The sequence below is a fragment of the Myxine glutinosa genome, chromosome 8, assembly GCF_964187855.1.
Source record: "Myxine glutinosa chromosome 8, kmMyxGlut1.1, whole genome shotgun sequence".
NCBI classification, from domain to species: Eukaryota; Metazoa; Chordata; class Myxini; order Myxiniformes; family Myxinidae; genus Myxine; species Myxine glutinosa.
The window spans coordinates 69,087,441-69,231,579 of NC_136268.1; the positions used below are offsets into that span (position 1 = coordinate 69,087,441).

The window sequence follows — 144,139 nt, forward strand, 5'->3', positions numbered from 1 at the left end:
TGAACCTGACTATAAGGCCCAGAAGCAACGACCATTTTGTATCCGGAGATTGTAATGGTAGTTCGGCGACCCGGATGCGGCATGCTGCGCCCGTTTTGTCAGCCTCTGTATACACGTGTCTCGTCAGTATCACTACATCGTTGTCAGTAGCTGATAGGATGGTGGACACATCAATATCTTCATTTCGATGCAAATGCTGATGGGAAACCCTCGAGCAATGGTGACGAAGTAGGTTTGTAATGTTACTTTCAACCAGTGTATTATGCGGCTGAATGTATGTATTTTGAAGAGATGCATACTATTTCCCGCAACTTTCGAGTCGGGTATAGACCTGTGAAGTTCCGTTGCATGTAGTTGCACAACCGAATGCACAGCGATTGTAGTGTCATGATGATAGGATCCGCTCGTAGCTGCAATGTCGCTCGGACGTGTAGTGGCCGACAGTGTACTAGGCAATGCAATGCACACACAAGACAAGGGCCCGTCCAGCTGAGTAATTACAATGAGGCCTTCGCTGTTTCATGTACGGTACTTTGAACGTGGGATGTCCTTTGTCTTGTACGCGGTGAACCACAATGAGACAGTCAGCGGTTCTATCCGACTTGGTTGGGACGCCGTTGTCAGCGGAAAATTGTTGCTGTGCATCGTTGTTGTCCTACTCCCCGATGACAGTTTGGCGTGAGTGGAACGCTTTTGCAAGTTCATTAGTATTGTTGGAACCCATCTGTGGATCGGTCCCATCGGCCGATGGGTCTGACCCATCTGTGGATGCACGAGAAATGACAATGCAGACCCATCGGCCGATGGGTCTGCGCCATCTGCGGATGTGTTGTTCACCTTGAAGGAATGTGTTGACAGAATGGTGCTCTTCAATCAGGTACACAGTCATTGGAATTACATGTGGTAGGAATTTAACAGAGATGATTTTTAAATGTTTTATTATCTATTTCTACCCATCTATTTATACATTTTGTCAATACATTTTGTAATTAACAGATACATGGCAGTTTTAGTAAAGCTTTACATAACATACTCAACATTCATACAAAACATTAGGTGTTCTTCTGATAATGGCGGAGGGGAATGTTGGCAGGGTAGAGAGTGGCAGGTGCTGATGAAGGTGATGGCGAGGGTAAATGTAGTTTTGGTGGCATACTCATTCAAATAAACATACTCATCCACCATTGATGCATACACATTCCTTCAAGGTGAACAACACATCCGCAGATGGCGCAGACCCATCGGCCGATGGGTCTGCATTGTCATTTCTCGTGCATCCACAGATGGGTCAGACCCATCGGCCGATGGGACCGATCCACAGATGGGTTCCAACAGTATCACCGACATGGATGTACGTTCCGGATATCGCTAATGCTGTACAATGTGTTCCTGCTGCACCGGTGGGTATCGCTACATCACATTCTTTACGTACAAGCGTCCGTATGTTTGTGATTGACACATGAAGTATCGGACATCGGATCGTTCGTATAGTGTCAGAGAGCAAGCTTGTGCCTCTTCTCTCTTCATTGTTCCTTGTGGCGATTTCGTTCTCAGCGAGAATGTTGACAGTCCTCGCCCATCGCCTTGTTGTTTCACCATGTTATACGATGTATTGTATTGCCGTGAATGTCCAATTCTCAAAAGGTTTGGTGTGACCACCACCGGTGCCATCTGGTCAGGAAATCGTGTTGGTATGTGTCCGAGGATTGGATGTGTCGGTTCGTGGATGTATTGATGATCACCTCCTGCGTGCACACTTTTGGAACATGTCAAAAGACACAGTCCGCGTGTCGTATCCATGATCAGAGCGGGTGAAACATACCACTTTAGGTCCTTTGTCCTGTATGGCCAGTCGGGTCGCGCACCTTTGAAGTAGTTGTCATTTGCTTTGAAGCCTTTGAACGATGGGATGAATGTCTTCAAGTAGTGGTTCACAGGCAATAGTTCCGCACGGTCCCAGAACAAGTCGTCCATGAACAGGTTACATCCCATGGGGCACACTACCGTTGGAAAGGCTGTTTTGTTGAGCAGAGTCTGCATCTGGAGAAGACGTGGTCCATCGACATGCAGCAGGTGATCAAATTCATGCACTTGCTTCATGATATCGGTGAAGATGGGTCTGTTGGCCAACACTTGCTTAACAGGCCGCGCCACATCGTTGTCAAGCAGCATTTGTTTCCACATCGCACGTAGCTCGTCCGATAGAAGTGCAGAGAATTTTGAAGGATCCACTGGTTTCTTTCCCGACAGATATGTCCACAGAACAGCTGGCCATGTGAAAAGCCAGGCGTTTTTTGCCTCGATGTCAGTGCCCTTATTAATATATTGATGACAGTGCCAGCAGACAACAGCGTTAGCGTAGATGTTACGCATATCCCTGTGCTGTCGTCGAACGATGTTCTCTGGAATTGGATGCTCCACAAAGTCAAAGAGCTCTGTACCATTTCTGTGACATACTGCACATGTTGGAGGTGGACGTACGTCTTGATTGGGAACAGGTGGTGGTGCAATGTGTCCTCCATCATTGACCTGCAAATGAAAGGAATATAAACTTTATATGATAATAGCCGAAAGCACCCGGTGTTGCCCGGGTTCTTTTTGAATGAATTTACTACTATAATTCAGCTTTTACTTGCGGCCGTAGAAGATTGACTACTATAATTCAGCTCAGCTTTTAATTGGGAAATGGGCCCAGCCCACCGAAGCAGCCTTAACCGGCCTCGCCACCTAGCCTATAACCTTCCTGGGGCCCGTCCCAACATTTTTAGTTCTTTTTGAATGAATTTGCTACTATAATTCAGCTTTTACTTGCGGCCGTAGAGGATTGACGACCATAATTCAGCTCAGCTTTTAATTGTGAAATGGGCCCAGCTCGACCGAAGCGGCCTCGGCCGGCCTCGCCCGGCCTTGCCACCTAGCCTATAACCTTCCCGGGGCCCGTCCCAACATTTTTAGGTCTTTTTGAATGAGTTTACTACTATAATTCAGCTTTTACTCGCGGCCGTAGATGATTGACTACTATAATTCAGCTCAGCTTTTAAATGCGAAATGGACCCAGCCCGGCCGAGGTGGGCCTCGACTGGCCTCGCCACCTAGCCTATAACTTTCCCGGGGCCCGTCCCGACATTTTTTGTATTGGAGGTTTCTTTCTATCGTTCACCGTTCAAGAGATTAACTTGCGCAGACAAACAAACAAACAAAAACTTTCTTTTATATATATATATATAGATAGAAGCTAGATACGAGCCGAAAGCACCCGGCGTTGCCTGGGTTCTTTTTGAATGAATTTACTACTATAATTCAGCTTTTACTCGCGGCCGTAGAAGATTGACTACAATAATTCAGCTCAGCTTTTAATTGTGAAATGGGCCCGGCTCATCCGAAGCGGCCTCGATCAGCCTCGCCACCTTGCCTATAACCTTCCCGGGGCCCTTCCCGACATTTTAAGTTCTCTTTGAATGAATTTACTACTATAATTCAGCTTTTACTCGCGGCCGTAGATGATTGACTATGATAATTCAGCTCAGCTTTTAATTGCGAAATGGGCCCATCCCGGCCGAGGTGGGCCTTGACGTCCTCACCGCCTAGCCTATACCCTTCCCGGGGCGCGTCCCGACATTTTTGGTTCTTTTTGAATGCATTTACTACTATAATTCAGCTTTTACCCGCGGCCGTAGAAGATTGACTACTCTAATTTAGCTCAGCTTTTAATTGCAAAATGGGCCCTGCCCGGCCGCAGCGGCCTCGCCCGGCCTCACCACCTAGTCTATAACCTTCCCGGGGCCCGTCCCGACATTTTTGGTTCTTTTTGAATGAATTTACTACCATAATTCAGCTTTTACTCGCGGCCGTAGAAGATTGACTACTATAATTCAGCTCAGCTTTTAATTGCGAAATGGGCCCAGCCCGGCCGCAGCGGCCTCGACCGGTCTCGCCACCTAGCCTAAAACCTTCCCGGGGCCCATCCTGACATTTTTTGTATTAGAGGTTTCCTCCTGTCTTTCACCGTTCAGGAGATTAGCTTGCACAGACAAACAAACAAACAAAAACTTTCTTTTATGTATATATACAGTCACGTGAAAAAGTAAGTACACCCCATGTAAAGTTATGCTTGAAAACCGCAAAACAACACATATTTGACAAGAAACCTTTTTAGTGCTAATCCAAGCTTGTTTGCCAAATAGAAGCAGTTTTGACACAAAAGTGCACGTTTTTTTGGTTGCAAGTCACCCTTCTGGTGCAGAAACGTGTGTGCTTCATTAAATAGGGTGTATTATGCTTGCATACATCAAAAGAACACATATTTGACAAGAAACCCTTTTCATGCAAATCCAATCTTGTTTGCCAAATCGGAGGTTTTGACACAAAAGTGCACATTTTTCGGGTTGCAAATCACCCTTCTGGTGCAGAAACGTGCGTGCTTCATTAAATAGGGTGTATTATGCTTGCATACATCAGAATAACACATATTTGACAAGAAGCCTTTTTCGTGCATAATCCAATCTTGTTTGCCAAATAGAAGCAGTTTTGACGCAAAAGTTCAAGTTTTTCGGGTTGCAAGTCGCTGTTCTCATGCAGAAACGTTTTTTGGCATGTACATGTACATACATTTGTCCGTCTGTGTTCTGCGTTCGCCTTCGATCGACATCAGAGCATTTGATTTTTCGATGATGGACGTTTTATTTTCAATCGAAAAATCTTTTCTGAAACTGGTATTGATAAACACCTTTTGTAAATCTCCGTGAGTAGTAGCCATTGCAAAATTCCCCTTATTTATTGGTGGTGCTGATGGTAAATTTCCTGCGATCTGTCTCGTCTCTTAATCCTCTGCCTCTTCCTTAGCTAATCTTCCTCCCTCCTCCTCCCAATCGCTACCTCCACCCCTCATCCCCTTCCGCAGCCGTCTGCCGTCTCCCAAGCCCTAGCTCCACCCTTTATCCTTTTCCCCTCCTCCTCCCAGTCGCTAGCTCCACCCTTATCCTCATTCCCCTCCTCCTCCCAGTTGCTAGCTCCACCCCTTAACCTCATTCCCCTCCTCCTCCCAGTTGCTAGCTCCACCCTTTATCGTCTTCCTCCTCCTCCTCCCATTCGCTAGCTCCACCCCTTTTTCCTCTTTCGCCGCCTCCTCCCATTCGCTAGCTCCACCCCTTTTTCCTCTTCCGCCGCCTCCTCCCAATCGCTAGCTCCACCCCCTTGGTGTTCCGTTTCTTACTTGCGATCGTGTCCTGTCTCTGCATTCACAAACTTCCCTCACATCTTTCTTATCCCCTCCCCACCCCACATCCCACCAATGGCCGTGCTACGGCAAGTTTGGTGTTCTGGTCAACCGAGTACCCTGGTATTATTCTTGTTCGTTGTACAGACATCCAATGCTTTCTTCGCCGAGGAGCGCGTTCTTCCTGAATCCGGCCTCACCGAGCCGACGGTCCTGCTGGCTCTGCTCGCCAGAAATACCGCGCATACCCTTCCCTTCTTCTTGGGCGCCATTGAAAGGCTGGAATACCCCAAGAACCGCATGGCGTTATGGTGCGGCCCTAGTTGGGATTACAGGGGGTTTGGTGGGGGTTAGAAGGTGGGGTGGAGTCTGGTGGATTGATAGTTAAAGCCGTTGCGTTAGAGGATGTAGGGAGAATTTGGAGGTGTATGGAAAGGGTGAGGAGGGGAGGGGAGAGGATGGTGAAGTAATTTAGAGGTGAGGGACGTGGGTCGAGCATGATGCAGGGAGAGGTGTGTGTGTGTGTGTGGAGTATGTTGGAGGGAGAGGTGTGTGTGTGTGGAGTATGTTGGAGGGAGAGGTGTGTGTGTGGAGTATGTTGGAGGGAGAGGTGTGTGTGTGGAGTATGTTGGAGGGAGAGGTGTGTGTGTGGAGTATGTTGGAGGGAGAGGTGTGTGTGTGGAGTATGTTGGAGGGAGAGGGGTGTGTGTGTGTGGAGTATGTTGGAGGGAGAGGGGTGTGTGGAGTATGTTGGAGGGAGAGGGGTGTGTGGAGTATGTTGGAGGGAGAGGGGTGTGTGGAGTATGTTGGAGGGAGAGGGGTGTGTGGAGTATGTTGGAGGGAGAGGGGTGTGTGGAGTATGTTGGAGGGAGAGGGGTGTGTGGAGTATGTTGGAGGGAGAGGGGTGTGTGGAGTATGTTGGAGGGAGGGGGTGTGTGGAGTATGTTGGAGGGAGAGGGGTGTGTGGAGTATGTTGGAGGGAGAGGGGTGTGTGGAGTATGTTGGAGGGAGAGGGGTGTGTGGAGTATGTTGGAGGGAGAGGGGTGTGTGGAGTATGTTGGAGGGAGAGGGGTTTGTGGAGTATGTTGGAGGGAGAGGGGTGTGTGGAGTATGTTGGAGGGAGAGGGGTGTGTGGAGTATGTTGGAGGGAGAGGGGTGTGTGGAGTATGTTGGAGGGAGAGGGGTGTGTGGAGTATGTTGGAGGGAGAGGGGTGTGTGGAGTATGTTTTAGGGAGAGGGGTGTGTGGAGTATGTTGGAGGGAGAGGGGTGTGTGGAGTATGTTGGAGGGAGAGGGGTGTGTGGAGTATGTTGGAGGGAGAGGGGTGTGTGGAGTATGTTGGAGGGAGAGGGGTTTGTGGAGTATGTTGGAGGGAGAGGGGTGTGTGGAGTATGTTGGAGGGAGAGGGGTTTGTGGAGTATGTTGGAGGAGAGGGGTGTGTGGACTGTGGAGTATGTTGGAGGAAGAGGTGAGTGTGGAGTATGTTGGAGGAGAAGGGTGTATGGAGCTTGGTGGAGGAAGAGATGTCGGTGGAGTATGGTAGAAGGAGAGGTGTGGGTGGAGTATGATAGATTGATAGTTTAGGGGTGAAAGGGAGAGTGTGGGCAGGGGTCGAATTATGACATCATAATGGAGGCTCCTATGACATCATCATTAACATATTTTATTCCCCGTGGAGAGTTCTTTACAATGAGCCATGTCTCAATTTTTTCTATGCGCAGCTTTCGGAGATATAGAGGTGCAAAGTTTTTCGGTTTTTCCAAGATGGCGCCCATACCATGTGACCTATGATGTCATAATTATCATCAAAAAAATTATACAGGTGGAGTTGCACCTATGGTGGAAATTTCCTGTCAATCGGACCAACGGTTGCCAAGAACATCATATTTATTCTGTGTGGACAAACAGACAAACAAACAGATGAAAAATCACTCATAGAGCGACACTTGGCAAAGGAGAACAAAGCAGAATGGCAGTCAGTAGAGCATCCTTTTGACCTCTGAAATAATTGGTGGTTGAATTCAGTTAGCTGACATGAAAATCCAATTCAAATTTCAAGTCAATCGGATGAAAATTGAGGATTTTAGAAATTTGAAAAAAGGTGTTTGACCTTTGGCCTATGTTGACCTTTTGGCCGATGTTGATCTCAAAAAATAGTTGGTGGTTGAATTCAGTTCGCCGATGTGTAAATCCTATTCAAATTTCAAGTCAATTGGATGAAACTTGAGGATTTTAGAAATTTGAAATGGTTGTTGACCTTTGGTCTATGTTGACCTTTTGACCCCAAAATATATATATAATTTTGTGGGACCACGAACTCTACCATTTGGTAAACGTTTCGTGAAGATCGGTTTAAAATTGTGCCCTGTAGGAAAGTATAAGTGAGCGTACAGACAAACACACAAACAAACACACAAACCGGAGTGAGCAACATACTTGCAAAAAATATATATATATATTTTTTCCAAGTAACAAACGGACCCAAATGCAAATGTATGTGTTTTTCGATGAAATAGCAACATACAGGATGTATTAATTTGGTAATCCTCAACGGCTGCGCTTATTTGACAGGTTTCACGTGGCTTGCTCAACACAACACATTATTTTATAACTATCTTTTATGGAAAACCACTCTTTCTAAAGGACCTCGAATTTTCATACTGTGCCCTCGCACAATTTCGGGGCTGGGTCGTGTGGCCCTACCAGCAGGTCTAACTACCTGCGCACCTCCGCCACTGAAGCCTTATGTCTACACAGAAGGAAGACATGGTTAACTTTTCACTCCAGGCCGGGTTAACATGGCTTAAATATGGCCATGTTCTCTTATTTAATTATTTCACAATTTGTTTATGCAGAACAGCACTAAATGTTGTTGAACCAATTTGCACATCATTTTCTTCATAATTTCTGTTTGAGTTCCTTACATCGTTACAATTTCTTGGACGCAATAAAACGATGTATCGTTTAGCATCTAAAGACAGCACAAAGCATGGAATTTTCACTTTGCACCAGCTCATATATATATATATACTTCTCGTTGTAAGCACCTCGCTTTATCTCCATTATCACTGCAGCCTTATGTAGCCGCGTTCTCACAGCTGAAGTGACATTGATTGCCTACTACCTATCATGGCTAACAGGTACAAGTCCAAATTAATTCCAGATTTGCAGAGAGTGACACAGCTGTTATCCATCTCAGTGGGTTAGGGTGCAATGTAGAGTCACCTGTATAAATCAAGAGATCCTTCCAGAGCATAGGAAAGCATGGCATCATTGAATGTTTGGGATGGAATGCAAACCGACACTCAGAGATCAGACTGTTTGAAATGAAGCAGGATTTGACATCAGCAGCAGAGATGGATTGCATGACTGCTCGCTTTCTGGCCAATTGAAGTTTGTTATTTTTTGGCCTGTCTTGTGTGTTTGAACTGTCTGCAGGGTGGCTACAGACCATAATGTGGACAACACATCATCAGTGTTGCTCGAATGGTTGGTGAAAGTGCAGCACAGATACCATTACATTGAGTGGAGACCCATGGAGGAACCCAGGTAAGGAAGGCCCCTTTCTGCAGGAACATTCTTTGCATGTATGAGTATTGTTTTTCATTTTATTAGGGTTGCAACAGTCAATAAAAGAATAATAAAGTGAGACTTCCTGCCCCAACTATGCATTTTAAGCTCTTTTTATTTTAAAGAAAACATCAATTCAATATCCGGATAAAGATAAATTTGAAGGGTGGGGACTTTGAAGAAAATTTGAATTTGAAGAAATTCAAAAAAAATAAATTCCACTTTGACATTATGTGGTATTACGTGCAGATTAGTGACAAAAAAAATCTCATTTTAATCCATTTTAAATTCAGGCTGTAACTCAACAAAATGTGAAAAAGTGAAGGGGTGTGAATACTTGCTGAAAGCACTGCATTCCCATGCACGTAGTGTTATAATAGGGGGGATGCGTTCTCGGAAATACCGGCGCCCGGCAATACCACCATGCAGTGCATAGACCATAGAGACTGTATTTGGAGGGACAGGTGCACAATAATTGATTGATTAATTATAAATAAAAAAATATAACCACCTTTAGAGGCCATTTTTCCCCGCAAAGCGGGGGTTGGCCTTTTTCGGGAACCGTGGTTGTTGTTGTTTTTTTTGGTCCCCTTTTTGAAGCAATGTTTTACGGCCAGATGCCCTTCCTGACACCAACCCTTTTTGCCGCCTTTAACGACAACCAGGGAATTACCAGTGAACTGGTACTCAATTAGCCGACCTCGGAAGGATGACAGGCTGAGTCAACCCCCCTGGCGTTAATTCAGCGATCGACTGGGATTCGAACCCAGGATCCTAGGATCCTAAGCCGGCACCCTAGCCGCTAGCCCAACACCAGGGTTCATTAATTATGATTGATTGATTGATTGATTATGAAATTAAAATAAATATACACAACAACAACAACAACATGCATTTTAAGGCCATTTTCCCTGCTAGAGCGGGGGTTAGCCTTGCGGTCCCCATGACAATCTTTTCCATTTTGCCCTATTTTCTGCATCTCTCCTTATTAACCCCCTTGCCCACATTTCTTCTTCGACCATCTTTAGCCAAGTCTTTCTCGGTCTTCCCCGTCCTCTACTTCCTTCTACATTCATTTCCATCACTTTTCTCAACCAGTCACTTTCATCCTTCCTCAACACATGACCAAACCATCTCAACCTGTTCATCTTCACAGCATCAATCACAGGCTCTATTCCCATCATCTTTCGCAATTCATCATTTGTCTTCCTCTCTCTCAACGATACTCTGCACATCCACCGAACCATTCGCATTTCCACCCTTTCCAGCCTTCGTTGCTGCTCTACGTTCATCACCCATGTCTCGCTCCCATAAATCATAACACTTCTCACACATGCAGCATACACCTTTCCCTTCAGCTTCAACGACGCTCCCCTCCTCGTCAGCACGCCACTCAGTTCCCGAAACTTCTTCCATGCACATCTCACTCTAGCAATCGTTGCCGAGTCTGATCCACCTTCTCCATTCAGCATGTCTCCGAGGTAGCAAAATGTTTTCACACCTTCCAGCTTCACGCCGTCTCCAAGATCCAACTCAACATTTCCTCCACCTGCAGCTCCCTCTGTGCACACCTTTCATTTGAATGTAGCTGCCACACTGGTTAATGACCCTCTCAGACCACTACATTTTTGATGAACCCACTCAGCGCACATTGTACATTGAATGGAGTTCACTCCGACACCCTTCCTGCACACAGCACATGGCCACTTCCCAGTTCTTTCCACCTCACCACATGCTTTACCACTTGCCATCGCCTTCGTCTTTCCGATATTCACCTTCAGACCTTTTGTCTCCATACATTCCTTCCACTTGTTCATCTTTTCCTTCAGTCCATCCATACTTTCCGCAATCAACACCAGATCATCTGCATACAACAACTCCCACGGTAAACCCTCCTTTACGTTCTGAGCCAGCACCTCCATCACAGTTACAAATAGTAGTGGACTTAGTACCGACCCCTGATGCACTCCCACCTTCACCTCAAACTCACCACTGTTCCCGTCCTTCGTCCTTACAGCTGTGCGCGCTCTTTTGTACATTGCCATCACTACTCTGATCAACCATTCCTCCACTCCTAACTTCCTCAATGCCCATGTCAATACTTCACGTGGAACCCTATCGAATGCTTTCTCCAGATCAACAAACCCAAGAAACAACTTCTTCCTCTTCTCCATGTACTTCTCCTGCAACTGCCTCACAATAAAGAGCGCGTCTGTCATTCCTCTTCCTGACATAAATCTAAACTGCATTTCGTCAATCTTCACTTTCTTCCTTATCCTCCTCTCCAACACCCTTTCCAATACCTTCATTCCATGCTCCAATAACTTTATCGCTCGGTACGAGCCACACTCCAGAGGGTCACCTTTCCCCTTGTATAGAGGGACGAGGGTACTCAGTTCCCAATCCACTGGAATGCCGCCTTCTTTCACCACCAGATTACAGATCTCTGTCATTCTCTTCACACCCCAACTTCCTGCTGCCTTCAACATATCTCCCACAACTCCCGTCGGACCTCCCGCTTTTCTACTCTTCATTGCTTTTACCGCTTCCTCAACTTCCTTCGCAGTTATCTTCTCTGCCAGTCCTAAAACTGGGTTACTCTCTATGTTGCCATCCCATTCATTCTCTGTATTTAACAGCATTTCCATATATCTTTTCCATCTTCCTTTAATTTTATCTGGGTCCACAACGATTTGTCCTACTTCATCCTTCAAGCAACTCACCCCCATCACATCACACCTCTCTTTCGCTATCTGCTTTGCAATCCTGAATACCGCTCTCTGACCCTCTTCCGAATCCAAGCGTTCTCCGAACATTTTCCTACATGCCTCCTGCGCCTTTGCTACCTCTTTCTTTGCAGGCTGCTCGGCTGCCTTAAAACTTTCATGCTCTGCTTTTTCTGCTCCCGTACCCTTCGCCTTCTGCCACTCCTTGAACTTCTTCCTCTTCTCGTCAATCCTCTTTCCAACTTCATCATCCCACCACCATGTTTCCGAGTGCCTCGGTGGTCCTTTTGTCCATCCACGTACCTCACCAACGGCTCCCAACAGACTATCTTTCATTGACATCCAACCACGTTCAAGCTCAAACACATCATCCTCTACCCTACTCAGCCTCTCTTTTAATGCCTCCCTTACTGTCACCTCTTTCAACCTCCACACCTTCATTCTCGGTTGGTACTTCACCCGCCGAGCTCTCCTCGCACCTTTCACCCTTATGTCGCAGACAACCAAGTTGTGCTGTGAAACAGCCTCCTCCACCGGGATCACCTTTGTGTCCCGGAGGTGCCCCCTATCTCGCCTACGCACCATCAGGTAGTCAACGGTCGTCGTCGACCCACCTGACGTATATGTAACAAGCTTATTATCCTCTTTCTGGAACTGAGTATTACAAATCAACAAATCAGCTCCATCAGCAAACTCCAAAATCCTTTCACCTTCTCCTTTTCTCACACCATATCCGTAACCTCCATGAACTCCCTCAAAACCGTCCATACTCCTTCCCACATGTCCATTTAGGTCTCCTCCTACCACAACAACGTCCTCATCTTTCACGTTTTCCATCAGCTTCTCGATCGCACACCAGAACTTGTCCTTCTCTTCATCGCTCCGACCCACCTGCGGAGCATATCCCGAGATGACGTTCACCAAGAGCTTTCCAATCATCATTTTCACCATCATCAACCTATCACTCACTCTAGTCACACTCACCACACTGTCTACAAACTCCTCAGAAAACAGGACACCAACACCATTCACGCCCTCCGGGCACCCTTGCCACACAAACTTGTATTTCTGTCCCTGCCTACCCTTCACCATTCTCACACCACTTCCCTTCCATCTCGTCTTTTGCACACAACATATGTCCACTCTTCTTCTGACCAATACTTCCACCACTTCTCCTGATCTCCCTGTCATTGTCCCTACATTCCATGTCCCAAACCTCAGAAACCCATCTCCACTTCGGGCTGTACCTTGCTCATATGTAGTTGTAATTGTCATGGTTCTCTTTTTGAGGCAATGTTTTTATGGCTGGATGCCCTTCCTGACGCCAACCCTCTTAGTCGCCTCTTACGACACGCAGGGATACGATGTACCTATTCTAACCAGGGTACACACCGGGAAAATTAAAATAAATATATGATAATCGTAAAATAATTAATTTATTAATCAATTGGCTAATAGCATACCTAAACCACCAGTGTTTCATCCTAATCTGTAACTTTTTGAAAACGAATGAAATAAGTAATTAATCAAAAATTAAATAATTAATTGATTAATTGACTAATCAATAAATAATTAATCGAATTATTGATTAATCAATAAATCAAAAATATTCTTTATAGCCACATCACTTGGTTACTGTCATGTCCGAATATCAGCTTCATAGCTCAAAAGGTCCATGAGATATTGCCCAGATGTGAAAGAAAATAAACAAGTGAGTAATAACGAAAATAAAAAAATAGTAATCATAAAATAATTAAATTATTAATCAATTGGCTAATAGAATACCTAAACCACCACCGTTTCATCTGAATCTGTAACTTTAAAATAATAATTAATTAAGTCATTAAATGAATCATTAAATAATTAATCGATTAATTGATTAATCAATTAATCAAAAATACACCTTACAGCCAATCAGTTGGTCATTGTTGTGTCCAAATATCAGCCTCCTAGCTCAAAAAGTGCCTGAGATATTGCCCATATGAGAAAGGAAATAAATAAGTACTTAATAAATTGATAATAATTAAGTAATTAATCAATTAATTGATTAGTCATAAAACAAAAAAATATTGTTTTTGCCAAAGCATGTGCTCACTATTGTGCCGAAATTTCAGCTTCCTGGCTCGAAGGATGGCTGAGATATCGCCCGGACAAACAAACAAGAAAGAAAACAAACAAGAAAACAAGAAAACAACCAGAGTGAAAACTGAGTACTCCCTTTTAGCGCGCGTCGTCGCCGGGCCCACTTTGTTGCCCTGCGATGACGCCATGCAGCGTCTGGAGATGGCATAGGAAAGGAGCGGTGTACAATTAAATACACAAATGGACAATTAAATGACCAGTTACAGGGGTACTCACCAAACTTTAGGGCCGAGATTGCTTGGCTAGAAGGGAGAGGTGTCGGTTTGGAGTGGAGGAATTACAGGGAGGGAGAGGCTCTGACGGACTACTCAAATAATTTGTGAGCTGGGGAGGCAACTGGGAGGTAAGCCCGGAGCAATACAGTGCTCCCCTTACCCTGATCGGGTTGAGTCGCGCGACAAATCTGGAATTGAGAAATGTCCCATCGAGCTACTGGATGGGCCGTGCAGCAAATCTTGAGCGAAGAAGTAGTCACCGAGGTGCCACGAGATGGTGTGATCAGAGTGCCAGAGAAATACAAGTACAGTCGGACATCGACATTTGCGGTCCCAACATTTGCGGACCCCGCATATTCGTGCTTCATAACATCTGACCTGCTTCTACATTAGTGCTTCACATATTCTCAGTTTAAAAAATTATTATTCGTTTTTTTGTTTTTTTTACACATCAGGACTGATCTCCGATATCCACCGTCGCTGATATTAATTCAGCCTTCTTCCACATAATCCTGCTGTTCTTCCACATATTCATCCAATCTCATCTTCAATTATCTTACACATCCTCCCGCTCTTGGTACTCTGAATCCTGTGGTGAGGCAGTTGCTTGAAAACTACTTGCATTCTCCTCCTGGAAGGCGAATCCAACTGAAGACAACCTCAGACAACCTCAAGTTTATGTCTATTCTCGGGAGAGCCAGAAAACAACAACTGTCCAATCTCAAGAATGACCTTTCAAACTTGTCTCCCTCTTCTAAAACCTGGTGGTGCCTTGTCAAGATTTGCACCCTCTGCCGTCTCCTCCTCAGGTATCTTCAGGATGCACGTGGTCCATCAGCAGCCCCTTCCTCTTTTTTCCCACCTGTGGAACCACATTCCATACTCTCTTCGATCTCATACTTCCCTCCTCGTCTTCAAGACAGCTGTTCACCACCATCTCAAGTCATCCAAAATCATGATCTTTTCTGCACCTATTAAACTACCTCCCTCACCCTGTCCAAAAAAAATAGCTTGTGTATCCATCTTGTCCACCCTTTGCATTCTCCCTTACACCTCATTGTTACATGCATCCCTTGTTTGTCCGTCTCCATCTATTTTCTCCCTCCGCCTTGCTGTCGGCATTTCTTCTTTCTCCTGCTGTTCCCTTTGTTTTGTTGTGTCCTGATTACCTCCGCCACCAAAGGTGGATGGAGGTTATGTTTTCACCCCTGTCTGTCTGTCTGTCTGTCTGTCCGTTTGTGAACAAAATATCTCAGAAAGTTGTGGACGGATTCGGACGAAATTTGGCAGAGATGTAACGTGTCACAAGTACGAAATGATTACATTTTGGTGAAGATCCGGATCCGGCTACAATAATTTTTTTAAGTGATTCTTCACCATTGGGAGATAGGGCCAAAAACGATACATAACAGGATATCTCAAAAAGTTGTGGACGGATTTGGACGAAACTTGATGGACCGGTTGGGTGTCTGACAAGGACAAATAGATTCGATTTTGGTGAAGATCTGAATACGGATTCGGATATGAGAGTAATTTAATTTTTTATGTAATAAAAAAAAAGAATTCAATCTCTTACAGTCCTTCCTTTCTAGATTCTCTAAAATCACCTTCATTCCACCCCTCCTCTATCGTTTTCAAATGGATCTCTAACTTGAAAATCACAATAAACCCAGTTTGTAATAAATGTTCATTTGTCATTAATCGTCCACTTTCCAAACTCCCGCCTCACCCCTCCCCTCCTAAACTCCCCCCTCACCCTCCCCTTCAAAACTCCCCCCTCACCACTCCCCTTCAAAGCTCCCCCCACCCTCCCCTTCGAAACCCCCTTCCCCCATACTATCTTTCTCCAATTCTCCCTCCTCCCCACTCCTCAAATCTGCCTCCTCCCTACTTCCTCTCCCTTCCATTACATACCTCCACCTCCTCCAACCTTCTACTTTGCTCTGCCCCCCCCTCAAACAACACCTCACTGTGCCTCATCCCATCACCATCAAACCTTTTGTCCTTTCACCCCTCATCTTACCATACCCCTCCCCTGTCCTGTACCCAATGCTCCCCTCTCCCTCTTCCTTAACAGAATGGACCTCAAACATCTGGGGCCTTCACTCAAACCTGATTGATCTCCCCATACAGATTGCTTCTGACAAACCAGACATAATCTGCTTAACAGAAACTTTCGTCCTTCAAGATGTCTCTGATTCCTTAATATCTCTTCCTGGTTACTCCCTCCTCTGGTATGAAATACCTGAGCCTCGTCCTGGTGGTGGGGTTACTAACTTTATCAGAAACTCTCTTCTTAACTCTCCTTGCACTGCCCTCTCTCCACCTCACCCACGGGAGTACCTCTGGCTATGGCTTCCCCTCTGCTCCCACCTTTTGTTCATATGTGTTCTGTACCATCCTCCAAACAGTGATGACTCCATTTACATCCACCTGTCTGACAACATGGACCAACTTCTATCCACTCATCCCAACTCTCTCTTCCTCATATGTGGTGACTTCAGCTGTCATCATGCCACCTGGCTGGGTGTGGGTACCTCTCACACCAGCCAGGGCACCTCAGCAAAGGATTTCTGCGACTCACTGGGACTGACACAATCTGTCAATTTCCTGACCAGGCTCTCAGTCAATGGAGTATCTTCTCTTCTAGACTTGGTTATGACAAACTTCCATGCAAATCTCTGCTGCTCTACTTCTGCTCCAATCGGTTCTTCTGATCATTTGCTTCTTAAAGTCGACATCTCTCTGGCCATTCTTAGAGAGCCTCCTCAGCACCGACAAGTCTGGCATTTCACTCAAGCCGACTGGCACGGTCTTCAAGCAGCCATCAATCACCTGGTCTGGTCTCCCATCTCTACTGCCTCTGACATCAACTCTTCCTGGGAATTCTTCCAAAGTAAACTGCTCTCTCTCATGCACAGATTTATCCCATCTCATCTTCAGTTGTTATACCCTTCCTCCCGCCCATGGGACACTGAAGCTTGTGGTGAGGCAGTTGCCCTGAAACAACTTGCCTTTGCCTCTTGGAAGGCTAATCCAACTGAAGGCAATCTCAGTTCCTTTCACATAGCTCAGAACAAGTGTGTGTCTACCCTCAGGAGAGCCAGGAAACAATATCTCTCTACTCTTAAGACTGAACTCTCAAACCTGTCTCCCTCCTCCAAATCCTGGTGGCATCTGGTCAAATCTGTTTCTGGTGTCTGTTTCCCTTCCATCCCCTCCTTTACCTCAAACGGCTAAACAGCTGACATCGCATGTGAAAAACCCGAATGCCTCAATTCTGTGTTTGCCTCAAAATCTTGTGTCCTGAACCCATCTCTCTCTGTACCCACCTTACCCAGTCGAACCCAGCTGCTCCTGGACTCTGTGTCCTTCTCTCCTGACAAGGTGGAGAAGTTTCTGTCAAACCTCGACTCTGATTCTGCAACTGGATCAGATGGCATCAGCCCATGGGTCCTAAAAGCCTGCTCTGCCACTCCATCTCACCCTCTCTTTTGCTCAAGGTCATGTGCCATCTCCTTGGAAATCAGCCAACATTACCACTTTACTCAAAAAATATGCTAAAACACATCCTTGCAACTACAGACCAATCAGCCTGCTCCCAATCATCAGCAAAGTCATGGAATCAATCATCGCTTCTGACATCAAATCCTTCCTCTTCTCCAATGACTTGATCTCGGATCATCAATTTGTATTCAGACCAGGTCATTCTACTCTGGACATGCTGCTTCTGCTGTCTCAACAATGGATGGAGGTCCTCAATGCCAAACAGAAAATCAGAGCTGTCTCCCTTGACATATCACGTGCCTTCCATACAGTCTGGCACCCTGCTCTGCTCACCAAACTCTCCTCCGATGGTATCCATGGAAATCTCCACGCATAGCTTGCGGACTTCCTCTCTGATCATAGTCAACGTGTTTCCCTGAATGGATTTCTCTCATCTCCCCTTCCTGTTCAGGCTGGAGTTCCCCATGGCAGCGTTCTGGGCCCTGTGCTTTTTCTGGTCTTCATCAATGATCTCTCCGACTCTCTGGAAACTCCTCTCTATCTCTTTGCTGATGACTCCACTCTCTGCCGCTCCCTTTATTATATATTTTATTTGTCCATTTTTTTTTTTTGTGATTAATGTTAGCTCTTACACGAGCCTCGATATTGTATGCAAAAAAATAAAATAAAGTGATTCTTCACCATTGGGAGATAGGGCCAAAAACTATACATTGCAAGATATCCCAAAAAGTTATGGATGGATTTGGACGAAACTTAGTGGACAGGTTGTGTGTGTGACAAGGAAGAATCGATTCGATTTTGGTGAAGATATGAATTTGGAATCGGATATGAGAATTATTTAATTTTATTAAGTGATTCTTCACCATTGAGTGATATGGCCAACCAGGCGGAGGTATGCCCTCTACTGAGTTCCGTTCTAGTTTGTTCTGTGTCATAGCTCTTCCACGAACCTAGACCATGTAGCCCCAAAAAAAAAAAAATCCCCTCCCCCTAACCCCCTCCCTCCCCGCGCCCCACGAGTGTTGGGGTCTGACTGCACTTTATTTGGAAATACGCATACTCAAAGGATACGTTGTGGACTACCAAGAAACCAAGGAAGGCAAATCTTGTCTGCAAAGCTAGGTGGACAAACTTTGAGGATGATTTATTACGATAAGTGTCACATGTTCATCTTTATCATTTCGGAGTAGTGAACTGTGACAAAATGTAATGTGCCATGAACCAGTGCTGATATTGATTCTGTAGCTTGTTTTAAATACTGTACCTCTATATAATTACAATCTTGTTGAACAACGATTTATATTCCTAATTTATCTGAAGCAAAGTCGTTCAAATAATAGGCACAAAAAACAGCTCATTCATATTGATGGCCCCAGAAGTACTTTATCTATCGATGTGTTTAGTTCCAGGGAGGATTTCACACTTCTATGGTCCTGACTGATAGTTTTGCTCACGACCCGCTCAGATCACATGGCCAAGCGTGCTGCAAGTTTATCTGGTTTCGTCTTGTACTCCAAATCGACTTATATCCATGAATATTATATTATCTTATATTATCTTATATTATCTATTATGAACTTATATTATCTATTATCTATTATTATATTATCTATTATAATCTATTATAATTATCTTATATATATATATATATATAATTATTATATATATATATAATCTATTATAATTATCTATTATATTATTATAATAATATTATTATTATTATTATTATTATTATTTTATAATTATAATATATTATTTTTATAATATTATTATTAATAATAATATAATATATTATATAATATAATTATATTATATAATAATATTATTATATAATATTAATTATATTTAATTATTAATATTATATTAAATATTAATATTATATAATAATATAATATAATATTATATAATAATATATATTATATAATTATATAATTATATAATATAATAATAATATTATAATATAATAAAATTATAATATTATTTTATAATTATAAATTATAATAATAATAATAATTATTATTATATTATTATTATTATATTATAATTATCTATTATATTATCTTATATTATCTATTATCTATCTATTATGAAGAATTATATATATTATTATATTATGAACTTATATTATCCATGAATGAAGGAAAGAAAATGGGGAAATTAGCTAATTTGACTTGTACTCCACATCGACTTGTCGGCCCGAAAAATCCAGTATCTGACAGTATATTTGTACAAAGGATCAGCCTTTGACTTTCTGAACCTGTTTTAAAAAGGTGATCTAAGCCCTGAATGTTCACAGTTTCATATAATATTGTGTACGTGTTGTAGAAGCTACCCTGATGAATTGAGCCCCAAGCACTGGTCAGCTTCTCGGTACGAGTACATCATGAAGCTAAGGCAGGGAGCACTGCGCAGTGCTCGTGATCGCTGGGCAGACTACATATTTGTGCGTATTTTCTTGTTAACCCCCTCGGTGTTTTCCCCAGTAATCTTGTCAAATGCTGTGGCATCCCTCCTCACTTCCTCATTCCACCACTTGGTTTGTCATATTTAAAGACTTTGTGGGGAAGAAAAGGATTCAGTATTGTGCCCACATTATGTGCGGTGAATAATGTTTGGAAATCAAGAAAGCACCATGCATACATTTCATCTGCACAGTAGTTACTTTAATTCTTCCTCACTCGATCACCTTCAAGCCCAACTATACTACGTATAGTCTGTCCGTGGGTTCGTGTAGAGTCAATCCGGTGCTGTCATTTCCTCCGTGAGCCCGTCTGGAGCCCCCACTCAAAAATGACTGGATGTATTTATTTCATATTTGGCACATGCATGAATGCAATAATATGTGGGTGTGAGGAATGTCAAATTATTTTGGGATCGGAGCCAATTTGGAATTTTGCCAATTTAAAAAATATATTTTATGGGGAGAGTTAGTTGAGGATTATGCATGCTTTTGGGAACTATTATTTGTTTACATACACTTTACTTACCATCTCACCACCAACAAAACCTTAAATTATTTATTTATTTATATATAATTCACTGTATCCCCTTCCAACACAACATTGGATTATTTAATTATTGATATACGAGGCCTGACAATATGCAGCACTGGCTTGGGTTTCATAATTTGACATGCATCGCAATCTTCCTATCAGTACCGTGTTAGCTGTTTGTTTTGTTTGTATACTTAGTCGGGGCTCGTATAAGAGCTAACACATAGAACATAAAACGAGAAATATGTTGTGCGTAGCACGATACTTGTGAATTCCCTAAAATAAGTTATTGGCCTATGATGACCTCGAAAATACTTGGTGGTTGAATTTAGTGACCAGATATGCAAATCCACTTAAACTTTCAAGTCAATCAGATGAAAATTGATGATTTTAGAAATTTAACAAAGTTGGTGACCTTTGGCCTATGTTGACCTATTGACCACAAAATAATAGGCTTCTATTGGGGAGTGGTGAGAGGGGAGATTTAAAAGGGAGGGATGAGGGGGGAGTTTTGAAGGGGTGGGTGAGGGGGGGGGAGATTTGGAGGGGAGGGATGAGTGGGAGATTTGAAGGGGATGGGTGAGGGAGGGGGGAGATTTGGAGGGGAGTAAAAATTTCAAACCAAAAAAAATTCTAGTTTGACATTATCTGGGGTATTATGTGTAGTTCAGTGACAACAAAAATCTCAATTTATTATCCATTTTAAATTCAGGCTGTAACACAACAAAATGTGAAAAAAGTCAAGGGGAGTGAATACTTTCTGAAAGCACTGCACTGACTTATCTGGAGGCATTACAACAGGCCATGGAGTGGAGGTTATCTGTCATGTGAACCTCCTGTGGTTTGTGTTCTGCTGTTGTGGAAATATTGTCCTTACTCGTGGCAGGCATTCATTGTATGGAACATTAGAGGGCATTTTTCCCCGCAGAGTGGGGATTGGCCTTTTTTGGGCACCTTGGTCCCCTTTTTGAAGCAATGTTTTATGGCCGGATACCATGTTTTTTGGCCAACCCTGTTGGTTGCCTCTTGCGACACGCAGGGAATTACCAGTGAACTGGTACTCAATTTGACGACCTCAGAAGGATGACAGGCTGAGTCAACCCTCCTGGCATTAATTCAGCGATCAACCGGGATTAGAACCCAGGATCGTAGGATCCCAAGCCGGCACCCTAACCGCTAAGCCAACACCAGGCTAATATTGTATGGAACATAGGAGAGTATATAATATAAACCCCAGTATGTAAACAAAAATCACTATTTTTTTAAAATTTACTTTTGTTACCTCCGCCACTAAAGGTTGATGGTGGCGGAGTGGGGCGTCTCTCCGCACTCTCTCACTAATTGTGGAGCCCTCCCTGGCACTCACCGTGTCCTCTTGGCACCGACACGCCACAGGCCTCTTTCTTAAGTGCCAGTGTCCTTCATCTCATTAATTAGCCCTTCTGGTGTCTCTGGCGGCTATCTGCCTTCAATAATTTAGCTCTTTATAATTCTCGGGCCACACTCCCGGCCCACAGACTACATGTTTGCTTCCGGTCCTATTAATAACGCTACCAATTTGCCATGCCCAATGACCAGCATATTTGCAAGCTCCATTTTACAAATTATCTAACCCTCGTTCCTACCTTCATTAATTGGAGGCTCCCCCCAGTAGGGCCGTTGCTCGCATGCACGTCTAAAATTTGGCCCACCATTAAAATTCTTTCCACACACACATCAGCATGCTACCTCACTTAATTGACACGTTTACGTATGAAATATAAGAACTTGGTGAAATACATTTTTTGGCAAGGTGTTCTCCACTCAAGGCTTGTAGATTGTGGTGGAAACTTGCATTGATAATGTAATTTTTTCCAATTATTTATTTTTAAAGTTTTTAAAGTTAGTACGACAAGGGAATGAGCAAATATGCGGAATTATGGGGGTCTCTTTATCCATTACTTATGCTTACCTAAAATGGGGGACTGAACATACGAAGTGCTGTTGTTCTACAATGGTAAAACATATATGAATAGAAATACCAAGAAATAAAAGTCGACCTTCGGTACTCTTGCCTCATATTCATCTTTTATTCTCAAATCCAAATTTCTTGAGTATATAGCACTAATAACAAATTTGACTTCACTGTTCCAATACATATGGAGGGCACTGTATACAGTAAGACCCTGACATTCACTGTGGATACGTTTCTGAAAAATGCCGCGAATGTTGAATCTGCGAATGCCAGGGCATTGTTTCAATGGGAAAAAGGGGGATAGGTTCCCAGTGGTTTGGGATTCATAAGGAATTTTTTATCTTGCCAAAACGAAGTTTTTGCAAGATGTATTAGTCAGCTTGTATGTTTGTTTGTTTGTTTTTTTGTTTTTTTGTTTTTTTGTTTGTGGTTAATCATTTTTTTTTCACGTTTAGATCACTCTGTAGACCACAGTTATTATTGGAAACTCCTGTAACTTCGCATATCAGAGTCCTATAGAGATACCCTTCAGCACACAAAATTTTGAAGGTCAAGGTCAAAGGTCAAGGTCACTTTGCGGTCAATCATGGAGGTCAACGAAACCCTTATTTTTTGAGTAACTTTGATCGGATCGTCTCCAAACTTCATGGGAATCTAGTATATGGTCCGGCGCTCAGCTGATTAGTTTTTGGTGGCGATCGGCCTTGACCTTCATGGTTAGCGCTGGAGGTCGAAAATTATTGACCCCAAGGTCAAATTTTGAAATCGTAGGTACCATATCGAGTAATACCTCATATGAATGCCCTTGATGAGTGCTTCCCAGATCTGTAAACAGTTTGACGCTATGACGTCATTTGATGACGTCATGACGAAAAAACGGAATTTTCACATTTTGGCAAGATACGGTTCACCCTGTGGGTGACATATGTTTATTTAAATGTTACAAACACGAATGTATGTACATGATTACAGTTTCATTAAAAATGTTTACCAAAAAAGGAACAACAGCAGGTACTGTTTCCAATTTTTATTTCAGACAAGATGTAACTTTTTTTTGTATACTAAGTCGAGGCTTGTGTAAGAGTTAACACATAGAACATATAATAAAGGGAGCGGGAGACAAGAGGGGATGGGGGGAGAAGGAAGCACAACAACAGTAGAGAACAGGGACATCAGGAGAGGGCTGGGGTGATGTACATGGGATAAACAAGATTGACACTTCAAGGACTTTCAGGAAAGAAAACGGAATTTGAAGGAGGTGGGTTTGGGGTGTATTAGCGGGGGTAGAAATGATCAAGGTTTTGGATGGAGAAAGATCAGAGATGGTGAATAACTGATTATGATATAACTTTGATATGAATAAATGAAAGAAACAAACAAATTATGAATAAATGGTGATAAGAGACGTAACTTTTTATGTGATGATGACGACGACGATGATGAGTTCGAATTCAGTAAACTTATCTGAAGAGGCTGCAGGTGAGGGTGCTGATGAGTCGTGCACCAAAGGGGATGCAGGTGAGGGCGTTGATGGTGTTTAGGTGGAGGGGCTGGAGCAAAAAATACCATGCAGTCCCCTTTGACGTTGGTGCAGAGGAGAAGAGGTACCTGGTCCTTTGCAGCCTTGAACCCCAAAGCTGTCCTCTCTCGCTTCGAGATGAAGGTTTTCGTGGGAATATTTTTCCAAAACAGGCCAGTTTCATCTGCATTGAATACCTGCTCTGGTACATCCCCCTTCTCCTTGATGAGCTGTTTAAGTTGAGTGGGGAAAGTTCCAGCTGCCTCGTGGTTCGCTGAGGCACGCTCACCTGTGAGCTTCACATTGTGGAGAGCATAGCGCTTCTTGAAGTGGTCAAACCATCCCCTGCGAGCTCAGACGGGACTGGGGCCACTCATACCCGCATCACGAAGTGCATCACTCATACCCACATTTCTTGTGTGTACAGCACCATCCGTACCAGCCCGACAATAGTACATACGCTTTGCCTTTTCACGAATCACACAGAGGTCCACATAAAGGCACGTTTTTCAAAGCATTGTCCTCTAACCACATATTCCATGCCTTCTCTATTTTTTTCTATATGGACATTCCTGACCTGGGTAACCACCTTGTTGTTGGGTACTGCGCTAGTCGCGACACTTTCGCGAATCGCCTTTTCATTTTAAAAAAATGTAACGGACAGTCAACTTATTCACGCCATAATGCCTGCCCACAGAGGCTGCACTCTTACCTTTCGATAGCTGGCTTCACTTTCTGGCTCTGGCTCATGACCTTTTTTCTGCCTCTTGGGAGCAGATGCATCTCCTGCACTACTCTTGTGCTTAGGATCCATGATCCAACAATGAGTGCAAAAAGTCCACGAAGTGCGAGGAATCACAGCAGGTCAAGGCAGCGGGACGAGAAGGAAGAATGAGACCCAGGACATGTGACGCATAAGTAGCTGTGGGTAGATGCAGGAAGGGTAGGTAGTGTGACCAATGTTTATGGGGGATGGTCCATTGTTTGTGGGGGAAGGTGGTGGGGGTTGGTGTTGGGGGATGGTTTATGCGTGGCTGGAGGTGGTTTATGCACATGTAGAGCTGCTTTATGCGCAGCTGGTGGGAGATCGTTTATGTATCCGCAAAAACCATGAATAGCTGAAGTGCAGGGGCCACAAAAGTAGAAGCAGGTGTTATTTTATAAACTGCGAATACGCAGGGGTCCACGAATGTCGAATCCGCGAATATCGGGGTTTCATGGCATATATATATATATATATATCAATGATGTTTTGTTTTCCTCATTTGTCCTCAATTTTTCCCTTCACACCAGTTTGTTGACACGGACAACCTTATCGTGAATCATCAGACACTTCGTTTCCTCATCAAACAGAACAAAACGTTAGTATCGCCGATGCTGGACTCACGGATGGCATATTCCAACTACTGGAGTGCCATGACAAAAGAGGTACGCTTTTTGTTTGTGGGCAGGTGTAATACAGAGTCAAGCCAGGAGTATCAGCTGGGGAGATATGGAGGTCATGTTTGATTCATCTTTTTGTGAAGTTGATAATGTAAATTATCTACACCTCCTTAAAACAAAATCCACAAAACGAAAAGAATGCTCAACAAAATCAATGCTTAACAGAGATGTACCAGAAGTCAGCTGACTTACAAGTTACCATTATTTAATCGCTTTTGTTTTGTTTCCTTTTTAATTGTACAAAGATCCCACATTGTTCTGTCCACCCTGTGTGTCCTTCCTGATCTCCTTATTCCTCCCCGCACCCATTAATTGTCCGAGTCTCCCTCTATTCTGTCCCTCAAGCCTGCTGTTGGTTGTTTCCCCTCCTCTCTTTCTCCTGTTCCTTTTGTTCTGTTACATTCTGATCCGTTCTGTGTTCCAGCTTCTCGATGAGCCTCGACTTAGTATACAAAAAAAGGAAGTAAGCAATGCCGATGCCAATTCACAATGCAAATGTTTCAAACCAAACACTGTATTCTGCTTTTGAAACGTATCTTCCAATTCGCAAAGGGAAGTTGATGGCATGTGACTAAGTTTGGATGACCCCCAAAATGAAGTAATTGATCCACAAATGCCATGTAACATTTCACCTTGGATATATCCAGAATTGAAAAGGATTCAGAAGCAAAGTCAAATCAAGTACAGTGAAAGCTAAAACAAGAGTATTATTTCATGCGTGTTCAGCGTCTGAAATGTACCATCGTCTTGGCATATATCTGTGCCTTTAGTAGACATGGAGGATGATTTGACGATCGCGAGTTACACTATCAATGATTATTTTATTTCTTTTGCTTCTGATCTAGACCCTCTTGATTTGACTTTACTTCCAACGTACCTTCCATCCCTGAAACAATGTCCAACTAAATATCCTTCGGAGCAAGGTGTTTACCTTCTAGCTATGGCACCATGTTGACCAGACTCGGTGATGTAATGGTTAGAGACTCCACTCTGAGTTTGGGAGGTCAGCTGTGCACACCACAGCTGAACCATACAAAATACTTTAAAAATGGTACTTGCTGCTTCCTTGCTTGACGTTCAGTAAATAAAAGGATAAGAGCACAGACAATCCCCATAGGTTGGCATCCATGGGGAAGAGGAAATTTCTCCTTAGAAAATGCCCCGCTGAGTGTGGTGAGAATGGTGATGCCATTGTTTTTACCTCGCTTGTACCCAGAGTGCCTCAGGAAGCGACGGCACTACCCCCAAGCTCAGTGGGTGCATTTGGCTCATGTTGTGTTGTTGGTTTGTTATCTCCATATGTGGGTTTCAGAAGGTGTGTGTGTGTTTTTGTGTGTGTGTTTTTGTGTGTGTGTTTTTGTGTGTGTTTTTGTGTGTGCGTGTGTGTGTGTGTGTTTTTGTGTTTGTGTTTGTTTCTCGCCATCCTGCACGGGGCCTGTCTAAGTCAGAGTCCAGATGCGGTGACTGTACTGGTGCCAATTCCAAATAGTCCTCCTCCTCCTCAAGCACGTGCATATGATCCTCAACAGAAGACCCTGAAGATGAGGCAGGATAACTGGCAACTGAGATGGGGTTTTTCACCATTCGCATGAAAGTGTTGCGAATATCTTGAAGCGAATTGTGGTGTTGCAAATATACAGACTTGGCATTTAATATGGAAATTTTTTTTTTCTTGACTTGGGTTTACTTTCTGAACTCGGTATATCAATCTGGTGAGTTTCTTTTACGCTTCGGTGATTTCTTTGTTAAAAGAACCATGTCACTGATTGTCTGTCGCAGCAAGAAGTCAATAACAGGATTATATCACAGGTGGCGTGACAAAATGTACGGACAGGTACATTTGACGATTGGCTTCACAATCGGGTATATAAGGGTTGTTGCGTTCTGTATTAGTGGAAAACAACTGCTGCACATCTACAAAAGTTATTGCCGCTTCCCCTGGAGATGGTCCGTCAACTCGACAATGCTGTTTGTCATTTAGTGGTGGCTTTACGAAATTCCGGCATGAAACAGCGTGCTATTGCTCGGCAGTGTGGCATCACTCAAGGTCAGGTGTCAAAGATCCTGAAACGAAATGCTCAGAGGGGTGTCCCTACTCCAATACCGAGGTCAGGACGTCCCCGCAGAACCACAAGGAGGGATGATCGCCAGCTGCACCGGTTAGTCCGCAATGGCCGTACCAAGTCAGCTAATCGGCTTAGGGCTGAGTGGCAGCAACTGACAAATGTGCCTGTATCCGGAAGGCTAGTCAACCAACGACTGGTTCAAGCAGGCTATCGTGCCAAGCGTCCCCCGAGAAAGCCACGCCTGACCAGACAACACAGCCAGCGCCGATTGCAGTGGGCCAGAGAGCACCGTCAATGGCAGCCAGGACACTGGAATCACGTAATCTTCAGTGACAAGTCTAGATTTCTGGTCTATCGTCAATATGGCCGCGTCCGAGTGTGCAGACAAGTGCATGAAGCCTACAACGAAGATTGTATAGTGCCAAGAGTCCAAGCTGGAGGTGGTGGGGTGACCGTTTGGGCTGCTTTTCATGCAGGGGGCAAAACTGACCTGGTTGTTCTGAATGAAAACCTGAACCAGTTCAAGCACAGGGCCATTCTGGAAGAAACATTGCTTCAATTTGTTCATGCAGCCTTTCGAGGAAACTTTGTCTTCCAAGATGACAATGCACGGCCTCATCGTGCTCGCATGATCCAACACTTTCTTGCTGACCGTGGTGTAGAGCATATGGAGTGGCCTGCCATGTCCCCGGATATGAATCCGATAGAGAACTTGTGGGCAGAATTAACGCGTCAAATCGACAACTTGGACCAGCAGCCTGCCTCTGTGCGTGAATTGCAGCAGGCTATTGTAACTGCATGGCAAGCGATTCCTGTCCAAACCTTGGCAAATCTCGTGAACAGCATGCCTCAACGTGTACGTGCTCTCCTGAATGCCCGTGGGGGTTACACGAAGTACTGAACTGTAATTTTACTGTCCGTAATCCCAGTCGTAATTTAACTTTTGTTTTTGTTAAAAAAATTTTTGGCTAATGTGCAAAATAAAGAGATACTTCTGGAAAACGTACAGAAGTTTAACACAGTACTGTCCATGAATTGAGTTCAATATCAGTTTACATCACTTTCAAGGATCAATTTATTTGCTTCGAAATGTCAAATGTGGTTTTTGTTTCCTTTAAAGGTCACATTAACAAAATCTAGAATAATTTCAACATAATTCCAATGAACTTTTGGTTCTAAGTCATCTTGAAAAGTAAGTTCACCCCCACAAAAAAAATATTCCATATTAAATGCCAAGTCTGTAAATTAGTCCTTCATATGGATATTCTTACTAAAATAAATGAAAATACATCTCAAAATCTTCAGTTTATGATACCGCACACAACTTTCTCCATTATCGAATCTAACGATATATCGACAGTTTTTAAAATGTATTATCGCGTTGACAATATTTTTAAAATACCTTATTGAGCCAATAATATTGAAATATCACCAGCCCTATCGGATTCAATCATGACCTCAATAATGTATCCACGGAAGTTCTTCGGAGTTTACATTCAAAATGATTTTGATTTCAAGTGGGAAGCTCAAGTGAAAAAAACATGCTAATAGGAAATGATAACGAGGTCGACAACGCCAACGAATTGAGACCACGAGGTTTACATCCCCAAGACTTGCTCAAGTATTGGGATCCAAATATACAATGTACCAACAAGTTTTTTCTCTGTACTTGCTCTATAGACTGGCAAAATGCAGAAAATCACATTGCATTGCATGAAAAAACTACCAATCAGAGTGTTCAATTTTTCGCTAGTAGGCAGGGCCCTTATAGTGGGGCGGCTTAGCCCAAATATTCAAAAGAATTGTGCATTTTGTGAAACAAGCACCAAATTTGGCACAAATGTACATTAATATGTTGCGAACATTTTCAGATATTGGGCCACTTGAAATTCCGTAATTTTTTTTTTCAAATTTTTTCAAATTTTTTTTTTCAAATTTTTCGGGTGACACCGTCACAATTTCGGTCTTCGAGGCCGGCCGATAGGCAAAGTGTGACCGGAAGGGACGAGGTTCTCCTGACCACGTGGCCCTCGATCTGGGAAGCGAGAGGCGTTCCATTAGTGGACGCGCCCCTCACGCCCGACTTTTGGGCGGCCCCGGCAGGCCGTTTGTTTTGACGTTCCGTGACAGGCCCCGCACCCCCACCTCTGGGCCGACCGGAAGCTTGTGCTGAGTACATCATACCTGAACAACTCAGTGAGGCAGAACACAGCAGTGCACACCAGGGTGACCCCTTCAGTGCATAAACCAATTAACCTGTCCACTGCAGGGCATATAGAAATGAAGTTATTTTCTGCATATAATAATAATATAAGTTCAGTTCTATATAACAATTTCTGTTATCACCACTACCACTACAACTACCACTACTACAAGCTTTGTCTGGAATTTTGTGGACTAACAGACATACAGACAAGCTGGGATCAAAACATTACCTCCTTCCACCATTGAGTGTAGAGGTAAACATCATGGAAATTATATCATGCCCTAGATTTAATTCATGCTTACCCGTGTATTTGCTTCACTGGTTCACAAGGTCTTTTGCATACATGTAATTCAGACTCTCGTCTTCATTGCTGACCACACAATGTTCGCAACATATTAATGTACATTTGTGCCAAATTTGGTGCTTGTATCACAAAATGCACAATTCTTTTGAATATTTGGGCTAAGCCACCCCACTATATCGGCCGGCCTCGAAGACCGAAATTGTGACGGTGTCACCCGAAAAATTTGAAATTACGAAATTTGAAAAAATTTGAAAAAACAAATTACGGAATTTCAAGTGGCCCAATATCTGAAAATGTTCGCAACATATTAATGTACATTTGTGCCAAATTTGGTGCTTGTATCACAAAATGCACAACAGGTTTGCTATGCTGCGACACTATTAGGGATATTTTGGTTCAAATTCTTCCAAAAGCATCAAATTTGGCGCAGATGTTGCCCATGCCATACTCTTTCGATTTTTGACGGGCGCCAAGGGCGGTATGATCCGGGGACCATACCGGTCCATCCCGCCATGTCACCTGACCTATGACGTCATAATTAGGATATGCATCCAATCACATGGCGTACTATAAGTGGTCAAAGTTCAAAATGAATCGATCGAAAAATGAAGGCAGGGATCCATTTTTAAGGTTTTCATAAAATCCAATATGGCCGCCAGGTCACATGACCTATGACGTCATATTTATGACGTATACAATCATGTATACATGAACCCGGATCATGATCGCACAAAAATTAAACACAAGGATATGGCATACAGTTCATAAAACATCAAAATCCGTACCTTTGTAATTAGACTGATGAACTGCATATGCCTGAAAATTAGGAAATAGACATGTAAATATTTCCTCTAATTGTCAAAAATAAGGTCAGAGTTCGATTACCCAACCCAGAAACATAAAATGGTGAACCTCGCGTAAATCTTGACAAAAAACTCAAAAACCGACATGTTTGACTCAAAAATGACCTTTAAGATGACCTTGAGGGTTGACCTTGACCTCGAATCATCAAAATAACATCATAATTGGATTCCTCGACCTCGAAAACCCCTGAAAAGTGGCATCATACATGATTCCAACCCTTTTGGTTATTTAACTGATTTTCCTCTAATCCGGGTGGCGGCCATTTAGTATTTCGCCAATATGAGGCCCCCGGGGGGGGGGGGGGGGGCGCCCGTCAAAAATCGAAAGAGTATGGCATGGGCAACATCTGGGCCAAATTTGGTGCTTTTGGAAGAATTTGAACCAAACGGCCCTAAAATATCCCTAAGGGCCCTGACTATAGCTCTCTTGCAGCCAATTACGTAAATCGATACTAATTTAAATTCAATCAACGTATCAAAATGGGAAGATGCTAACTTGAACATGCGTGTAACTCGAATTGGCTCTGTTAACGATGTGCAACACTGGAAACAGCAACAATAAATGTGACAATAGATCATCTCCTCGTCCACCCTTCCTGCCTAACTTTAATTGCGCTACTTTTATCAAACATTAAGAAGCATGTGTATCCAGGTGTTTTATGTCATTTTACCATGCATCAAATAAGGCTTTGAAACTTCGGGAATACCAATTTTTTATATATTTTTTTTGATAATTTTTTAATTTAAATTTTTTTTAAATTTTTGAAAAATAAACCGCTATTTTTGAAATACCAACTTCTTTCCTGGAAGTCATTGCAGTGTCCATGAGTTTTATACTTCTCCCACCCCCCCCCCCTCCTTCCCATGCCTCCTCCCCCCAAGCCCTCTCCCTCCCACAGATCTCCCGATGTCCCCGCTCTCAAATGCTGTGTTTGTGTGCTTCCCGCTCTCTCCCCATCTTGTCCACCGCTCCCCTTATTATATGTTTTATGTGTCCGTTTGTTGTTGTTTTTTTTGTGATTAATGTTAGCTCTTTCACGAGCCTCGATCTTGTATAAAAAAAAACAATAAAAAAAACAAACAAAAAAACTTATTTTTAAAAGCCAAATGTTTTTTGGTTTAATTTTATCACATCATTATTGGAATAGCAATTATGCTAACTATTTAACCCTTGGTTTTTATATTTCTTTGTCAATGTTTCATTTTGTATCGTGTTGAGAAGTAATGCCTCCTATAAGTTTTCTCCAAAACAGGTACACATATTCAAATGAAGCAAAGACAGATACTAACGTCAATCTTTATTCCACCTTGGTGCATATTTATTTCTCAACATCATCACCATTGTGGTCCACACATTTCTACCAACGTTCAAGTAGTTTGTGATGCCGTCACGATAGTACTTACTGTGTGGCCTGCCGACTTAACCAGCGCTTCATAGCGGCCTTGACATAATCATCGGAAGAAAAATGTTCTCCACGAAGGTGTTCCTTAGGTTTGGGGCAGAGATGAAAATCTGACTGAGCCATGTCCAGGGCTGTATGGCAGGATGCAACAGAACACAAGGAACAGCAGAAAGAGAAGGGGAAAAAACCAACAGCAGGGCCGAGAGACAAAATAGACAAAGACAGACAAACAAGGGATTCGGGTAAGAATGAGGGCTTGAGGGGTACTGGTTGGCAGGAGGTGGGCAAGATTGATACACAGCAAACAAACTCTCAGGAAGAAAAAACTGGAAATTTGGGCTGAGGTGGGCTTGGGATGGGGGAGGGGGGAGTCAATGGGGGTGGAAAATGCTTTTGGATTGGGGGTGATGTGAGATGGTGATGAACAGCTGTCTTGAAGCTCTTGAGGGGAGAATGAGATTTAAGAGAATCTGGAAGTTGGTTCCACAGGTTGGAAAAAAGAGAAACAAAAGGTGGTGGGAAAAAACAAGGCGAAGAAGGTGGAGGAAAGAGGAAGGTGGAGGAAAGAGGAAGGTGGGGGAAAAAGGAAGGTGGGGGAAAAAGAAAAAGAGTGGAGGTGAGCAGTGGTTCTGGGTTTTGGGAGTTTTACCAGAAGGGCGTTGATGGTGGACTGTGTGCACCCTGTGTTGCAGAAACGTGGGGTGTTTGGTGGGTGAAGGGGAACATAACACAGAACAGGTAGAGGGTGTAAGACCAGAAAGGAGGCGGAAGAAGCCACAGAGACCACTGACCAGCCTGCAATGGGAAAGTGCCAGGCCCTTAGACTCCTCTTCATCACAGGAGATTCCAATGATCTTGAAGGCCGAGGTTTCCATGTTGTCAAGGTGAGCGAGGTGTGAGGCGACCAATTGCTTCAGTCATTTGTGCACTCGTGTGATGCACAAAACAGTGCGTTTGTGCACAGTGCTCAGAGTTATTGATGGTACCGTTTGGCATGAATTCCAAATGCATTCTCCCGCTCACCTGGTAGATGCTTGCATCTTGAGTTTTTTTGGTACTGGTGATCCCTTGTAGCAATACTCCATTGACCTCTTACTCTCAGTATCATAACGATGCACTCATGTCCAGTCATAATATTGAGCAGGAACTGGTCACCTTCACGTTCATAGTGCAACATCTGCTCTGCACACGCTTCTATCTACTTCTTCATTGCATCAGTCTGCATTCGGGGAACCCACAGTGCACACATCTTCCTGTATCCCGAGAGTGGCCACAATAGCCTGCTCACATGAAATACTAAGCAGAATAGTGAGAGTCTGCTGAGATTTGCACCTGTTCTCTTTAATAAGCTCATCGGCATGTTGTTGGTGAGCCGTTTCTGTTGCCATTATTGGTCTCCCGCAACACTGTTTGTCTTGCAAGTTGATTTGTCCAGCATCACTCATAATATCTTTAGTACGCCTAACCCATTGACGGACACAACTTTCATTCGCCGATGAATATCGATAGGAGGCACGTTCTCTGCTGTTAGAAATGCATTAACTGCACGCTGCTTTAACCAGACTGACAATGTCGTGCTGCCCTCTCCCATCTTGACTAAATACGCTATGTTTTATTCGAATATCTTCACCTGTTTTGGAGAAAAATAATAGGAGGCATTACTTTTCAACACACCCTCATATATTGCATTTCTGCAGTTTTTAAGACCTCTTTTCACCATTGGAATGACATGCAGGGTTACTTCAAGCGTTCAACCAACTATCTTCCAATCAGAGAGCGTGAGCGCCAGGGTTGTTTCCCTGTGCCCATGGTTCACTCGACAATGCTGATTGACCTGAGACGGGAAGCAACAAACTGGATAAACTTCTATCCACCTCATGATGGTTATCAAAAGCCCTTTGATGATATCATCATATTTGCCTCAGCCTGCCAACATGCTGGTGTGTATCTTTCTTCATTTTAAATAAACAAAGTATGCATACTCATTTTCAACACCAACATGCCCATAATTAATCTCAACTCAGCCACCACCTCTCCATCACAGCCCAGGCCTATACATATATACAGTCACGTGAAAAAGTAAGTACACCCCATGTAAAGTTTTGACTTTTTCAACATATTTCAACATACAGCTATTTGATCTTCATTTCAACAATATTGATAGATAAAGCTGATATAATATAACAAATATCATGAAACATTTACATTTTGTAGTCCATTGTATAATTTAAATAAACATAAATGCAAATTTTGCATGTGGAAAAAGTAAGTACACACTGTGAATACGCTGGTGCTTTTAATTTTTTTATTTTTTATTATTTTTTAGGAGAAACCAAGAAAACCAAACCACCGTTTAGAGGCCATTTTTCCCCGCAAAGCGGGGGTTGGCCTTTTCGGGGACCGTGGTTGTTGTTGTTTTTTGGTCCCCTTTTTGAAGCAATGTTTTACGGCCGGATGCCCTTCCTGCCGCCGACCCTGTTTGTCGCCTTTTTACGATAAACAGGGAATTACCAGTGTACTGGTACTCAATTTGCCGACCTCGGAAGGATGACAGGCTGAGTCAACCCCCCTGGCGTTAATTCAGCGATCGACCGGGATTCAAACCCAGGATCCTTGGATCCTAAGCTGGCACCCTAGCCGCTAGCCTAACACCAGGGACTTGTTCTAAACCAAGAAAGAAGAAGGTAATTTATTTACAAATATACAGAAAGAAAGAGGAAACAAAAGGATGTACAGGAAAGGAAGAGGAAGAAGCAGCACACAGGGCAGTCTTAAAACAGTCTTAACCTATGACCCCAGACAAACATACACACTCACACGGGGATTGTAGCTAGTAGGGTGGAAGGTCCAGGTAGATGATCCAGTGATGGGGTCCAGGCTCCGGTTCAGCGGGCGAAAACCCGGCAGGCAGCTCTGCGTATCGTTGGAACGTGACCGGACCTTACATATAGCGGGGGGACTGGGATGCTTCGTACGTAATAACTGTACGTTCGTGCCAAACGCTCTCCCTCTCAAAGTCCTTTCAATGCGCGCGCCTCCAACAAGTCCGTACAAGTTCTTTGCAAATGTGCACGCCTCCAACACCGCGTAAGTCCTCCGAAAGAAGTCCGTTACAATGCAATTACGACAATCCTCTGCGCAGTCCATAAAAGGGCTTTGCGTTCGCGCTTATATCATGCGCCACGCGATCACTACGAGCTTCACAAAGCCACGCCCGTCGGTGATATTACATCAGCCCTGGTTGGCTGGTGGGGGCTTACCGGCCACGCCTTTGACGGCTAGTTGACAGGCCACACCTTGTTCCTGCTGGTCCACCCCTTTTCTCGGCCCTAAACCGCATGGCTTATGGCGGCGCTTGGGCGGAAGCTCAGCGAGGCAGCGAACGCTGCTGGCAGAGGCGCGTAATGGCGTCGCTTGGAGAGGGAGGTTGCAAAATGGCCGGAATTGGGACCTACTCTTATTTAATTAACGCAACGCAGATTCAACTATTGGAAACACAGCCTTAACTAAACACATAATAATGAAATAACTGGAATTCCTATGGTGACCTACGTGTTGCTGTGGCCTAACTAAGGGTGCTACTTTTAACCTTTAATGTCATATTTACAAGTGATTATTTATTTACAAGTGAGGGTTCTAAAACCGCAACTATATATATATATATATATATATATATATATATATATATATAATATTATATTATATTATATATGTATATAATATACATATATATTATATATGTATTTACAAACTTTCATGAAAGTTTGGAGATCTCGCGAGATCTTGTCGGGGCGGTCACGGTTTTTCGAAGCTGTTCCACGATCCTCACGCACGCTCGAAGTTAAGTAATTGTCACATTTGTATTTTTGTCGAAACTGTATTTATCTTACGTGTGTGTACCTTTTGCGTGTCCCTCGGAAGATTAATCGGTGTTAATCTTTCATACCTGTATAAAATAGTCGAGTATTTCGTGCCACGCGGCCTAGTTGTTGAAGCTTCCCACCTTGAGGCTTGGTTCTCTCCGGGCATCCAAAGCGGTTATTTTTTCATTCGTGTGTTTGGCAAATTTCAACTCGTTATTTTATCGTCCATGCGTTATTGTTTGTTTATAGTTAGTTTTGGTTTGAATTTCCTGTAACTCGTAATTAATTAATCGTGTTCTGCTCCGCGTGTGCGGCCTTGTACCCCCGTCGGTGTTTGTTAACTTAAGCCTCCTACATCGTGTTTTGCTTGGCTCTTAGTTTTTTCCCTTCTACCCCGAATATAATACTCTTTGTCTAATGTTTTAAATTCCCCCCCCCCCCCAAAAAAAAAACAAAAAACAAACAAACAAACAAAAAAAAAACATTTATTTTCCTTTCTCCACGTGTGCTGTTGTCTCATCCTGTACTTTCTGTCCAGGTGTGCTGTTCGCCCCGCCCCCATTATCTCCTTGCCATCCACCTTTTGCCCTGTTCACGTGACTCGTGGTGGTCCCTCTCGGCCCTCCCCCCGTTGGTATTTTGTGCATATAAGATTGTTCACGGTTCTGTTTAAATATTATTTAAATATGTTTAAACTTTCCCCTTCACTGTTTTATTCAGTGGTATATTACAACACGCTGTTTTTCTTCCTATTTAAAAGGCTTTTTTCAATTTCCTCTCCAACTCATTCCACGTCAAAAAAAAGAAATTCAATCTCTTATACGTCTCCCTCACTACATGGTCTAAATTCACATTCATTCCACCCCTCCTCCATCGTTCTGAATCGGATTGCTAACTTGAAAATCACAACAAACCCTATTTGTTATCAATGTTCGTCTTTCATTAATCATCCACTTTCTAAACTCCCCTCTTGCCCCTCCCCTCCAAATCCCCCCCCTTGCACCTACACTCCTGAACTCCCCCTTTGCCCTTCCCCTCCTAAACTCCCCCCTTGCCCCTCCCCTCCAAACCCCCCCCCCCCTTGCCCCTACACTCCTAAACTCCCCCCTTGCCCCTCCCCTTCAAAACTCCCCCCCAACCCCTCCCATTCAAATCTCCCCCCATACCATTCCTCTCCAATTCTCCCTCCTCCCCCCTCCTCCTCAAAGCTGCCTCCTCCCCACTTCGTCTCCCTTCTATCTCATACCTCCACCTGCCCCCCCCCCAACCTTCTACTTTCCTCTGCCCCCCCTCAAACAACTCCTCACTGTGCCTCATCCCTTCACCATCAAACCTTTCATCCTCCTCATCCTTCCCTTTCTTGGAACTCTTCTGTAATCTCTGACACACTATCAACTGCTCACCCTACCTCCCCCTCTCATCCTTCATCTTACCCTACTCCTCCCCTCCCCTGTCCTGTACCCGATGCTCCCCCTCTCTCTTCAGTAATGGTATGGACCTCAAACATCCGGGGCCTTCGCTCAAACCTGACTGATCTCTCCATACAGGTTGCTTCTGACAATCCAGACTTGATCTGCTTAACAGAGACTTTCCTCCTTCAAGATATCTCTGATTCCTTAATATCTCTTCCTGGTTACTCCCTCCTCCACTATGATAGACCTGAGCCTCGTCCTGGTGGTGGGGTGGCTATCTTTATCAAAAACTCTCTTCCTCACTCTCCTGGCACTGCCCTCTCTCCTCCTCACTCCCAGGAGTACCTCTGGCTACGGCTTCCTCTCCGCTCCCACCTTTTGTTCATATGTGTTCTGTACCGTCCTCCAAACAGTGATGACTCCATTTACATTTCACTGTCTGACAACATGGACCAACTTCTATCCACTCATCCCAACTCTCTCTTCCTCATATGTGGTGACTTCAACTGTCATCATGCCAGCTGGTTGGGTGTGGGTTCCTCTCTCACCAGTCATGGCACCTCAGCAAAGGACTTCTGTGACTCACTGGGATTGACACAATCTGTCAATTTCCCGACCCGGATCTCAGCCAATGGAGTATCTTCTCTTCTAGACTTGGTTATGACAAACTTCCCTGCTAATGTCTGCTGCTCTTCTTCTGCTCCAATCGGTTCTTCTGATCATGTGCTTGTCAAAGTGGACATCTCTCTGGCCATTCTCAGAGAGCCTCCTCAGCCTCGACGAGTCTGGCATTTCACTCAGGCCGACTGGGACGGTCTTCAAGCAGCCATCAATCGTCTGGATTGGTCTCCCATCTCCACTGCCTCTGACATCAATTCTTCCTGGGAATTCTTCCAAAGCAAACTGCTCTCTCTCGTGCACAGATTTATCCCATCTCGTCTTCAGTTGTCTTACCCTTCCTCCCGTCCATGGTACACTGAATCTTGTGGTGAGGCAGTTGCCCTGAAACAACTTGCCTTTGCCTCTTGGAAGGCTAATCCAACTGAAGGCAATCTCAGTTCCTTCCACCAAGCTCGGAACAAGTGTGTGTCTACCCTCAGGAGTGCCAGGAAGCACTATCTCTCCACACTCAAGAATGAACTCTCAAACCTGTCTCCTTCCTCCAAATCCTGGTGGCGTCTGGTCAAATCCGTTTCTGGTGTTTGTTCCCCCTCCATCCCCTCCCTTACCTCAAATGGCTACACAGTTGACATCGCACGTGACAAAGCCGAATGCCTCAACTCTGTGTTTGCCTCAAAATCTCTAGTCCCAAACCCATCTCTCTCTGTTCCCACCTTTCCCAGTCGAACCCAACTGCTCCTGGACTCTGTGTCCTTCTCTCCTGACAAGGTGGAGGAGTTTTTGTCTAACCTCGACTCTGATTCTGCAACTGGACCTGACGGCATCAGTCCACGGGTCCTAAAATCCTGCTCTGCCGCTCTATCTCACCCTCTCTCTGTTCTTTTCACCCTCTCTTTTGCTCAAGGTCATCTGCCAGCATCCTGGAAATCAGCAAACATTACCGCTTTACACAAAAAAGGTGCAAAAACAGATTCTTGCAACTACAGACCAATCAGCCTGCTCCCAATTATCAGCAAAGTCATGGAATCCATCATTGCTTCGGATATGAAATCTTTCCTCTTCTCCAATGGCTTGATCTCTGATCATCAATTTGGTTTCAGACCAGGTCACTCTACTCTGGACATGCTGCTTCTGCTGTCTCAACAATGGATGGAGGTCCTCAATGCCAAACAGGAAATCAGAGCTGTCTCCCTTGACATATCACGTGCCTTCGATACGGTCTGGCACCCAGCTCTGCTCACCAAATTCTCCTCCTATGGAATCCATGGAAATCTCCATGCATGGCTTGCGGACTTCCTCTCTGGTCGTAGTCAACGTGTGGCCATGAATGGATTTCTCTCATCTCCCCTTCCTGTTCAGGCTGGAGTTCCCCAAGGCATTGTTCTTGGCCCTGTGCTTTTTCTGGTCTTTATCAATGATCTCTCTGACTCTCTGGAAAATCCTCTCTATCTCTTTGCTGATGACTCCACTCTCTGCCGCTCCATTCCTCTTCCCTCAGATCGGCAGTCTGCAGCCTCCTCACTCTCTGAAGACCTGGACAAAATCACAAACTGGTCAAACAAGTGGAACATGTCTTTCAATCCTGACAAATCTCACACTCTTACTATGTCTCTCCGAAAAGATCGACTGGACAACCCTCCCATCTACTTTCTCAACAATCCTCTCCAAGAAGTTCTGTCGCTCAAGCTTTTGGGTCTCACTATCTGCCATGATCTTTCTTGGGAAAACCATATTTCCAAGCTGGCCTCCAAAGCCATTCGCCGACTGGGCATCCTCCGTCGTGCGAAGTCCTTCCTAGGCACACCTGAGCTCCTCACCACATACAAGGCTTTCACCCGCAGCTCAATGGAATACTGTTCTCCCCTATGGGCCGGTGCTCCTGCCTCACACCGAGCTCGGCTTCACGCTGTTGTAACCAAAGCTTTCAGAATCATAGGAATCTCCCACGATGAAGCTATCTCTGAGGGCCTTTCACTCACTCACCGCAGGCAGGTAGGTGGTCTTTCTGTCTTCTACCGACTCCTCTCCGGCCTTGCTCCCCCAGCTCTCTCTGTGCTCTGTCCCCCAAATATTCCTACAGGTCGCACAAGATCTGCCAGCAACCCTCTGATGGTTAAACTGCCGAAATCTCGGCTCTCTGCTCACTTTCACTCTTTCATTCCTCTTTTCTCCCGCCTCTGGAACAAACTCCCACACTCCCTTCAATCCCACTCCTCCCTCCAGGTCTTTAAAACAGCTGTCCACCACCATCTCTTATCTTCCCCCATCCAAAACCTTGATCTTTTCTACCCCTGCTAATTCACCCCAGATCCACCTTGTTTGAAATTCCAACTTCTTTCCTGGAAGTCCTGGCAGTGTCCATATGTTTTATACCTCTCCCAGCCGCCTTCCCATGCCTCCCCCCCCAAAGCCCTCTCCCTCCCACAGATCTCTCGATGTCTCCATGTCTCTCGGTCCCTGCTCTCAAATGTTGTGTTTGTGTCCTTCCCCCTCTCTCCCCATCTTGTCTACCGCTCCCGTTGTTATATGTTTTATGTGTCGGTTTATCTTTCTGTGTGATTAATGTTCGCTCTTTCACGAGCCTCGATCTTGTATACAAAAAACAAACAAAAAAAAAACATACATACATACAGTCATACATACGTACATACTAGATTACTCATTAGTGTTGCTTGCAAAAAAAATTAAAAGATTTTTATGGCAAAGAAACTTTGTTTTAACAAAAAATTCAGAGCACTTCTTTTATGCGGTGTGCAATTTTTATGTTTTGTTGAATTAATCTGCTAATAATCTTTCCCATATACATCATTGATATATTATATACGTATATCGTTGCCTCTCTCTGCTTCTCATGACCAGGGACTCTCAGTCCTCGTTGAACACTATTGCACCACATTGTCCTCCCCGTTCCCCCCTCGTACCACGTCGCCATCCCCATTCAGCATCGCGTCATCATTTTGCGTCACCACGTTGTCGTCCCTGTTCTGCCTCGCATCCTCCCCCTTCCACCTCTCATCGCACCCTCCCCTCCCCCCCCTCTTCCACCTCACACTGCACTCCCCTTCTGCCTTTTTTTTTTTTTTTTATATACAAGATCGAGGCTCGTGAAAGAGCTAACAGTAATCACACAAAAAGTCAAACCGACACATAAAACACAAAAAATAAGGGGAGCGGTAGACAAGATGGAGAGAGAGTGGGAATGACACAAACACAGCATTTGAGAGCAGGAACATCGGGAGAAATGTGGGTGGGGGAGGGCTTGGGTGGAGGTGGGAGAGGTATAAAACATATGAACACTGCAAGGACCTCCAGGAAAGAAGTTGGAATTTCAAAAAAAAAAAAAAAGTGCATCTGAGGTGAATTAGCAGGGGTAGAAAAGATCAAGGTTTTGGATGGGGGAAGATAAGAGGTGGTGGTGGACAGCTGTTTTAAAGACCTGGAGGGAGGAGTGGGATTGAAGGGAGTGGGGGAGTTTGTTCCAGAGGCGGGAGAAAAGGGGAATGAAAGAGTGAAGGTGAGCAGAGAGACTAGATTTTGGCAGTTTAAACATAAGAGGGTTGCAGGCAGATCTTGTGCGACCTGAAGGAATATTGGGGGGACAGAGCACAGAGAGAAATGGGGGAGCAAGGCCGGAGAGGAGTCGGTAGAAGACAGAAAGACCACCAACCTGCCTGCGGTGAGTGAATGAAAGGCCCTCGGAGTTAACTTCATCGCAGGAGATTCTAATGATTCTGAAAGCTTTGGTTTCAACAGCGTGAAGCCGAGCTAGGTGTGAGGCAGGAGCACCAGCCCAGAGGGGGGAACAGTATTCCATTGAGCTGCGGATGAAAGCCTTGTATGTGGTGAGGAGCTTAGGTGTGCCAAGGAAAGACTTCGCATGACGGAGGATGCCCAGTCGGCGACTGTCTTTGGAGGCCAGCTTGGAAATGTGGTTTTCCCAAGAAAGATCATGGCAGATAGTGAGACCCAAAAGCTTGAGCGACAGAACTTCTTGGTGAGGATTGTTGAGAAAGTAGATGGGAGGGTTTTCCAGTCGGTCCTTTCGGAGAGACATTGTAAGAGTGTGAGATTTGTCAGGATTGAAAGACATGTTCCACTTGTTTGACCAGTCTGTGATTTTATCCAGGTCTGCAGAGAGTGAGGAGGCTGCAGACTGCCGATCTGTGGGATGAGGAATAGAGCGGCAGATAGTGGAGTCATCAGCAAAGAGATAGAGAGGATTTTCCAGAGAGTCGGAGAGATCATTGATGAAGACCAGAAATAGCACAGGGCCCAGAACACTACCATGGGGAACTCAAGCCAGAACAGGAAGGGGAGATGAGAGAAATCCATTCAGGGCCACACGTTGCCTACGACCAGAGAGGAAGTCCGCAAGCCATGAGTGGAGATTTCCATGGATACCATAGGAGGAGAGTTTGGTGAGCAGAGCTGGGTGCCAGACCGTATCGAAGGCATGTGATATGTCAAGTGAGACAGCTCTGATTTCCTGTTTGGCATTGAGGACCTCCATCCATTGTTGAGACAGCAGAAGCAACATGTCCAGAGTAGAATGACCTGGTCTGAATCCAAATTGATGATCAGAGATCAAGCCATTGGAGAAGAGGAAGGATTTGATATCTGAAGCAATGATGCCTTGCACTGTGTTTACCCCCACCCGTATTGCCTTCCCCTCCCCTCTATTGCCCTCCTCCCATAACCCACTGTCTTCCCTCAGCTAATGGCTTTGAATATTGTTCTCTTGAACATATTTAAAATTATAAATTTTTGAGTATATAGAGGAGCCTTATAGCCATTTTAGTAATGAGGTTTGAACTCTTGGTTTGTTTGTTTTGCTCAGGGGTTCAGATGTACGTGTGCAACCAGGAGGATTTTGGTCACATTATCGTGCCATGGAAGTCTCATCGTACGATGCAAGATGATGTGGATATATTCATCCATGCTCACCTCGAGATCATGAGTTGGTCTTTTTTTATAATTTCTGATTCGGAATATCGTTCCTGATACTTTTACTGGCAATTAGGTAGTTGTTGTTCTTGTATCTTTCATTCTCCATAGCTCCTACTAAATCAAATTGGCTTCTTACTTTAAGAACTTTTATTGAAATTTTATAATGTTTCATTTTCTGAAATTGTACATCATAAACTCTGCACATTTTCCTCTTCTTCATCTCAATCTCCACCTCGATCCTTTTCCTCACCTCAAATGCCTCTTAGTGCAGACTCTGCCAGAGATAAGGCAGAATGTCTAAACTTACCGTTGTGGCAGACGACACCACATTGTGTTTTTAACTTCAAATATCAAGTACCCAACCAATCCCTTCTTATACACTGACATACCCACTGTCGACTGACCTCTGTGTCCGACAGGTTAGAGAAAGGTCTATCGAATCTTGAACAAGCTTCAGCGATGGGCCCAGATATAATCAGTGGCATTGTTCTCAAATCCTGTTCTGCCTTTCTTGCTCCCCCTCCATCTGCACTATTCAGTCTGTTCTTCTATTTTGGCTGCCTCCTCTATGCAAGAAAGTTGGTAAACGTCACTCCTGTCTACAAAAAGGGTGCAAACACAGATCCTACCAACTACAAGTCCGTGATATTGCTTCTAATTATAAGCAAGGCCATGCAATCCATAAATGCTTTGATATCCTCCCTGATGTTTACAAGTGACCTGATCTCTAACCATCAGTTTGCATTCCATCATGGCCACTGAACTCTGGACATACTTCTGCTGCTCTATCAGCGATGGTTGCAGGCCCTCAATCTTAAAGAATAGGTGAGGACAGTCCCTCTAGACATATCTCAGGCATTCAATACAGTCTGACATCCTGCTTTACTTGCGGAGCTCTCTACCTGTGGCAGAAAAGGCTGCCTCCATTCCTCGATTTCTGACTTCCTCCACTTACACAATCAACATTTTGCCATCAATGAAACCCTCTCTTCCCCTCTTCCCCTCTCCCAGTGGAGGCTGGAGTTCCTCAAGGCAGGGTTTTTGGCCCAGTCTTGTTCCTAATCTATATTAATGAACTCTCCGATGTTTTGGAAAACTCTCCCTTCCTTTTGGCAGAACACTCCACATTGTGTCGTATAGTAAGTATCCCATATGTCAGCTAGGTAGACAGCAGCTGCATTTCTCTCTGCTGATCTGGAAATGATTAGACTCTGGACTGATGAATAGAAGATGTCCTTCAATCCTGGAAAATACAAACTTCAATCCAGTCACACCCTATTGCTTCAGAATGATCATCAAACGATCCCAGTACTCAATTTCCTTGGTCATCCACTGTAAGAGGTTCAGTCTCTTGAACTGATAGGCCTCACTATCATTCATGACCTTTTCTGGGCCGACCACATAAAAAAGCTCGCCTCCAAAGCCAGCCACAACCTGGGCATCCTACGTCGATCCAAGAGCTGCTCGCAGTCTGCAAAGGCCTTTGGCTGTAACTCAACAGAGTTCTGCTCTCAGCTTTGGGCTGGTGCTCCAGCATCACATCTGTCTCTCCTGGATTCTATGCAATATAAATCTCTCAAAATTATTGGAATCTGCTGTGATGAGGTTGAAGCACAAGGCCTGTTTCTTTCACATTGCAGGCAGGTCGGTGATGTCTTAGTTTACTACTCTCTAACCTCCAACATAGTGAACAACATAGAGATCTCTCAGTCCTCCAACCCTCCCTATCTACTCCAGGATGCATGCATTCTTCCAGTAACTTCCAAAATCCAAGCTGACTGCACACCTTAACTATTTTATTTCTCGGTTCTTCCATCTATGGAACCATCTTCCAGAGACTGTTATGTCACTCTTCCTTCCAGAACTTCAACCAAGCAGGACACCGCCATCTCTTGTCATTCCCAATTCTGACCCATGATATTTATTATCCCGATCCACCTTTCCTAACTCGACGAATTTACTTGCTAGATTCAGTTTCCTCCCCTCATTCCTCTCCTCTTTCCTGTTCATTCTCACTTGATGGTTTTTCCACCATCAATTATACCTTGCTCTTCCATGAGCCAAGGCTCCTGTAAAAAAAAAAAAAAAAAAGACAATTGTAATTTTTTTGGAGTTATCCCAGGCTCATGAAGGATCTTGTACGTACCGATTATATAACATGCATGTCAAACACATAAGTTGGCATCAATGTACTTTTACATGGACATTAGTACACAATAGACAAACACATATGGCATATGGACAGTGCTAGAATCAGTGCAGATGGATGGGTGTCTATAGTGTTGTACAGAGTAAAAACAACCACACCCAGATACACATTTAATACATTGAGAATAATCAAACATTGTTGAGAGGATACGTCACACATACTTTATGGAAAAGTACTTTCTCAATGGTAAACAAGACGGACGACAATAAAATGTCGAGAGTATGCAAGTTAATATGAGATCACAAGTCAAAGATGGTTATCAGTGTTACAAAGAACATGGACAGTTTCAACAAGTTTCGACAAAAGCCACTCAGCAATGTTTGATCCCATTTCTCAAAATGAGCAGTCTTGATCATTTCCAGTAGGGCCTTGCGCCTTTCTAATCCTTTTGCAATATTGATAACTAACCGATATTTCTTGCAGTCGATGAGCCCCCATTGCAGCCTTCGCAATTCGTCTCCACCATTCCAAAGGTTCTCGACAAGATGGGTTTTCATGAGGTTAGACTTTATTTTTCCTTCTTTTGTGTAATTTTTTTTTTTGCGAAAAGGTCCGATTGACGTGACAACACCAGCGTTGGTAGCGTTTTCTTGTTCTCTGTTGATTGTTGCAGATTTTTGTGATCAACCTGATACGCAGACCTGACCGTCGGAGGTACATGCTACATGCCCTCCAGGAGCAGTCAATATCCTGCAAGCTGGTGGATGCTGTTGATGGAGCGTAGGTGCTGCTTTCTGATAACCTTTTCCTTGAAGCTTTGTGCATTAACTTTAGTGAATGCAAATAATCCCCAAATTGGCTTTGACACTTTTTGAGAAAACGCCAAAGAACTTCGCTTTGCTGTCATTGTTTTTACGATCTAAAGCAAATAAGGCCCAACTTTCATTGCTTTGAAAGCAATGTTCTTAACTTACATTTTTATTTTACGACTTACATTTTACAACTTACAACCAACTTACATTCAAATGTAAGGTGTGCGCAGAGGGAGCTGCAGATGGAGGAAATGTTGAGTTGGATCTTGGAGGCGGCGTGAAGCTGGAAGGTGTGAAAACATTTTGCTACCTCGGAGACATGCTGAATGGAGAAGGTGGATCAGACTCGGCAACGGTTGCTCGAGTGAGATGTGCATGGAAGAAGTTTCGGGAACTGAGTGGCGTGCTGATGAGGAGGAGAGTGTCACTGAAGCTGAAGGGAAAGGTGTATGCTGCATGTGTGAGAAGTGTTATGATTTATGGGAGCGAGACATGGGTAATGAACGTAGAGCAGCAACGAAGGCTGGAAAGGGTGGAAATGCGAATGGTTCGATGGATGTGCGGAGTATCGTTGAGAGAGAGGAAGACAAATGATGAATTGCGAAAGATGATGGGAATATTGCCTGTGATTGATGCTGTGAAGAGGAACAGGTTGAGATGGTTTGGTCATGTATTGAGGAAGGATGAAAGTGACTGGTTGAGAAGAGTGATGGAAGTTAATGTAGAAGGAAGTAGAGGACGGGGAAGACCGAGAAAGACTTGGCTAAAGATGGTGGAAGAAGAAATGCGGGCAAGGGGGTTAACAAGGAGAGATGCAGAAAATAGGGCAAAATAGAGAAGATTGTCATGGGGACCGCAAGGCTAACCCCCGCTCTAGCAGGGAAAATGGCCTTAAAATGCATGTTGTTTCATTGCTTTGGATTGGCCAGTCTGGTTCACTAAATCTTCTTTCTTTTATTGAAAAAAATGTTGCATCCTCAGTTCAGTCAAATTTGTGACATGTAAAGTTGCTTAGGTGGTTTAAACATATTTTTGTCTCGGTCCTGTCTGTGCATTATTAGTTGCCATCTATTTATTACATACGCAATTTTGATTGGAATTTTGAACTTTCCCCTTTCTCCAGATACATCATATATACATACCAGTCAGAGCAACTACCCCCCCCCCCCCCCGACCCCTTCCCCGCATATGCAGTACGTATTATTACTACAAGCTGGGTCACCCAATCATGATCGGTTATTTAGACCTCAGTAAACCACTAAAAAGATTGATGTCTAAGGCCTGAGCAAAAATTAACATGGAAGTGTGCACCAAGGCAATGTTGGGTCAAACAGTAAGTTACTATTTGTCCATTGTCTGCAATAAATGTCTGTGTAATTTATGTAAATGCACTGATGTCCATTCATGCCTTCATACTGCAAATATGGAATGAATGTACAAAACTCTGAGCATTAAATCATTATTTAAACAAGAAAAAGAGCAATCGGAGATTGTAAACCCTCGCCAGGATGTATTTTCAGTGGTCTGTAAGGCTTTTGTGTTAAAACAAATATGGGGGCCAAACCACGTGACCAATGACGTCATCATTATTTTTTTTCTAAATTAGTTTATTCCTAGATTATGCTCAAGAAATTTCATCTTCATCGGATGAAGTTTTGTACTTGTCGAATTATGATGTCATAATGGAGGCACCTATGACATCATCATTAACATATTTTATTCCCCATGGAGAGTTCTTTACAATGAGCCATGTCTCAATTTTTTCTATTTTATTTTTATTTTTATTTTTGTATACAAGATCGAGGCTCGTGAAACAGCGAACATTAATCACACAGAAAGACAAACCGACACATAAAACGTATAACATCGGGAGCGGTCGACAAGATGGGGAGAGAGGGGGAAGGACACGAACACAACATTTGAGAGCAGGGACCGAGAGACATGGAGACATCGAGAGATCTGAGAGAGGGCGAGGGCTTTGGGGGGGGGGGGGGGGGCAAGGGAAGGGTGCGGTGGGAGAGGTATAAAACATATGGACACTGCCAGGACTTCCAGGAAAGAAGTTGGAATTTCAAACAAGGTGGATCTGGGGTGAATTAGCGGGGGTAGAAAAGATCAAGGTTTTGGATGGGGGAAGATAAGAGACGGTGGTGAACAGCTGTTTTAAAGACCTGGAGGGAGGAGTGGGATTGAAGGGAGTGAGGGAGTTTGTTCCAGAGGCGGGAGAAAAGAGGAATGAAAGAGTGAAGGTGAGCAGAGAGCCGAGATTTCGGCAGTTTAACCATCAGAGGGTTGCTGGCAGATCTTGTGTGACCTGTAGGAATATTTGGGGGACAGAGCACAGAGAGAGCTGGGGGTGCAAGGCCGGAGAGGAGTCGGTAGAAGACAGAAAGACCACCTACCTGCCTGCGGTGAGTGAGTGAAAGGCCCTCAGAGATAGCTTCATCGCGGGAGATTCCAATAATTCTGAAAGCTTTGGTTTCAACAGCGTGAAGCCGAGCTAGGTGTGAGGCAGGAGCACCGGCCCATAGGGGAGAACAGTATTCCATTGAGCTGCGGATGAAAGCCTTGTATGTGGTGAGGAGCTCAGGTGTGCTGAGGAAGGACTTCGCACGACGGAGGATGCCCAGTCGGCGACTGGCTTTGGAGGCCAGCTTGGAAATGTGGTTTTCCCAAGAAAGATCATGGCAGATAGTGAGACCCAAAAGCTTGAGCGACAGAACTTCTTGGAGAGGATTGTTGAGAAAGTAGATGGGAGGGTTGTCCAGTCGATCTTTTCGGAGAGACATAGTAAGAGTGTGAGATTTGTCAGGATTGAAAGACATGTTCCACTTGTTTGACCAGTCTGTGATTTTGTCCAAGTCTTCAGAGAGTGAGGAGGCTGCAGACTGCCGATCTGAGGGAAGAGGAATGGAGCGGCAGAGAGTGGAGTCATCAGCAAAGAGATAGAGAGGATTTTCAAGAGAGTCAGAGAGATCATTGATGAAGACCAGAAAAAGCACGGGGCCCAGAACTCTGCCTTGGGGAACTCCAGCCTGAACAGGAAGAGGAGATGAGAGAAACCCATTCAGGGCCACACGTTGACGACGACTAGAGAGGAAGTCCGCCAGCCATGCGTGGAGATTTCCATGGATACCAAAGGAGGAGAGTTTGGTGAGCAGAGCGGGGTGCCAGACCGTGTCGAAGGCACGTGATATGTCGAGGGAGACAGCTCTAATTTCCTGTTTGGCATTGAGGACCTCCATCCATTGTTGAGACAGCAGAAGCAGCATGTCCAGAGTAGAGTGACCTGGTCTGAAACCAATACATGCACTATTCAGCACTTTCGGAGATATAGAGGTGCAAAGTTTTTCGGTTTTTACAAGATGGCGGCCGAACCACGTGACCGATGACGTCATCATTTTTTTTTTCTCCAGCAGTTTGTCGACATGGCGCTCAAGAAATTTCAACTTGATTGGATGAAGTTTTGCACTTGTCGAATTATGACGTCATAATGGAGGCACCTATGACATCATCATTCACATATTTTATTCCCCATGAAGAGTTCTTTACAATGAGCCATGTCCCAATTTTTTCTATTCAGCACTTTCCGAGATATGGAGGTGCAAAATTTTTGGGTTTTTCCAAGATGGCGGCCGAACCACGTGACCTATGACGTCATAATTCTCATAAAAAAATTATACAGGTGGAGTTGCACCTATGGCGAAAATTTCCTGTCAATCGGACTAACGGTTGCAGAGAAAATCATATTTATTCTGTGCGGACAAACAGACAAACAAACAAACGGACTCAAATGCAATACCCTCTCCTCTGGCGAGGGTAACAAGAACGAGAATTATTTTGCAATACATAACGCCCTAACGAAGCAGGTCTTGCGAATGTATAAGCAGGTCATGCTCGCGGCTTGTGGAAGATATGTTTTTTTGTGTACGCCCCGCTGCTTTGAATGTATGCAACAATATGCCCCCCCCACCACCCCATGTAACTACCACCACCACCACCACTATGCATATATATATACTTAGCGAAATCTCGCTCTGATGATTTGCCCCCAATCTCACATGCACTTTTCATGTAAACAAAAGAACACCTTTTGTCCCTGCACAGGACACTCAACAAGAGTACAATGGATACCTTGGGAATTTCCATGTTGCAAAGCTATGAAGACCCGTACTCTGACCGCCCAATTACCAAGGGAGAAGTTGGATGTTTCTTGAGCCACTACAAAGTGTGGCAAGAAGTGTGTACCAAATGTTATATGTGTACAGTATCATGCTCGCTGAGCCACTTTTAAATGTCTGAATTCTTCATATAGTTCACTTTTTTTTCTTTTTTTTGTATACAAGATCGAGGCTCGTGAAAGAGCTAACATTAATCACACAGAAAGACAAACCGACACATAAAACATATAACATGGGGAGCGGTAGACAAGATGGGGAGAGAGGGGGAGGAACACAAACACAGCATCTGAGAGCAGGGACATCGAGAGATCTGTGGGAGGGAGAGGGCTTTGGGGGGGAGGCATGGGAAGGGGGGGTGGGAGAGGTATAAAACATATGGACACTGCCAGGACTTCCAGGAAAGAAGTTGGAATTTCAAACAAGGTGGATTTGGGGTGAATTAGCGGGGGTAGAAAAGATCAAGGTTTTGGATGGGGGAAGATAAGAGATGGTGGTGAACAGTTGTTTTAAAGACCTGGAGGGAGGAGTGGGATTGAAGGGAGTGTGGGAGTTTGTTCCAGAGGCGGGAGAAAAGAGGAATGAAAGAGTGAAGGTGAGCAGAGAGCCGATATTTCGGCAGTTTAACCATCAGAGGGTTGCTGGCAGATCTTGTGCGACCTGTAGGAATATTTAGGGGACAAAGCACAGACAGAGCTGGGGGAGCAAGGCCGGAGAGGAGTCGGTAGAAGACAGAAAGACCACCTACCTGTCTGCGGTGAATGAGTGAAAGGCCCTCGGAGATAGCTTCATCACGGGAGATTCCAATGATTCTGAAAGCTTTCATGATGTGATGATGACATTTTGTGATGATGACACTTGACATTTTGATGTGATGATGCTGAAATAGACAGCACGCTCTCCTGCGGATTTGCAGGTGGTTTCACGTGGATTACAGTTTGTGCTCGTCCTGGAGGATGATGTGCGCTTTGAGCTGTTTTTTCGTCGTCGTCTCGTGCATCTTATGCGTGACATTGATCAGGCCAACTTGGAATGGGATCTGATGTGAGTATGTTCGCTCTCGTGAGGATGCCAAAAACCTTAATTGATTAATAATGTTGGTAACCGATTATGACATTTGCGTAACTAGTACACTCACCTCACTACGGGAGTGGCACGAGGAGTGGGCGGAGGAAGGGGGGGTCATGTTATTATCCTTGTTATTGTTACCAATTATAATTACTCTTGCTTATATTATTATTATTATTGTTATTATTATTAACAGCAGTAGCGACTGTTTTAAAAGGTAATGATACATGCTTGTGCTTTAATTTATTTTTCCTTCCGGTAGGAGTGCCCCACGATAAGCCACAATAAACTATTTATACACGTTAACAAGGAATTTGTCCAGGGAAAAACTCCTTGGGGAGGAGGGATTTTTTTGTATATATATATATATATATATTTTTTTTTTGTATACTGAATCGAGGCTCGTGAAAGAGCTGACATCCACTTCACAAACAAATCAACCAGACAAACAAAATACACAAAAAGAGGGAGCGGAAGACAAGAGAATGGGAAGCACACAAACACTTGAGAGCACACAACATTTAAGAGCAGGGAGATGTGTGGGAGAGAGAGGGCTTGGGGGGAGGAGGCGTGGGAAGGGGGGGGGGGGTGGGAGAAGTATAAAACACAAGGACACCAAGGACTTCCAGGACAGAAGTTGGTATTTCAAAAAGTGGAATTGGGGAAATTATCGGGGATAGAAAAGATCAAGGTTTTGGATGGGGGAAGATAAGAGATGGTGGTGAACAGCTGTTTTAAAGACCTGGAGGGTGGAGTGGGCTTGAAGAGAGTGAGGGAGTTTGTTCCAGAGGCGAGAGAAAAGAGGAATGAAGGAGTGAAGGTGAGCAGAGAGTCTTGATTTTGGCAGTTTAACCATAAGAGGGTTACAGGCAGATCTTGTGCGACCTGTAGGAATATTTGCAGGACAGAGCCCAGAGAGAGCTGGGGGGGCAAGGCCAGAAAGGAGTCGGTAGAAGATGGAAAGACCACCAACCTGCCTGCGGTGAGTGAGTGAGAGGCCCTCGGAGTTAGCTTCATCGCGGGAGATTCCAATGATTCTGAATGCTTTGCTTTCAACAGCGTGATTCCAGGACGCCACAAAGAGATATTGTTAATATTAATATTGTTTTGTAATAACATTAATATTATGCTATTATCATTCATGTTATTACTTTATTATTAGAAGCGGTCTTGGAAAAACGCCACAATAAGCTCTCTTATACACCTTAACACAGATTTCGCTAAAGGTGGAAGAACCCCTTGGAAAGGTGGTGGTGTTGGTGTTGGTGTTGGTGTTGGTGGTGGGGTTGGGAAAGGTGGGAAAGGTTAATTTCACAGGTGGGAAAGAAGAGGAACAAATGAGTGGAGTTGAGCAGTGATCCTGGAATTAGGTGCACTGTGTAAGCCCTGCAGAAACCTAGAGTTTTTCCAAGAATACACAGATAGAGCAGTAGCATTAATTAATTTACAAAAATACCTTCATGGTTATTTTCTCTTCAGAAGTCCCTGCTCATGGAAGAGCAAAAGGATAGAAAGTGGCAAGTTAACAGATTGACAGAGGGGCGGACAGGAACAGGTGGACAAAAATGCAGGACACGTCACAGTGCATGATTGGGACCTTATTTTTTATGCCTCCGTTGAAGTCGCCAGAGGCATTATGTTTTTGGGTTGTCCATCCAGCTGTCCATCCGTCTGTGAGAAGGTTTTCCTTTAAATTTAAGGGATTTAAATCAAACTTAGATCAAGTATGTACAATGATGTAAAGATGAATGGATTAGATTTGGGGTCAAGAGGTCACAGGTCAGAGATCATGTTAGGTTAAAAAAAAAATCCTAATAGTGCGACACCTTGTGAACCAGCGATGGGATTTTGACCAGAGTTGGTATAAGTATGTATTATGATGCATAGATTAACTGATTTGATTTTGGGGTCAAGAGGTCAAAGGTCACAGTCTGTAATAGGTTTTAGTTACCGCAATAACTTGAGAACGGCTGAATGGAACCAAGTGAAACTTGTTACAAGTATTATGATGATGTAAAGATGAACGGATTAGATTATGGGGTCAAGAGGTCAATGGTCAGAGGTCCCGTTTGGTAAAAGTTCTGTTACTGTGCTAATTTGTGAACCAGTGATGGGATTTTCACCAAAGTTGTTATAAGTACATATTATGATGCAAATAACTAATTAGATTTTGGCATCAAAGGTCAGAGGTCATGTCAGGTAAAAAAAACTTGTCTGTTAATACAGATACTTGATACTTGTCTTGTTAATACATGATCTAAGGCTCGTTGTGGAGCTGACACACACACACCTACACACATGCACATGTACACGCACCCACACACGCACACACACACACACACACATGCACGCACGCACGTGACATAACACAAGACTGTTGGATGAGATAAACACAGCCATTGAGCTTGGGGGAAGTACCGTCACTTCCCGGGGTACTCTGGGTACCAGCGACGTCACAACAATGGCTCCGCCTTTCTCCCTGCACTTTGTGGGGCATTTCTTAAGGAGGAATTTCCTCCTCCTTATGTATGCCAACCTATGGGTATTGCCCATGCTCTTAACCTTTTAAATCAAGTCAAGCAAGACAGCAGCACGTACCATTTTTTGTGTATGGTATGGCTCAGCTGGGGTTTGAACCACTGACCTCCTCGACCAGGAGAGGACGGTTTAACCATTGTGCAACCCAACTCTGTTAAGGTGAATTGAGATTTGCAATAATAAATGATTATCCAAGAGCTCAGCCTGCATTTTCTTAGCTTGGTAGCATGCCTGCCGTTGCTGTGATTTATTTAATTTGTGTGCATCTTTTCAACGTGAAACAGATCGTGCATCTTTCCTCTGTATATTTTGCAGTTACTTGGGTCGAAAGAAGATGGAATTAGACTTCCCAGAGATGGCGGTCAACAATGTCAAGTACCTTGTGAGGGCTGGTTACTCTTACTGGACTTTAGTCTATGTGTTGTCACAGAGTGGGGCACGCAAGTTGCTATCTGGAAATCCTCTTGGCCGCATACTACCTGTGGATGAATACCTACCCATTATGTTTGACAAGCATCCCAAGTAAGGCCTTTACCTGAGTGCTGTGAAAATACCATGCAATTGGGACTTGGGTGCATTGCAAAGTAACTATTCAAAGCAACACTTTACTTTGTTATTCTTATGAGACCAGATACATATTATGTATGCAAAGTAGCAACTTTTGACCTCCTTTCCACCAACCCTATGTCCACGTTCCCGCTTCTCCTCTTGCATCTCTTACCATACCTTTTTCGCCATTACCCTCTCCCTCTTTCTTTTTAATTTTTCGTTTTCTTAATTACCTCTTCCTTCCCATATATTTACATTGAATGTCTTCTCCTTCCTGAACGGTCCACTTTAAATTATATCACTATTTTACATCAAAAATATTTACACCAAAGAGGTCAATAAATTGACCGTATCCTTGCTCTTCAGGCCTCACCGAACACAGGTGGGAGTTTCAGCAGGAGCTGATCAAAGCTGTGCCACCAAAACTGATCGAACCGATATCTGAAGTATAGTCTGGAACTGAGAGTGCTTTGAGTTGTGGTGGTTCCATCTCTGACTCATTTACAGTTGTTACAGGAGTTCGTCGGGGTTGTGTATTGGCCCTCACACTTTTCAGCGCTTTATGGACTGGATTCTGGGGAGGAGGGCCAAAGAGATCTAGCTGCGGTGTGTCGTTTGGAAATGTCAAGATCTCTGACCTTCATTTCACAGATGATGCAGTCATCTTTGTGGAGACTCTGGACATCCTCATAGGGGCCTTCATGGTGCTGAATGAGGAGTCAGAGCCACTGGGGTCACGGGTCACCTAGGTCAAGACTAAGATCCAGACTTTCAATGACGTATTGGATGCTGCTATCTTGTCTGTACCTGTCTATGGTGAGGATGTTGAGGTCCAAGAGAGATTCACTTACCGTAGCAGTGAAATTCATGTCTCCGCCTGTTGTGAGCCAGAGGTCGATAGATGTCTGTGTCAGGCCTCGAGAGTTGTGCATTCATTGGACCATGGGGTGTGGTGCTGTCGGTACCTATGTAGGAGGATGAAAGTCTGAGTGTTTAAGTCATTTGGTGCTTCCAGTCTTGCTCTATGGACATGAGACGTCGACTCTGAGCAGTGATCTGAGACAAAGACTTAACTCCTACAGCATAAGGTCTTTTCGAAGAATCCCTGGCTACCAATGGTGGGACTTTGTGTCTGACGAGTGTTTGCTGAGACTTTTGTTGCTTGTATAGGTCGTGCGCATCAGCTGCAGTTGTGTGGACATGTTGCTCGTTTTCCTGTTGCTGATCCTGCTCACCAAATTGTCTCAGCTAGGGAGACTCATGGGTGGAGGAGGCCGAAGGGGGCCGACCACATGCTACGTGATTGCAGCAGGTTTATCGGCATCTCAAGGAGATAGGGATGAGCCGGGCATCTGCCAGGTGGATGGCCAGACGGAGACGCCTGGAGTACCAGCGGAAAGTAGACGTGGCGATTCGCTGCTCCGGTGCATGCTCCCATACCTGACCTGACATGACCAGCGATAACTCACCTACTCTTTGCGAAAGACCCTGTGGAATTTTTAGTCTCCACCCCATTGATATTTTCCAAACAATATTAGCAAAGAGGGCTGTTTACTTAAGTGTCCATTGCTGGTAGACGAGTCCTCCTACTTGATGTCCTTCTGATGAACGGCTCACACATCGATGGGTCACCTTGCATGTGAAGCACCAGTGTGGCAGTCTATAACTGGGTCGAGATTCCAAACTAGGCTCGACAGTTCAAAGGTGGTTGGTTGCGCATACCTTCAAGTCTAAGCTATCCTGCCAGCCCCACTTGTGTAATATGTAGATACCTGCTAATACGGTTAGTAATCGGTTTGTGATGATACAACGTTTCTGTTTGTTTGTTTTATTTGCAACAGTAAGCTTTACTTGGAGGCCTTTGAAAACCGTGACCTCCAAGCATTCTCAGCTGAGCCTTTGTTGGCTTTTCCCACACACTATACGGGAGAAGATAAATACTTCAGTGACACAGAGACATCTACCATCTGGGACAATGAATATCGACAAACAACTGGTGGTGGTAAAATGGAGGGTCCAGAGGGGAACGATTCTCCTGATTATGAGGGTAAGATGCTTGTATTTCCTTGTAGGCCAGTGAAGTTTCAAACTTTTATGTTATCCAAATCTCAAATAATTGGGTGTTTAATGTACACTAGCCATGCCCACCAGTTGCTTCGCTAATGGGTTAAATCAAGATCGTATGTTGTACTTCACAAACATATTGCATGTCTCTCTGTGAATCTGAATGAGGATGTAAAATGAAGTGAAAAACATGAAAAAAAGGATATTTTATAACAGGTAGTTGTTGTTGTTGTTTGTGTGATTCTTCCATGTACTATTATATTGTTGCGGATCTCCCGAAGCCCGTCGACGTTACAATGGGGGGGTTAAACCAGTTTTTCCCCTCGGGTCTTCGTGTCCACGAGGCCGAGTCGCCACTTCCGCAGCGAGCGTGGAAAAGGGTATCGGGTCGACTCCACACGTACCTTTGACCCACGCTGCCACGAAAACGGTGACCGGACCTCGCACAAGCCACGCTAATCGAATACGCCCGAGCGGTGTGCGTATCACGTGACTCGTGCCGTTACCTTTATGGCACCCGATTCGAGCGGTTCTAGTCATAGCATGCGAGGCCAATCAATGGAAGGGACGGGAACGGTCAAATAAGAGGAATAACACAATTTATTTACAATGTACAATGATCAGGATAAAGGAAAGAGGACACAGAGCAGAAGCTTAACCAATTTAACTTATCTCCCAGACAAAGGGCCCACTCACTCACGCGGGAAAAAGGAGGAAGGAAAAGTTCGCGTTCCCAAACGCGTCCTGGCATCGTCCACTCCGGGCAGCTCGCCCGGCTTGGCCCTCTGGTGGTCACGGCATGTACAGGGAGCACAGGCAAGGAGGTCACGCGTCTGTGGCCCGGAATGGACCGTCTCCACAAGCGCGATTAATACAGCCGCAGAGCGCAGGGCACAGGGCACGGGGAGAGTTCGTGTACAACGAGGCTATTACATACAATTCAATCCACTCGTTCTGCTGCAGTTCTGATGATCTCTCTCTCTCTCTGACCTCTCTGGCTCGTGCTCTCGAACTCTCTTCATGGGCTGGGCGACTCTCTGACGCGGGGGGCTCGGGGCAGGGTTTTATATCGCCCCTCCCCGGTCCTACCCGAATGTTCCAAGCCCCTCCTCTCGTTGCCGTTGTGAGACACTCCCCTCGAGCACCGATTGGCTGCTCGCGGCTTACCGGCCACTCCCCCTGCAGCTCCTCCCTTCGGCCTTGCCAGACTTGTTCAGGCCGAGCACATGGTATTCCAGCCTAATCGAGGCCTACACTTACTGGCCTGCTCAACGCAAAACTAACACAGGAAAGGACTACGCTTACATTTACTAAGAGATAACTGAACTACAGCGAGGCTACATGTTGTGGTGCATCTACCTATGAGGGGGTCATCCTTTATTCACAAAACCGTAACACAACACCCCTCTCTCACCAGACTCGTCCCGAGTTGACCCCAACAATGGAAGGACCAGTAGAGCCTGGCATGCAAATTTAACCGTTACTTTTAAATGTGACACATAGGTGTGATTCCCCCGAGCATTTATTCCGACCCATGTGTGCGACATTTTTAGCACTAGATATGTCCCCCCCTATTGCGTTGAGCAGCTATCTAACAGATTCACACCCACAACTACCCGAGTATTTCCGGAATTTCAAACTAAACACGTAGCCGGTGGGCACATTCTTATATTTACATGCACGTATATTTACAATTCTATGACCCAGGACCTGTACTTTGAAAGAAATTGGAGGAGAGAATAACACACTCATAAATGGCACTTGCTGCTTGCATCTTGCATCTTCTGTGTGCGGCTAACAAAACCGGCTGGCCCTGACCGGTATACAGGCCATGTTGAAGCATCAGGGCCATCTAAACTTACACATCTTCTTCATCCCGAGCACACGATAGTAAATAATGCTTTTATTTTTTTCAGCAGGGCCACTCCCACGTGGTCCAACTGCGTGGCATCAGTGCCACTTAAACAAGTGGCCCGAAGGTGCAAGATGATTTTGCAGCAAGATGCTGCACAGCAGAGGTGCAGGGCCACAAGGCTTGTGGTCCATGAGTGTTGTAAGGGTGCAGCAAGAGATGGTTTGGCAGCAAAGTGCTGCACATGTCAGCTGCACAGGTGTAGCAAGGGTGCAGCAAGAGGACTGGCAGCAAGGTGCTGCACAGTTCGGCTGCACAGGTGTGACAAGGACATGGCAGCAAGGTGCAGAAGGGATGCTGCACGGTTTGGCCTCCAAAATGGTCCTGGGGCGGGGAGGGAAGACAAGGCACAACAAGCAAGCGGAAAAGACACAGTGGCACATGAAAAACAAGGTGACCAGGCACCACCATGCCTGGTGCGGTGCGAGGGATGCGGTAGAGCGAGCAGAGCAGGCTCGTCCCTAGCCATCCGTACCCCCCACCATCGGCTACACTACCCTAGCCCCCCTTGTATTCACAATCCGTCTCTACGTCTTGTCTCCCATATCCCCCTCTATGCCAAATTCGTCCCCAACTCCCTCCTAGGGAGGAAGGGATGGAACAACAACAATGTCCCACTTATGTCGTGATGCGTCTCACTGCTCAAACAGCTTACAGAGCTTGCACAGTAACCTAACTAACCTAACCGGCTCCCAGAGCCTACCTGCGGCCTCACCTGGATGTGTTAGTTTGGCGGATGTGTTAGTTTGGCGGATGTGTTAGTTTGGCGGATGTGTTAGTTTGGCGGATGTGTTAGTTTAGCGGATGTGTTAGTTTGGGGGATGTGTCAGTTTGGCGGATGTGTTAGTTTGGCGGATGTGTTTGTTTGGCGGATGTATTAGTTTGGCGGATGTGTTTGTTTGGCGGATGTGTTAGTTTGGGGGATGTGTTTCTTTGGTGGATGTGTTAGTTTGGCGGATGTGTTAGTTTGGGGGATGTGTTAGTTTGGCGGATGTGTTAGTTTGGCGGATGTGTTAGTTTGTCGGATGTGTTAGTTTGTCGGATGTGTTAGTTTGGCGGATGTGTTAGTTTGGCGGATGTGTTAGTTTGGCGGATGTGTTAGTTTGGCTGATGTGTTAGTTTGGGGGATGTGTTAGTTTGGCGGATGTATTAGTTTGGCGGATGTGTTAGTTTGGGGGATGTGTTAGTTTGGCGGATGTGTTAGTTTGGCGGATGTGTTCGTTTGGCGGATGTGTTAGTTTGGCGGACGTGTTAGTTTGGCGCATGTGTTAGTTTGGCGGATGTGCTTGTTTGGCGCATGTGTTTGTTTGGCGCATGTGTTTGTTTGGCGGATGTATTAGTTTGGCGGATGTGTTAGTTTGGGGGATGTGTTTCTTTGGTGGATGTGTTAGTTTGGGGGATGTGTTTCTTTGGTGGATGTGTTAGTTTGGCATATGTGTTTGGCGGATGTGTTAGTTTGGCGGATGTGTTAATTTGGCGGATGTGGTCGTTTGGCAGATGTACTGGTTTGGCACATGTGTTGGTTTGGCGCATGTGTTTGGTTTGGCGCATGTGTTGGTTTTGCCAACGTGTTGGTTTGGCGGATGTGGTAGTTTGGCAGATGTACTGGTTTGGCATATGTGTTGGTTTGGCGGATGTGTTCGTTTGGCGGATGTGTTGGTTTCGTGTATATTTTGGTTGGGCGGATGTGTTGGTTTGGCGCATGTGTTTGTTTGGCACATGTTTTTGTTTGGCGCATGTGTTTGTTTGGCACATGTGTTGGTTTGGCGCATGTGTTGGTTTGGCGCAAGTGTTGGTTTGGCGCATGTGTTGTTTTGTTCCATGTGTTGTTTTGGCGGATGTGTTGGTTTGGCCAATGTGTGGGTTTGGCGGATATGTTGATTTAGCGGATGTGTTGGTTTGGCGCATGTGTTGGTTTGGCGCATGTGTTGGTTTGGCGCATGTGTTGGTTTGGCGGATGTATTGGTAGGGTGGATGTGTAGGTTTGGCCTTTGTGTTGGCTTGGCGGATGTGTTTGTTTCGTGCACGTATTGGTTTGGCGGATGTGTTGGTTTGGCGCATGTGTTGGTTTGGTGGATATATTGGTTTGGCGGATGTGTTGGTTTGGTGCAAGTGTTGATTTGGCAGATGTATTGGTTTGGTGCATGTGTTGGTTTGGCGGATGTGTGATGCGGAATTTATTTTAATAAATATTTTTATTGGCTGATGAAAAGATGAAAAGGTAATTATTCGTTGCACGGAATTGATTTCGTTGCATGGAATTGTCGAAATTTGATGGAGTGGTTTGGTATGTGACAAGGTCGAAATGATTAGATTTTGGTGAACCAGATCGAGATCTGGATCCGAAAATTTTATGCGATTCTTCACCATTGAGAAATAGGGCAAGAACAATATACTACAGTCACGTGAAAAAGTAAGTACACCCCATGTAAAGTTTTGACTTTTTCAACATATTTCAACATACAGCTATTAGTCAGGTTCACTATGTTTTTTCGTTCAAAATCATGGTAGATTAGCAAACCTATACATTTTTGGAAACGTTATTACATGGAAAATCTGAAAATCAATGTTTACATTTGCCAATTCCGACCAATTCGATTCGACCAATTCGATTCGACCAATGCGACCAATCGACCAATTCCATTCGACCAATTCGACCATTCGACCAATTCGATCGATTCGATTCGATTCATCGAATTCGATTCGATCGACCATTCGACCAATTCGATTTGCCAATCAATTTGACCGACCTTTGCTTGTGTGGAACAGACTGTGAAAACGATGCGGACTATATTGTCGGATACGAAACAGCTCGTTTCAAATCCCCCCACAACATCTCGATGGGATCTAGATCCTGGGTTTGACTTGGCCATTCCAGAACCCTCCATTTCTTTCTTTTCAGCCATTCCTTGGTGGATTTACTGGTATGTTTAGGGTCATTGTCATGTTGCAAGGTTCACCTTCGGTTGAGCTTCAACTTTCCGACAGATCGCCTCACATTATCCTCAAGCACCCTCTTGTACAATGAAGAATTCATATTGGATTCTATGATGGTGAGCTGCCCAGGCCCTGATGCAGCAAAGCTGCCCCAAACCATAATATTTCCACCACCATGCTTTGCAGTTGGTATCAGGTTCTTGTGGTCAAATGCTGTCTTTGGTTTTTGCCAAACATGTCTTCTTGTACTGTGGCCAAATAGCTCTACCTTTGACTCATCTGTCTGGAGCACATTGTTCCAGAAGTGCTGGTCTTTGCCTAGGTGTTCATTGGCAAACTTTAGTCTTGCCCTGATGTTCTTTCTGGAGAACAGGAAGTCCTGGCACACCTCCCATGTAGATCAAATTTGTGCAGCCTCTTTCTAATGGTAGACTCATGCACTTTAACATCAACAGTGGCAAGAGATACCTGTCGGTCCCGTGATGACATTCTGGGGTTCTTAGAGACTTCTTTCAGCATCTTGCTGTCTGCTCTCGGGCTGAACTTGCTGGGGCTGCCTGGCCTGAACAAGTTGGCAGTTGTTTGGAATCTTCTCCACTTGTAGATGATCTTCCGGACAGTCGAATGATTGATTTCAAATTGTTTGGAGATCTTTTTAAATCCCTTCCCAGACTCGTGGGCATCCATAACCTTCTTTCTGAAGGCCTCAGAGAGCTCTTTTGATCTAGGCATGGTGACGCCGCACACTTCAACAACAAAGAGCAAACCAAACTAAATGTCTGAGGTTTAAATAAGACAGGTTCCTCCAACATCCTCTCTAACGATGTTCTGATCATTTGCACTTGAGCTGGTGCACCTCATTCTAATTTTAGGTATTTGAAGTAGTGATAAATGTAGGGGTGTACTTACTTTTTCCACATGCAAAATTTGCATTTATGTTTATTTAAATTATACAATGGACTACAAAATGTAAATGTTTCATGATATTTGTTATATTATATCACCTTTATCTATCAATATTGTTGAAATGAAGATCAAATAGCTGTATGTTGAAATGTGTTGAAAAAGTCAAAACTTTACATGCGGTGTACTTACTTTTTCACGTGACTGTATATAGCACGATATCTCAAAAGCTGTGGATGGACTCAGACAAAACTTTGTGGCCAGGTTAGGTGTGTGACAAAGACAAATGAATTCGATTTTGGTGAAAATTTGAATACGGATTCGAGTGATAGTGCCAAAAACTATACAGTATATTGCATGATATTTAAAAAGGTTGTGGATGATTTATGACAAAAATAGGTGGTTGAGTTGGTTAGGTGACAAGAGCAAACGTTTAGATTTTGTTTCAGATCTGGATCCAGATCTGGCTTATCAGTGGGATACAAAACATAAACTGTTCAGGCTGGCGGAGGTATGCGGTCTACAGAGTGCCATTGTAGTTATGTAATGTAGTGATGTTGGCGGTTTGCCAAGCAGATGGAAGATTATCTCGTGCAAATGACAGGGTGAAAAGGCAGAGAGAGAGAGGATGTGTAAGAGCAGCAGAGCTGGTTTTTAGGACATGTTAGCTGAGGCAGTCCTGTCCAGCAGCACATTCAGAGTCTAGAGTTGAAAGAACCTTCTCCACCATCTCAGGAGCAAAAGAGTCCAGGAGTAGTTGGGTCGGACAGGGAAGGATGGGAACCGGAAGTGAAGGGTTGGAGACACAAGATTCAGAAGCAAACATAGAATTGAGGTATTCAGCCTTCTCTCGAGCAGAGTCGGCTGTGGTGCCATTTGATGACGGGGAATGGATGGAAAAGGAGCATTCACCAGAGACAGACTTATCAAGGCACCACTAGATTTTAGAGGAGGGAGACAAGTTTGAAAGTCCATTCTTCAGGTTGTACAGATGTTGTTTTCTTACTCTTCTGAGAGTGGACACACACCTGCTGCGGACTTTTTGGAAAGCACTGAGATTACCTTTCGTCGGATTTGCCTTCCAGGAAGAGACGTCAAGTTCTTTCAGAGCAACTTCCTCACCACAGGATTCAGGGTACCATGGGTGGGAATAAATGGTGGGATAATTGAAGACATTGTGGGATGAATCTGTGCATTAGAGAGCAGGTTTTTGTGGAAGAATTCCCAGGATGAGTTAACACCAGGGGCAGTAGATATGGTAGACCAGTCCTGGAGATGGCTGCTTACAGTCCCTGCCAATCTGCTTGAGTGAACCGCTAGACTCACCGGTGTTGAGGCAGCTCTCTGATAATAGCCAGAGATGTTGATTTTCACAAGCATATGATCAAATTAACCAATTGGAGCAGAGGAAGAGCAGGAGACATTTGCGGGAAAGTTAATCATCTCCATGTCCAGAAGGGAGGATTTGCCATTGCTTTAAATCCGGGTGGGAAATTTTACAGATTCTAAAATTTTACAGAATTGAGTCATTAATCTTACAGATTTACAGATTGAGTCATTCTCATGCAGTGAATAAATTTGGTAAATTTGGCCTCCCCCTCCCACCCATCCACCCTCCTCGCCTCAATCTTCCTCCCACCTCCCCAAAAAATAAAATAACCACGAATTATTCAGTCAATTCTGTCAACGTATAAATAACTTCTACTTACACGAGAAACCTCAGCCATCTTAACAAGTGACTATTATGCTGTCAAAAGATATTCCTAGCAAACCCCATAAACATTCCACGCTCTATTGGGAATTAATTCCCTTGCAAACGGAACCTGGGACTCCTTATTAATGCTTCCACCAACTTTTCATGCACATGTGAGGCATACAACATAATGTTCTGTCAATGTCTTGTGTTAGCGGAAGCCGATGTTTCAAGTGCGGTATATAAACTCTCACTGGTTCTCACACCTTCCAGAGGTCCAAAAAAAGAATAATAATGTATATATATATATAATATATATCTGCCTGATATATATATATATATATATATATATATATATATATATATATATATATATATATATATATATATATATATATAGATATATATAGATATATATATAATATATATCTGCCTGATATATATATATATATATATATATATATATATATATATATATATATATATATATATATATATATATATATATATATATATATATATATATATATATATATATATCAGGCAGATATATATATATATATAACCACAAATTATTCAGTCAATTCCGTGCAACAGATAATTGCCTTTTCGTCGATTTACTTCACCAATAAACTTTAGCAGTCTTAACAGATCGTGACTATTATGCGGACCTGGACTTGGGAGGAGGAGGAGGAGGTTGGGGGGTGGGGGAGGAGGTGTTGGTTGAGTACTTAAAGGAAAAATGGCATGTGGAGGACAGAGTTGAAGTGGGGGTATTTATTTTAAAAAGTTATTTGAGATTTTGTATTAAAATATCAATAAAATTAATTTGTGGTATTTATTTTAAAAAGTTATTTGAGATTTTGTATTAAAATATTTATTAAACTTAATTCTGGTATTTATTTTTAAAAGGTGTTTGAGATTGAGATTCATTGTATTTTCACTAATCTATGGAAACTTTTGAACACATTTGTTTTAGCAGTTGATCTCGCTATACACACACACAGGTAAGTGGTTTAATTTCTGGTACAAGTGGACTTTTAAATTGCTTTTATTTTAATGATAAATTATGTTAATTGTATTTTATGGGCTCAGCACTCGGACACACTGAGTAAAACTTTATTCACTCCAAAAATGTTTTACCATACTCTGTGGTATCTTCGTTGGAGCATCAGTTCTTATTGCACAGACTTTGGTGAGCTTAAGATAGATCTTCTCTTCAATGGTCATTGTGTTGATGTTGATAAAACAAAATAATAAATTATTTATGGGAGTTTTCATTGTGTCGACGGCTCTCTCAAACAACAATTTTTTTTTTTACTTTTAAAAAAGTTTTCATTAATACTCTTTTTCAGGTGCAGAGAACATCGATTATGAGGACTGGGACAGCGATGCAGAAATTCCAGTTATTTTGGAGTCGACGCTTGGAGCACCAAAATCCACAATCCTGCCCAATGACAAAGATACTTTGGATTCTCAGCAGGTCTTCAAGAAAACAATGGCGGATGAACTCTGAATAGTCTCCTGCACCTTATAGTGTTCCACTGGTTATGGGATGTTTCTCAGCCATTTGCCACTTGGGAGTTTGTGCAGCAAAGAAATTCCATCATTAAATTCCTAGGACCAACCTAGTGATTTTGGGATTTTTTTATTGTTGCTCATTCATTGGTTTATTTTGTTTTTTTTACTCGAAGGGTTTTTTATGGCATGCAGGACGCAAAGATTAATTTTAGTAATCACCTCGTGCGCAGGGCATGTTGGTCTTGCTGTGTAATTGATGTGAAACGAAGATTGTGGAACAGGTAACCTGGCAACTTTCCCCTCAAAGTGTCGCTACTGCTGTTACTGTTTTTCGTACTGTTTTTTTAAAGGCCTTCTGTGACAATGACAGTGTGCAAATAGCAAAATGCAGGAATTCAAACCTGCTAAATGGAGTGTTCAAACTTGGGGAAATGGACATTCTCCAAGACCGCATACAACATTGGTATTGTTGGTTTGCACTTTTACCATAAAATTGAATTTTTACATTATCCCAGCTTACAGAATTACTTGTTACTGTTAATTGGCTTTTTGAAATGTCCTACCTGTAATGATTTTATAAAAGAAATGTGGTCTTGAATGCAAAAAATGCAGTAAAAAGATAGGCCAAAATGTAATCCACAATGCCTTTACTGAACTCAGAAATAAAACGGCAATAATGCATTAAACTAGGCAATGCCAAGTTATTACATCCGCCATCAAAGGTGGACACAGGTTATGTTTTCACCCCTGTCTGTCTGTCTGTTTATCTGTGAGCAGGATATCTCAAAAGGTTGTGGACAGATTCAGACGAAACTTCGTGGATGGGTTGGGTGTGTGACAAGGACAAATTTATTAGATTTCGGTGAAGATCTGGAGCCCATAATTTTTCAACTTATTTTTCATCAGTGATAGAGCTAAAACCGATATACAGCACAGCATCACCTCCATCTCAAGCATTGCCATCATCCTCTCCAGTGCATCCCTGAATTCCTTCTTCTCTGCCCCAGTCCTTCCCGATTGTGGCCCATAAATCGACATAATACACACCATTTGCCTCTGCATCACCACTGATGTGGAACTAATTAATTTAGCCTTGAATGATAGAGAGACTCAAAAATTAGTGTCCAAACTTGTTCCGAAGACAATCGACTGATTTTTTAAATGAAACGTGGAGGACTTTGCTTATGTTACAAGGAAGATATACATCAAAGAAATACAGAAAACCACTTGCCACGAATCTAAATCCAAAAAGAACACACACACACACACACACACACACACACACACACACACACACACACACAAACACAAACACAACAATTCCTAAGCAAAATCCTGAAGCATTTGTGCAGCACAGCCTTTCTTATACTTGTGAAGAAAAAGAGAATGGGGCTGGGCTGAGGGGAGGAGAGAGAGGAAGGGAGGAACGAGATAAGAAAAGTTGCAAGAGATTCAAGCGTGATGAAGGCCATCTGGTTTTGTCCATTCCTTTCATCTTGGGAGAGATTTTGGGTTACAGAAAATACAATTCTCAGTTATTGTGAAGCATAGTTATAACATAATACATTTCCCATTTTGTCTCAGAACATTCCCATAACGTGTGTCGAATTAATAGAGCATTAACCCACAGTTGTGTTGGCTTGAAAGAAAGTGTGCAATTCCTTTGATTCCCCAGAGAACCGTATTTCTCCAGCCCAGTTGCTCGGCAACTATCTCTTCTCCAGTGGGAGGACGACTGCTTAATCTCATACAAATGTTAACACTTTTAATGTAACTTCAGAACTACACTATATATTTGTACAAACTTACTAATAATAAAAGTGATTTATTCTATAGTTTAAAGTTTTAACCTTTTGAGTATACGGTTAAAGTTTTACGAACTCATAGACAGTCCTTTTGGAAAAACAAAGTATGCTTTGTAATTTTAATTATTGTGCACCAGGTGTGGAGCACGTCATGCAACAGGGATTTGGCCTTCATTTCTCCAAGATAAGAGTTACAAACGGCGGGAAGCTTTTCCGAGCAGGCAGGTTCCTCCAGCAACCATTTGCACACGGCCCGCCCTGTGAGAATTCGTCAGTTGCACAGATTTCAAACTTGTCCAAAAGCTCTCAGACAAATAAAATAGAATACCCTTAACACTGAATAATATATGTATTTATGAAACTTAAGTATGCAATTAAAACTTAAATGTTTGCCACATCAGGTGGAAAGGAAATCCACTTAACTTACACAAATTATGTACGCAATTAATTTCCTTCTACAACACCACCCATGCCACAACTATCTGACCTTCCCATATTTCCACTCTGACCACCTGCTTGCTGATCTCTTCCAATACTATTATTCACACGCCATTATTGATTACAACGTGTGATTATAACGCCATTATTCCTTCCCTTCCCTCCTGCACGCAACATCTTGTACCATCCTACCATCCTACCAACCTCAGCACCCAGTCCCCCTTTCCATTTGGTTTCCTGAATTACATGACACTTCCTTCTCTGCATCAACTCACCTCGACTTCTCTCCCCTCCATTGATCCCATATTCAGACTACCTAACTCGGACCGCTTCTGAATTGTTGTCCACCTAGTAGAGCTAGTACTATCTTGTTCAGTTTGGTACGCTCAGGTCATCAATCAGCAGGGCTACCAGGGCTGTAAATCTATACATTATATTGTTACGGATCTCTACGTCGGCCTTTCCCCCTTAAGAAGGGGGGATTAATCCCCTTGTCCGCGACTGACCGACGTGAGTCCTGGGGGTCCCAACGCTCCTTCCGGTCGGGAGCAGCCAGGGTATTTGGTCTACAAAAAGTCCCAAGGACCTGAGTGCCACTCCTGACCACGAAGCAAGGGAGGGACTCCCGCTCGAACCCCGGTTTTAGATGGTCTAGTTGCCGAGCGGTTTTTAGCAACCCGAAGTTCGAGTCATTAGCATTCACTAACCCGATTCCGAAACGTTGGCCAAATCGTGCCACAGGTATTCAATTGGGAAAAGACAAGGACGAAACGGATGTAAAGGAAAGAAGGCAGAGTAAGGAGGAACAAATATAATTTATTACTAACTAATTATGTACAAGTCAAAAGTAACCAATGAGAAGGAAGGATACGAAAATAAAGACAGAAAGAGGGACGGACCAGAAGGACACAGTGCAATTTCTAGCTTATACAGACTTACTTATAACCCAGGACAGAACACACAAAACAAACTCACGTACACAAAAGGATGGAAGGACAGGAATGGTTTGGGACGGCAGAGGAGGGTCCAGGTAGATGGTGGCGTCGAGGTCCGGCTCCAAGCGCGCGCTGCGATCCACGCTTTGGGGTCGAGGCGAAAACCCGGCAAACACAGCTCCGCTTCGCGTCTCACCGACCGGCAATAGGGCCTAGAGGGTCTCGGCCTATTGCCGCAATACAGGCACCCCCTCACGTCTCTCTCTCTTTCCTCAATCGTCTCTTCGTGCCGCCGTGGGGACGTCGCGTGCTTTCTCAGGACTCATCTGAGGTGGGGGGCGGCCCGCTGCGGGTTATATCGGCCACACCCTCTAACCTTTTCGAACCTCCCCGATCGCTCCTCCTCCGCCCTCTCAAGCCAAACCCCTCGTGCTTGGTTGGTTGTAGGGGCTCTCCTGGCCCCACCCTCCGTTGACGAGGTGGAGACACGCCTTTCTTTCCCAACTTAACCGCGTGCGTAATGGAGGTTTTGCGGTGAAAACCATAAAGCAGCAGCGGCGAATGCAGAAAACCGCCCAATGCAGTTGGCATGACAAAAGGGGAATGTGAAGGGAATCTACCTTATTCGAATTCGGTGCAATGGAGTGTTAATTAATGGAAGACAAAGCCTTAATCTAATACACATAATAAGGAGATAACTACTGAACAAGGAGGAAATCTATGATTGGCTACGTGTGGTATATGGAATAACTACGGGAACGACCTTTGACCTTTATACACAACAAATGGAGGAAGGAGGGTGATATTTTACAATTAAACACAATTCTCATATCCATAACACTGCACCCTCCTCCTCTTAGGCACGTCCCGGGCCTATTAACTTTTACCTTTAGTGTGGCACGTAGGTGTAGTTCCCTCTACATTTAACCTGACCCTGAGTATGACAGTTTTAAAACACAAATAAATATGTCCTGCTGCTCCATTGCACCCTGCCTAACAGACTCACGCCCACAACTAACCGAATTGCGGAATTGTCTTCAAACGACAACATGAACGATGGGGGAGCATTATTTACAGTTACGCTTCTTGTATTTACAAAACGCAACCCAAGACCTGCGATTGTTCTTTTGAGGGGGGTGGGGGGGGGGGGGGGGGGGAGACAGTCTGTGCTGCATCGATGCACCAACATGCACCAAAGCACCAAAATGCACCAAAGCACCAATCGGTGCACAGTCACCACAGTTCAATAATAAAAATAAACCCAACAAACCCTTGGTGCTGGTCTTTCTCCTAACTATCTTAATCTTAATCCTAACTATCATCTAAATGACTTTAATACACTTTACACTACCCGGGGTCTTTCCCTGCCAAACCATTGGCCAACTTACTCTATGGGTTCGAAAAACCAATTCCCATTGCCCAAACTGTGGTGCTTATCAATTTGGGGTCTCACTCCCCCGATTCAACTCCCTGTGCCCTTGCACAATTTCAGGACTGGGTCGTGTGGCTCTCCCAGCAGGTCTACTCACCTGCACACCTCCACCACTGTAGTTGCCTCCGAGCTTAGCTGCTCCTTAACCCTACTCTATCTACTGGGGAAGGCCCTCTGGCGCTCTCCCCACTCGGTGCCCTCTCTGGCACTGGGCTACCCGGGTCCGTCTTCCGGATCCTCGGGCCCCATCCACAACTCTACCGGCTCCCAGAGCCCACCTGCGGCCTCACCTGGCCGACATCCTCACAGTGGTGGAGTGCCCATTCAACTACACACACTAACAGGCCACACGCCCAGCCATTTCCACGTCACTAATGCACCCATCCAAACTCCATTCTTCCACACGCACCACAGATGCCAATATCCAACCACAATTTACCTGTACCCTGTACCTAACACTTACACTACCCTCCCTGGGTATTCGTGATGGGGTCCATCCTCCTTTCCCCCATCCACACCTTCGCACCATCCACTCCACTCCACAGTTTCCACCATACTCACTCCACGACCATCCATTCCATACTCCATATATTCCATACTCCATATATTCCATACTCCATGTATCCCACACAACCATTCCCCATACACCTGTTCAGTTGCACACCTGTGCAATCTCACCTGGTGCCACCTGCACCCTCCTTCCTCCCTGGACCATTTGGTCAACACAACACACAATCACGATTACTCACTCATACACTTTTCACAATACACTTTTTAATACTCTTTCAATTCTCAAACAACCACACGGCATCATCTGAACTACCTGGTGCCCTGCTAAAACTTGCGCTTCCCCGTCGCCCCTTATATTATTGCGCTCCCTCGTCATTATCATCCAACTACCCTCTCTATGTCCCCACTACCTGTCCAAAGTCGCTACTTACACTTACCGTTACCTATGGTCAATCTCTAGATCCCTATCATTTTATCCCAACCCTCCCGGGCTAGTTTTCACTGCCAAACCCCATAGCTATTGCTCCTTTGCCCCCGTTGTGAGGGATGGCAGAGTTGCCATCCCACCACATCGGGCATCTCTCACTACCACCCCCCCCAGTCCTCTGACGCTACGAGCCCCCGTCGCAAGAGGTACTGGGTCCTGCCTCGGCATCTAGAGCCGAGGCGATCCACGAGGGCGCCTGCTCGCCGGCATACGGTCTTATCCGGTCGGCATGGACGATCCGAGGGAGGGCCCGTGGCCCCCATTTTGATCTTAACGACCACGTCACAGACGTGCGACAGGACGACTCCCGGGCCTTGCCAGGGGGAGGTGAGTTTTGGGCACCTGCCCTTCCGCCTCCGGGGATTAAAGAACCAAATCTTCATCCCCGGAGCGTACTGACTCCCCTGGCTCCGGTCGTCGTACCTGCGCTTCATCTTGGCCCCTGCCAGATGGAGCTGGCGGCGGGCGAAGGCATGGACCCGCTCCATGCCTTCCTCCAGGTGACGTGCGTAACCCTCCCTCGGCGGTGTATCCGTGGTGTCTGGCATGGGACCGCATAGCAAGTCGGCGGGAGCCCGTAACTCCCGCCCATACATAAGCAACGCTGGACTGCATGCGGTGGCCCCGTGCTGGCTGGTTCGGTAGGCCATCAACAAGTACGGGAGATGTTCGTCCCAGTCATCCTGACGGGTGGTGGTGAACAATGCCAGTTGTTGCATCAATGTTCTGTTGAATCTTTCCACCATCCCGTCAGATTGTGGCCGCAAGGGCGTGGTCCTCGTTTTTCGAATTGACAGGAGTCTGCACACATCTTTTAGTAATTGGCTTTCAAAATGTCGACCCTGATGGAGCTCCTGTGGAATCCCGTGCCGACATACAAATCCTTCTACGAAGGCCTGCACCACAACCCCGGCTTCTTGGTTGGGGAGGGCGTAGGCCTCCGGCCACTTGGTGAAATAGTCCATTACAACGAGGATATACTTATTACCTTGGCGGGTGCGGGGCAGCGGTCCTAGAATATCCATAGCCACCCGCTCAAGGGGGGCCCCCAACTGGTGTAATTGAAGGGGGGCCCTCATCCTCCGTGCTGGTCCCTTTTTGGCAGAACAGGCGTCGCATCTCCGACACCAGTCCTGTATGTCGCGCCCCATATTCACCCAATAGAACCTCCAGCGGACCCGAGATGTTGTCTTTGTCCTGCCCAAATGGCCGCCGGAGCGGGTACCATGCACCTGTTGCAATATGACGTTCTTAAATTTGTCAGGGACTATCACCAGCCAGGAAGTTCTATCAGAGGGAACCTCCACCCACTTGCGATACAAGATGTTGCCTTTCAATTCCAGGGTCTGCCACTGAGCCCAATACGCCTTCGTTTGCGCCCCGAGGGGGGTGACCTCTTCCCCCTTTGGTCTTTGCCCCAATTTGACCCACTTGAACACCGGCCCCAGAACAGGATCCTCCTGCTGGGCCGTGCTCCATGCCAAAGCTCCAAATTCCTCGTCCGCGGTTAGTGGCAAAATTGGCCCTCTCACCCGGGTTGCCCGGACGACGAGAATCGGGGCAGATTCGCCCAATTGCTCCCTCTCCTCGTGTCTCGCACAAAATTTGCAGTTTTCCCCCAGACAAGGACGCCGAGAGAGTGCGTCCGCATTACCATGGGCCTTCCCGGCCCTATGGGTCACATCAAAATCGTACTGCTGCAACTTTTCCATCCACCTTGCAATTTGGCCCTCCGGTTCCTTGAACCGAAGGAGCCATTGCAAGGAGGAATGGTCAGTTCGAACCGAAAATTTCCGCCCGTACAGGTACGGGTGCAAATGGTTCATGGCAGCCAGCATAGCCAATAATCCTTTGCGAGTGACACAATAATTTCGTTCGGGCCTACTTAAGGCCCGACTATAATAACCAATCACTCTCTCCACGCCCTCCTGTGTCTGAGACAAAACTGAGCCCAATCCTTCCTGGCTCGCATCCGTGTCCAGGGTAAATGTCCCGTCACTAGTGGGGTACGCTAGAAGGGGTGCGGATGTCAAATACCCCTTCAATTTTAGGAAGGCCTCTTGGCACTCCCTTGTCCAATTAAATCGTGTCCCCTTCTCCGTAAGCCGGTGGAGGGGACGGGCCAACTCCGCAAATTTTGCCACAAAGCGCCGGTAGTAGGAGCAGAGTCCCAAAAATCCCCGCACCTCCTTGATGGTACGTGGTGCGGGCCACTCCTCTACCGCTGTAATTTTGCCTGGGTCCGTTTTTACCCCCTCGCGACCGATAACGTGACCTAGATAGGCCACCTCTCTTGCAAACAAGGTGCACTTACTCGGGTTCAGCTTCAACCCTGCCTGTCTGAGGCACCCGAACACATGGTCCAAATTAGCTAACGCCGGGGGAAGGTCTTGGCATGTACTAGGACGTCATCGAGGTATACCACGCATGATTGCCATGGCATGCCGCCTAGTACATGTTCCATCAATCTCTCAAAGGTGGCGGGGGCGTTACACAAACCGAACGGCATCACAGTGAACTGATACAGCCCCTTACCTGTGGAGAATGCCGTTTCCTCCTTCCCTGTCCGATCCATCTCCACCTGCCAATACCCACTCTTGAGGTCTAAAGTTGAAAACCAATTTGAGCCCGCAACGGCATCGAGGGTGTCATCAATTCTTGGCAGGGGATATGAGTCCTTGAGTGTCACGTTGTTTAGCTGGCGATAGTCCACGCAGAAACGCGTGGTCCCATCTTTCTTTTTAACCAGCACAACAGGTGAAATACAGGGACTTCCCGAGGGCTCGATCACGCCTGTGTCGAGCATTTTTTCAACCTGCTCGTCAGCTTCCGCCCTCTTGCTCCAAGGGAGCCGTCGGGCGGCCTGACGAATAGGCCGGGCCTCACCGGTGTGGATCTGATGTTTCACCAGGCCCGTACGTCCAATATCCTCGGTGGACAAGGAGAAGAGATCCAAATGGGATCCAACCAGTTTGTGTAAGGCCTCCCTCTGGGTACCTCCCAACTCTACGCTACTACGATTTACCATCTCGCAAATGGGATCGGGCCAATTCGTATTACTTATTGAAGGCTCCCCCTGGGGCCGGCTCGGCTGGACGTTCTCGCCCCTCACTGACGCGACTTCTCTAACTGGGGTGCAGCCAGCTACCTTCGTGCCCCTCACTATAGTGCGTGGTTCTGTACTAATATTAATTACTCGGACGGCCACCACCGGCCCGTCCGTTTTTACAAGGGTGCGGCCCACGATTAAACCAGGTATGGATCGCGCTGCCACCGGTTCGACCAGGCCGCAGGACTCCTGCCAAGTCGGGCGAGATGACCATCGGGCCGGCACTATGGCCTCGGCCCTTGGAGGGATGGTCACGGCCTCAGGAGCCTCCAGCTCCACCCTCTCGGCCGTGCTCACCCCCTCCAATGGTAGCTCTTCCACTCCCCATCGCAGGATCCCCCGGCTCAAGTCGATTTTACAACCGCTGGCAGTCAACAAATCCAACCCTATTAAGCATGGGTCGCACACCTCCGCCACCCAAACCTCTATCTCCTTCTTTACCGATCCCAACTTGAGGGTCACAAAACCACGCCCTATGATCGGAGCCGTTGCCCCGGTAGCCAACTGCAAACTATGATTTTCCAGACGCTGGATTTTACCCCAGCCGTCTGCACTCGAATTAAGGATCACGGGGCTGATGATCGTGGCGCTGGCTCCCGTGTCCAGAACGGCGTCTACCCCCACGCCGGCAATTTTGCATCGAATTGTTAAGCTACCGATTCCAATTTGGCCACAATGAATGACCTGTCACGTCAATGAGGGCTCCTCTCCATCCCCTACTGCCGAACACCGCCCTGCATGCCCGGCACGTTCTAGTTTCCCGGGTCCTGGCGGGGGGGGGGGGGGGGGGTGTCTTAGGTCGGCTAGGCCGATCGATACGGGGCGGAGTTGAGGGCATCGGCTGGCGGGGAACGTCCCGGCGCGGAGCTCGGCACTCCCACGCACGGTGACCCAGCCGAGCACAATTATAACACCTCACCTGGTAAGGTGCTTGCCTCCGGTATTCCAAATTTCCCCCCCTGTATGTCCGAATTGGGGTACTCTGTCGTGGACTACCGGGTGCCACCGCTGGAGCCGCCTGCCATGGTCCAGGTCCCGCTCGGCGCCGATCCACCAGCCTCCGAACCATGCTCTCCAGGTCAGGGCCCCCGTCGGGGGCGGGCCCCCTAGGGGGGCCGCCCCCCCATCACGGGCCCTACCTGACGCACTGCCACTGCGTGGCGCTCGCCTCCCCGGACCAGGGGCCTCGCTGCTTCCCAACGGGCTGCAGCGTCGGCCGCCTGACTCATGGTCGGCGGGCGCCACATGGCAAGCTGTTGTCGGAGCTCCAGATCCGGAAGGGCCTGGATAAAGTGATCCAGCGCCAGGCTTTCCTGGGAACTCGCTGCCATGTCCGCGTGTGCAATCCCCACTGCGCGGCGAATATCGTGGGCAAGTTCCCCGATGGTCTCCTGGGGCTTGCGTTTTCGCTGCGCAAGCTGCACTTTAACAAGCTCGCTTTGCTGTTCAATGCCAAATCTGTTAATTAAAGCCGCACGGAGAGCTGACAGGGTGAGAGCACCCGGTGGTAAAGCTGTCAGCACCTCCGCCGCCGCACTGCGCAGTGCCCCCACAAGGTGAACTCCACCTTCGTCCGGATTCCAACCATTGCCTCTGCACACGTACTCAAACTGCGCCAGGTACGCCCTCAAATGACTCTTGCCGTTGTATGGCGCGAGTGGTACCTTGTGGGCGCCCGGAGGCCGGACCCCGCGCGTCACTCCTGGCGGGATCAACGCGGGACCAAACCGTTCGGGCTCCCACAGTACGCTATTCCCGGGGGGCTCCCGCGCATCCCCCGTCCCTCCAAACACTACCCCTCTTGGTGTCGATGCCTGGGTCGCCCTTCCGCAACCCGCTACCCACTCCGTACCCACACACCCTTGCTCACCAACACCCCCCTCACGCCCCATAACCAGACCTCCTTGCACACCTCCTTTATCCATACCCTCCGGACCAGTCATACATCTCACCATTGGTCCCTCACGAACACCTGGGTTTACACCACCCCCCAAGCCGACTGAATCTCCCCTCACACCATATACATTTCCGAGTATATCGCCACTCACCTCGGCACCTCGTCGTCGCTCCTCCTCCGCCACCTGCAAACTCTTTATTTGGGTAGTGAACACATCATCATGATTTGAACACAGACCTTGCACATATTCCATCACTTCCTCCTTTATCTCCTTCTTAGTTTCCCTCCGTCTCTTCTTAATTTCACTCACCCCCTCTTCCACCTCCTCTAATTTCTCCCTTACCTCCTTCATTTCCCGGTGCGCCCCCTCTATCTCTTCCTCTAACGCCACCTTAACCGTTTCTATGTGCTTCCTCACCTCCCGGTCTTTCGTCTCCATTGCCTCTGTCACCTCGTCCAACCTCTTTGTCAACCCCTCATGTACCATCTGACATTCCTTCTTTGTCGCTATGAGTTCGTTCTTTATCTCCTTCTGAGTCACCTTTAACCCCCCCCGATTATTGCAGTGTTCTTTTCTACTTGATCCAATAGTTCCTTTTGTCCCACCGTCAGCTGTTCTACTCCCCTTGTTAGATCTTCTATGCCCCCCTGTAACCTAGCCGTACTATTTCTCACCTCTTTCTCCATACGCTTCTCACCTCGCTTTACCTCCTCGCGTACCCCCGAGACATCCTCGCCCACACCTCGTCTTATCTCCTCCCCCATTTCTCCCATCTCTTTAGTAGATGCCGCACTCATCTGTTCCAATTCATCCCTCTGAGCATCCAGTTTACCTTCCAACCCGATTTTCACCTCCTCTATCTGGTTCCCCATCCGTTTGATTTCCCGGGCGGATTGCTCCCCTATTTCCCGCAATTTGTTGTCCATTGTGTTTTGTAACCCCCCTAACCCATTCTTCATTCCTTCCATCTGGTTCTCCTGGGCAGCCATTCTATTTTCCAACCCCGTTAACCCATTCTTCACCTCTTTTATTCCATTGTCTAACCCTTCAAATTTATTGTCCATACGTTCACTGGTACCCCTTGCTTCGTCCCTCATTCCCCCCATCATTCTGCTTTCCATTTTCTCACTGTCAGCCCTCCTTCTGTCTTCCATTTCTTCACCCGACTTAACCATAAAGGTCTTTATTTGTTCCATAAATAGGCCCCAGTCCATCGGCGGCGCTGCTACGGTCACGGGCGTGGCGACCTTTGGTGCCGCTGCAACCACGTGCGCGAGGGCGCCATTTTGTGTACCTGAAGCCCCCTCAACCACATCCTCATTTCTCTCCTCCTCCATTTCTCCCACATACATTTCCCTGGGGTCCTGGGTCGACTCTAACCGTTCTATCTCCCCCACCGGCACACGATCGCCTTGACCATCCATGGCATGATTTTAAATTTAGGATATTATAAAATACAATTTTGGGCCACTCGTAATTTGAACGCACTATTCGCGCTTCAGGTCCGAATCCGACACTCCTGACACCAATTGTTACGGAACTCTACGTCGGCCTTTCCCCCTTAAGAAGGGGGGATTAATCCCCTTGTCCGCGACTGACCGACGTGAGTCCTGGGGGTCCCAACGCTCCTTCCGGTCAGGAGCAGCCAGGGTATTTGGTCTACAAAAAGTCCCAAGGACCTGAGTGCCACTCCTGACCGCGAAGCAAGGGAGGGACTCCCGCTCGAACCCCGGTTTTAGATGGTCCAGTTGCCGAGCGGTTTTTAGCAACCCGAAGTTTGAGTCATTAGCATTCACTAACCCGATTCCGAAACGTTGGCCAAATCGTGCCACAGGTATTCAATTGGGAAAAGACACGGACGAAACGGATGTAAAGGAAAGAAGGCAGAGTAATAAAAAATATAACCACCTTTAGAGGCCATTTTTTCCCCGCAAGCGGGGGTTGGCCTTTTTCGGGAACCGTGGTTGTTGTTGTTTTTTGGTCCCCTTTTTGAAGCAATGTTTTACGGCCGGATGCCCTTCCTGACGCCAACCCTTTTTGCCGCCTTTAACGACAAACAGGGAATTACCAGTGAACTGGTACTCAAATAGCCGACCTCGGAAGGATGACAGGCTGAGTCAACCCCCCTGGCGTTAATTCAGCGATCGACCGGGATTCGAACCCAGGATCCTAGGATCCTAAGCCGGCACCCTAGCCGCTCACCCAACACCAGGGATTGGTCGATCAAATTTGGTCAAATGATTGATTGGTCAAATGTTTTTTTTTTTTTGTACACAAGATCGAGGCTCGTGAAAGAGCTAACATTAATCACACAAAAAGACAAACTGACACACAAAACACAAAAAACAAGGGGAGCGGCAGACAAGATGGGGAGAGAGGGGGAAGGACACACCCTCTAACCTTTTCGAACCTCCCCGATCGCTCTTCCTCCGCCCTCTCAAGCCAAATGAAGGGAATGAAGGAAATGAAGTGAAGGGAATCAGAGTAAGGAGGAACAAATATAATTTATTACTAACTAATTATGTACAAGTCAAAAGTAACCAAGGAGAAGGAAGGATACGAAAATATAGACAGAAAGAGGGACAGACCAGAAGGACACAGTGCAATTTCTAGCTTATACAGACTTACTTATAACCCAGGACAGAACACACAAAACAAACTCACGTACACAAAAGGATGGAAGGACAGGAATGGTTTGGGACGGCAGAGGAGGGTCCAGGTAGATGGTGGTGTCGAGGTCCGGCTCCAAGCGCGCGCTCCGAACCACGCTTTGGGGTCGAGGCGAAAACCCGGCAAACACAGCTCCGCTTCGCGTCTCACCGACCGGCAATAGGGCCTAGAGGGTCTCGGCCTATTGCCGCAATACAGGCACCCCCTCACGTCTCTCTCTCTTTCCTCAATCGTCTCTTCGTGCCGCCGTGGGGACGTTGCGTGCTTTCCCAGGACTCATCTGAGGTGGGGGCGTCCCGCTGCGGGTTATATCGGCCACACCCTCTAACCTTTTCGAACCTCCCCGATCGCTCTTCCTCCGCCCTCTCAAGCCAAACCCCTCGTGCTTGGTTGGTTGTAGGGGCTCTCCTGGCCCCACCCTCCGTTGACGAGGTGGAGACACGCCTTTCTTTCCCAACTTGACCGCGTGCGTAATGGAGGTTTTGCGGAGAAAACCATAAATCAGCAGCGGCGAATGCAGAAAACCGCCCAATGCAGTTGGCATGACAAAAGGGGAATGTGAAGGGAATCTACCTTATTCGAATTCGGTGCAATGGAGTGTTAATTAATGGAAGACAAAGCCTTAATCTAATACACATAATAAGGAGATAACTACTGAACAAGGAGGAAATCTATGATTGGCTACGTGTGGTATATGGAATAACTACGGGAACGACCTTTGACCTTTATACACAACAAATGGAGGAAGGAGGGTGATATTTTACAATTAAACACAATTCTCATATCCATAACAATATTGTATTTCATTGCTAATTATATTGTTGCGGATCTCCGATTACAGCACTCCCCTTACCGAGGGAGGTTTAATCCCCTCGTCTATTAAGCTGGCCGTCTGTGTCCTAGAAGATATCGCGCTCCTCCCGGTCGGGAGCAGGGCGATACTTCTGCCCGAGCCACGGACAAGATGGAATGTTGCCGAGGGGTTTAGCAATCCGCAGCTCGAGCCGTTAGCGGCAGTCTAAACCTGATTATAGCGGTTCCTATATCGTGCCACAGGTATTCAATTGGGAAAAGACTAAAGCGACCGGATGAGAGGAAGCAAAGAATAAGAAGGGTGAAGGAAGAACAAATATGGTTTATTTACTATACTACAAGAGGAAACGAAAGAAGGGAATATACAAGAAGAAGGAAATAAAAGGACATAGGGCAAGCTTATTTAAACAGTCTTAACTTATCACGACCCCAGGACAAACAGACAGGCTCACACGGAATGGTAGCTGGTAGGGGAGGAAGGTCCAGGCAGATGACTCCAGGCGATGGGATCCGTCCAGGCTCCGGGTCCGCGGGCGAAAAACGGCAGGCAGCTTCGCGTATTGGTGGCGCGTGACCAGACCTAACATATGCAAGGGGCTGGAATCTGCGTACGTATAGCGTGCCGAATGCTCTTGAAACCACGCGGCAGTTCGTATCACACGATCGTCCCAAGCGATCCTCCACGCAATGTTCTTATCATTCGCCGCCTCTGCGCTGTTCCCTCAAGTTTGCCGATCATCTGCCGATCTTCTCTCCTCGCATCTGCCGATCTCCCCCGCATCTGCTCTGCGTGAAAAAGCTTTGCGCTCGCGCTTTTATCACAAGCCTCGCGTATCAAGCCGCGTCCGCTTTGCTCCGCCTACCGTTGAACATGCCTCGGCCCGGATTGGTCACGAGGGTTCATTGGTACCTCCACTCGTGATGCGTTGATGGGGCCACACCTATGTTCCTGGCCGCTCCTCCCTTTTTCTCCACTCTGACCGCGTGCGTAATGGCGGCGGGCAGGAACAAACCAAAAGGCAGCGACGACGGCAATACGGCTACTGGCACTTTGGAGAGAGAGAGAGAGATTGGGGATAATTGAAGGGGCCTAGGTTATTTGATTAATACAACGCAGATTCAACTATTGGAAACAGATCCTTACCTGAAACACATACTAATGAAATAACTGCAGAAGGTTCCTATGGTGTCCTACGTGTTGTACATGGCCTAACTAGGGTGCGACCTTTGGCCTTTACACCAACAATGGGAGTATTTACAGGGGATTATTTATAAGGAAACATTTACAAAAATTTACCAAGTATAGGGTTATAAAAACCACAACAATATTATATTATTATATATATTATTATTAATATACATTCTTTTGCTAATTATATTGTTTTATAATTGATTTTCAAAACATCGAAAATAAACTAATGTTTTTGCATCACTTTTGTGGGAAAATATGCTGCCCAACTCTGCCGAGGCGAAAATGGAACACAATGCAAAAAATATTGCCATGGCAACAATAGCAAATGGGGTTTTGGGAAAGTCCCCCACCTCACCCCATTGTTGTGCACTTTTCTTTGTGTCGATTGGTGTCTTTTGTGTGCCTGTTTGGTTATTTTGATCTTGTGTGTTTGCCCCAGCTGGTTACGTCACCTCTCAATCTCAAATGCGCCAATTATTCAACAACTGAACATAGTACAACCACGACCTGTACATCAATTAAAAGGTAATTTTACTGCTTGTGTAACGATAACTCTCAAGAGTGAAAGAAGAGTTTGTAGAAAAAGAATGTTACCACCTTAGCTAACTTCTTCACCCTGCAATTTTTTTTGAAACAAGCGATTTTTATCCGTATACCTATATAGAAGTTTAGAGAGTGAATTCTGATTGACAACAAAACAGATTTCAAATATCGAATTTAATTAAATTGTGATGATCTCAGGTGATCGGGCAATTGGTCTGCTTCCTCATTCACTCCTTGCACAACCTTTCCTCACCCCTTTTGTCATACTTGTTTTCTCTTTTCACCCCGCCTCAAAACCATTCCCTTCCTCCCATCTTTCTTCTCAAAATGACCACAAACAAATGATAAAAAGGAATTCATTATTATCACTCAGTCTGAGCTCATTCATTCAGTTCCAAAACAATTTATTTGCTCATCTCGCCTTTTCTTTGTCCTCCCTCTCTGTCAATTCAAATCTTCCTACAATTTGTCATTTATCTGTAGAATCAAAAACAGCTTGGCCATTTCCCCTCAAATTTTGCATGCGTGCTCAGGGTAACGACCTGAGGGGCCAGGGTAATTTTGCAGCTATCCGCCACCATTTTAAATCATCCACAATCCAAACTAACCCTTATTTCCCGCCCCCCCCACTCCCCACCCCTCTCCCCCAATCTTCACCCCTCACTCCCCTGTACCCCTCTCTCTCTACTGTTCCTTCGAACAGACAACTTCAAATAACAGACATTTCCAAACAACTTGCTTTGTCCTCCCAGCACTCCCCTTCTCCTCTTCCTCCATCCTCCTCTCCTCTCCTCCTCCCTTCCTCCTCTTACCCTTCCTCCCTCCCTGCCCCCCTTTCCACCCCCCCCATCCTCCAGCCAATATTCTCCCACTCCACCTCCTCCTCCACCCTCCGACCCCTCTCCTCATCCCATCCTACCCTCCTACCTCACTCCTTCCTCCTACTGCTTCCTCCCTCTACCTCTGCCTCCTCCTACCCACTCTCCACCTCCTTTATCTCTCCCATGCTCCCTCCCCTTCACCTCCTTGTACTCACCTCCCCTCCTCTCCTTCCCCTCCCTCTTCTGCCTCCCCTCCCTTCTGCCTCTCCTTCCCCTCCTCACCATCTTCTCCCCCTCCTACCCTCCTTCCTAATCACCACCCACCCCCATCCCCCTCTATCCCTCTTCACCTCACTCCCCTCCTCCTTTCCAACCCCCATCCTCCCATATTCTCCCACCTCTTCCTACCCTTCCTCCTCACCCCTTCTCCTCTCCCTCCTCCATTCTTCCTCCATCCATTTCTGTTCTCCTCCTCTCCCCCCTCCGTCCTTCCTCCATCCATTTCTGTTCTCCTCCTCTCTCCCCTCCATTCTTTCTCGATCCATTTCTGTTCTCCTCCCCCCCCCCTCCATTCTTCCTCCATCCATTTATGTTCTCCTCCTCTTCCCCTCCATTCTTTCTCGATCCATTTCTGTTCTCTTCCTCTCCTCCTCCGTTCTTCCACCATCCATTTCTGTTCTCCTCCTCCCCACCCTCCGTTCTTTCTCCATTCATTTCTGTTCTCCTCCTCTCCCTCCTCCATCCATTTCTGTTCTCCTCCTCTCCTCTTTCGTTCTTCCACCATCCATTTCTGTTCTCCTCCTCTCCTCTTTCGTTCTTCCACCATCCATTTCTGTTCTCCTCTTCTCCCTTCTCTGTTCTTTCTCCATCCATTTATGTTCTCCTCCTCTCCCCCCCTCCGTTCTTCCTCCATCCATTTCTGTTCTCCTCCTCTCCCCCCTCCGTTCTCCCACCATCCATTTCTGTTCGCCTCCTCTCCCCCCTCTGTTCTTCCTCCATCCATTTTTGTTGTCCTCCTCTCCACCCTCCATTCTTCCTCCATCCATTTCTGTTCTCCTTTCCCCGCTCTCCATTTCAGTTCTCCTCCTCTTCCGTCACCCCTCCGCTCTTCCTCCATCCATTTCAGTTCTCATTCTCTCCTCCCTCAGTTCCTCCTCCATCTATTTCTGTTCTCCTCCTCTACCCACTCCGTTCTTCCTCCATCCATTTCTGCTCTGCTCCTCTCCCCCCACCGTTCTTCCTCCATTCATTGATGTTCTCCTTACCCCGCTCTCCATTTCAGTTCTCCTCCTCTTCTGTAGCCCCTCTGTTCTTCCTCCATCCATTTCTGTTCTCCTCCTGTCCCCCATCTGTTCTTTCTCCATCCATTTCAGCTCTCCTCCCTCCGTTCTTTCCCCATCCATTTCTGTTCTCCTTCTCTCCTCCCTCCGTTCTTCCTCCATCCATTTCTGTTCTCCTTTCCCCGCTCTCTATTTCAGTTCTCCTCCTCTTCTGTCCCTCTCTCTACTTCCTCCATCCATTTCAGTTCTCCTCCTCTCCCCCCACCCCCCTCCGTTCTTCCTCCATCCATTTCTGTTCTCCTTTCCCCGCTCTCGAATTTCAGTTCTCCTCCTCTTCTGTCGCCCCTCCATTCTTCCTCCATCCATTTCAGTTCTCCTCCTCTTCTGTCCCCCCTCCATTCTTCCTCCATCCATTTCTGTTCTCCTCCTGTCCCCCATCCTTTCTTTCTCCATCCATTTCTGTTCTCCTCCTCTCCCCCCTCCGTTCTTCCTCCATCCATTTCTGTTCTCCTCCTCTCCCCCCTCCGTTCTTTCTCCATTCATTTCTGTTCTCCTCCTCTCCCCCCTCCGTTTTTCCCCCATCCATTTCTGTTCTCCTCCTCCCCCCCCTCCGTTCTTTCTCCATCCATTTCTGTTCTCCTCCTCTCCTCCCTCCGTTCTTTCTCCATTCATTTCTGTTCTCCTCCTCTCCCCCCTCCGTTCTTTCTCCATTCATTTCTGTTCTCCTCCTCTCCACCCTCCATTCTTTCTCCAGCCATTTCTGTTCTCCTCCTCTCCCTCCTACATTCTTTCTCCATTTCTGCTCTCCTCCTCTCCCCCCTCCGTTTTTCCCCCATCCATTTCTGTTCTCCTCCTCTCCCCCCTCCGTTCTTTCTCCATTCATTTCTGTTCTCCTCCTCTCCCCCCTCCGTTCTTTCTCCATTCATTTCTGTTCTCCTCCTCTCCACCCTCCATTCTTTCTCCAGCCATTTCTGTTCTCCTCCTCTCCCTCCTACATTCTTTCTCCATTTCTGCTCTCCTCCTCTCCCCCCTCCATTCTTTCTCCATCCATTTCTGTTCTCCTCCTCTCCCCCCTCCTTTTTTCCTCCATCCATTTCTGTTCTCCTCCTCCTCTCCCCCCAACATTCTTTCTCCATCCATTTCTGTTCTCCTCCTCCTCTCCCCCCTCCTTTTTTCCTCCATCCATTTCTGTTCTCCTCCTCCCCTCCCCCCTCCGTTTTTCCTCCATCCATGTCTGTTCTCCTCCTCCCCCCCCCCCTCCGTTTTTCCCCACCCATTTCTGTTTTCTTCCTCTCCCCCTCCGTTCTTCCTCCATCCATTTCTGTTCTCCTCCTCTCCCCCCTCCGTTCTTCCTCCATCCATTTCTGGTCTCCTTTCCCCGCCCCCCTCCGTTTCCGTTCTCCTCGGGCTCCGCTCTCGATCTCAGACGCCATGTCCACGGAGCGGCTGCTGCTTGTGTCCGGTCTATCCCTCGCTTTGTTATCCGTCGCGCTCCTGTCCGCTGCCGTGTGTTCGGACCACTGGTACGAAACGGACGCACGGAGACACGGAGAGCGCTGTAGGGCTGCAGGGAAACGTCGAAGCGACCCCGGGTTCATCTACAACCACATAAACAACCACAATCTGCCTCTCAGGAAGAAACTCCCGGTGAGGACCCGTCGTGGTCCTGGACCCTCTTGTCTCCGTCGGTTCAACTCCACAGCCCTTGGACTCTGGAGGAAATGTCATCGGGAGCAGTTTGACCCAGACGCGGACTCGCTCATCGACAAAGGTTGTGGTCACAAAGGTTGTGGTCGCGATGTCCTGAATAGTGTTAATAATAAGGTTGTGGTGGTTGTTAATTATTGCTGGTAGTGGTGGTGTGGTGAATCGATTGGTGCTTGTCATGCTGATTAGTATTGGCAGTGGTGATTATTCCGTAGTGTTTGTCTCGTGTCGATGAGGATGTGGTGGTATGTTTTAGTGGTAATGATAAGGTTGGGGTGGTGTGCGTATTCGTAGTGGTGGTGACAAGGTGGTGCTGATGCGTTGATTAGTGGTTGTAGTGATCATTGAGGTGGTGGCGCTGTCCACACCATAAAGGTGCTGAAATGGTTCCTCGGAGACGGTTTGTTGTACGTTGAGCGCTCTGTGCCTGTCCTTAAGTGTCCCTGTCTGTCCTTGTGTCCCTGTCTTTCCTTAATTGTGTCCCTGTCTTTCCTTAATTGTGTCCCTGTATTTCCTTAATTTTGTCCCTGTATTTCCTTGTGTCCTGTCTTTCCTTAATTGTGTCCTGTTTTTTCTTAAGTGTTCTGTCTTTCCTTAATTGTGTCCCGTCTTTCCTTGATTGTGTCCTGTCTTTTCTTAAATGTGTCCTGTCTTTTCTTAAATGTCTCCCTGTCTTCCTTAATTGTGTCCCTGTATTTTCTTAATTGTGTCCCTGTATTTCCTCGTGTCCTGTCTTTCCTTAATTGTGTCCCGTCTTTCCTTAATTGTGTCCTGTCTTTCCTTAACTGTGTCCTGTCTTTTCTTAATTGTGTCCTGCCTTTTCTTAAATGTGTTCTGTCTTTCTTTAATTGTGTCCTGTCTTTTTTTAATGTGTCCTGTCTTTCCTTAATTGTGTCCCTCTCTGTCCTTGTGTCCCTGTTTGTGCTTAATTGTGTTCTGTCTGTCCTTTAATTATGTCCCTCTCTGTCCTTTAATTATGTCCCTCTCTGTCCTTTAATTATGTCCCTCTCTGTCCGTTAATTATGTCCCTTTCTGTCCTTTAATTGTGTCCCTGTCTGTCCTTTGTGTCCCTTTGCATATTTAAAGTTTTTTTTTTTACATTGTACATATAAATGACCAGTCTATAATACAACAAATCAAATCATACAGGTATAACGTTTTTCTTACCCCTGGTTGACCGTATCCGATTGTATACATGATGTCACCTGTGTCGATGTCCTTGTCCGACGTGCAGGTCTCATGCCACGCTGCGCTGCAGTTCGTTATCATTTCTCTCCGTTGTCTCTACCAGCGAAACTGGACCAGAACTTGACTTTGACTCTACGACAGGATGAATGGCACTCTCTCCGTGAGTTCTGCTGTTGGGAGAAGTAGATGGAAAACTTTATACATGGATGGTGATAAAATGGGGATGGATACATGGTGGTGGACGTTGGCCATTTTAACACGTATAATCAGTGCCGGATTAAGCCTCGGCTGGCCCTAAGGCACATTTTGAAATTTTAGAGAATGGCCTGAACAATTTAAATTAGATCTCGGGCTCATGGAAATGGACCCCAGACAAAAGATGCCCTGACTCATGAACAAAATATTTAATACAAAAAAAGACAAATATTTAATGTGAAAAGAAACGACTTTCAAACTAGTTTAGTCCATACAATTTGCAGTGTATGAATATATGCATGACAAAACACGCACAGATTTGGCACTTTGCTTTACAGTTTACTAGACCTTAGATTGTAACCTTGCGCGCGTTTACAACTGCAAACTCTTCAATTACGGAACTGAAGTCCAGTTCTCGGAGCAAATCACTTTCAATGCACAAAAGGGCCAACGCACCAAGACGCTGTTGATGCATGGTAGAACGCTTCACATCTTTGATTCTCTTTAGCTGCGAAAATGAGCGTTCTCCTGAGCAATTGGTGGCCATCAGTGCTAAGTACAGACTTGGCATTTAATATGGAATATTTTTTTTCTGGGGGTGAACTTACTTTTCAAGATGTCTTAGAACCAAAAGTTCATTGGAATTATGTTGAAATTATTCTAGATTTTGTTAATGTGACCTTTAAAAGAAACAAAAACCACATTTGACATTTCGAAACAAATAAATTGATCCTTGAAAGTGATGTAAACTGATATCGAACTCAATTCATGGACAGTACTGTGTTAAACTTCTGTACGTTTTCCAGAAGTATCTCTTTATTTTGCACATTAGCCCAAATTCTTTTTAACAAAAACAAAAGTTAAATTACGACTGGGATTACGGACAGTAAAATTACAGTTCAGTCCTTCGTGTAACCCCCACGAGCATTCAGGAGAGCATGTACATGTTGAGGCATGCTGTTCACGAGATTTGCCAAGGTTTGGACAGGAATCGCTTGCCATGCAGTTACAATAGCCTGCTGCAATTCACGCACAGAGGTCGGCTGCTGGTCCAAGTGGTCGATTTGACGCGTTAATTCTGCCCACAAGTTCTCTATCGGATTCATATCCATGGACATGGCAGGCCACTCCATATGCTCTACACCATGGTCAGCAAGAAAGTGTTGGATCATGCAAGCACGATGAGGCCATGCATTGTCATCTTGGAAGACAAAGTTTCCTCGAAAGGCTGCACGAGCAAATGGAAGCAATGTTTCTTCCAGAATGGACCTGTACTTGAACTGGTTCAGGTTTCCATTCAGAACAACCAGGTCAGTTTTGCCCCCTGCATGAAAAGCAGCCCAAACGGTCACCCCAACACCTCCAGCTTGGACTCCTGGCACTATACAATCTTTGTTGTAGGCTTCATGCACTTGTCTGCGTACTCGGACGCGGCCATCTTGACGATAGACCAGAAATCTAGACTCGTCACTGAAGATCACGTGATTCCAGTGTCCTGGCTGCCATTGACGATGCTCTCTGGCCCACTGCAATCGGCGCTGGCGGTGTTGTCTGGTCAGGCGTGGCTTTCTCAGGGGACGCCTGGCACGATAGCCTGCTTGAACCAGTCATTGGTTGACTAGCCTTCTGGATAAAGGCACATTTGTCAGTTGCTGCCACTCAGCCCTAAGCCGATTAGCTGACTTGGTACGGCCATTGCGGACTAACCGGTGCAGCTGGCGATCATCCCTCCTTGTGGTTCTGCGGGGACGTCCTGGCCTTGGTATTGGAGTAGGGACACCCCTCTGAGCATTTCGTTTCAGGATCTTTGACGCCTGACCTTGAGTGATGCCATACTGCCGAGCAATAGCACGCTGTTTCATGCCGTAATTTCGTAAAGCCACCACTCCATGACAAACAGCATTGTCGAGTTGACGGACCATCTCCAGAGGAAGCGGCAATAACTTTTGGAGACGTGCAGCAGTTGTTTTCCACGAATACAGAACGCAACAACCCTTGTATACCTGACTGTGAAGCCAATCATCAAATGCACCTGTCCGTACATTTTGCCATGCCACCTGTGATATAATCCTGTTGTTGACTTCTTGCTGCGACAGACAATCAGTGACATGGTTCTTTTAACAAATAAATCACCAAAGTGTAAAAGAAACTCACCAGATTGATATACTGAGTTAAGAAAGTAAACCCAAGTCAAGAAAAAAAATAATTCCATATTAAATGCCAATTCTGTATATTCGGAGAGCCACTGCAGTGTTTGGAAAGGCTGCATGAACTCCAGTGGTGTGCAGCAGCTCAAACATATGCTGTGCCTGTGCACACCCTGTTGAGGGGGAACTTGAGGGCAGTTGGTCTTTATACCAGCAAATGAACTGACGGAACTCTGACGCGAAATCAGTATTCAGATCCTTGTGATACACACTGACAAGCCCTGTAATAGCAGTGTTGATATCCTCGTCAGTCATAGAGTCAAACTCTGTCAGAACGCCAAACCGCTGCAGCACTACAGAATACGCCTCTATGCGTTTCTGCAATGCACTTCGCAGTTGGTCAATGATGACATAAAATGTATTAACTTTGAATTTTTGTTGGCCCGTCTGGCCCGAATCTGCAAATAGAACATCAGATGTATAAGTTTAAAAACCTTTTATTATAAAATACAAACCACATTAAACACTATACAGTGATGTAGCGCACCTTGAAAACATTTGCGAAAATTGAGATACATATATTACCCTGGCAGGGACAGAAATTAGAAATAATTTGTTTAAAATAATAAAAATTGACGAAAACTGCTTGTCCATTTTTGTGGCCCGAATTTTTGGCTGGCCCTAAGGCACATGCCTTGTCTGCCTAATGGTTAATCCGGCAATGCGTATAATGAACAATATTTATAATCAACTAGAAGAGCCCACCCGTCGCTTCACTGACGGACCAATTAGTTGTCACGTCTCTTACTGATAGAAGTAGGATGGCCGGGGAAGGAGTGGGAAGGGAGGGAGAGGGAGATATACTCAGAGCCTCTGTTAGGCGCCCGCGGAGCCCGCAGCTGATGGGGGCCACCCACAAATAGGGACCACCCACATCAGCTAAAGCATCTTTCTTTAAAGTCCAGTTGTGCAACATAGACGTTTCCAATAACACGATCCTGCATGCGTGCCGGCTCCCAATCGCTTCACTGATGGGTTTAATCAAAGACATCATGTTGCACTTCACAACCACATGGCATGTCTATCTGTAAATCTCAATGATGAAAAATACAATAAAACACGTGAAAACCGGACCTATCGTGGCAGAGTTGTTGTTGTTGTTGTTGTTGTTCTCCTTTCGGGTCCACACACTTTATTCTAAAAGCTTAAATGGTTCTTGTTACCATACATTAAACATCTTGTCCAATTCAGAAAGATAGACAGATTTTTAAAACAGAAACCTGTATATTTATGTTTAGACAGACATTGATTTTTTTTTCCAAGTATAATCGATCATTAGGGGACTAAGTCTATAAGAGACTTTGTCTCCTTTTGTCTATAAGAGCCTTGGTCTCCTTTTGTCTATAAGAGACTTGTCTCCTTTTGTCCATAAGACACTTGGTCTCCTTTTGTCCATAAGACACTTGGTCTCCTTTTGTCCATAAGACACCTGGTCTCCTTTTGTCCATAAGACACTTGGTCTCCTTTTGTCCATAAGACACTTGGTCTCCTTTTGTCCATAAGACACCTGGTCTCCTTTTGTCCATAAGACACTTGGTCTCCTTTTGTCCATAAGACACTTGGTCTCCTTTTGTCTATAAGAGACTGTCTCCTTTTGTGCATAAGATACTTGGTCTCCTTTTGTCCATAAGACACTTGGTCTCCTTTTGTCAAGAAGACACCTGGTCTCCTTTTGTCTATAAGACTTTGTCTCCTTTTGTCTGTAAGATACTTTGCATCCTTTTGTTAAGACACTTGGTCTCCTTTTGTCCATAAGACACTTGGTCTCCTTTTGTCCATAAGACACTTGGTCTCCTTTTGTCCATAAGACACTTGGTCTCCTTTTGTCCATAAGACACTTGGTCTCCTTTTGTCTATAAGAGACTTTATCTCCTTTTGTCTACAAGAGACTTTGTCTCCTTTTGTCCATAAGACACTTGGTCTCCTTTTGTCCATAAGACACTTGGTCTCCTTTTGTCTATAAGAGACTTTGTCTCCTTTTGTCTATAAGACACTTGGTCTCCTTTTGTCCATAAGACACTTGGTCTCCTTTTGTCCAAAAGACACTTGGTCTCCTTTTGTCCATAAGACACTTGGTCTCCTTTTGTCTATAAGAGACTTTGTCTCCTTTTGTCTATGACACTTGGTCTCCTTTTGTCCATAAGACACTTGGTCTCCTTTTGTCCATAAGACACTTGGTCTCCTTTTATCCATAAGACACTTGGTCTCCTTTTGTCCAAAAGACACTTGGTCTCCTTTTGTCCATAAGACACTTGGTCTCCTTTTGTCCATAAGACACTTGGTCTCCTTTTGTCCATAAGACACTTGGTCTCCTTTTGTCTATAAGAGACTGCCTCCTTTTGTCCATAAGATACTTGGTCTCCTTTTGTCCATAAGACACTTGGTCTCCTTTTGTCCATAAGACACTTGGTCTCCTTTTGTCCATAAGACACTTGGTCTCCTTTTGTCCATAAGACACTTGGTCTCCTTTTGTCCATAAGACACTTGGTCTCCTTTTGTCTATAAGAGACTTTGTCTCCTTTTGTCTATAAGAGACTTTGTCTCCTTTTGTCCATAAGACACTTGGTCTCCTTTTGTCCATAAGACACTTGGTCTCCTTTTGTCTATAAGAGACTTTGTCTCCTTTTGTCGATAAGACACTTGGTCTACTTTTGTCCATAAGACACTTGATCTCCTTTTGTCCATAAGACACTTGGTCTCCTTTTGTCCATAAGACACTTGGTCTCCTTTTGTCCATAAGACACTTGGTCTCCTTTTGTCTAGAAGAGACTGTCTCCTTTTGTCCATAAGATACTTGGTCTTCTTTTGTCCATAAGACACTTGGTCTCCTTTTGTCCATAAGACACTTGGTCTCCTTTTGTGTATAAGAGACGTTGTCTCCTTTTGTCTATAAGATACTTTGCATCCTTTTGTTAAGACACTTGGTCTCCTTTTGTCCATAAGACACTTGGTCTCCTTTTGTCCATAAGACACTTGGTCTCCTTTTGTCCATAAGACACTTGGTCTCCTTTTGTTTATAAGAGACTGTCTCCTTTTGTCCATAAGACACTTGGTCTCCTTTTGTCCATAAGACACTTGGTCTCCTTTTGTCCATAAGACACTTGGTCTCCTTTTATCCATGATACCTGGTCTCCTTTTGTCCAAAAGACACTTGGTCTCCTTTTGTCCATGACACTTGGTCTCCTTTTGTCCATAAGACACTTGGTCTCCTTTTGTCCATAAGACACTTGGTCTCCTTTTGTCCATAAGACACTTGGTCTCCTTTTGTCCATAAGACACTTGGTCTCCTTTTGTCTATAAGAGACTTGGTCTCCTTTTGTCCATAAGACACTTGGTCTCCTTTTGTCTGTAAGAGACTGTCTCCTTTTGTCCATAAGATACTTGGTCTCCTTTTGTCCATAAGACACTTGGTCTCCTTTTGTTATTAGTCCCCTACCGGTGTACACCGGAGGGGACTATAGGTTTGCACGCCGTCCGTCAGTACGTCAGTCCGTCACGCAAAGAACAGTTTTCCGGACTTTTTTTTCTAAACTCTGAATGCTAATGGTTTCAAACTTGGCACATGGTTTCCTCATGATAAATTACAGATCAAGTTCGAACTTCACGACGTTTCGATCATGTTTGACAAAGTTATGGCACTTTGAACTGTGGGAATTCTGATAATTCTGATGATCCTTAACTCAGTGCCATTTTAAGTTATAATTTCCTTTAAAAAAGATTTTCTCTGCAATAATAGGACCGATTGAGATCACATTTTCACTGTAGGGGGGACTCGGTCTGTAGAATATTTTGATGGTAATTATGACGTCACAGGTCACGTGGTTCGACCGCCATATTGTTTTTTGTGACAACACGAAAACCCCTTTTTCTCTGCAACGGCTGAACAGATCGAGGCCAAACTTTGCAGGCAGAATCGCATACCCATTGTTGTGAAAATCAACCAAGTCCACAACTTTGTCCCATAGGTAGGTTTAATCTCAATCAGATCTTTAGCATCATCCTGTAAAATACAATCATGCAATAGATATCAGGATCTTGGCATCATATAGGAAGGATCGATTATATTAGTCAATGCAAGCAAGCCTAGAATATATGTGCGGGTACGTACCATTCAAGACTACATGTCATCGTAAAATGTCACAGGAGTGGCTCAGCGTTGCGGACGTCCGAGGTCTTATAGACGCCCCTCTGCGGTTTAAGTGGGCATCACCAATACAGACTCACCAATACAAACTCACCAATACAGACCAATCAGCCTTTTCCCAATTATCAGCAAAGTCATGGAATCCATCATTGTTTCAGATATGAAATCTTTCCTCTTCTCCAATGGCTTGATCTCTGATCATCAATTTGGTTTCAGACCTGGTCACTCTACTCTGGACATGCTGCTTCTGCTTTCTCAACAATGGATGGAGGTCCTCAACACCAAACAGGAAATTAGAGCTGTCTCCCTTGACATTTCACGTGCCTTCGATACTGTCTGGCACCCCGCTCTGCTCACCAAACTCTCCTCCTTTGGTATCCATGGAAATCTCCACGCATGGCTGGCGGACTTCCTCTCTGGTCGTAGTCAACGTGTGGCCCTGAATGGGTTTCTCTCATCTCCTCTTCCTGTTCAGGCTGGAGTTCCCCAAGGTAGTGTTCTGGGCCCTGTGCTTTTTCTGGTCTTCATCAATGATCTCTCTGACTCTCTTGAAAATCCTCTCTATCTCTTTGCTGACGACTCTACTCTCTGTCGCTCCATTCCTCATCCCTCAGATCGGCAGTCTGCAGCCTCCTCACTCTCTGCAGACCTGGACAAAATCACAGACTGGGCAAACAAATGGAACATGTCTTTCAATCCTGATAAATCTCACACTCTTACGATGTCTCTCCGAAAAGACCGACTGGACAACCCTCCCATCCACTTTCTGAATAATCCTCTCCAAGAAGTTCTGTCACTCAAGCTTTTGGGTCTCACTATTTGCCATGATCTTTCCTGGGAAAACCACATTTCAAATCTGGCCTCCAAAGCCAGTCGCCGACTGGGCATCCTCCGTCGTGCGAAGTCCTTCCTTGGCACACCTGAGCTCCTCACCACGTACAAGGCTTTCATCCGCAGCTCTATGGAATACTGCTCTCCCCTCTGGTCTGGTGCTCCTGCCTCACACCTAGCTCGTCTTCACGCTGTTGAAACCAAAGCGTTCAGAATCATTGGAATTTCCCGCGATGAAGCTAACTCCAAGGGCCTTTCACTCACTCACCGCAGGCAGGTTGGTGGTCTTTCCGTCTTCTACCGACTCCTCTCTGGCCTTGCCCCCCCAGCTCTCTCTGGGCTCTGTCCCCCAAATATTCCTACAGGTCGCACAAGATCTGCCTGCAACCCTCTTATGGTTAAACTGCCAAAATCAAGACTGTCTGCTCACCTTCACTCCTTCATTCCTCTTTTCTCCCGCCTCCGGAACAAACTCCCTCACTCTCTTCAATCCCACTCCACCCTCCAGGTCTTTAAAACAGCTGTTCACCATCATCTCTTATCCTCCCCCATCCAAAACCTTGATCTTTTCTACCCCCGCTAATTTCGGTCCCCTTGTGTTTTATACCTCTCCCCCTGCCTCCCCCCCTTCCGACGCCTCCTCCCCCCAAGCCCTCTCCCTCCCACACTTCTCCCTCCTCTCAAATGTTGTGGTTGTGTGCTTCCCCTTCTCTCCCCATCTTGTCTTCCGCTCCCTCTTTTTGTATATTTTGTTTGTCTGGTTGATTTGTTTGTGAAATAAATGTTAGCTCTTTCACGAGCCTCGATTCAGTATACAAAAAAAAAATAATAATAAATAAAAAAAAATCACTCCTGGGTTCAACTTTGATACATTTTCACTACATTCTCCCCACCGTTAGAACTACACTGCCGCTAGGCAGGAATCAAGCGTGCGTCAGCATTAATTGATTGGGGATGTCCTTCCATGTCAGTCGGTCCATCCGTAGCGGTCAGGGTGGCGAATTACCCTGCCAGCACGTGTCCGGAAACTACCGGGTACGGCCTCCCTAAGCCCGGAGTCCCCTGCTTCGGAGTAGCCGCTGGAGGCAGGTGTCGGAGGGGGCACCTCAGAGCCTTCAGGCAGGGGTGTATTTGACGAAGGAAGGGACGGCAGATGTTCCATAGAGGAAGCTTCGGGAGAGTCCATAGACTCGTAGATCGGTTCGTCGATATCCGGATAAGGGTTGATGACCCCACATGGGGCGAAATGGCGTACGGAGACAGTGGACTCGCGTCCATCTGCCATCATCACACGAGCATGCTCGGGATTAGCCTGGAGTACCTGCACCTTATCCACTAAGGGGTCATACTTGCTTGTGCGAACCGCACGTTTGAGATAGGCCGGCCCCGGCTCAGCGAGCCAACTGGGTAAAGATCGGATACTACCCGAGCTTCTAGGGTGGTGGAACAGTCTTTCGTGAGGAGTCTGGTTGGTGGCCGTTCATAGTAGAGCCCTGATCGAGTTCAGCGCCGCAGGTAGCGACCAAGCCATTTATCGAGGCCACGGCCGCGGGTCCTGAGGCTTAGCATGACGGCCCTCCATATAATCCCATTGAAGCGTTCGACCTGCAAATTCGCCTGGGCTTCTGTACGGTGTGGTGTAACTCGAAGCGACATTATTTTGGAGCAAGTAACCTCTCACTCCTGAGACAGGAACACCGCACCCCGATCGGTATGCACGTAGGCCGGATACCCAAACATAGAAAACAAATTCTGCAGGCACTGTATGACCATGGTAGCCGTCATATCCACGCACGTGTAAGCAAAAGGGAATCGCGAGTACTCATCAACGATAGTGAGCAGATAACGAGAGTTACTCGACTCCGGCAGCGGCCCTTTGAAATCCATTGCCAATCTCTCCCACGGTCTAGTAGCCCTAACCAGCGTCCCCATGGGCGGGTTGTAAAAACGCGGTTCGAGTTCCGCACATATAGCGCAGTCGCGGCAGAGCCGGCGGATGTCCTCAATCGAGTACGGCAGATTACCACTACGCACAAAATGAGCGAAACGCGTCACCCCAGGATGACACATAGTGCCGTGCAAAGTGCGCAGACCCTCCAGAGTTATGATACCCGCGCACGTAGCCGGCCTCGATAAGGCGTCGGCGACCAGGTTATCCTTCCCCGGGCGATATTTGATGGTGTAGCAGAAGTCGGCGAGTTCGATACGCCAGCGAGTGATTTTCTCATTCTTAATGCGTTGAGCATGTAAGGTGTCGTACATGAAAGCTAAGCTTTGTTGGTCCGTGATGATTTGGAAGCATCGCCCGAGTAAGTACGGTCGCCATCGCCGAATCGACTCGACGATCGCGTACGCTTCCTTTTCGACAGACGAATGCCTCTGCTCAGCGGAGGTGAGAGTCCGCGAAAAGAAAGCCACCGGGCGCCCCCCCCCCCCCTGGGAGAGTGTCGCCGCTATCGCATGATCCGAGGCATCACTTTCTAAGACGAAAGATTCGCTCTCGTCGATCGTCGCCACAGCGGCGCCAGCGATGTCGGACTTAAGGCCCCTAAAGGCAGCCAAGGCGGCTGGGCTCATGGGGAACGTGTCGCAGGCCACAAGGGGGCGGAGCTTCACGGAGAAATTTTGCACCCACTTAGAATAATGGGCGAACAGCCCGAGAGCACGCTTCAGCAAAGCTCGATCGTTAGGCAGAGCCATATCGAGCAAAGGTCGCAGACGCTCCTTATCTGGAGCGACAGAGCCATGGGTCACGGTGTACCCCAGAAGATCTATCATGCGTAGAGAGTAACGACACTTAGCCTCATTCATGGTTAGGCGATACCTCTGCGCGACCTCGAGGAAGCGCTTCAGATTAGCATCATGATGCCCCTGGTCATACCCACAAACCGTAAGATTGTCCAGATATACAAAGACATCTGTCAAGTTCTCCTTTGTAACGAGGTCGTCCATAGCCCTCTGAAAACAGGCGACCCCGTTCGTCACCCCAAAAGGTAGTCGGGTGAACTGGTATAACCTTTGACCTGATTCAAAGGCGGTATAGATGCGATCAGCCCTAGAGACGGGGATCTGATGATACGCACTACGCAGATCAAGAGTGCTGTAGACTGAGTACTGGGCCACCTGTCGTACCAGCGTGTCCATCCCCGGTAAGGGGTAGGCGTCCAGCTGTGTAAAGCGATTAACCGTCTGTGAATAGTCGATTACCATGCGTCGGCGATGGGCTTCACTTCGCACCACTAAGACCTGGGCCCGCCACGGCGACCGGCTGGGTTCGATGATACCTTCCTTTAAGAGCTGGGCCGTTTCCTCCGCAATGAATTGCGCGTCTGCTCGTGAGTAGCGCAGTGATTTCACCGCTACAGGAGTGCAGTCAGTGGTCAGGTTGGGGAACAGCGAAAGAGGCTCAATTTCCATTTTCGCGAGTGCACACACAGCGAGCGTGTCAGTCCCACCGAATTCCATTTCCAAACGTCCATGTCGTTTAAGAAAATCGTGTCCTAACAGAATGTCAGCACATAAAGCAGGTAAGACCATGAGATGTACATCTGGAAATATGCGTCCCTTTATCACAAGCTTCAAACGACATTCCCCTTTTGTGCTGAGCCTAAGCCCCTGGGAGGCCATAAAGATCCGTCGTGTTGTCCCGAGGACCGGCCACCCATGTTTACGCACCAGTCGATGATCGATAAAACTATCCGTAGACCCCGTGTCAACTAAAGCCCGCGCAAAAATGCCTTCGACCATGAGTGGAATAATGGCCTGAGCAAAGCCGGAAGATCCGGCAGGTATTGAGCCATCCGAGCGAGAAGCTCGCGCCTCGCGTGTGGATCCCACGCCGGCTGCAGTTTTCCGGTCATTTGAGCAGCCTCCGGAGGGCACTCGTGTCAAACGCACCGTTGGTCGTGCCAAAGCAGGAGCTTCAGGAGCTTGTAGTCCGTACGAGCTGCCGTCAGATGGCGCTCGTGTCACGCGAGAAGGATCGCAGCCAACTGTAGTTTCACGTGCTGAGGCAAGAGCGTGTAGTTCGTACGAGCTGCCGTCGGATGGCGCTCGTGTCACGTGCATTGTTTGCTGCGTCAAAGCAGGAGCTTGTTGATTGTATGAGTAGCCGTCTGAGGGCGTTCGGATTCCAGTCAAGGACAGTCGCTCTGCGGCCGGTCGTGTTCGCGCCATTTGTTTTGGCAGCCCGATGTATCTCACCAAGGTCGAGCGTGCAGCCAGGGGCCCACGAGGAGGAGGACCGCTCATCAAAGTCGGGTGAGGCGCCCCGCTCTGTGCTCGGTCCGTTGGCTCGGCGATAAACCCATTCAAGGTCGTGCGAGTTCGTGCGCCCCGCGCGGTCTTTCGGCAGACTTTTGCAAAATGTCCTTTAGTCGAACACAAATGGCATATTGCTTCCCGAGCCGGACACGCCGACCTGGGATGCTGTCGATTGCCACAGAAGTAACACGTAGCATTTCGTACAGGCCTTGGCCTGGCCGCCGTAGCTGCCGCCAAGCCGGAATCCGAGTCCACCTCGGGAGCGGCCAGGGGCTCCGCTAGCGTGGTCGAGTCCGCTCCCGTATCCTTGGCGGTAGCCCTCTCCGGTCGCGCGAGTTGAGAAGTCCCCGCAACGACCCGTGTGTGGTCATAGGCGGTAGATTGTTCCCGGGCCTCAGTGTAGACGTGTGCCACCCGTAGAGCCTCCGTGAACGTCAGGTCAGCTGTCTCCAAAAGTCTTAGCCTAAGAGTCGAAGAGCCGATCCCAGAGACAAAAGCATCTCGGACAGGATCATCCTGGACTTGCTCGTGAGTGCATACCTCTTGAGTACTGTCCGCAAGTAGTTGTCGTAGCTCCTGTGCGAAGCGATCTATCGACTCGGTGGGCTGTTGTCGCCGCGATGAGAGCAGATACCTGGTGTACACCACGCTCCGTTTCTTAATGTAAATTCGCTTTAGCTGTGCCACTGCGGTATCGTACGTCGTACATCGTTCAATGCTCCTGTAGACGTGGTGGTCCACTTTAGTGTGCAGCACGTCCAGTTTCGTTTCAGCAGTGGGAACAGTATCCTGGGCTCTGAACTGGTTCTCCAGTGACTTGAGCCAGTGAGCTAACTCCGAGCCCGAATCCACAGCTTGTGGGTCGGCGCCGAATGTCGGTACATGGATCATCTTGTGTCCCGCCATTTCCGTAGATCTTGATTGAGATTAAATGTTGTGAAAATCAACCAAGTCCACAACTTTGTCCCATAGGTAGGTTTAATCTCAATCAGATCTTTAGCATCATCCTGTAAAATACAATCATGCAATGGATATCAGGATCTTGGCATCATGTAGGAAGGATCGATTATATTAGTCAATGCAAGCAAGCCTAGAATATATGTGCGGGTACGTACCATTCAAGACTACATGTCATAGTAAAATGTCACAGGAGTGGCTCAGCGTCGCGGAAGTCCGAGGTCTTATAGACGCCCCTCTGCGGTTTAAGTGGGCATCACTCCTGGGTTCAACTTTGATACATTTTCACTACACCCATGACGAACAAAAAAGTCAGCGTGCATGACGTCATGCGTCACATGGTTTCAGAGTTATGACGTTTTAAAGCATGAACCTTTAAAACCGAGCCCCTCCCTCATTTTTGATCCAATCGAGGGGAAACTTCACAGATCTGTTCAGCACGTCAGTTCACTAAAATGACCTTTTGGAATTTGCGATAGGGCACGTGGTTTGGCAGATATCGTTAATTAAACGAAAATATAAAAAAAATTGGATATCTCTTGTTTATTCTGGAGTTCTCCTCAAGCCGCACCGCGCGCCCTCAGCCTCGTCTCACAAACGTAAACAGTGCGACACAGCGCGCGCTTTCCGGAGGGGCAGAGCCAAGCCGAGCAACATATATATATACACATCGATCATTGATCGTGAACTGGAAAATATAATAAATTACTGATATTTAGCGACTCGAAAGGTTCTTTATCAACAACTTATTTTCTCATGCTTCTGCTGACCTGTCTGCAAGGTGTATAAATCGAAGTCCCGAGTGCAAATCATAGGCGAGCCCGTCCTGAGGTAATTAGCGATTGGGAACGATATTTGAACCTGTGGGTGAATAACCCTTGGTAATTTCCCCAACAGTTTTCCGGACGACAGAGGGGACATGTATTGCAGCGCAATACTCAGAATGCTTGTTGAACATATTCTTTGCGCCAAATTTTATGGAAGCTGCAGCATCTGCCCTGTTGCTCCGATCAACGATGAAGTTGAAACTTCCGAGCAATGTTTGGTCCAATGGGAATTGATGCCATCATCTTTTTTCCGAATTTTGATTTTGCAATCACCATGGCAACTAGCTTGGATTTGTGAAAACTTTAAAAATCTTCTTCTCCGAAACCACAAATGCTATGGATTTGAATCTTGTCATGTTATGATCGACTACCCATGGTGCAAAGAAAGTTGTACAAGATGACGTCATTGGTGAAGCGGTTTGGCAGCTACGTTGAGGTAAAAAAAAAAATCTATTCGATTAACACAAAAGATTTGTTGTGGCATCTACGTATCAATATGAACTTGAATATATAAAAAAAGATCGGTCACATGGTCTGGCAATGAAAACGAAAACAAAACTGATGAAAATTGATGGTCATAGGTCACGTGACCAGGCGGATAAATTGGATTCAATGAAAACCTTAAAATGCATCTCCGCCTTAGTTTTTCGATCGATTTAGTTGAAACTTGGACCACTTATAGTATGCCACTTGACTTGATGTATATCTTCTGGATGACGTCATATGTCATGTGGCCATATTGGATTTCATGAAAAACTTCTAAAATGCACCACCTCCATTTTTCAGATCAATTCCGTTCAAACTTTACATAATTGGGTCCGGGCTGCGGCTGCCGTTGTCAAGGACGTTGTTGCACACTTGTCCAATCAGAATGGGGCGTCAGAATGAGGCGACAGTAACATCCCTCCATCCTTTTTTAATGTTTGTATTACTTGTTAAAAAGCTTTCAAACAACCTCAAAGTAAATCGAATGAAATTTACTGTGAATCGTTTACTCAATTTTACGTCATTTCCTCCATCTTGAGGAAGTACCTTTAGGACGTCAGTCAGCGTTATCTTCATTCTTGACATACTCAGCATTAGGCCCACAAATAATGGACAGCGATTGACATTTGACTTAGTTCATTGTTGGCCACATATCACACTCTGGTTGACCCAGACTACTATCCTATCGAGTTTTGTTACAATCGGTGCAAGCATAGCCAAGATATGACAATACATTACCCATGATGATGTGGAAAGACAGATACATGCAGAGACAGAGACAGACAGAGCTGGTCATTCTAATACTTCGCAAACAACTCCGGAACCAAGGTATAAATCCATTCTTCACCTGAAGATTTGTCACCATATTATTACTTATTAGCTCTCAAATAGAAAGGGTCCCCCACATGAGGTTTGCAGGGGGGCCACCCACATACCCAATGGAGGCTCTGGATATACTGCATATTGTTTTTCTTTTCTTTTGGGGGGGGGGGGGGAGGGGGGGTCTTTGACAGGTCCCTCCATTTGCGGGGGGGGGGGGGGGGGGGGGGGGGGTTGGTGGAGAGGAAAAGGGAAGGACAAATTTACCTGTGCAAAGCAATCTTTAACCTCAGTGATGCTCAGGGAAAAGAAATTGTGATAGCTGTACCCTCTGCCACCACCACTAGGTGGTGCTACACGGTAAACATTTACATTGAGAATTTATGTCCCTCCCGTGCTGAACCCACACATCCCCACGTGAGGCCGCCGCCACATCGCCTATGTTACCCCCTCCCCCCTCCCCCACACATAAAGTTGTATTTGTACCCTGAGTTTGGAGTTTAACTTAAGAGATGCTTAAGGAACAAAGGCAGACAGACAGACAGACAATGGCGTATACCATATATATATATATATATATATATATATATATATATATTAGTATTTAGAATTAATATTATGCAATTAATGAGATGAATGATTAACACAGATTTATAACAATATGTAATTGATGTGTTATGTACCTGTACAATCTAGCAGGGCTTGAGCTTGAACTAAGATCCTCTTGGCTAACAATGCCCCCCACCCCCTCCCCCCCCCCCCTCGGGGTTCTTACGTTGCTGTTCCTCGAACCTTGACCCCTTCACGGCCTAGATTTGAGACGCATGACTGTGGCGTTCATAGGAATGGCGGTCGCTGTGGTTATGTTCGGCTGGGTGGTTGGTTTGCTCGGTACCACCTTGGATCGCGGCCTCATGCAGTATGTGGCTGGCTTGCTCTTCCTCATGGGAGGTGGGTCTTGAACCTCTTTAAGGATTTACCTTGTGCCCGGCAGGGCCGGATTTGTTATGTACCCAATTCACATTGCTGTCCTATGTAATCTTCAAGCCACCTAACTTACTCCACATCAGGAAACAAGAACAAAAAAAGGGCAATCAGACATTGCAAACCCTCACCAGGATGTATTTTCAGTGGTTTTTAATGCTTTTGTCTTAAAACAAATATGGCGGCCGAACCATGTGACCGACGACGTCATAATTGTTTTCTCTCCACCAATTTATGCCGACATGACGCTCAAGAAATTTCATCTTGATCAGATGAAGTTTTGTACTTGTCGAATTATGACGTCATAATTGAGGCACCTATGACATCATCATTAACATATTTTATTCCCCATGGAGAGTTCTTTACAATGAGCCATGGCTCAATTTTTCTCATTCAGCACTTTCAGAGAAATAGAGGTGCAAATTTTTTCAGTTTTTCCAAGATGACATGATGACTGAAGATCCCAGGGTTCTTGAGTTCAAGCATTTGTCATTCTGGGGCACAGTTTCCTCCATCTCCACTGAACCCACTTGGCTTTGCCCGTCTTTGTTAGACGTAGCTGCTTTTATTTCAATTTCCATCCTTTAAAATTTTGTGCTAGCACCCCAGGACCAATCTTATTGGTGACGTTGAATATTATGACATCAGGGGATGTGAATCTGCACTCCTGCACCAAATGTTACGGGTTTGCCGGTCAGGTTTGTTTATTTGTGAACAGGATATGTCAAAACGTTATGCCGTTATGGACTGATTTGGACGAAATTTGGGTGTGTGACGAGGACAAATTGATGAGATTTTGGTGAAGATTCAAATCCGGATTTGAATACGAGAATGTCTTATGTGATTGTTCACCATTGAGTGAAAGGTCCAAAAACGATATATAGCATGATAAGTAGTGGATGACTCATGACAAAACTTGGTGGACGAGTTGAGTAAGTGAGGAGAGCAAAGCGACTACATTTTGGTTCATGTCCGGAACCAGATCCGGCCCATCATTGGGATCCAAAACGTAAACCGTTTAGCCTGGCGGAGGTACGCGCTATACAGTGCTGTTCTAGTTATTCCTGTGACTGAGATCGATTGCTTTATTGGTGTGCAAGTAAATTGCCAGCAGACACGCAAGAGTTACATTCTCGATGCGTGCAACCAAATTGAGGATCGTAACATTTTCCCCAAGCATCCATTTGGCACACTGTAATCCAAATTGAAGCCTCCATGCTCAGGCCATCTTGCAGAATGTTACCAAGTTTGACTCCAACAGGACCAGGCGAATGATCGTTACAATAGAATATACAGCACAGTATTGTCGCGTCCCTGGGTTTAACGCCCCACGATCTTCTTATCTTCCCCCATCCAAAACCTTGATCTTTTCTACCCCCGTTAATTCACCCCAGATCCACTTTCCTGAAATACCGACTTCTTTCCTGGAAGTCCTAGCAGTGTACATGTGTTTTATACCTCAACCCTACTTCCCACACCTCCTCCCCCAAGCCCTCTCCCTCCCGGAGCCCGGATGTCGGATAAAGTTGTATATTTGTCCCCATCACGAGGGGGTGGGGCATGTTAACTAGCTCAGGGATTATGTTAATTCCCTGTATGTCTTACCCTTTGTGATTTATCCTTTGTCCATTTTGGCACCACACCATAGACACTAGTAGGAAGTGCCCATTAAACTGCACTAAATAACAATAAAACCAACGGGAAACCAGGCATCAAGCACTAGGGCTGACAATCCCGACTGGCAGGGACATCGATAAAGGCAGGCCGAGAGCCATGCTCAGAAGGACAGTGATTGGGTGGGAGTTGACCAACAGGAAGGCCGGGGTAAGAAGGGACTCGCTGATTGGCAAAGTACGACGACCGATGACGTCAGAGCCGGGACTGAGTGTGAGTGGTGGAGAGCTGAGCCTGTGGTGTTGGCCTACGCTGATTGGAAGAGAAGCACCAATGACGTCAGAGGTGGGACGTAAAAACCACGTCTGGCCAGGATTCCTTCTCTTCTCCCTCTTGCTGTTGGCCCTTCTTGTTCTCGTGCCTTCTTGTTCTCCTGATCCTTTTGGCCTGCTCGCGTTCTGGGTGACGGACGGCTGTGCGCTGACGATTCTACTCTTCTGTCTGACGTCCTGGACCTCGGTGTAAGCGGTTGTGTGCTCGCATCATTTCCTCATTCCCGTTCGTCTGGCATCTGGGATTGAGTTGACGGGAGAGGCAGCGCGTGGACGAGTGTACAGGCGCTGCAGCACGAAAGGGCGCAACGAGGCCTGGTTCCTGCCAACGCACGTGCTTTGAGCGCGACGTCGCCAGCGCCCCAGGTGACTTTTGACGACCCTGATGAGATTTTCTCCAGTGATCGGAGCTAAGTGCACACACACACCCCATTAGTTTCCTGGTTCTTCTTCCCTTCATCTGTGTTCAAGTCTCGTGTGGGGGACGTCCCGTTTAGAAACTTAGTTTACCGTCACGTTTTCTTGGCATCGGCATCCATTTTAATAAACCTGTTTCTTTTTGTACATTTGAACCCGTTTTGTTTGAGTTTATTTTTCGCAGGTTCAGGAACTGCTGGCGATCGTGACAGGTAAGACCCTTCGGCTTTCCCTTCCCTTTCTTCCGTGTATAAAAATCCGCACTTGAACTGAACGCCTCGGAGCAACGCTCGATTGCCTTCCACTTGATTGAACGCTCGATAACACTTTTCCCGGTGTTAACTGAGAGCAGTCACACAACGTGTGTGTGTGTATAGCAATATATATATATATATATATATATATATATAAATAATTATTTTTGTCGCGCGAATCCCTCAAGGTTAACACCAGGGAAGACCGAAAGAGTAATGGAGGCAACGACCAAATATGGATTTTGCTATAAAAGCACGGGAGAAAGAAGGGAAGAAGAAGAAGCGGAAGAGATTACCTTTAGCCCCGACGGCAACTCCGACCCTGGAGGAAAGCAACTCAAACGAAACCCGAGTTCAATGCACAAAAAGAAACACGTTTATTTTGGAACCCGAGAACAAGAGAACGCGACGGAAGATAAATAACGGTCCTAAATCGGGATCCCGCACACCTCACTTCAGAAACGAACAAAGGACTGAATTACGAAAAGAAATGTCTCATCGTGTAATGTTCTGTGGGGTGTGGCCTTATCTGTCAGTAGTGCAGTGTCCGCCGTCCAACATGGCTCCGAGCTCCGGCGCGAAGGAACCCTCCGTCCACTTCGCTCGCACGCTTCGCCAGGCCCAGCACAGCCCGCACCGCTCCAAGCTCCGAGTCGATCGCACACGAGGCCCCAGCACGACTCCAAGCTCCGAAAGCACCGAGAAGGACCGCTCCAAGCACCACGCACCACGCACCATGAAGAACGCGATCTCCAATCCCAGCGCAGAGAGCACAAGCACAAAGGGTCAATCTTCACACGAAGGGCGATGGGTCCAGCACGAAGAGGAGAGAGAGAGCCAAGAGCTAATAGCTAGGAGACAAAATGTCGAACAGCGCGTCCTCTTGTCCCCTCGCGTGACGTCAGTTCTGGCGCGCTACCAACCAGAGCCTCGTAACTTCCCACCGTCTGTCGAACCGTCTAGTGCCTTCCGCACTGAATGGTTCAAGGCTCGCGCCCTCCGCGCCAACCACCGTCCACCAGTCCTTCCCATCCTTCCAATCACGGGGCAGTTCTCTGTTCCTCCTATGGACCAATCAACGGTCCTCCTGGACATGGTTCCCACCCTGCCACGAGGCTGGTTGCGAGGCCACCTGGTGGAGTGGCTGGCTGCGACCCCATCGGCGGTGCCCTGGCCTGGCTTCCTGCCTGTTTTACAAAGTCGTTGTGGTAAGGGAGGGGAATTATTTAATGTTGCACTAAGGACCTATCTAAGTGTTTAAATGAGTGCGTTGCCATAAGGGACACAGGTTTGACGACAGAGGGGATGACAAACAAAGGAATCTTATCCATAATCCCTGCACTATTTAGCATGCCCTGCTCCCTCGTAGCGGGGACATCAATACAGCTTATCCCGACAAACCGGACTAAACATAGAACTTATTACAGGTAGATTCCCTATCACGACAGTCGGATACCTACCGATACAGATCTATCTGACTCTATATATATTCCTCTACCCAAATTCGTAATAATATATATATATATATATATATATAGATATATATATATATATATATATATATATATATATATATATATATATATATATATATATATATATATATATATATATATATATATATATATATATAAAATAAAATGATGTGCTTAAAGGTTTTGTATAAAGAATATACTTTTTTGTTCATAATTGAAACAAACTTTGTTCCACATTTCTCCCGGAACCATCCCAGGCACTTTCTGCATCATCTCTCTGTGCACGTTTGTAGCAGAAGTGAACTTCCAACTCTCTCGGTTCCCCAAAGGATTGTTTGGGTTACCAGGGGATGTGGCGCATGGCTACGGCTGGTCAATGTTCTGCGCTTGGGGAGGTCTCGGTCTCGCACTTATTGCAGGCTTCCTTTGTACCCTCGCGCCGTCTCTCGGTGTCCCTCGCACTGCAGTGCCCAAAGCCTCCACGCGAAAAGACACGACAGAACCCTCACCTAAGGCAGTGGCAGACAACGGCGAGATCTGATAAACATAGCACTCGCACCAGCAGAACCATTTGGTATTTAACCAGAGGGTAGGTGAACCCCTTTTCCCCATCCCACACCAACCTCATGGACAGAAAGGACCAAATATCGGTGTAGATCTTCAAATCCCCAACTTCCGGCCACCTGACCAGCCAAGATCTTACTGAATGCATACAATAATTCAGTTTTTTGTGCCAAGTTTCCACTTTGATAATTGTATTCTACTTATATTTAATAGAATAGCCTTTCCTTTTTGCTTTTACAGTATTCGTGAAGATAATTTAAATTGACAACGCCAATATAACCTGCTTTTCTGTGACATTCTGATTTCCAGGACTTTTCGTACCTGCCTCGATGATCTTGTCCCTCATGTATTTTTGACCATTTTCCTGTGCCAAATTCCTATTTGTTCAGGGTGGCTGGTGACAGTGGATCAAGTTATATCAACTTGGTCCATCAAGACTTCCTGTTTTGAAAACTTCCTTCCATTTGCACAGAACCTGTGGTGTTGGTGCTGCCTTACTTAGTAACATTCCTCAAATGTGCATCTTGTCTTGTTCCTCACTCGTTCACAGAGGGCAACAATTACACAAGTATATGAATAAACATATCCCCCAACCTTGTGGCCACCCTGTGCATTAATCCACACCCCCAAGCACAGTACGAAGTGAGAGGTAGATAACCCACAGATACAACCCGCAAGAAAACCGTAAATGTAATAATTCGGTCAAAATATGACCTTGAAGAAAGATACATTCAAAGTACACCACCACCCATGTCAAATAAATAAATAACATCCTCCAGCGCGGAATTGCTGGGGTGCCGTAGGCGCCCAGCGATTCCGCCGTGCAGCACATAAAGGTATTGGGAGGGAGAGGTGTACAATAATTGATTAATTGCGTAATTAATCAGGGGGAAAAAATTAATATCAATAAATCAAAAATATCTTTTACAGCCACATCACCTGGTCACTGGCATGTCCGAATATCAGCTTCCCAGCTCAAAAGGTGCCCGAGATATTGCCCGGACAAACAAACAAACGAAAATTCACTCAGAGCGACACTTGGCAAAACAGAACAAAGTAGAATGGCACTCAGTAGAGCATCCTTTTGATCTCAAAAATAATTGGTTGAATTCAGTGACCTGATATGCAAATAGTCTTAAAAGTTTAAGTTAATCGGATGAAAACTGAGGATTTTAGAAATTTGAAATTGTTGACCTTTGGCCTATGTTGACCTTTTGGGCTATGCTGATCTCAAAAATAGTTGGTGGTTGAATTCAGTTAATTTCAAATTGTGACCGGTACGATTAAGTTCAAGTTATATATATATAAATATAACCACCTTTAGAGGCCATTTTTCCCCGCAAAGCGGGGGTTGGCCTTTTTCGGGAACCATGGTTGTTGTGGTTTTTCGGTCCCCTTTTTGAAGCAATGTTTTACGGCCGGATGCCCTTCCTGACGCCAACCCTTTTTGCCGCCTTTAACGACAAACAGGGAATTACCAGTGAACTGGTACTCAATTAGCCGACCTCGGAAGGATGACAGGCTGAGTCAACCCCCCTGGCGTTAATTCAGCAATCGACCGGGATTCGAACCCAGGATCCTTGGATCCTAAGCCGGCACCCTAGCCGCTAGCCCAACACCAGGGTTCCAAGCCTCAACTCACCACCAACCAACACCAACAAACCACCAACCAACCACCAACTCACCACCAACACCAACCAAGCCAACAACCTCACCACCAAGTTAATCGGATGAAAATTGACTACAATGAAATTTGAAATTAGAAATTTGGCCTATGTTGACCTTGGTTTCAGTAAGCTGATATGCAAATCCTATTCAAATTTCAAGTCAATCAGATGAAAATTGAGGATTTTAGAAATTTTACATTGTTGACCTTTGGCCTATGCCAATCTCAAAAATAGTTGGTGGTTGAATTCAGTTATCCGATATGAAAATCTTATTCAAATTTAAAGTCAATCGAATGAAAATTGAGGATTTTAGAAATTCGAACAAAGTGGTTGACCTTTGGCCTATGTGACCTTTTGACCTAAAAATATATAGGATTCTGTCAGACCACGAACTCTACCATTTGGTGAAGTTTCGTGAAAATCGGTTTAAAATTGTGACCTGTACACAAGTATAAGTGAGCGGACAAACAAACACGCACACAAACAAACCGGAGTGAAAACTGAGTACTCACTTTTGGCACGCATCATCGTCAGGCCCCCTTTGGTGCCTGGCGATGATGTCATGCAGCAACTGGAGATGGAATAGGAAAGGAGCAGTGCACAATAACAGAATGTATCCTAGTTTTCTCACACGCATGAAAAGTGACAAAAAAAAATCACAATTTTAAGTGTTATAAGTGGGGAGGGATGTGGGGAAAGGCTCAAATCCTGCTGTAATATGGAATTTTTAAAATGATGTAATATGCCCCACCATGCATTCACAGAAACCCCAGGAAATGGCAGTGTTCAGGGCATCATAAAGTATACTGTGTGGGAGATAAGGATGGTTACCTGAAATGGCTCACAAAGCTTCACGAAAAGACACTAAAATAAGTCACTAAAAGAAGCCAAAAGTTTTTGGTAAACACCTGTGAGAAAGCGGTGCTTGTTCACTACGGAAGTTGAAGAGTGATCTTGCAGCTGCACTTATGACGATGTGCACCGGCCAAAGGATTGTAGACGGGCACGTTCTACCCAAACCCCTGATCATCCCTGCCAAGGAGTGGAATTTGAACCTTGCAGGAGTGCCTCGTGTGGACATGGCAGAATTGGCTATTTCTTAATGGACATTTGCAATTAGAAAGACTTTCCTGAGGGATGCATTGCATCTGGTTTGGGTGCTTCTTAACACCGATGGGAAGGTCATATCTAGTGCAAGCGAATACCCAGGCTAAGTTGAAAAATAATATTTACCATAATCACTTTTGGAACTGAGGGCTGCTATAAATACATAATTTGCTTGTTCCAAGGGCCACAAGATGCTAAAAGTAGAAAAGAGCATGTGTGTGTCTGCCACCACTTGCTTATATAAACAGGAAATGATACGACCTTAACACCCATCATCCATTGATATGTCATACCTTCTCCATTTACACGAGTCTGATTTGCATTCAGGAACAGAGCAATTGTAGTTAATTGTGGGAAATTGATTGTGGGTTTTCTGCCTTTTCCCAGTTTTTTTCGATTAGAGCTTGGAAAATTTGGTCTCCAACAATCCCTCCTAGAAAGTGCAATATGCTCTGTGCACCTTCTTTCCCAACACGAAGGAAAGACTCAACTTATATTTTATGGTCTTCAAAGCCATCCCACAGCTAAGGTGATTAAATAAGAAATGTGTGCAATTGTAAAAGCTTCATACAAAGTTACCTGATAATTAGATGGAAAATGTGGCTTGCGTTCCAAAATCCGTTTTCTGCAGGCATCCGTTTTCTACAGGGGGTTTCACGCAAGAGGAAAAGTCGGCTTCGACCTCGCTGCGCTCGACCTTGGCCTAATCACTTGTAATATTACAATGTTGTACCACTCAAAGACAAAATGTACAAAACGTGATTATCATACATCCAAAAACAACAACAAAATACTTTGGTAAAGTCATTACAACCACCCAACACACCTGGTATTACTTGGCTGTGCAGTCATTGCAGTGTTTATTGCATTGAACATAAATTATGACGTTGGTAAACATTGGTTAGGGCGTAATGCGGAGGGAAGGTTGCTGGGGCAAGGGTAGGGATAAGTATACCTGTTTGAACATGAATGGGCAGATGAATCGACAGCAAATTTCATTGGCTCAATTGAAATCGAGTAAACAAAGTAATTGATTTGGCATAACTGGAACTTACAAATCGCCTTGAATGTATTCGACTGCAACGTGGCAACACCTGGTGACCCAGTAAAATCGGTCAAGCCTTGAAGGACCGGTGCACACAAAAAAAAAAAAAAAATCTAAGAAACTGGGTGGCGCAGACTTTCCAGAACCAACTTGTACCCCTTCATGTAGATTACAAAACAGCATTTTGGGTCACACGAACCATGACAGCTGCAAATTGAGGGGTGACTCGCATTTTGTTCGCCTCAAGTACGGAATGAAAGAAAACAAAATCCACAAATCACATCGTGGCTCAGACAATGTACCCTCCATGGTCAAAGCAGGCTAGCTGATATAACCTTCAACAAAACGAAGTCATGTTAAATTAACAAGATGACAACAAAAATCCAATGGAAGTTAACATTCCAACCAACCAACCAACCAACCATGCATGACCAAATAGCTCAAACAAATGCTTGTGATGTTTCACATTGTGAAGGGTTAAGGACCAAAGGGGACAGAAATTTACCCCAATGAGCTCTGGGTGTCGATTCAGCAATATCACAGTCCAACACGTCCAAAAGGGCAAACTAAAGATCAAATGGAAAAACAAAAATCAACCGGTGCTGGGAAGCGACGTCTAAGTTGCTAAACCAAAAGGCGCTCAGAAATGGCCAGGGAACGAAAAAATTTTAGCCAAGAATAGGCAGCGACTCCAAGTAGCCTGTGCGAATGACCTAATGGTTAGTTATGAAATCGGGTCGTTCTTTGCTGGCAGACAACAAAGTGGGCTGGAAACCAGGTGGTGGAACTTGGGTTGTGGTTGCCGTAGCGAGACCAGAGAAGGGCAACAACGTAGAGCTCCAGGCTGCTGGCCTGTGCAGAGTAAATGGAGACGATGATGTAGGTGGGGTAGTGTGTGAAGGGGACAATGGGCTTTCTCCTTCTGTAAGAGTCTGCAATGACTTGAGCCAGTGTGGTGGACTCTCCTCTGGGCAGCTTTCTGTTTGTTGTGCTGGAATTCCTGAAAAGGAGTCATGCCAGGTTCGATCAGATAAACATCGAGGTTAATGCTCGCCCAAGACACCTGGTCGAAATTAAACACCATCCAAACACCAACACCACAACCCCAGATTAGAAACCAATTACAACATGGACCTGGAAACTGGGATTCACCATCACAGAAACATCTATCTATAATTCCAGTAATCTCTGTGTGTTTGTTTGTTTGTCTGTGACCGCTGTTTCTCGACAACCACGGGTCCGATATACTTTAAACTTGCCAGGTATATTGCTGGGGACCCGAGGATGTGCCTTTTCAAGGTTTCATATTAATCGGACAATTACTTACCGAGCTATGTCCAAAAAACGATTCAACCAATCAGAGAGCAGCGAGCTATCGCGTGGTGCCGAACGTGGCGAACACACTCTGCCTCGGATGGCACATTTGAGAGCGTATTCATTTATTTCACGTTTGCAAACTATGTTGGCGCTATGTTGGCGTTAAACTATGTTTTAAAACTAATAAAAACCATTTCATGTAAATAGAGGGGGGGGGGGGGGGGGGGATTGTCACTGTACTCGCAAGCCGTTCGCCGTTCGCTTTGGCGTTGCGAATGAAACCAAAACATTTCATGGACCAAACCATTTCATGTAAAGCGTTCGCCGTTCGCTTTGGCGTTGCGAATGGACCAAAACATTTCATGGACCAAACCATTTCATGTAAATAGAGGGGGGGGGGATTGTCACCGTACTCACACCCACGTACCCACGTACCCACGTACGGGCATTGCACCCACGTACGGGCATGCCCTAGTAAGAGTAATGTAGGTTACACCTAAATACAATATTACCTGTGTATTTCCATTTGCCAAAAGTATGTTACAACAATATAATTACATTTCAAAGTTTGAGACTCTGCCACAGTTCAAGAATGTTACAGCACTGTTATATTCATGTGAGGAAAAGGAAGTCAGGGGGAGGTTAGCTGTTAGAATTAAGGAACAAACCCCCATTTGTGTTCGTATCATTTGTAGCATTTTTCTACCCTGTGTTGAGGACCTGTGCATGCCAGTCAAGTCGTTCTGTTTCTGTGTACGACTGGGAGATTGTGTTGTAACTAAACATTTATGGGAAAGGTTAAGGGGTCTTGTCCCTTCATTCTTCCGAGTCGAACCGCTCAAGAGAATAACGTGTCAATATCTATGCCTCAGTATGTTATTCCATCAGACCACAGAATCTTTTGCCTCATGCTCTCTCAGTCTTTCACGTGCCTTTTTACAAACTCCAGGCATACTGTCATGTGCCTTTTTTCAGGAGTGGCTTCCGTCTGGCCACTCTCGCAGACAGCCTAGACTTGTGAAGTGCTGCAGAAACTGTTGGGCTTCTGGCAGTTTCTCCCATCTCAGCCAATGAACTATGTAGTTTTGTCAGAGTGGTCATTGGTTTCTGGGCATCTCCTTCACCAAGGTCTTCCTTGTCCGGTTGCTCAGTTTGATTGGGCGGCCAGCTCCAGAGAGAGTCTGGGTGGTCCATATTCTTTCCATTCCCCAATGATTGAGCTCACTGTGCTCTTGGGAACTTTCAACACTATACATGGTTTTATACCTTTCCCAGGATCTATGCCTCCTCACAATTCTACCTCTGAGTTCTACGGACAGTTCCTTGGACTTTATGGTAGAGTATCTGCTCTGACACTCACTGTCAACTGTGGGACCTGGTATAGAAAGGTGTGTTTCTTTCTAAATCATGTCAAATTAATTTAATTGGCCACAGGTTGACTCCGATGAAGTTGTAGAGACATCTCAAGGATGATCAAAGAAATTGGATACATCTGAGTTCAATTTGGAGTGTCAAAGCAAAGGTGTTGAATACTGGTTGACTTAAGACATTTCAGCTTTTCATTTTTAATTATTTTGTAAGGATTTATAAAATATATATATTCCATTGACATTATGGGGTATTATGTGTAGATCAGTGACAAAACTTCTCAATTTAATCAATTCTAAATTTAGGCTCTAACAACAAAATGTGAAAAAAGTCAAGGGGTGTGACTACTTTCTGAAGGCATTGTATGTGTGCGTTTGACTTATGACACTCCTAAACTGCAGAATGAGTCGACTTGGTGGTTATACTTTTAGTGTGCCCCTGCATGGTTGCCGGGGTTCAGGAGGCCAGGGGGGGGGGGGGGGGGTGAGGGGGGAGGGGAGAGGAGGGTAGGGACTTCGCAAATTCTCCATGTAATTATACAATGTGTAGGTGCCGCTCCGAGAAGGAGTGTGTATTACAAATGCCAGCAGTTTACAGTTTTATAAAAAGTAACTTTGTATGGAAATATTTAAGGATCAAAAAATACTTGGCCAATTTACACATGTGATCTGTATTTTATGCACTCTTGATCACTGGAAGAAATAAGTTGAAAGTGCTGCTTGTACTCTGGGTGTGCTGGAAACAAACATCCTCCAAATTTAGGATGGCCAGTTGACTACCTACAACTTAAGATTTTTACTTTCATGTGAAAATGTGGAATTGTCACAAGATGTGGGTGAATTATCTCATCTGCTAATTACATTAATGAACAGGATTATAAACAATGAAATTGCTACATGTGGAAAAATTACATGCCCAGACCAGGAATTGAACCTTGGGCCTCGAGCGAACCATGCCAATGCTTTGCCATCTGAGCTATCTGGGTGACCCTGACCAAACATGCAATTTTCCCACACATAGAATTGCCACTCTTTCCATCAATGCTTCCAGGGCACTCGCTGCCAACCATAGGAGCACCAATGGTCTGATCACGAGAGGGTCTTCCTCCAATGGGGGGGGGGGGGGGGGGGGACAAATACATGTCCTCTATTATAAACACCATTGGGTAGTGAAACAATTACATTAATGAACAGGATTAAATAATTAAATTGATATATGTGGGAAAATTACATGCCCAGACCAGGAATTGAACCCAGGTCCTCTGGTGTACCATACCAGTGCTCTGCCATCTGAGCTATCTGGGTGACCCGGACCAAGCATGCAATTTTCCACCTCCAATTTGCAGTCACTCTCCCTTGCCACTCTCTCAAGATATGTGTTTCTCGTATTGAAAAATTGCAATATTGGGATTTAGTTACCTGTGATGATAGCAGGGTCCATCCAGCCGCTATCCCTCGGCCATCCCACCGGAGTTTTGCCACAAGGTGAGGAAAGATGTGAGGGAAGGCTGCAGGAAGCAGCAGGTGCACCAAAGTTGATGTTCACATTTGGCAGCAGTGCTCGCAGGCTATCCTGCCACATTTTCTGGCTCACCGGTTCTGGGGTGGATCCAGTGCTTCTTACACCTGAGCACAGCACACGCAGGCTCCATGAACGATGACAAACGTACCAGGAACACAATACCTTCAATAAAGCAGAACAAAACATGCTTTTGCCAAAATGAGAAATTTAAAATACAAGAAAATAAATAACAATAACTGAAGCTTTTCGTGCTGTACTGAAGGTGATTCACAGCAAAAGACCAGAACAGGTGAGGGATCATGCATTTATAAGCATGCCTATGTAACAGCACCAACGTTTGGTTCATCAGTCATGACGTAAATGGTATTCTGAACGCCCATTGGTTGACTCAGTCACCACTATCCCTGGCTCCGTTTGGCTGGAGCGGAGTTGTTAGTGATGACTCACCACTTGCATGGATCTTGGAGGGAGGGATGATGATGGGGATCCACCAAAGCCGGGGACTCGACTTTTGCAAACCATGGACAGCGGTCGGGGCAACACCTTTAATCTTTCCATGTTGAAAGAGAACGAGAGAATGCACAAATTCCTTTTGACGACACAATATAGAGGTCCGTGTAATGGATGAAGGTTGCTTCTAACATACGTAGATGTAACGTACTGCGACCTCGGCTCAATATCTAAAATGTATCTGCATTGTATTGGTCTGCACAATCAGGGTTGGCAGCCAAGTGCCGTGCAATGGCAGAAGACGAAGAAATGGCCGACGGTCCTTGAATGTTCTTGCATGCTCCTACAGGTTGAGTCCCAACTCCCAAGTTCTTTCCTCGAATCGCCAGGGGGATATGCTGTTTGATACGATCAGCCAACTTTTGGGTTGTTCGGTCCATGTACCGAGCTTCACATCGGCACTTAAACTCATATATAACTTTGCTAATTTGTGAGGTGGGCTGCACATCCTTGTTGACTGACGTGAGCAGACGGCGAGAGATGAAGATTACTCGAGGTTGCACAGCCAGGTATGTGTTTGACACAGTAGGTTTGATTCGTCCTTCAAACCTTCGTGATGACTATCCTTTCCATGGCGATATGTACCGGACGTTTGTCAGGACCGATCTTGTGTTCCTAATTAAGAGATATGTGCACAAGTTTCTCACCACAACACTGAAATTTGCAGAATTTGTTTTTAACTTGGAAGTTGTGGGTTACAATATGTAAATAAAAGGTGGAAAAAGTGATTTAATGCAATTTAATTCCAGGTTATAAGGCAACATGAGGTGAAAATTTTGAAAGGGGGTGCAGACTTTCTATAGGCACTGTATATGGCGTGAGCAAAATCACTTCCACTTCACTGCAAAGCCATGTTGGATGTTTTGCGTTTTCAACCGCATAAAATGGGTGAAATTAAACATTTTGAATTTTTCTCAATCAAATTTCATCATCACAGTTTTCTTTGTTTTTTTTGGATATTGAATCGAGGCTCGTGAAAGAGCTAACATTTATTTCACAAACAAATCAACCAAACAAAATATATAAAAAGAGGGAGTGGAAGACAAGATGGGGAGAGAAGGGGAAGCACACAAACACACATTTGAGAGCAGGGAGAAGTGTGGGAGGGAGAGGGCTTGGGGGGAGGAGGCGTGGGAAGGGGGGGGGGGGGAGAGGTATAAAACACAAGGGGACCAAGGACTTCCAGGACAGAAGTTGGTATTTCAAAAAAAAAAAAAAGTAGGATTTTGGGTGAAATTAGCGGGGGTAGAAAAGATCAAGTTTTGGATGGGGGAAGATAAGAGATGGTGGTGAACAGCTGTTTTAAAGACCTGGAGGGTGGAGTGGGATTGAAGAGAGTGAGGGAGTTTGTTCCAGAGGCGGGAGAAAAGAGGAATGAAGGAGTGAAGGTGAGCAGAGAGTCTTGATTTTGGCAGTTTAACCATAAGAGGGTTGCAGGCAGATCTTGTGCGACCTGTAGGAATATTTGGGGGACAGAGCAGAGCCCAGAGAGAGCTGGGGGGGCAAGGCCAGAGAGGAGTCAGTAGAAGACGGAAGGACCACCAACCTGCCTGCAGTGAGTGAGTGAAAGGCCCTTGGAGTTAGCTTCATCGCGGGAGATTCCAATGATTCTGAACGCTTTGGTTTCAACAGCATGAATATATACATATTATCAGTAATACATATTATCAAGTTGTTTGAAATTTATTTATACATGATGATTTGTAATACCGGATACCAATGGGTGGTGTTATGGGATACACATTTACATAAAGAATCGGGGTCTTCCCCGATGTGATGAACCGGCAGTATTTTTTATATCATGGTATTTTTATCACGGGCTTCTACTAGTTCAAAATAAATAAATAACCAGCTTTTAAAAGTCTTATCTCAGATAGCAACTTACCTGTACTTAATACAGACTGTGTAGAAGTCATGGGAAGGTCTACTAGGTTCCCTGGTTGGTGAATTCGTGAACTTGATGACCAGGGGTGCGTAGCCAAACCACGTGAAGGCCCAGGAGCAAGGTGGGGGGCAAACCCAGTGCTCTGAAAATGGGGGTGAAGGTGTACATGTGATGAACCAGCAGTATGGAGGCCATTGTGACAGTCTGCTGTCCCATTATGTCTCAGAGGAAAATGTCCCAAAACCTCTTGGCCTGCAACCCGGAGTTCCTTCTCCATCAGGTCGGCGAGTGCTTTGCTAGTGACGTCGAATGGGTCAAACCCAAGGTCATCTTCCTGCTGCGTGGAAGCTCCAAATCCAAAAGCTGCTTGCCAGTCTGTACTGGAATCCACAGGCATAGTTTCTGTAGCAAACATCACCACAAAAAAAAAACAATCATTTCATCTGCACAGTACAAAAATCCATTCAGGACACTCACTATGTGCTGGTGCGCCCACTGGTAATGAACGTGGGGAATGGCCAGTTTAAAGCAGAGTACTGAACAGTGTGTTATCTTAATAATCATCAGCATCAAACACAACTTTGAAATTGTACACAGGTGTCGTAAACCAATTACTATACCACAAACAGGGCCGAGCCCTCATCAAGACAAGCAAAGCCGAGCAATATGTCATTATCATATGGTGCTATACGATTCCAATCAATCAGAAATGTTTTTTAACCACCGAGTAGATGCAATATTTCTGGATCAAAATAAGAACTTGACTGTCCTATCACCTTATCTTTCAAGAGGAAGCTGAAATGAGGTGGTGGGTGAAAGGGAAGCTGAGAGGAGGAGGTGGGCAAAAGGGAAGCTGAGAGGAGGAGGTGGGCAAAAGGGAAGCTGAGAGGAGGAGGTGGGCAAAAGGGAAGCTGAGAGGAGGGGGTGGGCAAAAGGGAACCTGAGAGGAGGGGGTGGGCAAAAGGGAAGCTGCGAGGAAGGGGTGGGCAAAAGGGAAGCTGAGAGGAGGGGGTGGGCAAAAGGGAAGCTGAGAGGAGGGGGTGGCAAAAGGGAAGCTGAGAGGAGGGGGTAGGCGAAAGGAAAGCTGAGAGGAGGGGTGGGCGAAAGTTAAGCTGAGAGAAGGGGGTGGGTGAAAGGCAATCCGAGAGGAGGGGGTGGGCGAAAGGCAATCCGAGAGGAGGGGTGGGCGAAAGGCAATCCGAGAGGAGGGGTGGGCGAAAGGCAATCCGAGAGGAGGGGTGGGTAAAAGGCAATCCGAGAGGAGGGGTGGGCGAAAGGCAATCCGAGAGGAGGGGTGGGCGAAAGGCAATCCGAGAGGAGGGGTGGGCAAAAGGCAATTGAGAGGAGGGGCTGGGGGGAAGGGGAAGCTGAGAGGATGGGGTGGGTGAAAGGCAATCTGAGAGGAGGGGTGGGCGAAAGGGAAGCTGAGAGGAGGAGGTGGGCGAAAGGGAAGCTGAGAGGAGGTGGGCGAAAGGGAAGCTGAGATGGAGTGGGACAAAGGGGAAGCTGAGATGGCGTGGGACAAAGGGGAAGCTGAGATGGCGTGGGACAAAGGGGAAGCTGAGAGGGTTCGGGACAAAGGGGAAGCTGAGAGGGCATGGGACGAAGGGGGGTAGCTGCAAGGGTGCGGGACTAAGGGGAAGCTGAGAGGGCATGGGACGAAGGGGAAGCCGAGACGGCGAGGGGAGGAGTTATCCCCTGAAACTTCGGATCCAAACTCGTCCCTTATTTACAAACCAATTGCTCTGAAACCCAATGCAGCCCTTCTACTCGATCAAGAGATGACCGTTAACCCCCTCGGGGATATTCATTCTGTAATGCAGCGATGTTAGCTAACTTCCAAATAGACGAATGGGTGACCTCAGGCAAATGATCAGGTGACCAAAGCAAAAGAGAATATCCAAGAGCAGCAGAGGAGGATTTTGGAGCACGGGAGCAGATGGCATCCAGGCCCGTTGTGAATTGGAGTTCGAGGTTGCTGTTGTGGAAAACCAATCAGGTCCACACAACTTTAGTCCAACGGGTTGGTTTAATTGCATTTAGATCATAACATCATCCTGTAAAGTAGGAAATACAATAAGTATACGATGTGACATCACATGGGTCCATTCATAACATTCAATGCAAGCAAGCTGGATATTCTATGCAGGCGTACCGTTAGCGAGTCTACCAGATGTAACGTGTCACAGGAGGTCTCGGAGCACCGTCCGCAGCAGCGGGTCTTATAGTCACGCCCCTAGCGGTGTCAACGAGCAGCGAGCATCACACCGGGTTCAGTACGAATACGATTTCACTACATTCTCCCCCCCGTCAGAATTATACGGCAGTGCGGCTAGAAGCGAGTGAGCGTCAGCACGAACAGGGTGGAACATCAGTCGACCCAACCGTATCGGGCCGGGCGGCGAATTTCTCTGCCAGCACGCGTCCGAAATTCCCCGGGTACGGCATCACGTATCCCTGTGTCCCCGGCGTCGGAGGCGCCAACAGGGTCGGGTGACGAAGGGGGTAACTCCAAGTCGTCGGGCCCAGGTAGTCTCGGCGAGGGGAGGGTCGGCAGACTTTCGGCGATGGGAGCGTCGGGAGAGGCCATAGTCTCATAGATGGGTTCGATCGGTTCGTCCGATTCCCTACTTAGGTCGGCGACCCCGCAAGGGGCAAGGTGACGGACGGAGACAGTAGTCTCACGGCCATCAGTCGTCATCACACGAGCATGCTCAGGATTAGCCTGGAGAATCTGCACTTTGTCCACTAGGGGGTCGTACTTGCTCGCGCGAACCGCCCGTTTAAGGTAGGCCGGCCCGGGCCCAGCGAGCCAACTGGGCAAAGACCGTATACACCCCGAGCTCCTGGGGTGGTGGAAAAGTCGCTCGTGGGGAGTTTGGTTGGTTGCCGTACTCAGGAGAGCCCTGATCGAGTTCAACGCCGCAGGTAGCGACCAAGCCCATTTATCGAGGCCCCGGCCGAGGGTCCGGAGGTTGAGCATGACGGCCCTCCAGATAATCCCGTTGAAGCGTTCGATCTGCCCATTAGCCTGAGGTCTGTACGGCGTGGTGTAACTAGAAGCAATGTTATTTTGGAGCAGATAGCCGTGCACCTCCTGAGACAAGAAGACCGCACCCCGGTCGGTATGGACATAGGCCGGGTAACCGAACATTGAGAACAAGTTCTGTAAGCACCGCATCACCGTGGCAGCAGTCATGTCCGCGCACGTATAAGCAAAGGGGAATCGCGAGTACTCATCAACGATAGTGAGCAGATGGCGAGAGCCGCTCGACACCGGCAATGGGCCCTTGAAATCCATCGCCAAGCGTTCCCACGGGCGTGTAGCCTTCACCAGAGTCCCCATGGGAGGGTTATAGAAACGCGGTTTGATTTCCGCGCAGATAGCGCAGTCGCGACAGATACGGCGGATATCGTCAATCAAATATGGGAGATTCCCACACCGCACAAAATGAGCGAAACGCGTTACGCCGGGATGGCCCGCAGTGGCATGCAGCACCCGTAGGCCCTCCAAAGAGGTGATACCCGCACATGTAGCCGGTCGTGATAAGGCATCGGCGGCCTGGTTATCCTTCCCCGGGCGATATTTGATGGTGTAACAGAAGTCGGCGAGTTCGATACGCCAGCGAGTGATTTTCTCATTCTTAATGCGCTGGGCGTGTAAGGTGTCGTACATGAACGCAACGCTTTGCTGGTCCGTGATGATTTGGAAGCTCCGCCCGAGTAAGAACGGGCGCCATCGCCGAATAGACTCGACGATCGCATACGCTTCCTTTTCAACGGACGAGTGTCTCCGCTCAGCGGTGGTAAGAGTCCGTGAAAAGAAAGCCACGGGACGCCCCCTTTGGGAGAGGGTCGCCGCGATGGCCTGATCCGAGGCGTCACTTTCGAGGACGAACGAGCCGCTCTCGTCGATTGTCGCCACGGCGGCTCGGGCGATGTCGGCCTTAAGGCCTTCAAAGGCCGCCAATGCGGCCGGACTCAGGGGGAAGGTGTCGCAGGCCACGAGGGGGCGAAGTTTCGCGGAGAAACTTTGCACCCATTTGGAGTAATGGGCGAACAGCCCAATGGCGCGCTTCAGGGACGCCCGATCACAGGGAGGGGCCATGTCGAGCAAAGGTCGCAGACACTCCTTATCCGGAGCGACAGAGCCATGGGTCACGGTGTACCCCAGAAGATCTATCGTGCGTAGGGAGTATTGGCACTTATCCTCGTTCATAGTTAAGTGATACCGCTGCGCGACCTCAAGGAAGCGCTTCAGATTAGCATCATGGTGCCCTTGGTCATATCCACAAACCGTAAGATTATCGAGGTAGACGAAAACATCGGTTAAGTGCTCCCGCGCAACGAGGTCATCCATGGCCCTCTGGAAACAAGCGACCCCGTTCGTTACCCCAAAAGGCAATCGCGTAAATTGGTACAACCGCTGCCCCGACTCAAATGCGGTATAGATACGATCCGCCCTAGAGATAGGGATCTGGTGGTACGCACTACGGAGATCGAGAGTGCTATAGACCGAATACTGGGACACCTGTTGCACTAGCGCGTCCATCCCCGGAAGGGGGTAGGCATCCAGCTGTGTAAAGCGGTTAATCGTTTGGGAATAGTCGATTACCATGCGTCTGCGATGGGCCTCGCTGCGCACCACCAAGACCTGGGCGCGCCACGGCGACCTACTAGGTTCTATGATGCCGTCTTTCAAGAGCTGAGCCGTTTCGTCCGCAATGAATTGCATGTCTGCGCGAGAGTAGCGCCGTGATTTCACCGCGACAGGGGTGCAGTCGGAGGTTAGATTGGGGAACAGCGAAAGCGGCTGGACGTCCATTTGCGCTAGGGCGCACACCGCAAGCGCGTCGTCCGCCCCCACAACAAGCGTGTCAGGCCCACCAAACTCCATTACCAGACGTCCATGCAGCTTAAGAAAATCGTGTCCTAACAGAATATCAGCACATAATGCGGGTAAAACCATAAGGTGTACATCAGGGAAAACCCGTCCCTTTAGCACGAGTTTCAATCGGCATTCCCCCTTCGTGCTGAGTCGAAGCCCCTGGGAAGCCATGAAGATCCGTCTCGTAGACCTCCAGATCCGCCATCCATGCCTGAGCACAAGTCGCTGGTCGATAAAACTATCCGTAGACCCTGTATCCACCAAGGCCCGAACACAATGGCCTTCGACCATGAGGGGAATAAGGGCTTGAGCCAGGCCAGATGAGGCTGCTGGGAGCGGGACTGAGCCTCCCGAATGGGTCGGACCAGCCTCGCGGGTGGATCCTACGCCAGCAGCAGTTTTGCGGTCGTGGCCGGAGTCTGCGTTGACCATGGGGAATCCATTAACGCCATCAGAGGGCTTTCCCAAGCATTCCGGTGTTTCGCGATTCAAAATCTGACAATTCTGACGGGAAAAGGCCTCCGTAGTATTTGAAATCGCCTTTTGACACTTTTGGCAGAAAAAGGCCTCCGTAGTATTCGAAATCGCCTTTTGACACTTTTGGCAGCAAAAGGCCTCCGTAGTATTTGAAATCGCCTTTGTCGGGGCGTGGGCCGCCGTTAGCTCGTGGACGACACGAGGAGAGCGTTCTGCTGGGGCTTGGCGAGGCTTCAAAGCCCCTTGCGTGGCCCGGAGTTTGGTCAAGGACACGTACTTCGTGCCCGATGGAGGATGAGACGGTGGTGGCTGTCCGGTGACGCCCGCCAAGGACGTCTGAGCGCCCAGGGGCCCGCAGAGAGGGGCCCTCCCCTTCGAAGTCGGGTAAGGCGCCGGGTTTCGGGCTCGGCTCGCGGGCTCCGCAATGAGCCCATTCAAGGTCGCCGCGACCGCGCGAGTCAATGAGCCGCGAGCCGCGTGCCGTTTTCCTGCACACTTTCGCGTAATGTCCCTTTTGCGAGCACGAATGGCATATAGCGTCTCGTGCCGGACACACGACCCGGGCATGGCGAGGCCCCCCCACAGAAAAAGCATGCGGCCCCGCGTAAGGCCTTGGGTCTGGTCGTAACGGCAGCCGTCAGGGCTGGGTCTTCCTCCGGAGCATCCCGGAGTTCAGCGAGCGGATCCGCGTCCTCGGCGGTAGCACTCTCTGGCCGGGCGTGTAGTGTGGTGCCCGCCAAGAGGCGCGTGCGATCATAGGTGTTCGATTGCATCCGCGCTTCAGTGTATACTGTCCCTTGCTCGAGTGCCGTAGCAAAGGTCAGGTCGGTCTTCTCTAAGAGCTTGAGCCTTAGTTCCTGGGAGGAGACCCCTGCAATGAAGGCATCTAAAAGACGATCATCCTGAGCCTGCGCGGGAGTCCGTGGCTCCCTGACGCTGTCCAGCAAGAGCTGCCGGAGCTCCTGGGCGTAGTGGTCCATCGCCTCGTTGGGTTGCTGACGTCGCGTTTGCAGCAAATATCGTGCATACACCGGGCTTTTTTCCTTTATGTACAGCCGTTTGAGCTCCGCGATGGAGAGGTCATACGTCGCGCATTGAGCGATAGAGTTGTACACCCGGTAGTCGATTTTTGAATGTAGGGTTGCTAGCTTCGCGGCAGCCGTCGGCGCGGTCTCAGGCTCATCCAAAATATTCTCCAATGTTCTGAGCCAGTGCTTCAGTTGCAATCCACCATCCGGGGCTTGCGGGTCGGCGCAGAATACGGACACCGTCAGCGTCTTGTTGCCAGCCATGTCGGTAGATCTTAAATGCAATTAAGTGTTGTGGAAAACCAATCAGGTCCACACAACTTTAGTCCAACGGGTTGGTTTAATTGCATTTAGATCATAACATCATCCTGTAAAGTAGGAAATACAATAAGTATACGATGTGACATCACATGGGTCCATTCATAACATTCAATGCAAGCAAGCTGGATATTCTATGCAGGCGTACCGTTAGCGAGTCTAACAGATGTAACGTGTCACAGGAGAAGTCTCGGAGCACCGTCCGCAGCAGCGGGTCTTATAGTCACGCCCCTAGCGGTGTCAACGAGCAGCGAGCATCACCCCGGGTTCAGTACGAATACGATTTCACTACAGTTGCCAAAATATTTCCACTTTCTCAGCTGAGAAAGACAGTATCCAGGAGCATTTAGGTATGTGAGATTTGAATGCAAACAAAATTGAGACATTCACACTTCTCATGAGCAGTCAGTTGTGGTTCCATGTGAAGTGAGGGTAGGGATTGGTTGAAGAGCATGAGAGAGAGCACGAGAGAGAGAGAATTTGAATTTGCAAACGGTTTATTTGATCCACAAAAAAACCAGTTTGAAAAGGATAACAATTCCAAAGACAGGAAGAACCAAAAAAAAAAATATTTCCATGAATCATTACAAGGTGAACACCAATTTCTTTTGATCCACAAAGCACAAAACATTACCATAGCACCATTTTTTCTCAAAAAGTTTAACATTCTCCATACTTAGGTAATAGTCAAATTCTAGCTGAAGTCTTCCTGCTACAAACCCTTTGAAAATAAGCATGACATCAGACCTACGACCATTGCCAATTTTAATTTTCCTCTATTTATATATGCCATATTTTGCAACAGCAACAAGGAAGTTGAGGAGAACACCAGAGTCCCTGCATGAGGGCTTAAAGGGTACCCCAAACACAAACATGTGAGGAGTGAAAGGAAAAGACAGTTTATGAAAAGAAAAAAGAAGGTTTATCTTCTGCATTGCACGCACGTACGCGTGAAAGAGGTCCTCCTTGTGCTCGCAGAAGGGACAAGTGACTTGCACCGAGCTGTTGAAATGATGTACCAGGGTATTGGAAGGGAGGACCCAATGGGCTAATCTCCATTGTATGTCTGCCAATAGGCCATAGATAGGTAATGTGTACATCACAGGCCACAGTGGAGCTGACGGATACCAGGGTCCTAGCCTTTCTGACCACATTGCTATACGTGTTGATCCTGAAAGGGATGGTGCTGCTTGTCTTTGTCTGTAGAGGTCATGAATCCCAGCTTTCGTTACCAAGTGAGAGAGGGGAAGGTGATCACTGCTTAAACAAACAGGGGGGGGGGGGGGGAGGGGGCACCTTCATTTCAGGGGAAAAGGGGAAAAGGATTTTTTAATTTCAAGGGGAAAAAAAAAAACAAAAAAAAAAACAGGGGAAAAGCCAGCCGAAAATCCTCCACAATACCGGCACCGTCCCAACCAATATTTAGCAGTCGAAATTCCCGAATCACAATTCAGACAATCTGGTCTACAAGTCGAACAGACCTGAACGCTAGGATTGTTGCAATTGCCCCAGCATGTCTCCACCTCGACCCAGATGAATCTCTGAGATCGCACACTTTGTTCACTCGTCCTTGTATGAATTTCTTGATCAAGGCATTGCTATGAGGAATACCTGGGAGTAGATGTATACGGTAGGTTCCTGGCCAGACAACTCTCCCCCACCCCCCCCCCCCCACCCTCCCCACATCCCCCAAACCCCCAAATCACCTCAACTCAAAAACAGGGTGACTCACCACAAACCGGAAGTGACCAATTAATTAATTATTTCCCATTTTTCACATTTTCTCAATTTTCCCAATTTTCCAAATTTTCAGATTTCACAATTTTCTCGAATTTTTTTTGTCAGGGTATATAAAATGGCCGAACCCATTTTCAAAATATTTCAAGATATATTTAACACAATTAGACGGTTGATTGAGTCGCTTCTAATATGTATACACAATTATAATACAAATAGGGACAACAACACGCAGGATGAATGATTACCTGCCATATATTTTCAACCCTATATAAAATGGATGATTTTTTACCCGTGTGGGAAAGTAAGATAAAATTTAATAATCATAAGAACCTCCCAAATTCGTTAAGATGCCTAATAGTTGGGTCAAGTGGATGTGGAAAAACCTGTTTGCTTTTAAAGATGCTCCTTACCCCAAATTTTTTAGATTATGAAAATTTAATAGTTTTTACAAAGTCAAGTTTTCAACCAGAGTATCAACTACTATCACAAGGTTTCAATGCCGGCCTTCAAAAAGAAGATATAATTGGGTTATTTAAGCTTCAACACAAACTAAATGAGCTAAACTTTGAGGATGTAATACAACTATTTTGTAATACTCCACAAAAATGGAAAAATAAATCAAAACCCACATCATCGACAACCACAACTTGTATTCTCACTGATAATACGGATGATATACCTTCACCCCAACATTTAGATGAAACAAAAAAGAACCTCGTTATCTTTGACGATTGTGTTAATGAGAAAAATCAAACGGTTATGGACAGCTATTTATCTTATGTATTTATCTTAGTCAATCATACTTTCAACTCCCTCGTTGCTCAATAAAAAACAATGCTAATTATTTTATTTTATTCAAACTAAATGCATTAGATACAACTAATTTTTGGAGGGATAATTGTTCTACATTATGTAGTAAAAAGGAATTTGAGGGTCATATGAAACATACGACAGAAAAATATAAATATATAGTTGTTAAAGAAGATATAATAACTAATAATTTCTTTGCATAAATAAAATGAATGCTGAGGAACGAGCAAGAAAATTTAAGGAACATCAGCAATTACTTTCAAAAGTTGTTAAACAACAGGAGGGAATAAAGAAGAAATGGAGACAAAAGCTATTAGGTGAAGATGTATTTGAAAGAAAATAAGAGAAGTTTTTTAAGCCTCTTTTAAAGTCTTCCGAGCAAAAGGGGGTTTCGATTCAACTTCCTGCGATAGAATATACCCCAGCCCAAAAACAGGAAGTGCCCAATTTGATTAACCTATGAGATCAAGTTCCCACGATAACATATACTTCCAAACAACAACAGGAGTTGCGAGAGTTGGATGAACTAGCAAATCAAGAACTTACAAATATAGAAACAACACAATCATCCCGAGACTTTGGGGAGACAAATAAACTTTATCATGTTGTGGAAGCTCTTCAAGACAATGAATGTAGAAGGTACATAACATTAACCAAAACGGGACTCATTTCCACAGGAAAACCAGGAGAGTATATTCTTCTTAACGAGGGGGTATATACATTTAATGATGAGTTAATGTTTTTGAGTTATACTCACCCAAATGTTAAATTAACCCCTAGATTACTGTTTCTTCTCACAAAAACGGGGCTCAGTGGGTCAAAATATTTTGATGCCCCACTTGATATGGAAAGAGAGGAAGATAGAGAGTATATTGAGTTGCTAAACGCGATTGATTATTATGAGGGATATATTAGGGGTAAAGGTAGTAAGACTGAGAAGGAAAAACATATTAAAAATGCTTTAGATAAACTTGGACTGAGGTCGGGCTCCGGTGTTAGTTTTCTTCCGAGCGACTCACCACAATTAGTTAATAGGCTATTACTGCTGTTAGGTAGTAAGGAGGCGGGAAACAACAATTGTTTTAATGAAATATCAAGCATTTTAGATCAGTTGATGAATAGGAAAATAATTAATAAATGCCAATACAAAGATCTTTTATCTCACATACAATAAAATGAGAAACACAACTCTTAGATTTGATTTTACAACGAGTGATCACACGACTTCATTCCAATACTAGGTACAACTTGATCCCACAAAATAATATGAAGCGGCATTATTGTCTATAGAAGCCAAGAATACCTTGTTTAATATCACAGAAAATAATAACAAGTTTAGTTATGATCCGGGAACTGGATATAAAACTATAGAAGTACCCCCTGGAGCTTACGAGATACCTATACTATGTTCAGAAATTTCACGTGTTATGAAAGAACAAGGTGATGAACCAAAAAATATCGAAATAGATACTCAAAAACATACATCAAAATCAACTATTAGACTTGAAAATAATTATAAAATAGATTTCACGATTACTAATTCATTCCGCGAGATGTTAGGTTTCTCCGCAAAAAAGCTTGAGGATAATAATACGTTTGTCAGTGATAACGTCATTGACATATCCTCAGGTATAAATTCAATATTAATTCACTGTGATTTGGTTGATGGTGCTTATGACGATGGAGTAAAAACAAATACAATATTTTCATTCAGCGCTTATTCAACTCCAATAGGTTATAAATTCAATATGGAGCCAAAGAATCTCACCTATTTGCCCGTGTCAGGAAAAACCATTTCTAAAGGAAATTTTAAGATAACCGATCAGGATCACCGTATGGTTTCTTTCAATGGTGAAATTATATCCATCAGAATTCACCTACGTGAAGTTGTTCAACAATCAACTGTAGATCAGCAACGCGAAGTTCTTCAACAAATAATTGGAAAAATTATATAATAACTATAAACTAATTCATAAATGAACATCCAACTGTTTTTTCTAGAATGTAGTTTTAACACGAGTGATCAAGATAAAAAGAAAACTTATCAAGAGTTAGCGTTTGGGAAAATAGGTCTTGTATTTACTCGGGAAAGAGGAGAGATTATGTTAACGTCGAGCGGAGAATTTTTAATTCCATCAAAATTTTCAATGAAGGATAAATTATGTTTTGAAAAATTGTTTTTGCTGCCACACACTAATTATTCGCGACTAGAACAAAAAATCAAAGAGGATAAATTGAAAAAATTAAAACTAAAATGCTAAAAGTTTTTTTTATTCTACTTAGCCTGGTGTTGGCTTAGCGGTTAGGGTGCCGGCTTGGGATCCTAGAATCCTGAGTTCGAATCCCGGTCGATCGCTGAATTAACACCAGGGGGATTGACTCAGCCTGTCATCCTTCCCAGGTCAGCAAATTGAGTACCAGCTTGCTGGGATGAATGATCCCGGTGTGTACCCCGGTTTAGAATAGGTACACTGGTACACCGTATCCCTGCTCATCGTAAGAGGTGACCAAGGGTTGGCGTCAGGAAGGGCATCCGGCCATAAAAAAAAAACTGCCTCAAAAAGGGAACCATGAGGTCATGGGGCCCGTAAGGCTAACCCCCGCTTTAGCGGGGAAAAATGGCCTCAAAACGATCATTCATTCATTCACTTAGAATAAAAACAAGATGGTTGGTGTAAGAAAACATGAGCTAAGAAAATATAAAGTCATTACGAAAGATATGAAAGGTGTTAGGAAAACAGCTGTGAATGGGATTGGGGAACAATGGAACATGTCAAATTGGAACACACTATTTACCACTTGGAATTTAGGTGTTCTGGAAGGAAAGCCTCGGTACCTGTGGCTCATTTTTAAGAAACCCGATGGAGATACTGCTACTGATAAGAATAGCGCGCTGTGTGATAATGCTACGGTAAAACAACTTCAGGTTTCTCTAGATGAAACATTTTACCCGCGAGATAGGTTGGAAATTAATTGGGAAAATAATGATTATGCCGAAGCCTACATGTCTTACCAAAAGGTGTGTGAAAGCAACGGTAATCAAGAGCCCATTTTGGATATGGCGTCGTTTAAAGACATATATACAATCCACGCGATTGACCTAAGCGCTCAAAAGGAAACGATAAAGTCCAATAGAGTGGATACTTCCCTATACATCGAAAGAGAAGAGAATGAAGAAGTTGATGCGTATTGTTTACTCTTGGAAGAAACAGAACTACAGATCAATACGGATAATGGTGTTATGACCAATATCACATAAGTAATAACTAGGAAAAAAAAAATCTTTTCACAAATAAAATGAGTAAAGTAACAACTGACGTATATATTAATCAAATCAATCGTGATAAATTATCGTCTTGTATCCAAAATCAAAAACCTTGTACGATTCAAAGAAAGGGTGATATGAGAATTAGTGTTTTACTCACAAAAGTGCAGGAGGAAAAACTAAATAGCACCGGTTCGCTTAGTTTAAAAATGTCAAAACCTATGTTGAAGAAATATTCACTAAAAGAAATAACAGGAGGATTTCTTCCGCTTCTATCCCTAATCCCCTTAAATTGCCGGTGCTGTAGGTGCAGCGGGGGCGGCGACGGGTAGTATTTCAGCAGCGGTAAAAGCCGCTAACGAAAGGAAAGCTCAACTGGCAGCGCAAAAATAATTGGAAAGACATAAGGCGTTGGAGAAAGAAGTTAGTGGAAGTGGGGTAATTGGAGATTTTGCAGAAAGGCTTGAAAGTCTACCTGATAGGGCGAGATCGTTAGTTGGAGATATGCTTTCTTCTATCGCACAGGCAGGTGTAAAACTAACTAAAAGTGGTAATGGATTATATCTTTCTCCTAAATAAAAAGAAAATTTATTTTCGAAAATAAAATTGAGGAGTGGTTTAAACATTTTGGAAAGAATACAACGTCAAATGTAGAACTCGGTAAATATTGTAAACAGCTAAACCTTGATAACGTAAGTATTTATATGAGGGATGAATTACCAAAGTTGCCCAAAAATACAAAGAATATTATTATGAATTTAGAAGATAATAGTGGGAATGGATCTCATTGGACTTGTATTTATAATGGTGGGGGTAAATACTATTTCGATAGCTATGGGCTTTCACCACCTCTTGAAGTAATTAAATTCCTTCCGAGGGGGGAGAGTGTTTGTCAAACGTTTCAAATCCAAGAAGTAAATTCCAAATGTTGTGGTCAATTATGTTTATACGTATTATTTCACCTCAACAATAATGAAAGTTTTTCTGATATTATTTTTACTCTTATTCAAAATGACCTACGTTGGAAAAGACGGTTCTATCTTTAGGGGATCTCAAGAGACGACTGTTGATTTATCAAATTATTATACAAAGGCACAGGTTGAACGACAGAAACATGATATAACTAAAAATCTTAATATGAAAAATAGTTATAAATTAATCAATTATCCGAGTCCCACGAGTAACAACGACTTGGTGAGATTAGGTGATGTAGTACAATATATATCCCAAGAGTAAACAGCATATTATGACAAACAAGTAGAATTTAGTCACAACGCCGGGCTCTCCAGACCATACCCCTTTTCGTATTAAATTTAACGTACCACTTACAATCAAACTTTATAAAGAGGGGGATATTGTTAATATGGTAATTGATAAATGGGGGTATGATATGCCTGATTTAGGGTATAATTGGTTCTTTTCAATAAACTTGGAAGACCTACAAGATTTTATTTGGTCCCGTAAAGAAGAATATTACCCCGTTGGTGACCATAATGCGGTATGTGGAAACACAATTAATAGTCAACTAATACATGTTAGGAAATAAAAAAATTATATGGTAGCATAGCGATGGTTTGTATGACAAAGAGTCAAGACAATCATATAACTATACAAAGTCAGGGAATACAAACAGATTTGGTGGTGGGAAGATGGAATGGTATTACCTGTCATCTAGTATTAATCTCATGTATATTTCAAAAACATAAATGGTTATTTAATTTGAAATTAAATAATTTCAAATTAGTTTTTACCAATTCTATGTATTCACTCTTCAATTCTTGCTGCCCTTACCACCTCTTCTATTGTTGTCTCTACTTCCTCCTTTTCCTCAGTTGACCTTGCTACCCTCTTCTCCTCTTCCCTTGCTTCTGCTTCCCTCTTCTCCTCTTTCCTTGCTTTTGCTTCCCTTATTTCCCTTGCTCTCCTTGCTTCCAACCTTGCTCTTATTGCTTCCCATTTTTCCTTTGCTGCCTCTGCTCCTGCTTTAACTGCCTCAGTCCATACTTTTGTTACTCCTTCCTTTGTTGCTTCTACTTCCCCCTCTTCCTCTGTTACCCCTGCTACTCTTGTTTCCTCCTTCATCTTCTCCAAGTCCTCCTTCATCTTCTCCAATTCCTCCTTCATCGTCTTCCATTCCTCCCTGTCCTTTTCCTCCTTCTCCCTCTCTTCCATATCCTTCTCCTTTTCCTCCTTCTCCCTCTCTTCCTTGTCTCTTTTTACCCTTAGAGCATCTCCCCAGAGTACATCATACATAAAATCATCTGGATTTTGAGCTAATCTTGCATTTATAATTATTTTTCTTACAATGGGGTACCAATAAGATTTATTGACAATTTCTAAAAGACTTTTATATTTCATAACCTTGAGAAGGTCATTTTTATTTAGTATTTTAAGCAGGTCTCTAGTTGTAGGTTTTACAATATCTGTATATGGCCAATCCTTAATTACAAACTTTCCCTGTTTATGTTCCAATTCATAAGGAATTAAAAATGTTGCTCCCTTTTCTTGCAAGTATCCTTGAATACAAAAATAAAAATTCTCCTGAAGTAGTTTTCTTGCCATTTTAATATAAAAAAATTATTAATTATCTTCAATTGGGTCAATAAACATTTTTACCGTGCCAATTGTCGTGAAGTAATATGGTTCCATCCGAGGGATGCCCTCCATCTCCGAAACGTTACTCATGATGCTATTCCGACGCCGACCGCTTGGGGAGGATTTATATACCCGCTATGAGTAAGGATGGGTCATTCCGCTCTCGTGTCTTCGAGTTGGTAAGATTGTTGCAAGATCGGTTACATTTGCTAATATCTCTGCAATGGCGTAATGGTAATGAAAGTGGCCAGAAATGCTTGCTTAAATAGCTTTTGTGTTTTCTTTGTAGATCAGTCGCATTCAAGTGAATAAAAGCTCACAGCTTGGAGTTTTGGTGGACCGTCTCGTTTCGTTTCACCACACCTATAACGCTATTACAACATAAAAATAATGGTTTGGAGATATTATTCTCATTCATTTCTGTATGAATTGCAATAGGATTACTCGAAATAGAACCAAGTTTCCCAATACGCGTAAATTGTTCTGATTTAAAATAACCGTGGTAATCTAATTTATTCGTTAACCACCCCTCATCCTCCTCTATTTCTGTTTCTGAATTAGTGAAAGAAACAATCTTTTTTTACCATATGTGCCATCTCAAAAATAAAAGAAAGAGTATTATTACTACATTTTATTTCGATGGTTGGCATTTTAAATGATTGACAAAGTGAATTAAAACTTGATGGCGAAATAGGGGTTGGAGCCGTTTGATACGTTTGAATATTTACGGGAATTATATTTTGAACAGATTCTATATTAATTCCCAGCCACGTACTAGAATTATCGAACAACGACTTTACATCAACGATAAATTCAAGGGGTGTTTCCATTTTAAAAACGAGCTCTGCTTTACTTTTGATACATTTGAAAAACTGTTTGATATGTAATCCAAGTCCAATGTGAAGCATATCCATATGGTTGTAATAATATTCCTCGAAACAATCGCGGGGTAATATAACTTTGATCAGTATGTTTTGCGTTGTATACTTTTCAAGATGTAAACCTTCGGTAGTTATCGTGAAACAAATGGTATTCATGTTATTATACAATAATTCAAACAGGGCTTTAAACTTGTTTGAATGTTTTGATCGAGCGTAAAAAAGCATTACTTATTTTAATAACGCAATGTTTCTTTATACTAAAGATCAATTTTTTAAAATAATATATTCGCCAAGTTTTGTCTTTTGTAACTCTTGTGAATAAAATGACCCTAAGATTTCTTCTCCATGTAAATCATATAATTTATAAGTCCAAGGTACTGTATCCGTCACCTCAACGATTTTAAAAAGTTCATCAGTCCATCTCTTTGTGTAAGCCTTCTCAAAATGACTTTTCCACCTGTATATTCTTACAACATCGTCAACTTTGAACTTTGGTTTTCTCAAATTAATCTCCTTTTCATATTCTAATTTTGTAACTGTTTCGGACGGTTTTTCTTCAGTAGATGAATGTACCATATTGTTATAATTATCAACAATATCCTGAATTTTCGATACCCATTGTTGAGAACCGACTTGTGTGAATTTTTTATGCAGCCTCTCTTGCAAAGTACGATTAAAACGCTCAATGACAACTGCTTTTCCTTCATTAAATGTACTGTATAATGTAATGCCATGCTCTTTCAGATATTTCATAAACATGCTGTTGTAGAACTCTGTCCCCCTCATCGGTCCACAGCTTCTTAGGCGTTCTCTTACTTTTATTACATATCTGTTGGAAGGCTAACATCAGAGTATTACCTCTCTTGTTTTTCAGGGGAACAACCAGGGTAAATGTACTTCTCAAATCAATAATGGTTAAAGCATATTTGTATCCTTTATCATTATTTAGTTCAATTAAATCAGCAGACCAGATGTGATCTACACCTTTGGAATAAACCATCCTTCGTTTAAACTTTGTGATCATAGGTTTGTGTAACTCATTAGCTAAAATGACTCCTTCCTCAGGTTTAATATCATCCTTGGAGTTAATAGCTTTTTTGAAGGGTAATTCCAAGCCCTAATCTCAATTTAGCGCCTATCATCTTCTTCACGATAAACCTATCAACTTTCTCTCTCAACGTTGGATTTCGGATCAGAGATAAATTATACAGCATTTCTCTATCAGCTTCATGTTTTTCATCCAGCATAGTGGCATTACAATAATCAATGTCATGCTTCATACACACCTCATCAACCCTGTTTTTAGGTTTAGACCAAGGTTTAGGGTTGCCATCCTCATCTAGTCTTTTATCCAAGTTTGTTCCTGGGCCACACTTCCGGTGTGGCCACTTCTCCTGGGCTCCTGAGCCACTTCCACACTTCCGGAAAAAGCGGCACTTCCGGTCCCTCGAGCGACGAGGCTTGCTTCGATCTCTCCACGGCATCAAAGTTTGAGTGTTTTCCCGTTCGTTTCTTTGTCAAATCTCCGCTGGGTATTTTGTTGTGTATGTGTTATTGTGTGTTTCTATTTGGTTTTGTAGTTGTTGCAAATTTGTGTGTAATTAGTCGTTTTTTTGTTCGCGCCTCGTGCGGCCTGGTCTCTCCAGGCTCCCTCCCCCCCCCCCCTCCCCCATCAGTGTTTTGTGAATATGGGTTCTTTCCTTCATAGTATTTGCTTGTTTCTTTTTATTTTATTTTCTCCCCCCTACCTCTCACGAACATCTTACCCTTTGTCCAGCGTTTTGAAAACAGAACAAACAAATAAACAAACAAACAAAAAAATTCTATATTAATTCTTTCTCTCCTCCCGGACACGTGCTTGTTCGCTCTCCTCCTCGTCTCGACTTGTGCCCCGCCCCCTATATCTCGTTTTTCTTCCACCTCTGCTACTGCTTTCTCAAATCCACGTTCTCACTTAGAGACTTTTCCCAGATTGTTTTTCATGGTTTTGTTTAAATATGTTTAAACCACAGCCGTGATGCTGACGCCACCCTCCCCCCCTCCCCCCCCAGAATTTCCATGTTTTAAACGTTTCCCAGTGTTTACCCTGGATTAAAATAGGTACACCGTATCCCTGCGTGTCGTAAGAGACGACGAAGAGGGTTGGCGTCAGGAAGGGCATCCGGCCATAAAAACATTGCCTCAAAAAGAGAACCATGACAATTACAACTACATATGGGCAGGGCACAGCCCGAAGTGGAGATCGGTTTCTGAGGTTTGGGACATGGAATGTAGGGACAATGACAGGGAGATCAGGAGAAGTGGTGGAAGTATTGGTCAGAAGAAGAGTGGACATATGTTGTGTGCAAGAGACGAGATGGAAGGGAAGTGGTGTGAGAATGGTGAAGGGTAGGCAGGGACAGAAATACAAGTTTATGTGGCAAGGGTGCCTGGAGGGCGTGAATGGTGTTGGTGTCCTGTTTTCTGAGGAGTTTGTAGACAGTGTGGTGAGTGTGACTAGAGTGAGTGATAGGTTGATGATGGTGAAAATGATGATTGGAAAGCTCTTGGTGAACGTCATCTCAGGATATGCTCCACAGGTTGGTCGAAGCGATGAAGAGAAGGAAAAGTTCTGGTGTGCGATAGAGAAGCTGATGGAAAACGTGAAAGATGAGGAAGTTGTTGTGGTAGGAGGAGACCTAAATGGACATGTGGGAAGGAGTATGGATGGTTTTGACGGAGTTCATGGGGGTTACGGATATGGTGTGAGAAATGGAGAAGGTGAAAGGATTTTGGAGTTTGCAGATGGAGCTGATTTGTTGATTTGTAATACTCAGTTCCAGAAAGAGGATAATAAGCTTGTTACATACACGTCAGGTGGGTCGACGACAACCGTTGACTACCTGATGGTGCGTAGGCGAGATAGGGGGCACCTCCGGGACACAAAGGTGATCCCGGGGGAGGAGGCTGTTTCACAGCACCACTTGGTTGTCTGCGACATAAGGGTGAAAGGTGCGAGGAGAGCTCGGCTGGTGAAGTACCAACCGAGACTGAAGGTGTGGAGGTTGAAAGAGGTGACAGTGAGGGAGGCAGGAAAAGAGAGGCTGAGTAGGGTAGAGGATGATGTGGTTGAGCTTGAACGTGGTTGGATGTCAATGAAAGATAGTCTGTTGGGAGCCGTTGGTGAGGTATGTGGATGGACAAAAGGACCACCGAGGCACTCGGAAACATGGTGGTGGGATGATGAAGTTGGAAAGAGGATTGACGAGAAGAGGAAGAAGTTCAAGGAGTGGCAGAAGGCGAAGGGTACGGGAGCAGAAACAGCAGAGCATGAAAGTTATAAGGCAGCCAGGAAGGCTGCAAAGAAAGAGGTAGCAAAGGCGCAGGAGGCATGTAGGAAAATGTTCGGAGAACGCTTGGATTCGGAAGAGGGTCAGAAAGCAGTATTCAGGATTGCAAAGCAGATAGCGAAAGAGAGGTGTGATGTGATGGGGGTGAGTTGCTTGAAGGATGAAGTGGGACAAATCGTTGTCGACCCAGATGGAATTAAAGGAAGATGGAAAAGATATATGGAAATGCTGTTGAATACAGAGAATGAATGGGATGGCAACATAGAGAGTAACCCAGTTTTAGGACCGGCAGAGAAGATAACTGAGAAGGAAGTTGAGGAAGCGATAAAAGCAATGAAGGGTAGAAAAGCGGGAGGGCCGACGGGAGTTGTGGGAGATATGTTGAAGGCAGAAGGAAGTTGGGATGTGAAGAGAATGACAGAGATCTGTAATCTGGTGGTGAAAGAAGGCCGCATTCCAGTGTATTGGGACCTGAGTACCCTCGTCCCTCTATACAAGGGGAAAGGTGACCCTCTGGAGTGTGGCTCGTACTGAGGTTAGAGAATTTGATGTAAGCATAATGTGAATTTTCTTCCAAATTATAATATAGAAGGTCAATATGAGTTTCATCATTTTTATAGTTATCAGAAGTTTGTAAAACCTGAACTTTGTTTTTATCCGTTAGTCCGTAAACATTAACAGATAGATTATTCATTTTCTCAAATTTAGGAATATCTTTCATGGACATTGGAAATGGTAAACGAGCAACATTTAACTCATTTTCATATTTCTCATAATGTGATACCCTTTGAACATGATGTTCAGCAGGATGTAAGCGTGCAAGAATAGACCATAGAAAACATTTATGATCTTTATTTTGAGTATTAATAATTGCCTTTTTAAGCATATTTTTCGGCAATTCAATATAAGAAGAAGCTTTTAGGGGGTTTGATTTTAGAACATGTATATTGATGAAAAGTATTCTAGTAATAGTAAATCCACTACCCACAAGCGAATGATCCACCTGTTCTTCTTGTTCTATAAGTTTGTCATAAACGCCTGTTAATAAGAATCCCTGGAGTGATGCGATAAAGTACGGTTTTGTTCTCCTATAACGTTTTATAATAATATCCCCTATTTCAGTATTTGGTTTTTTCAATTCCATTTTTACTCCCATATAAAATTTAAGGGGTTTAATCTCATCCAAAACATTCTTTACATAGCTTTCAACAGCGGGTTTGACTGTTTCAACCGCCTCAGCTATTGATTTTGGTTCTGGGGGTGGTAAATTAAAAATCCTTATTTTAATATGTCCCCTAAATGCCCCATCAGTGTCCTAAATAGTGTATCCCACCAACTTTGCATTTTTTTGATTTAAGATGAGCAAGAAAACTCCTCTTCATGACTGACATCACAAACATGGCAATATTTTGTTTCTCGTTCGGGTGGAGCTATCATATGTAAAAGTTTGAGTGTATGTTTTTGGGATTCAAGATGTCTTTTACGTCCACTTTTATAATCACGTTTACAAACATCGCAATACCATGTTTTTGGTTTTTCTTGTTCAAGTGGAGCCATCATCTGTGAAAGTTTGGCTTTGTATTTGTTGGATTGAAGGTGTTGTTTATAATTGTTTTTATAATCGCGATCACAAACATTACAATATGTTGTGACCACCTTTTTATATGCCCTCATATTGTTCATTTAATATAAGAGAAAGTTCTTTAAACTAAAAATCAATTTTTTTCCCCACAACATAAAATGAATAAAATTAAAATGTTGGTGTAAATGTCCACCCCAATGTGTTAAATAAGTTATGACAAATCTCATCATGAAATTTTTTACGCTCAATTGTTTTAAAACCAGTAAAATCTTCAAGATTACATTTATGATTATGTTTATACAATAACTGAAATAATAAATATTGTATATTCAGAATTTTTTTTCTATCTGGTGCTTCAACCTTATCTCTGCCATGTTTTCCATAGTTTAGGTTTAATAATGTTTTAAAATCGGTAATTAGCGCTTGTTCTAAATGAGAAATATCATCCACTTTCTTCTTGGTTAATGTTACATATAAAAATATAAAAATAAAAAACACCTTTAGAGGCCACTTTCCCCCCGCAAAGCGGGGGTTGGCCTTTTTCGGGCACCGTGGTTGTTGTTGTTTTTTTGGTTGTTGTTGGTCCCCTTTTTGAAGCAATGTTTTGCGGCCGGATGCCCTTCCTGCCGCCAACCCTGTTTGTCGCCTTTTACGACAAGCAGGGAATTACCAGTGAACTGGTACTCAATTAGCCGACCTCAGAAGGATGACAGGCTGAGTCAACCCCCCTGGCGTTAATTCAGCGATCGACTGGGATTCGAACCCAGGATCCCTGGATCCTAAGCTGGCACCCTAGCCGCTAAGGCAACACCAGGCTTGGTTACATACATTAGATAAATATTACCATAATGTTTAGTATATTTTAATTATTGTAGAAACATGGTGAGACGAGTTTTCGTGATATTGGAATATTTTATAACCTCGTCTTCATGGTTGATCAAAAGTCTATATGCTTTAAACTTTTCATTCAGATCGTTATAAACCTTTTCTGGTATTTTACAATATTGTTTACCTTGATATTGAGTAATACATTTTTGAAAATGAGAAACTCTATTGTAAATATTTTTCCCTATTATATTTACTCTCTTATAATCATCATTTGTCATATTAGTGTTAAAACTTAATTGTTGGTTATTACACCACAAACATGTTTTAATATTTGTGTTAGTTATTTCAAAATCAGATAAGTTTTGATTTTTACAAAATGTACAAGTAATTTTAGCGATAGGTTTAATTTCATATAAAATGGGTATATTCCATAATTTTGACCTTATGATTTCTTTAACAATATCTAAAAACTCATTTATAATAGATACTTTCTTTTTAAAGATTGGATTATGTGTATTCTTCGGTGACAATGGTTTAGATAAAATTGATTTATATTCATGTGTCAATAATCCTGTCCTTACAATGTAAAACATTTTATCCTGATTAATATTCTGTAATGTTTGTTCAATATTTGCAATATTTGTTTTAATATCACCTGATGTTTCATTATAAGCTACAATTAAATCTTTTACCCTATTTAATTTTCCATGAAGTACATCAAATTCCATGTTAAATTTATTAATTATTTCATTATCAATGTGAATAATATCTATTTTTTTCATTTATGTTATTCATTTGTATTATAATTCTCATCCTGTTAAACTAAAAATCAATTTTTTAGTTTTATGATTATTTTAGCGAAATTTTGGAAATTTGGGGAAATTCGAGAAAATCGTGAAATCTGACAAATCAGAAATTTTGAAAATCAATTATTTTATTTTTTTGAAAATCGTGAAATCTGAAAATTTGGAAAATTTGGAAAATTGGAAAATAAATTAATTAATTGGTCACTTCCGGTTTGTGGTGAGTCACTTCCTGTTTTTTGGGTTGAGGTCGTTTCGCTTTGGGGGTAGGGGGGATGTGGGGAGGGTGGTCTGGTCTGGAACCCCTATTCAACAAATCATGAAAATAAAATCATGAAAAATGGAAATTTGGAAATTTGGGAGAAAATTGATAAAATCGCGAAATCTGAAAAATAATTAATTAATTGGCCACTTCCGGTTTGTGGTGAGTCACTTCCTGTTTTTGGGTTGAGGCAGTTTCGGTTTGGGAGTAAAGGGGATGTGGGGAGGGTGGGGAAAGGGGATGTGGGGAGGATGGCCTGGAGGATGGCCTATACATCTACTCCTGGGAGAAACGGATTGTAAAAAAGAGGTTCTTGCAGGAACATTCGGCAATTATAAGCATCAATTAATCAGTGAACGCTAAAACCCTTCCAAGTATCCAGCAAGCTTTGATAAAACATCGGAAGTGAGCCAAAATGAATCCGTTCCAGGTCGATCAAGAAAAGTTGCCGGTCATACCGCAATCCACCGGCCTGTTGCAACAAAAAAAAGTGCAAAAGGACGCCATGGCAGCTGCTCGGTGAACAGCAGTTTTTTCACAGTTTGCAGACGAAAAGCAATGACTCGGCTGGGGATGTTCATAACACCTTGGCCACCCTCTTTCCGAGGGCAGTGCAACACAGCAGGTCGAAGCCAGTGGTAGCCACTCCAAAATAAATTCACCAGTGCTCGCTGGATGGAAAGGATTAGTCCTTTAGGTGGCTGTAAGGCAATAACTTTGTGCCATAACATAGCTGCTATTACGTCGGTTATTGATAACCAGGCTGCATCCCCGATAAGGACAGAGACCTCAGTAGTCCTTCCCACATTTTTAGCCGGCATGCAATCTGTTCAAGCACACCTTCCCAATTCTTAGATTCCATGTCAGGATTGCCAAGATAGACTCCGAGGTATTTAACCCCATCAGTTCTCCATACTATGTTTTGTGGGAGTGAAGGTGGTGGTATTGAGGAAAGATTTTTATGACCGCACCACAGGGCCGTACTTTTGCTCCAATTCACCTCACTGGAGGAGGCAGTGGAGAAATTTTTCAAACACCGTTTAAAAACCAAGACTGTTTTGGTCTCTAATTGAAACACAATCATCATCAGCGTAAGCAGTCAACACAAATTTTGGACCTTCGACGCCTCTATTATTCTGGGGCATTCGCTGCCTGATGGAGGACAAGAGACCTCCAATGAATATGGATTCGGATACAATAATTATTTAATTTCAAGTGATTCTTCACCATTGAGTGATAGGGCTAAAACCGATACATAGTACGATATCTCAAAAAGTTATGCACGGATTTGGACAAAACTTGGTGGACCGGTTGGGTGTGTGACAAGAACGAATAGATTAGATTTTGATGAAGATCTGAATATTGATTCGGATACGAGAATTATTTAATTTTTAAGTGATTCTTCACCAGTGAGATCAGGTGAAAAGCGATAGATCTACTATACAAGAGAGCCGTTGGTCTGTGTCGCCATTTTTCTCAGAGATGGCTGAACGGATCTTCGTCAAACTTTCAGAGGTTCATCATTGAGTGTCTGGGAGTGTTTAAGGCCAAAAAGAAAAAAGATTTTTTTTTTTGAAAATTAAAAAAAAAATCGTTTTTTTTTGGATTTAAAAAAAATTCGCTCCATAGTGCCTAAACCTTTTTGATAGATGACAGTTGTATAAAAGTACACATTTGCATAAATAAATACAAAACAATCACCAGATATTTAAACATAAATAGTGAAACAATTCCGGAAGCGGTCAAAGTTGGTAGTAAGGCTTCTTCTTCCTGGACGTCATCCGACTTAACTCAGAAATGTGATCAACGGCACATTCACCAGCATATATTCAACAAAAGGTAAAATGATGATTTGATATTTGTGATGGATTCTGATTTGGATGTAATTGCTTTTCCATTATATTTGCCCTCATTTCAAATATGTTAATGTTTCTTTTTCACTTTGAGCAACGCCGGGTACTCCAGCCATAAACACTTTTATAGCTCATTCAGGGGCCGAGGCCTCATTCAGGGATGTGGGTGGGGGACCGGGAGAGGGGCGTATATTCTCTATGTAAATGTGTACCGTGTTGCGCCACCTGGTGATGGTGGCAGAGGGTATTACAATTCCTTTTTTTACCTGTGCAACACTGAGGTTAGGAAGCACTCTTTGCATGGGAAAAAATTTCCTCCTTCCCTCCCCCCCTCCAACCCCAAAATGGAGGGGCCTATCAAACTGTAGTTTTCAGGAATTTATCCCCCACGAATCCAGGGTTCTATTGTACCAGTTTCGCATATACTCCTCACAGTCTTGCATACAGCTCCTGTTGAAGCGGTTGAGCTACAACTGCCACATGTAGTAGTCTTCCCTTGCAAAGACTGATTTCCATACACTTAACATGTGATATTTCCTCCCCAGGAGCCATAGTATTCTCCACACTACAATTATATTACTGTTTATACTTTTATAATAGCACTGCATGTGTGGCAAGTTATGATTGCTGGCATCACAAGCATTCATAATGTACTATAGCAACACATGATTGGACAATGAAGCATTTCCTTATCAAACACGAGATGTGATTCCAACACGTTATTTACATTTTAAACAACGTTTATCCCATTTCCACAATTATTTTGAATACTGTGTAGCAGACATGCCACACACACACACCTGATGAAAATAATGAATCAGGAGGTGGTTCAAGGGCGTGGTTCAACCAATCAGCAGAGGAAGGAAGGGAGGAGACCGTTGTTATTGGGAAAGGTCTTTGAAGAAAGAGGTTTCCATCAGAAGAGAAGAGGGATTGAGAAGCCACTGAAGAATTTCCCAAACAGGTGCTTGGTAACGAGGCAGGACCATGTGATGAGATCTACAAATAAAAATCCAGTTGAATAAAGAACGGAAAAGACACATTGATCGGAAGGTAAACAATAGATTATCTAGGCAGTATTAACAGTAGTTTTGGTGTTCAAATACTTAAATACATGGAGAAGAAGCAAAATAATGCATTCCTCAGTCATAGGGGGCAAAAGCCCTGCCTGGCAAAGTGTGAAACAGCAAGCTGCAAGTATCTGTGAAAAGAATTTAACAAAAAGAGGAAATATTTCCGTGAATAGTGGGGTTTGCATATACTAGGAGGGAGGGGGGGGGGTGTTGTGGAGGAATCTAGCGTCGGGGAGAGGGGGGGACGGGGGACGGAAGATGGGGATGCCGCAAGGAAAAAACAGAAGAGGGGGGATGTTGCGAGGAATAACGGAAGACAGTGACATCGTGCGGAAAAAAGGAAGAGAGGCTGTGACGGAAAAAAAACGGAAGAGGGGGATGCCACAGGGTAAAATTGAAGAGGGGGACACCGCGAAGAAAAACGGAAGTGGGAGAGGTTATGAGGGGGGGGGGGGGAAACGGAAGAGGGGGATGCTGCGGGGAAAAAGGAAGAGGGGTAGTGGAAAGACGAGGACATTATAAATACTAGTGCCAGCACTGACTAGGATACCGTAGAGAATTCAACCGTCAATTCACGCCTCACAAATTCACGACTCCCATTCAATTCACGACTCCCAGGAAAGACTGGGTGGGGATCAGGAATAGGCTGGTGACGCTGGAGAGACAGCATCGGGGGCAGGTGGCCTTGTAAGCCATTTTGCCAAGCTGCATGGTTTGGATTGTGTGGCACCCATAATTTACAGTGTTGGTAAAAAATAGAGAACACCCTAATGGCTCTCCGAGAGGTGGGGCGGAAGATGGGCCCAAACGGACAGATAAAACGGACAAATTAGACCCCTATATTAGATGCAAGTCTGGTAAGGTGTCAGTGTGGACGTGAGTTCGGATCCATCAGAGGGTTGAGGATCCATCAGGCCAGGAAAGGGTGTGGGAGTGATCGTGTGGGAGATGTTGGTCTATGGGGTGATGGTGTGCATGTGGAGGCAGTGCAGGATCGAGAGAAGTGTGGGTGTGGACGTGAGTTTGAGTCGGTGAGAGGATTGCATATCCATCAGAGCCGGATGGGGCGTGTGCGTAAGGTGGGTGAGGAGGAGGTACAGCAACGCAGCGCCTTTGAAAAGGGGACACGTAAGACGGCCGGGAGAAACAGCCAGGTAGCAAGCCACAGTGTTGTATCTCCTGGGGTTGTACTTCAGCAGGGAAAGGATGTGAGGAGGAGAGTGAAATGACCAGGCATGGGAGAAAGGGAAGTATGGGAGAGAATGGATGGAGTGATGTGTGGGGCGCTTCATAGGTTGGAAGGAAGAGTGGAAGATAGATTGAGAAAGATGAATGAGATTGTGTTTGAGTATGCATGTGTCACGTTTGGAGTGAAAGAGTGTGTAGAGAGGGGTGAGAAGGAGGCATGTTTGAGCAGGAGGCAGAGGGAGATCCATGAGTTCAGAATGGAGTTGAGGAGTTTGAATGGAAGATGGAAGAGGGCAGTGGAATGGCCTTG

At 45.1% G+C, this 144,139-nt stretch overlaps 3 protein-coding genes and 1 non-coding gene across 4 annotated transcripts in view; 1 reads left to right on the forward strand and 3 right to left on the reverse strand.

Moving 5' to 3' along the window:
• The first annotated feature begins 5,193 nt into the window (after positions 1-5,193).
• Positions 5,194-65,982, forward strand: LOC137432573 (procollagen galactosyltransferase 1). The gene is made up of 13 exons (XM_068124615.2): positions 5,194-5,526; positions 8,653-8,763; positions 19,700-19,817; positions 25,134-25,268; positions 33,861-34,065; positions 42,859-42,978; positions 45,601-45,677; positions 45,791-45,897; positions 50,037-50,169; positions 51,024-51,151; positions 54,029-54,235; positions 56,104-56,309; positions 65,127-65,982. Exons 1-13 carry the CDS (start codon positions 5,291-5,293, stop codon positions 65,285-65,287), a joined length of 1,944 nt encoding a protein of 647 aa, XP_067980716.2. The 5' UTR covers positions 5,194-5,290; the 3' UTR covers positions 65,288-65,982.
• A 44,113-nt stretch (positions 65,983-110,095) lies between these two features.
• Positions 110,096-144,139, reverse strand: part of CNOT4 (CCR4-NOT transcription complex subunit 4) — a 135,055-nt gene continuing 101,011 nt past the window's right edge. Inside the window, exons 10-13 of the mRNA XM_078783372.1 lie at positions 142,369-142,567; positions 116,910-117,311; positions 114,412-114,618; positions 110,096-111,308 (exon numbers count right to left, since the gene is read on the reverse strand). Coding sequence (XP_078639498.1) covers positions 111,022-111,308; positions 114,412-114,618; positions 116,910-117,311; positions 142,369-142,567 — 1,095 coding nt within the window. The 3' untranslated portion in view covers positions 110,096-111,021. The remainder of the gene's footprint in view (positions 111,309-114,411; positions 114,619-116,909; positions 117,312-142,368; positions 142,568-144,139) is intronic.
• TRNAT-GGU (transfer RNA threonine (anticodon GGU)) lies at positions 114,225-114,297 on the reverse strand. The gene has a single exon. It is a non-coding gene; the product is annotated as a tRNA-Thr (tRNA).
• Positions 117,463-123,814, reverse strand: LOC144893190 (uncharacterized). Its single transcript, XM_078782830.1, has 3 exons — positions 123,769-123,814; positions 122,858-123,670; positions 117,463-117,488 (listed from the first exon to the last, which is right to left on the reverse strand). The coding sequence occupies exons 2-3, from the start codon at positions 123,564-123,566 to the stop codon at positions 117,463-117,465; spliced, it is 735 nt and encodes a 244-aa protein (XP_078638956.1). The 5' UTR covers positions 123,567-123,670; positions 123,769-123,814.

What these genes read in the sequence shown, in the direction of transcription:
- LOC137432573 (XM_068124615.2), top strand. Translation starts at nt 5,291, where the DNA reads ATGGCCGTGCTACGGCAAGTTTGGTGTTCTGGTCAACCGAGTACCCTG. An exon ending in GCTGGGCAGACTACATATTT is followed by an intron (nt 19,818 to 25,133) that starts GTGCGTATTTTC and finishes CCTTCACACCAG; the next exon opens with TTTGTTGACACGGACAACCT. An exon ending in TGCTCACCTCGAGATCATGA is followed by an intron (nt 42,979 to 45,600) that starts GTTGGTCTTTTT and finishes TATTTCTTGCAG; the next exon opens with TCGATGAGCCCCCATTGCAG.
- LOC144893190 (XM_078782830.1), bottom strand. Translation starts at nt 123,566, where the DNA reads ATGGCTGGCAACAAGACGCTGACGGTGTCCGTATTCTGCGCCGACCCG. An exon ending in CGGGGCCGCATGCTTTTTCT is followed by an intron (nt 117,489 to 122,857) that starts GTGGGGGGGCCT and finishes ACAATTTCAAAG; the next exon opens with TTGTGTTTGATGCTGATGAT.